General features: G+C 39.0%; 1 protein-coding gene and 3 long non-coding RNA genes across 8 annotated transcripts; 1 reads left to right on the top strand and 3 right to left on the bottom strand.

The window, feature by feature from the left end:
- Positions 1 to 29,366: 29,366 nt before the first annotated feature.
- Gm33259 lies at positions 29,367 to 32,270 on the bottom strand. The gene is made up of 3 exons (XR_881085.1): positions 32,248 to 32,270; positions 31,764 to 31,822; positions 29,367 to 30,369 (listed from the first exon to the last, which is right to left on the bottom strand). It is a non-coding gene; the product is annotated as a predicted gene, 33259 (long non-coding RNA).
- Positions 32,271 to 89,979: 57,709 nt separating this feature from the next.
- Gm33182 lies at positions 89,980 to 111,585 on the bottom strand. Of its 3 annotated transcripts, none has more exons than XR_390360.2 (3): positions 109,498 to 111,585; positions 90,293 to 91,975; positions 89,980 to 90,154 (listed from the first exon to the last, which is right to left on the bottom strand). It is a non-coding gene; the product is annotated as a predicted gene, 33182 (long non-coding RNA). The 3 variants fall into 3 exon arrangements; XR_390359.2 differs by having other exon boundaries at positions 89,980 to 90,479; positions 91,843 to 91,975; XR_881084.1 differs by having other exon boundaries at positions 91,843 to 91,975.
- Positions 111,586 to 111,687: 102 nt separating this feature from the next.
- Positions 111,688 to 131,331, bottom strand: Gm33057. 3 transcript variants are annotated; one of them, XR_001784225.2, is made up of 6 exons: positions 131,057 to 131,331; positions 127,685 to 127,771; positions 119,253 to 119,299; positions 115,353 to 115,532; positions 114,807 to 114,877; positions 111,688 to 112,462 (listed from the first exon to the last, which is right to left on the bottom strand). It is a non-coding gene; the product is annotated as a predicted gene, 33057 (long non-coding RNA). The 3 variants fall into 3 exon arrangements; XR_001784224.2 differs by lacking the exon at positions 119,253 to 119,299; XR_001784226.2 differs by lacking the exon at positions 119,253 to 119,299 and having other exon boundaries at positions 115,381 to 115,532.
- Positions 125,399 to 127,083, top strand: Gm11780 (predicted gene 11780). Its single transcript, NM_001277919.1, has one exon. It carries the CDS (start codon positions 126,138 to 126,140, stop codon positions 126,651 to 126,653), a length of 516 nt encoding a protein of 171 aa, NP_001264848.1. The 5' UTR covers positions 125,399 to 126,137; the 3' UTR covers positions 126,654 to 127,083.
- Positions 131,332 to 144,179: the final 12,848 nt, after the last annotated feature.

Here is a 144,179-nt window from a genome sequence, read left to right as displayed (position 1 = left end):
TATACTTTTATCTGCTCCGGTATCAAGGATGCCTTCAAACTCTTTTCCATTAATCTTAAGGCGGAGCTTAGGTCTATCATTTAAAGATACAACCAAATAGGCAGAATCATTTCCTGAGGAGCCCATTTTCTTTATCTCAGGTCCTGCAGATTTTTCCCTGGTATTATCAGGGAGGAGCAGCAGCTGAGCTATCCTATCTCCTTTACTAATAGAAAAAACGCCTTTAGGGCTTGAGCACAGGACCTGTATTTCAGGGGAATGTTGACAATCCATAACTCCAGGGTGGACTACTAAGCCCTGCAAGGTGAGTGAACCCCGGCCGAGAATAAGGCCCATGGTTCCCAGGGGCAAGGATGGTATAGGCTCCACTGGCACCGGCTGAATACTCATTTGAGGCATTAGTAGGAAGTCGGAGGCGGCACGCAGGTCCACCCTTGTGGGTCTTCCTGGGTCGCCTCTCTGACTGCTTCCTGGGTCCTGACAAACCGGTTCCCATATCTTTGAGGGCCCTGGGACCGAGGGCCCGATGACCCGTTTTTTGGCACATCAGTTGATTGACTATCAGGTGGGGGAAGAATTCTGCCCTTTATATCCCTCACAGAGCGACACTGGTCAGCTCTATGATAACCCTTGCCACACTTAGAGCAAAGAGTGAGAGTCCCTCCCTGTTTATCTGGAGCTCTGCAATCTTTCTTAAAATGCCCAGGCTTTCCGCAATTAAAACATGTCCTCTGATCATTTCTGCTCATGGAGCGGTTCTGAGATTGGAGGATGGCGGCCGCTAAGCCTGCATTGGTGAGAGGTCCCCCAAGCTCTCGACAGACCCTGAGCCAGTCTTGTAAGCCTTTGTTCTTTCTTGGGGCTATGGCCGCTCGGCACTCCTTTGTGGCTTGCTCATAGATTAGCTGTTCTATCAGAGGCGCAGCTTGCTCTGAATCTCCAAAAATACGCTCTGCTGCCTCTGTCATTCTGGCCACAAAATCTGAGAAGGATTCCTGAGGTCCCTGGATTATCTTTGTTAACTGACCAGTGGTTTCACCTGCTCGAGAGAGCGCCTTCCAGGCCCTAATAGCCGTGGAAGAAATCTGGGCATAAGCTCCCCAATGGTAGTTTGTCTGATCAGCAGAATAAGCTCCCTGACCCGTTAACAAGTCAAAAGTCCAATCTCTCTGCTCTGGAGTCAAAGCAGCTGCGTTTGCTCGGGCCTGCGCTTGTGCAGCTTCGTGCCAAAGCGCTCTCCATTCCATATATTTGCCCATACTAGGGAGAGCGGCTTTTACAACCGTTTGCCAGTCAGCAGGAGTTAGTGCCATGCCGGCGAGCCTGTCTAACTGCACCAAGGTAAAATTAGCATTGGTTCCGTATTTACGGACCGACTCGGCAATTTCTTTAATTTGTAAGTATTCTACCGGAGCGTGGACACGCCCACCCTCGGCTCCTTCAAAGACCGGAAATGCCTGTTGTATTTTCCTTTGTTCCTCTCTGGGAATGAATGAGTCTGCGCACTGCCTCTCTGCGCACTGCCTCTCTGCGCATCTCTCTGCGCATTGCTGACGCACTACGCAGGGCGGGGACTCCGCATAGGGCGGACCTTGAAGCCGACTGCCCTGAGGCCAATCAGCAAACTGGCCTTCGCCAGCCGCTTTTGGCTTCCTTAACTGATTAGCTAGCACTTTACCTGGCTGGTACCCTTTTTTCTCATAATGAGCTGCTTCTTCCTCCCAGTCTGTTTCCTCAGAGGAGGATTCTTCACCTGCTTCAGAGCTACTAAGAGCTGGCTCCCCGAGCCCATCCAGCGATGAGCACAGGCTCCTTTTCCTAGAGACCTCCGCTAATTGATCTTTCTTCTTTTCCCTTTTTCCTCTTTTTCTTCTAATCTCTCTCCAGGTATTCCTACCTAACCTTAACTTTTCCTCGGGTTCAAGACCCTTGGAAAGGCCTGTATACTTATTTTGTGTACCATATTTCCTCTTTGTTCCTACTCTCTCTCCCCACTTTACTTCTGATAGCTTGTCCTGAATTTCCTCTAGAATTTTCAGCCCTATCTTAATCACTTGATAACATGTGAAAAGGAACAAAAGGGCTTCTAACACTAGAAAAAATTCAAGGCCAAACATATTCCACTTTACTTCTGATAGACTGTCTTGAATTTCCTTAGAAAGTTCAAGATCAGACTTACCTCGTAAAGCTGTACTCACTGGTACTCTCGTTCCCCAGCTGAAAAGTTCTGAATTCATACAGTTGAATCCTTCTTAACAGTCTGCTTTACGGGAACCTTTATTACCGCGACCCGCAGTTCTGGTTCTGGAATGAGGGATCTTCCTTGCGCCAGTCCCGAGTTTTTTCTCGTCCCGGAATTCGGCACCAATTGTTATTAGACGCGTTCTCACGACCGGCCAGGAAAGACGCAACAAACCAGAATCTTCTGCGGCAAAGCTTTATTGCTTACATCTTCAGGAGCCAGAGTGCAAGAAGCAAGAGAGCAAGAAGCAAGAGAGCAAGAAGCAAGAGAGAGAGAAAACGAAACCCCGTCCCTTTTTAAGGAGAATTCTCCTTCGCCTCGGACGTGTCACTCCCTGATTGGCTGCAGCCCATCGGCCGAGTTGACGTCACGGGGAAGGCAGAGCACAAGTAGTCATAAGATACCCTTGGCACATGCGCAGATTATTTGTTTACCACTTAGAACACAGCTGTCAGCGCCATCTTGTAACGGCGAATGTGGGCGCGGCTCCCAACACGTTTCTTTCATATGTATAAGTTTTCATCTCTGAGGAAATTGTTACACACCACCTGCCAATAACAGCCTGGCTTTCTGCTCCTGTTCCTGTAGACAAAAGAGCTTGTTTTCCTTAGCTGGCTGATATAGACTATAGGTCAGAATCCCCTGTTTACATGTGAACTAATTGTTGCATGTATATTGAGGCTTTTACATCTGTGGGGAAATTTTGTCTTTGGTGAACCATTGAGAAAGAACTGCATTTAAGTCACATTAAGCATATGTTTATATAATTATACATGTAATTTCAATATGTGGAATGAAGAGGAAGAACATAGTGACCAAACTCACACACAGGTCTTTGGAAGAACTGGAAACTTAAACAGACAGTTTGTACTCATGGGCCAGACTAACATTAAAATTGCAAGGGAGTTTCTTTAGTAGAAGATGTTTCATGGTAACCAAATTTACCTTTTCACTTATTGAAAAGACCATCATGAGAAATAGGCCTTCAGTATGGTAGCTGAGACCAGTCAGCAAGAATAACTTAAATAATATCTATGTGTAAGTATAATAATTTAGAACTATAAAATATATAAATATAACCTATATATAAATGAGTAAGTATTTATATTTATATATAAACATCTCTCAAAATGTTCAAACTGGCATCTTGGAGAAAAAGTACCTCTGCTTTATATAAGTTCCAGGAAAGATGCTCATCTATGGAAACTGTGGAGAGGTTCAAGATAAGAACAGAAACTAGCCTCTGACTATGTGATTATAAAAATCTAACTGAAAGGTAATCCCTAAGTATCACAAGAAGTTTGAAAAACACATTGAGAACAGTGTGATAATTACATGATAATGTGGAATGAGTGATCACTAAATTACCACATGATAAATGACAAGAAAATAGATAGAAAAAATATCCCATAAGATACCAGGAGAACCAGGCATTGATGGCACATGCCTTTGATCCCAGGATTTGGGAGGCAAAGGTAGGCAGATTTCTGAATTTGAGGCCAGCCTGGTCTACAGAGTGAGTTCCAGGATAGCCGGGATTTTACAGAGTAATCCTGTCTCGGACAGAGAGAGAGAGAGAGAGAGAGAGAGAGAGAGAGAGAGAGGATTGAGAGAGATTGAGAGAGAAATGAGGAGAGGGAAAGAGGACAGGAAGAAAAAGACAAGGGTTAAAGACAGAGGAAGTAGAGAGAAAGAGTGATGGTGATGACCAACTCACTTGTTGAAAAGAGAAAGGCACTATTAAAATCAGGTATACACAAGCCCATGGCTTGTATATACCTGTGTATACAGCTGATCAGGCTGATCAGATGTCAGTTCTTGGAGCTAAAAGCTTTTGGTTCCCTCTCACACAGGAAAGTATGGATCTAAATATATAGTGACAGATCCTGATTCCTGCCCCCGAGTCTCCCTGTGGGTTGCCATGTATGTGGATTTGGGGGAATGTAGTTAAAAAACTAGAAATTTACAAGCTTCAGAATTAATTTCTGGATTCTATTACTGACAGTCTGCACACCAAATGCCTTCAGAAATTTTGTTTATTCTGGCCCTATGTTCCCTATTTACTCATTATACTCCATGATTAGCTGAAAGAGGAAATGCACATTTTAGGCATTTTATTTCAGGATAAAATATAAACAGGGTTGCACAGTCTGGCTCCAAGCAAATGAAAGGAAGGAGAAGTCTGAATGTTGTGTGTATGGGGCCAGGCACAGTGCCAGACAGATTATAAACATCGTCTCTCTTGGTCCTCTCACACTCTCTGGGAGAGTAGCATGATTCAAGTCACTTCCATGTAGAAAGTGAGATTTATGTGATCTAGTACCTTACAAAGAGTGCACTTATTCACAAGTAAATTATAGCAGAACTTATATATCTGAAGTGCATGCTGTAAACTACCTGAAACAAACCAAAAAAAAAAAAAAAAAAAGAAAGAAAGAAAATGGAAAATGGTTATGTATGTCTTAAATAATGTTCAAACATAAATGAAAATACAATGGGGTAGTGAAGCTCAAAATGTAAAATTTGTTTTGCACATCATTCATAAGGAAATGAGGGTTTTTTAAATCTTTTATTTTTTATGTGGTGTATGCATTTCTGCATATATGTTGTGTGTGCGTGCATGCACACACACTCATGGAGGCCAGAAAAGAGTGTTGCATGTCCATGTCCTGAAGCTGCAGTTATAGCGCATTGTGAGCTACTAGATTTGGGTTCTGAGAACTGATCTTGTGTCTTCTAGAAGAGCAACAAGCACTTGAAATGGTCGAATTAACTCTTCAGCCTAAAGATGATTATCTAATTTAAAAAATGGGCCTATATTCTGACATTTCTCACATTGATACCATTGCATTTCAGCTTGTAGGATTTTATTAAAAGATGCAAAGAGTTTATAGAGAATTTAATGTTGCAGAATATTTTAAGGTGATGTTAGACTTTTTTTCTTTTTATTTCACAGGTTAGTCAGGAACTAACAAGAAGGACCACCATTGCCACACTGGGATCTCTGGGAAGAAGAGGTAGACTGTTTTTGCTGACAAAGAGTAATACTTTGGGTGCTTTGGGATAAAGTGAAAGTTTCTAGGAAAAGTCAACTATTTGTTAAAGTCAGGCTTGGGCCAGGCTGCACCCTTAGCAGGCTTTCAGTGGGCTTGAAGTACAAATCAGAGGTAAATGCTGGGCTTCTTGAACTACTGAGATTTGTGGCTTACTAGATCCCCAGCATATTCTAGCTGTTGCTGTAGATGTTTGGGAGTACTGGATGAGGAGTGCACAGACACACTTCTCAGCTCTCAGTGTGTACATGAGATCACAATGGTGGGCACATCTGTGTCATCTCATCCAACTGAAGTCTAAAGATCCATGTGTGCTGGGGTAGGTACAGGGAAAACATCAAATAAAGGAGAAGGATTACATAATCTGAGCAACAATGCATCTTAGTTTGCCTTCTATTGTTGTGATAAAGGCTTGTTTTATCTTATAATTTATACTCCATCATGAACAACAGTCAGGGCAGGAACTAACTCAAGGTAGAAACCTGGAAGCAGGAAATGAAGCAGAGGCAGTGAAGGAAAGAGGGTTAATGGCTTGTTTCCCATAGCTTAGATTTCTTTCTTATACAACCCAGAACTACTTGCCCAGGGCTGGCTGGCACTGGCCACAGTGAACTAGGCCCTCCCATATCTATCCTTAAGCAATAAAAAGCCCCACAGGCTTCCCTGTATATTGCATGTAATATTAATCAATCCACACCTTTGCCAGCTATGCTCTATAGTAAGGTGGGCTTTCAGGTCCCATAGTCCCCATGGGGCAGTCATCCAACTCAAGGTTCCCTTACTGCTCACATTCCCAGTCATCTGCTCCCTGTCACATGTAGAGGGCATGTAGAGGGCTGTCACATGTAGAGGGCAGATGTAATATAAGACTAGAGTCTGTGATTGGACAATAAAAAAGGGAGGTAGGCCTGAGAGTTTCAGAGACAGAGAGGGAGGGAGGGAGAGAGGGAGGGGGAAGAGGGAGGGGAAAGGGAGAGGGAGAGGGAGAGGGAGGAGGAGAGGGAGAGGGACAGGGAGAGGGACAGGGAGAGGACAGGGGACAGAGAGGAAGAAGGAGAGAAGATGGAAGAAGAAGAGGATGAACCAAATCCACGTGGCTATAAATAGCCACAGGTAGCTATGAATATCATAGAAGGAATGGAATAATATATGCATGTTTCTTAGCTGAGGTTCCCTGTTACCGCATGAACTTAGCTTATTTCAAGTTGAGGAAAGGCTAACAGAAAGAGAGCATTACATCAAACCATCAATATCAGAAAACTAAGACTTTCGTCAAACAAGTTGTGATTGCGAAGTTAATCCTACCATTCACATATGGGAGAACTTATGTCCAGAGACAAGAGAGTAAGCAAAGCACAGCAGTATACATACTGAGACTTTCAATGTGCCTAGGTCTGGGCACTCATGCCTTACTCAGAGCCAGAGTGCAGTTATAGTTAATTGAGTTGACAGGCAGAACCTGTGAGAAAAGGCAGAGCAGAGGCACTCTCAATCATAAAGGACAGGAATGGAGGATGCAGCATTTGCCCCTCCTGGCTGCAGTTAATAGAAGGATTATAAAGACACTGTCTCTCCTAGCAGGAGTATCTGGTATAGGATGAGCTTCAATCATAAGGCACATGTCCTAAAAGTTTTCTTGTTGTTGTTGTTTACTTTGTTTTGTTTTATTTTGTTTTATTTCTTTCTTGTACACAGCCTTTTCAAATGTTGGGAAAAAGTATGTTCTCAGGTTAGGTTATTTAAGTGAGAAAATGAGTATTTTCATGAAAAATATCAGGTGACATCCTGGAGATGATTTTTAATTGGCTTCACCTGGGTCATGTGGCCATTTAAGGATTTAAGAGGCCAGGCAAGTCATGTCAGTATACCAAGAGTTTAGTAAGTAGCCCAAGGTAAACATATTTTCCACACACAATTAGTAGAACAAAGATGTGTCAAATATGAGGCTGTTACCAGAAGCGTGGAGAGTGGACACAAGCCAGGAGAACTCCAACTGTTGGCTGTTACCACGTGATTCACTTCTGGCCCAAGTCAAAGCAATCAGATTTTCTAGTGTGGTTAGTTTTGCTGGGATTAGCGCCACCTTTAGTTGATGCTTACCACAAGCTCAGCTGGGTTCTGTTGGTGCTTATACAGCACCGGTTTGTGAGTCAGTCATTCTCAGACTAGAGTACATTGATGAACAGTGCAGTACACTGGGGTGCATTAAAAGATAGGCCCTGGGGTGAATAACAGACCTGCCATGTTCAAGTTCAAAAGCATTATTAAAAATCATTTATTCACTGTGTTCTCATTTACAAAATGAAGATAATAGGGACATTCACACTGGGTTGTTATAAGCCTTAAGAATACTGCTTGCAAATCCCTAACATAGCAGGACAATAAATAATGCTTTGAAAGCATTTTCCTAAGCACAATCAGTGCTTAATTGCTATATCCACTCCAGGAGTGACAAGCGCGACAGGCCCGGAAAACCTGGGCGCTGCCCCGAGGTGAAAAGTTCATGGAAACTTCGTCTCCTGGAATCGTGGCATCCTGTATAAAGAATGCGCCAATGTCCTTGCTTTAGTTGGTAAACAGATCTCTGTGCTTTCCCTTAATATTGCTTTATTACAAGTGCTCCTAAGGATTGATATTTTGACATATAGCTAAGTTAGATTCTAGGCAGTCCTTGATCCAACCCTGGGCATGGATAGCTAAGTCACTGCCCTACACAGGAATTTGCCATTATCTAGGAAGAAGGAAGTTTGTGACCTAAAGAGGAACCAGAGTAGATACCAGAGTAGATACTTAGAACTATAGGTAGCTGAGTTACACCCATACACAAACAAGTATTTACAGTGGCCTAGGGAGAAGGTGGACTATACAATAGACTAGAATAGGAACTATGGCACGGGCACGAAGCCCTTGACCCTGGCTTCTAAGATTAAGTGGACCTTAGGTGGAGCTGTTTTTTATTCCAGTTGTTAACATTGAATTTTATCCCAGCTGGTTCCTGCCAGTCCTTCCATGTTTGCATTCCTCTGTCTTATGTAAGAATCCAGTAGCCTCTTTGTTCCTTGCCTGTGTGTCATCCAACTTTCCTGTTTTCTTCTGTATAAAAAGTTTGATGCCCAATTTGACAAATTATATTCAGATTCTACACAATCTTGTGTGTTGCTTCTGTTTGTCATTTGCTGACTCCTTGTCCACCTGCAACCAGAGACCCGTTCCAATCAGATAGGAGACCCCAAAAAGGGAATAGTCTGCGGCACTTAATAAATACAGTTAGCATTCTGTTACTGGCAGGTCTCAGTATCCTTACCAGAACTTTGAACCTGGCAAGAACTGGAGGAGAATGCTTTTTTTTTTTTTTTTTTAGAACAGATCAGGAGGTCATTATGTTGTCCCTTGAATCACCTGACCATAAATAGGGTATAGGTCTAAGCACACATAGGTGCCAAATTGTGCCCAATTGGAGCCCAGTAGAGAAGAATTCCTTCTCAGCATCTCTGCTCTCATCTGAGGCAACATCTTTTTTGTTTGTTTGTTTGTTTGTTTGTTGTTTTTTGTTTTTCGAGACAGGGTTTCTCTCTGTAGCCCTGGCTGTCCTGGAACTCACTTTGTAGACCAGGCTGGCCTCGAACTCAGAAATCTGCCTGCCTCTGCCTCCTGAGTGCTGGGATTAAAGGCGTGTACCACCACTCCTGCCTGAGGCAACATCTTCATCATCATGTTTATAACTGTATGTCCCTATGGCTAATCTACTGGACACAGCATCTCTTTCACAAGGTAAGAGGAGCTTACCTTATATGCTGAGCATAAATACTAGCTCTCCAAATTATAACTCTTGAACAAATAAAGAGAGACGATGCTATTGATGCCTTTATAGGTGACCTTATTGTTAACATACTATACATTTTAAATCTGCTAGGCCCAGTTATCAGCACCAAATGCTTTGTGTCATGGGAAGAGGTAGCTGGAAGATGACCGCAGGTTGGGTCCATCCAATTTCCCTTCATGGCAGATAGCTGATCTGCCATGTCTTCTGTGTATAGATTTATTTGTTTTAGAAAGCTCTTTGGAAAAAAAGCATTCCCAGTGTAATTTTCAGTACCACAGGAATTTGACAACAGGCCAAAAATATTAAACACAATTAGATCAGCTCTCATGTGTTTAGTGCTGTGCCAAGAACACTTTTTCCTCAAAGGTATTTTGAGTATAATGCCTTTCCACATAAATAGAATCTGTATCCAACTTGTATCTGTTATACTTAGAGTTATTTAAATTGTTAATTCTTCATTAAAACTGCCTTATAGAATGAATTTAGGATTAATGGCTTTGAATTTAATTTATAAAATATTCATGTACAATGAAAGGAATTTCCAGTGAGCTAAAAAAAAAAATAAGATTGACTATTTTAGTGAGGATAATGATTTACCCTAGAGTCTATAAATCTGTAATGTGTTCTTTTAGATATCCTTAGTTATACCTGAATGTGCTGCTTACAGTAACCATGAAAATCATATCTTTCTGGCTTGATCTTTAGGGATTTTGAAGTTATTATAGACGTTCTTAATTGGCCTGTATTTATTTATGTATGCTTTGTATAGTTATTCCACCTTTTATTTGCACAGTAAACTTCTCAGTTTTGGTAGAAAATGCTATTTTCATAATAACTGAGAAAAGGAGTTTTAGGCCAACACATATTGTCTAGGTCAAATAAAATAGTTCTGTGACAATCAGTTATACCTGCTAAGTACATTTTGTTTAGCTATATGTTATCTCATAAAACATCTTGGAAATGAGCATTAACAATGAACATGGGATTTAGAAGCATTCTGAGGATGCTTCTTCTCTGTCCCAGAAAAAGTTTATTGTGTTAAGATACCAGACTGGAGTTAATAAAACTATATTCATGAGAACACAGATGTCCCCCATTCAGGATAGACAAAAGTTGTGTGACCCACAGATTGCTAGACAATCTCTCATTGCTGTGACTACCTGCATCTTAGCCTCTACCTAAATCTAAGAGCTACCTCTCAGCCTGGAATTACATATTTACTGTCAGTTCTTCCTAACTACCTAACACAGCCAGCCATTGTCTTTGCTATTTCATAGTGAAGTAGCTTTTGTGGCTCCTCCTGGTGTTCTCTCATTTGATTTAACCTCCATGCCTCTTGAAGCAACGGATAGGGTACTTCTCCCTAAATAGACCAGAAGTAGATCTGTAAGTCTAAACGTTCAGAGATGATAAGAGCAGGCAATGACTAAACCAACAATAAACAATGGAACACCTATAGCTTTACAGCTAAGATGAAGGCATACACTAATATATTATACTCAAATGTTAATCTATCTGTGCTACATAGATACAAAACAAACTACAAGTCTATATTTACTTTATAATTGTGAGTCTTGCACTTGGATGAAAAAATTCTGTGAAGGTCTAATGAATGAAATGGATTTTGTGCAGAAACCCTATTATTGGGGCTGGAGAGATGGCTCAGTGGTTAAGAGCACCGACTGCTCTTCATGAGTTCAAATCCCAGCAACCACATGGTGGCTCACAACCATCTGTAATGGGATCCGATGCCCTCTTCTGGTGTGTCTGAAGAGAGCAATAGTGTATTCATATAAATATAATAAATCTTAAAAAAGAAACCTATTATTGTGATTTTGGGGATCAAAGCAGGGCCTTGCACAGTGTAGACATGCATTCTACTGCCCAGCTACATATACAAGCCCCCCCCCCCCCCCCGAAACTAATTGGTACATGTTTTGGCACATCAAAAAATTCACAAAACCTTTACTGCTGAGAGCAGAAATAATAATTGTAGGCATAAATGTCTTCAGTGGAAGAACTCACCACCAGAATAAACACTGTGGTAGAGGAAAGACAGAACTATCCTTTCATTTTGGTTCCCTCTGAATAGTCTCTATTCCCTACTGTGTGAAGTGAATTGCTAGTGATGGGGCGTGAAGTACAAGAGGGAATTGTAGGTTTGTTGTACAGTGGCAAGAAATTTTGATTATATACAATTTTGAAAAAGCTCACTCATGAGCTGAATTTGAGACATTTTATTTTCTTCATGAGTAATGTGAACAACCATTATGGTGTTAAAGCATTCTGGTTAGATTATTGTTTCCAACCATGCCCTCAATTCTGTGTGTATCAGAGAGAGAGAGAGAGAGAGAGAGAGAGAGAGAGAGAGAGAGAGAGACACCTTTATAACAGGCACACCAATATGTTACCAGTTTATCTACTGGTTAAAAGATTCCCAGTGCAATGCTAATTAATCTACTGGATGAGATCATAAAATACCTACCTGGGATCTATTAAAACTCTATTGGAAATTTAGGTTCATTCTTACTTCAGAGAAACCTACTAAGTTCTCTCTCAAAGGTTCCTTGGAACAGATACGGTATGCTGACTTAGGCTAACTATGTTAAAGACCTTCTGCTCACTAGCACGATCCAAAGCAAACGGAATTTTCAGTACAGAAGGCAGTAAGCAAGCTTTTGGGGAAACAACAGATTACAAAAGATATAGGCCATGCCTCCCTCCTTCCTGTTCATTGTCTGATTCAAAAGCTCTGCTCTGAACAAGTGGGCTGCAAGCGAGATGCTCAGATCTCCATCTACCACAGGTACAAAGTTGATCAGTTTGGCTGTGGAAATCACAATCACACTTCTATGACACATTGATATGTTCTTTCGAAATACTTTGTCAGAGAATACCAACTGTTGACCATCCAAAATAAATATTTCTAAGAATAAAACTTATTCTTTTTTTTATTTATTACGTATTTTCCTCAATGACATTTCCAATGCTATCCCAAAAGTCCCCCATACCCTCCCCCCCACTTCCCTACCCACCCATTCTCATTTTTTTGGCCCTGGCATTCCCCTGTACTGGGGCATATAAAGTTTGTGTGTCCGATGGGCCTCTCTTTCCAGTGATGGCCGACTAGGCCATCTTTTGATACATATATAGCTAGAGTCAATAGCTCCAGGGTACTGGTTAGTTCATAATGTTGTTGCACCTACAGGGTTGCAGATCTCTTTAGCTCCTTGGATACTTTCTCTAGCTCCTCTATTGGGGGCCCTGTGATCCATCCAATAGCTGACTGTGAGCATCCACTTATGTGTTTGCTAGGCCCCTGCCTAGTCTCACAAGAGACAGCTATATCTGGGTCCTTTCAGCAAAATCTTGCTAGTGTATGCAGTGGTGTCAGCGTTTGGAAGCTGATTATGGGGTGGATCCCTAGATAAGGCAGTCTCTAGATGGTCCATCCTTTTGTCACAGCTCCAAACTTTTTCTCTGTAACTCCTTCCATGGGTGTTTTGTTCCCAATTCTAAGAAGGGGCACAGTGTCCACACTTTGGTCTTCATTCTAGAGTTTCATGCATTTGGCAAATTGTATCTTATATCTTGGGTAAACTAAGTTTTGGGCTAGTATCCACTTATCAGTGAGTACATATCATGTGAGTTCCTTTGTGATTGGGTTACCTCGCTCAGGATGATGCCCTCCAGGTCCATCCATTTGCCTAGGAATTTCATAAATTCATTCTTTTTAATAGCTGAGTGGTACTCCATTGTGTAAATGTACCACATTTTCTGTATCCATTCCTCTGTTGAGGGGCATCTGGGTTCCTTCCAGCTTCTGGCTATTATAAATAAGGCTGCTATGAACATAGTGGAGCATGTGTCCTTCATACCGGTTGGGACATCTTCTGGATATATGCCCAGAAGAGGTATTGCTGGATCCTCCAGTAGTACTATGTCCAGTTTTCTAAGGAACCGCCAGACTGATTTCCAGAGTGGTTGTACAAGCTTGCAATCCCACCAACAGTGGAGGAGTGTTCCTCTTTCTCCACATCCTCGCCAGCATCTGCTGTCACCTGAATTTTTTATCTTAGCCATTCTGACTGGTGTGAGGTGGAATCTCAGGGTTGTTTTGATTTGCATTTCTCTGATAATTAAGGATGTTGAACATTTTTTCAGGTGCTTCTCTGCCATTCGGTATTCCTCGGGTGAGAATTCTTTGTTCAATTCTGAGCCCCATTTTTTAATGGGGTTATTTGATTTTCTGGAGTCCACCCTCTTCAGTTCTTTATATATATTGGATATTAGTCCCCTATCTGATTTAGGATAGGTAAAGATCCTTTCCCAATCTGTTGGTGGCCTTTTTGTCTTATTGACAGTATCTTTTGCCTTGCAGAAGCTTTGCAGTTTCATGAGGTGCCATTTGTCGATTCTCGATCTTACAGCACAAGCCATTGCTATTCTATTCAGGAATTTTTCCCCTATGCCCATATCTTCGAGGCTTTTCTCCACTTTCTCCTCTATAAGTTTCAGTGTCTCTGGTTTTATGTGAAGTTCCTTGATCCACTTAGATTTGACCTTAGTACAAGAAGATAGGAATGGATCAATTTGCATTCTTCTACATGATAACAACCAGTTGTGCCAGCACCATTTGTTGAAAATGCTGTCTTTCTTCCACTGGATGGTTTTAGCTCCCTTGTCGAAGATCAAGTGGCCATAGGTATGTGGGTTCATTTCTGGGTCTTCAATTCTATTCCGTTGGTCTACTTGTCTGTCTCTATACCAGTACCATGCAGTTTTTATCACAATTGCTCTGTAGTAAAGCTTTAGGTCAGGGATGGTGATTCCACCAGAGGTTCTTTTATCCTTGAGAAGAGTTTTTGTTATCCTAGGTTTTTTGTTATTCCAGATGAATTTGCAGATTGCTCTTTCTAATTCGTTGAAGAATTGAGTTGGAATTTTGATGGGGATTGCATTGAATCTGTAGATTGCTTTTGGCAAGATAGCCATTTTTACAATGTTGATCCTGCCAATCCATGAGCATGGGAGATATTTCCATCTTCTGAGATCTTCTTTAATTTCTTTCTTCAGAGATTTGAAGTTTTTATCATACAGATCTTTCACTTCCTTAGTTAGAGTCACGCCAAGGTATTTTATATTATTTGTGACTATTGAGAAGGGTGTTGTTTCCCTAATTTCTTTCTGAGCCTGTTTATTCTTTGTGTAGAGAGAGGCCATTGACTTGTTTGAGTTAATTTTATATCCAGCTACTTCACAGAAGCTGTTTATCAGTTTTAGGAGTTCTCTGGTGGAATTTTTAGGGTCACTGATATATACTATCTTATCATCTGCAAAAAGTGATATTTTGACTTCCTCTTTTCCAATTTGTATCCCCTTGATCTCCTTTTGTTGTCGAATTGCTCTGGCTAGGACTTCAAGAACAATGTTGAATAGGTATGGAGAGAGTGGACAGCCTTGTCTAGTCCCTGATTTTAGTGGGATTGCTTCAAGCTTCTCACCATTTACTTTGATGTTGGCTAATGGTTTGCTGTAGATTGCTTTTATCATGGTTAGGTATGGGCCTTGAATTCCTGATCTTTCCAAGACTTTTATCATGAATGGGTGTTGGATCTTGTCGAATGCTTTTTCCGCTTCTAACGAGATGATAATGTGGTTTTTGTCTTTGAGTTTGTTTATATAATGGATTACGTTGATGGATATCCGTATATTAAACCATCCCTGCATCCCTGGAATAAAACCTACTTGGTCAGGATGGATGATTGCTTTAATGTGTTCTTGGATTCGGTTAGCAAGAATTTTATTGAGGATTTTTGCATCGATATTCATAAGGGAAATTGGTCTGAAGTTCTCTATCTTTGTTGGATCTTTCTGTGGTTTAGGTATCAGAGTAATTGTGGCTTCATAGAATGAGTTGGGTAGAGTTCCATCTACTTCTATTTTGTGGAATAGTTTATGCAGAACTGGAATTAGATCTTCTTTGAAGGTCTGGTAGAACTCTGCACTAAACCCATCTGGTCCTGGGCTTTTTTTTGGCTGGGAGACTATTAATGACTGCTTCTATTTTTTTAGGGGATATGGGACTGTTTAGATTGTTAACTTGATTCTGATTTAACTTTGGTACCTGGTATCTGTCTAGAAATTTGTCCATTTCATCCAGGTTTTCCAGTTTTGTTGAGTATAGCCTTTTGTAGAAGGATCTGATGGTGTTTTGGATTTCTCCAGGATCTGTTGTTATGTCTCTCTTTTCATTTCTGATTTTGTTAATTAGGATGTTGTCCCTGTGCCCTCTAGTGAGTCCAGCTAAGGGTTTATCTATCTTGTTGTGAGTTTAACCAGAATTAACTACGATATAAAGTTTTCCAAGTTTAGAGTTGCCTTTCATGATAAAATAAAGGAAAGAATTCTCACCTTCCCAACTAAGTGCTGGTACCTTACACATGTGACTACCATGTCTTAAGAGATGTTTCCTCTAGCAGAGGGGTTCTCAACCTTCCTAACACTGTGACCCTTTAATATAGTTCCTCATGCTGTGGTGACCCCAACTGTTATGAATTATAATATAAATATCTGTGTTTTCTTATAGTCTGAGGCAATTAAAGTGAAAGGGTTGATTGGCCACAAAGGATTGAGGTCCATAGGTTAAAAAACACTGCTGTAGAGAAAACAAAAATGTTATTCAAGTTCCACTCATCTACTGGCGTGGTAGGAAGACTTTTATCTGTCCACCCATTCAATGAGCCTAAAAAGTGAACATGCCAAGTTCAAGAGAAATTGAAAGTGGGTACTTTGATTTAGAAAGAAGCTTAGAAAGAGCAGGTGTCAGGTTACCTCCTTCTCTTCTGTCCTTTGACTGCCTATTATATATGTAGGAAAGGAACATGATCTAGGAGATGGGAACTCCTAAGCAAGTACTGCCCTAACCAATATAGTTCTACAGTGTTTACAGCTCAAAATGCTGACTTTTATGACATCCTCTAACTAGGTTCTAGGTTGAGTTTTCTTTCTCTCATCATACAGGCCAGTACCGCTCTTTTCAACCCTTAACTATCAAGGTCCATGATTTCATTTGATCAAGCAGGTCCAACCATCTGTTGTAAATAGGTGGCTCAGGATTTGGAGGGCATTGAATAGAAAATAGCATGGTGAAACCTGTATCTCTCAGCCTTAACACATTCATCTGGTAACATATGGAACTTTTACAGTGCTATGTTAAGTTTATAACTGGTTTTGGAGGAAAGGGGTCCCATTTTCAAACACAACTTGGTGCTTCACCCAGTGTCAGAGGCAATGGCATGCTGGTGCCTTCTCAGTCTTCAGGACATTGCTGGCAGGACATTAAAGACAGTTCAGGCAGGAAGTTGGGCAGGCTGGTGTCTCCAGGAACTGGATAAGATGTTGGTGACAGAAAAAAAAGATCTCACCAGCATTTACTGTGCATGCCTGGTCTGTCTTCTCCGCCCTGTGACAGTTTCTCAGTCTTTATCTTTTCTGTTCTGAAGTGACTCCCTAGTACCAATGGGACAATCTAAGAAGGATTCTTGACCATCTGTTGTCCAATGCTTCCCCCATGGTTATGCTTGACTGGATGAGGATGGCACTAAAATGCAGAACATAGCAATTTGCTCAACTTTCTTCTTTCCCTTTCCTGCCTCCTCAGTGGATTTCTTCAATAGAGACTTTGGAAGCATGGGTGGTGGTAGGGTGTCACCAGCCTCCTGTGGGTTAGAGGGTTCTTGGAATCCCCCTTTTGTTCCTACCTTCTTCATCACCAGCTTTGTCAGAAATACTGTTGTGCCAGAGAGAGAACTAGTCACAGCAAGCACATTAGAATGTTTCCAAAGAGATAGTTCAGTCAGCTCTTGAAGCTGCCCTTCAGTTTCATGGCTCTGTGTACCCTTAGCTGCTTGAGGATTATCAAAGCCACTTGCTTGAATAAGCAGGGTGGTCTCCAAAGGCACACTAAGACAGAAAGCTCCAGGTAACCAAATTGCCATACTGCAAAGATGAGTCAGTTGGAGAGACAGAGAGGGACCCATACTTTAAATCTGAGTAGAGAATATGTAGAAAGAAAGAAAGAAAGAGAGAGAGAGAGAGAGAGAGAGAGAGAGAGAGAGAGAGAGAGAGAGAAAGAAAGAAAGAAAGAAAGAAAGAAAGAAAGAAAGAAAGAAAGAAAGAAAGAGTGTTCAACTTTTAATAATCTTTTTCGTTAGGGAGAACATGTACTTTTTAGGTTTTGTGTTCTTAATAACTTTAATTTGGGAATGTTTTTGGATTTTGAAAGGTACAGAATGTATCACCAGTGACATATGCCACATTGCCTAAAGCTGACAACCGACAAGAAACAGTTCCAGGAACCTCCCCTTATTTTCCCTCCCTTCCTTCTTCCCTCCCTCCCTGCTTCCCTCTCTCACCCTTCCTCCTTCTCCTTCTCCTCCTTCTCCTTCTCCTTCTCCTTCTCCTTCTCCTTCTCCTTCTCCTTCTCCTTCTCCTTCTTCTCCTCCTCCTCCTCCTCCTTCCTTCCCCCTCCTCTCCTCTCCTCTCCCTCCCCCCTCCCCTCTCCTTCCCCTCCCCTTTCCTTCCCCTCCCCTCCCCTCCCCTCCCATCTCCTCTCCCTCCCCTCCCCTCCCCTCCCATCTCCTTCCTTTCCCCTCCCCTCCCCTCTCCTCTCCTCTCCCTTGATGCTTCCTCCATTCCTCAGTCCCTCCCTTCCAACCTTCCCTCTCTCTTTCTTCTTCTCTCCCTTCCTCTATCTTTCTCTCTCCTCTTCCCTAACACAGTGTATACAATTTTGCTCTTTCTCTCACTTTACTAGCAAAGGCAACAGGTTTCTCACAAAGGACCATTAAGATCCTTGCCAGAGTGGGACCAGAACAGGAGTCAGCACTGAAAGCACAAACTAGCTGCTATCCACCACAGCTCTCCTGTGAGCTAGCTTCCCACTGTTTCTACTCTTGAGACTGAAAGCTCCATTCATTTGTCTTTTCTATTCCCTAAAACATGTCATTCTGGGTGGGAGGGTATGGGGGACTTTTGGGATAGCATTGGAAATGTAAATGAGGAAAATACCTAATAAAAAGTATATATAAAAAAGTCATTCTTCCTTCAATATTCTGTATAAACCAGAAGTCAAAACCACCCCTTTGAGATTAACCAATTTCTCTAGGTGCCTGCTCTATGTACTTGAAATGCACATGCTAATGACTTCCTGTCTGCTTTTGTTATAGAGAGCCCAGCTGGAATCTGGAAGCTTAGAGAGAGATAGTGTTTCCTCCCCTGTGATTTTAAGGAATGTTAAACATACTCCACTGTGTGCCTGCATGCCTCTTACCTGGTTTTCTCATTGTTAATATCTGAGACTATCATGGTATACTTGTCAAGCCAAGAAAAATGATGCTATTAAGAAAATGGACCCCTGCCCTTATGTGAATTCCATCAAGTTTTCATTTAGTCTCTTGTTCCACAGCTCAGTTCAAAACACATTTTATTTACTCTTTATGTCCTGTCTCCTTTGATCTGTGACAGTTTCTCAGTATCTCTTTGCCTTTGTGTTCTTAAAGGTCCTCCCCAGATTGTACTAGCAGCTTTACAAGGGCTCCAGAGCACCTGGTTTGGTCGTGATTAGGCTTGCACCACTGGTTTTTGGACTGTAACACTGGGCATGAGAGGTGAAAGTCCTGTGACATCCCTGGTTGAAGAGTGTCTGCCAGGATCTCCACTACACACTACTTCTCTGTGGTTTTCCAGCTCTGATATTAAAAAAAAAAAAAAAAAAAAAAAAAAGAGTCACCAGGCCTCACCCATCTTCAAGGAGTTGGTGCTTGGGGGAGGTGAGTCTCATACCCTGCAGGAGAGGGAATATTATTTACCATAAGGAAGAATTTCCTTTTCTTTGGCACTTACTCAACCATTTTTAATGCAGTTATATTCATTGTTTATTTCATAATTTAGAGCAGAAGTGAACCTGTTTAAATGTCTTAAAACACAGCCCTCCTTCTTTGGGATCAGAGCAAGCAGAGCCCTGGGCCAAGCCTTTAGAGATTTATGGAAAGAAGCCTGACCATGCCAGCCCCCAGAGAGAGGTCCGTGCCCCAGCTCAATCGCTGGATGATGCATCGATTAGTGATGACTTAGTCACAGGCATCACCTCAGACACTTTATGGCCAGCCCACACAGTCATTTCCTCTGTTACTTGGGGCAGTCCACGGGCTGGCTGGCCTCACTTCGCTAATGAACAGGTTCGGATTACTCATAGAAACATATCTCTGTTTCATAAGGAAGCCTGGGCACATGCTTGGTGAAAAATCAAGCTGTCATTTTTCTCCCTTTTTCTGTCAGGGGCAGCAGGAATTTGATGACTGGACTCTTCAAGCCAAAATTACCTCTTTTCTCCATAAGAATCTTTAGCTACTTAAATCCTGACCGAACTGTCTAATTGCTTACCAGAATAGTTTCAAATGAATTGTATTTTTTTTTATAATAAAACTGTGAAGATTTTTCTGTATTCCAGTGTTTATTTAGAAACTGTCTTAGTTTCATAATTTTAGAAGTTTCGAAGCTTGGTTCATACTAAAGTATGATACAAAGTTATGCTCATAGCCTAAGTTTGTTGAGTTCAATGACTGTCTATTCTGAGTCATAACACAGTTTTACAGTTAGAGAACCTGAGACTTAGGCATGAATAATCACATTTAGGTAATAGACTCAGGCTGAACACAGATGTTATTACTTTATTTTATTTGGTCATTGCTGCTCCAGTGGGAATTTAAGAATCTCCAAGGTCTGTCAGTGTCCAAGTTCCTAAAAAGAGGACATGGCTTTAAATGCTCACCAGACGGGGCTTTCCCACAACAGGAGAGAGATAACACGTAGCAGACACACCTGCTTCCCTCCTTTTACTGCATCCTGAGCCATTGCCAAACCCACCCTCCCTATAGCCCCAGGGCAGAGGTAAGGATAATAGAAGTGATCGGAATGAGGGCATGAGGCAGATGTGGTCTGAATCCTGTCAGCTGCAGACAGCAGAGCCTGGTAAAGTTATGTCAGCACAGTGTGACTACATGGCAAGTAGAGAAGATTAGAGAAGACAGCCAGGCATAGCACCACTTTTGATTGGAAACAGAGAAAAAAACAGGAAAAGGGGATGCAATGGAGTTAAATATCACTCCTAAAGTCATCAGTGTTAATTGCCTAAGGGAAATAGCTTTATTACATTCTATAAAGTCTATTCTTATTCTTGGCAAATACATGATGAAACATTTAGAGGATAAATATTCTAAAGCTGGAACTATTGCTCAAATGGTTCAACCCAAAACATGAACAAATATAGACATGCACAATTGATCACACACAGAGGAGGGGCAAAGGCACAAATTGAACACAGTGGATTCTCATCCTGCTCATCCAGGAGACTGAGCTTTTCAAATGTAAAGACAAAGTGGCAAAAAATGAAACCCAAACATGTAAGCTGTATGTGTTGGGGGACACTATCAAAGCTGTATGGAATGTGAGAAAGCACAGCTCAGAAGCTCAGTGGTCAGCTAGTTCGCTCTTCAGTGCTTTGGAGTTGAAATCGTGGAAATTCTTTTTCTCAAACTGCATTTGGCCTGAAGGCAAGAGCTTGGGATACATAGCTTTTTTTAAAATCAAAGTGGATACATAATGGGGCAGGTGGGCTGGGGCAGAGATGTGGTTGATGTCTATGTTGCCTGCCTGCCCTTGTTGCTGGCTGCAAGGCAAAACATGGGATGTGTAACTGCAAAATGAATGAGCCACTTGGCCTTGGGCAAGAAGGAGATGAGCCCACTGGGCCTTGAGAAGGAGATCCCTCCCATGACAAATATTTCATGTAATGCAGAATAAGGAAGAAGTGCTTTCAGAAAAGCAAGTGAGTATGATTCTCGCTGATTTTCTCAAGAATCAGAAATGAAACCATGAAGCATTCTCAAGGAGAACCTGGATTAGCAGACACCAAGGTAGCTAGAATGAAGCTTGTTGCAAGCTGCCAAGGGTGCATTTGAACTTCAGACTCTGAGTGAGGGTGGGGGACCTAAGTGTTCAAAATAAGGGCTCTTCATATTCCTCAGTCTTTAGGACTTTGCTATCTCAGGACAGCATTTTCACTTGGAGGAACCAATGCTGAATAGTTGAATGCGAACAAAGACCCATGTACAACATCTACTTAAGACATCACAGGGTATCAAGGCTAAGAGAAATACATTTGCAATGTGGTCCTGGAGACCTTCACAGCAGTAATACCTTGAGGCAAGCAGAAGCCTGTTCTCAGAAGCAGGACTGTGTCCACCCTTCCTTAACCTCCGTTAAGGAGTACATCCCAAGCTTTTCAATTCTACTTAGCAGACTTCTGTTGGTGTTATGGTAAAAAGAGCTCTAAACATGTTCTGTAGTTTTTGCTAACAGTTCAGGTTATTTGAACAGTAACCATCACATTTGTACCTTAGATGGCACCACACATAAGCTGCCTATCCCGCTGCTAGCATTTCGCGTGGCATTGTTTGCTATGGCTTTTGGAAAGTGTCACACCTTTTCCCATGGCAACTACATTGACTTTGACTCTAACCTTCTTTACATCTGCTTTCCTAATTCACTTCTCCAGCTCTGCTGATGAAACAGACATATTTCTCACTTGGTCTGTACTAAGAACTGTAGTGACGTAAGCCAAGAAGTATTTTCCTGACAACAAGAAGAGCTGGTGTTGCTGTGTGAACAAAGCAGTTTGGCAACAATTTAACTCACATATACCAGCTCCATTTACTTCAGGATACATGTGATGTGCCATGAAGGATGCTGACCTGTACAGATCACAAGGCACTAAATTAGATCAGATTTTTTAATGCTATCCTCCCAGGCTGTGGGATAAATGAAGGACCATTTAGAACCATGAGCACAGTTGAACAAGAAAGGTGTGTGCAAGGCTGTCAACAAAAGCAAAATACATACTAGAAACCTAAGCAGCTCATTTTTCAGTTTCAGTTGAATAACAGAATTTCTTTTTCGTTTTCTTTTTCTTTTCCTCTTTCTTCCTTTCTTTCTTTCTCTCTTTCTCTCTTTCTCTCTTTCTTTCTTTCTTTCTTTCTTTCTTTCTTTCTTACAAAGAGCTAACTTCTATAACCATCAAACAGATCTCTTCAGGAGCAATGACAATGAACTCACCTATCTCTTGTTTATAACTGATAACAGGTATTTTCTAGTCATGCTCATAGCTGTTGCAATGGCTGCTACCTCTGAGACCCCAGCCCTTTATTTCTACAGCTTATACCACTTTCCTTTCTATCTGCCTGGTGCTAGGTCTACAGGATACCGCAATGAAGGGGATTTCCACAACTCTAGTCAAGAACTAACAATTCGGGTTTATGCAGGATAAGGATCCCTTGTCTAATACGCTTGAGACCAGACAGAGGTGTATAGTGGTTGGTGTAATGTCACTTGTACTCTAATGCTAATACTTGATCCACGAGACTGGTTGCCTCAGAGACAAGACAGTCTGCACATAGCCCAAGTGATACTATGTGATCTTGCCCTCAAGTTATTTCTGATTGATGGATAAAGATGTCAACAGCCAATAACTGTGCAGAAGAGACATGGGTGGGATTTAAGGTTTCCAGAGGAGAATCGGGGAGGGGGAAGAAGAGGGAGAATGGAGGAGAAGCCACCATAAGGTGAGTCGTAAAACATGGCCCTGACTGCTGGCCATTTGAGGTTAAGACCAGCCCAGATAAAACATAGTAAGTAATAACATGGGTTATTGATAGGAAAGTAGATTCTAATAACATAGTGGAAATATCTGCCCAGCTCTTGTGCTTATTTTAAATAATAAAGGTTCTGTGTCTTTTATCTGGGAACTGAATGATCAAGGTAGGGTAGAAATCCTGGGTTTGGCTTCAAAGTTTTTACAACAGAAGTGTTTCAGAGTTAATATATAATGAGGTAGCATAGAGATAGGATTTGAGTCTAAACACAAAATTGTCTTGTGTTTCCCTGTACCTTACATTCACAGTGTGAGATAATTTTGAAACTTCCATGTGACTATGACTTTTCATGTGAAGTCAGGTTAGACTTACCCACATGTGCATCCTATTGGTTCTCAGCAAGTTTTGGAGTTTAGAGCACTTCAGATCATAGATATTCAGATTGCAGAGTTCAACTTGTTCTTGAATAACTGTGAGCAGAGATCTACAAATAAACTCACATACATATACATTTTGAACATGAGAGAGGCTCATGGCATCCCCCAAACCATGCAAGCAAGTCTTAGGCCAGAAATTCAAGTATCTCTAAATATTTCTAATTCCTGATTTTGGTTTGTTTGTTTTATTTGTTTGTTTTGTTTTTCTGTAATAAAACTAATCTGTAGTGTGCTGCAACCATCTAGACACCATCTTCCCACAGAGTTTTTAGAATTGAATGTGAAATGTCATAAATAATATGTGCATTTACTAAATAAAAGATTTTAATTTGGGAAGGCATTGAAGTGCTGATGGCTTTGTAGTTTCCCTTCTTTGAATGATGATTTAGTTCTACTTCTTTAGTTAGATTGTTTCTTAGTATTCATCCAAGGAGTACTGCATGCATCCTAGTACAAAGATGAGAAAATTATGGGGACTTGGGAAGGGGAGAGGAGCCTCTTACTCCAGAGTATGATTGAAGCCTCTTGCTAAGTATCAACAATTACAACATAATTCACAGTGCTCACTGTGAAGGTTGCTAATACAGGGACAATACCCTCTCCCCTTTCTGTGTTCTGAAATATCGTCTCACTGTGTGGCATTGGTTGGCTTGGAACTCAATGAGTAAACAATTCTGTCCTTGAATTTATAGCATGTCTCCTGCCACAGCTTCCTGAGTTCTCGGATTACAGAAATGAACTGATGTGCTAGGCTCCAGACAAGACTCCTTTTGTAATGTTAAAGAAGAACTTAAAATGCCTAAGCCTATGCCTATATGACTTTTTTTTTTAAAGATTTATTTATTATATGTAAGTACACTGTAGCTGTCTTCAGACACACCAGAAGAGGGAGTCAGATCTCATTACAGATGGTTGTGAGCCACCATGTGGTTGCTGGGATTTGAACTCTGGACCTTCGGAAGAGCAGTTGGGTGCTCTTACACACTGAGCCATCTCACCAGCCCCTGCCTATATGACTTTAAAGGGTACTTCTGATTTTTTTTTCTCAGATATTTTCTTAGAATACCCAAAGCTAGACTAAGCAATTGTTTGCGGTGAGATCTTTCCTGTGACCTGTGACCTAACATTTCACCTTGTCAGCTGTGATCACTCATCCAATACCCACCTTATGACTTCATTTAAATTTGTTACCCACTTTTCAAGACATAACTTGAAAGTCACCACAGTCAGCATCTATTCCTCTAATTGTCTCCCTCCTGTGAGAACCCCATAGTCCTCAGGGTGTGTTCCCTCCTTCCCAAGTCTTTCTCCTTCTCTTATCCCTCATGTTTATGTTAGATCCTCTCTTAATAAGTCATTCTTCATACAGCCTGAACCGGGAATTCTTTTTGGAGGTGAAACTAAGGCTCTTGCTTTGCCTCAGTGGAGGGTTCTAAAGATGAAAGACTACTAACACTGACAGTCAACTCTGCTCAAGTTGCCACCAACACTGCTATTTTAAAAAGAAGTGAGGAAATTTGTCTTTTCATTTTTTATTTGTTTCTAATTTATATTGTATTGTTTTAAGTTATATCGACTTAGCTCATTAATACTTTTTCTATGTTGTCAAAACAAAACAAACGAACAAACAAAACTCTTTTCTAAGATTCAATTGGCTACTTAGATGTCTTGGAACTGAGAATTAGATTGAGAATTAACATCCTTTCTTTTCAGAGCTATGGTGACTGCTCTTTATATATCAAGGCTCAGACTACATACTCGTCTGTTTGACCTCTCTTTGTGGTTCCCTGCCTTGATTAATAGTTACTGGCTTCTGAAAATTCCATTCCCCATCATCCCCTATTCCTATCATACTCCTAGTTTCTTCGTGAGTAGAACAAGCATTGCAAACGTATTCTCAATCCTACCAGGGCATGCTTGCTGATTTCATGAATTCAATGGTGAGAAGAGAAGTGACATCTTTACTGAATTTTCCTGTCAATGAACACAGAATGTCTTCAAATGGTTTATAAGAAAAAGCATACATTTTTTCTTTGTGAAGGATTTGAATGTCTTTTTCTGGATCCATTCCAACATACCAGAGCTTTTGATGCAAGTTTCAATGGTATTTTCAGTGCTGTGTTTTCTAAGTGCCTTGGGACCTTTTTATTGAGCGTTCCTGTGACTAGTGTTTAGGGAGGGTGATTCTGTGTTCTGCTGCCAGCATTTGGGGATCCTCCTAGACTTGAGCCTTATTAGACTAGACTTCCAGGAAAGGAACTAGCAGGCCACACAGTGGCTGGAATTCTGGCTGAGAGCATGGGCTGGCTTGTCATTGATAACTCTGAGAAAAACTGAATTAAAAGAAGAAAAAGAAGAAGAAGAAGAAGAAGAAGAAGAAGAAGAAGAAGAAGAAGAAGAAGAAGAAGAAGAAGAAGAAGAAGAAGAAAAGAAAATTAAAAGGAATTTTTTTTCAGCTTCCCAAGAGTCAGAAAAATGTATGTGGTAGGATATGACCAGACCTCTCTCTGTGCTTAGGCAATATGCTTTGGGGGTCCAATGCCATCCAAACTCAGGGGATGTCCTTAGACAAGAAGACTTTTCCCTTTCTGGCTATGTGTACTTTTTTTTTCTTTTCTTTTTTTTTTTTTTTTTTTATTTCACTCAGTTGAGCTAAAGTAAGGATAGTTTTCTTTTTAAAAAGAGAATTTAACATTTTCCAGTGTTCGATTTTAGCAAGTATTTTCTTTTTATTTTGCCTATCAAAGTGCAGGAAATAAAATTTCCTTCCTCTCATTTTAACTTAAAAAAATAAGATGGTTTCCTTTCCCCTCCCCACTGTCTTCATCCTTCCTTGCTTGACTTGGGATTTCCTTTTTACCATAACCTACGTCCTTACTTTAACCAATCTGTTTCTTTTTTCCTTTTATTCCTGGATATTTTGGATCCAGGACCCCTCTATGTAGTCAGGGCTAGTCTTGAATTTTCAGCCCCAAGCCTGAGATTATAGGTGGATCAGTATACCCACTTTGTACACCCATGTCTTTTCAAAATTCCCTTTTGCATTTTTGAATAGACAAGATTCTATAGCAAATGTCTCCATAGCCACCTCTTAGACACCACAATTAATTTCATCATGTATCTACCCATCTGCCTACCTTTCTACCCACCTCATTCCACTTCTCTAGATGTACAGTCTTCATCTTATTTTACTATACAAATACCATCATAAGCTCTGAAATTTTCCTGGATTCTTTTAAAACATTATATTTTTAAAACATATATTTGGGCTGGTGAGATGGCTTAGTGGGTAAGAGCACCCGACTGCTCTTCTGAAGGTCCTGAGTTCAAATCCCAGCAACCACATGGTGGCTCACAGCCATCCGTAATGAGATCTGACTCCCTCTTCTGGAGTGTCTGAAGACAGCTACAACTCACATATAATAAATAAATTTTAAAAAAGAATATAAAAAAACATATATTTAAGTTAAAATACAATTACACCATGTTTCCCTTTCTTTTCTGCCTTCCAAGGCCTCCCATGCCTACCCACTTACTCTCAAATTTTCTTACATTTTTCAAAAATATCATTGTTACATACTTATGCACAAGTACACAAATCACACCTGCTGGATCCATTTTCGCTGCTCATGTGTACACGACTATTTCTTAATGAGCTCAAGCATAATACATATCACCTGTAACCACTTACAACATTTTTATTTTAGCCAACATTTTAGAACTGTGTGCTCAAAGAGAACTCTGTATTGTCTTTGTCTGTTATTTGCTTTCCTTTATTATTTTGCTTTTATTTTTGTTTTGGCATCTTTCTTAGGCTTCCTGGTTGTAAGATAACTAGCAATGTTAACTATGATATCATGCCTGCCGACTCTTATAAGTCCCTTGCTATGGTTTGTTTCCATCTGAAGAGCGGCAATGTTTTCAGTGTTCCCTTAGGACCTTCTCTTACGAATTTGGATATTTCTCCATTTTAGATTCATGCAAGCATGAGGAAACAGAGCAGACTAAGTATGAGTGAACTTTCAAATCTAGAACAGGTCTGCATGACCAGACATCCAAGTACTAAACTCTTGATTTTGAGGTTATTCTACTAGCAAAGGGACATACCACTGACATTAAATGAAAGGCAATGAGGGTGCACAGAGCCATACCATGTGGCCGAGGACACCTGGAAACAGAGCTCTATCTGGACCCCAGGCCAGAGTTGAATCATTCAAGGATCCATGTCCTTGATTTGATGTATCACACTTTCCATAGATTTTTTTATGTTTAATTTAATAAGAAACTAAAGATAACTCTGAAAACCACATAATTCAGTTATTGTTATTTGGAAAACGAAATGCATATTATCGGAAAGGATGCTGTGTTGTAAAATTAAACCAACAGACAGGGCAACCCCTATTACATTTGAACCAATGGCTTGCTTGAGTTTCACTTCTAATATTGTAATACAGCAATATAAGCTGGTATCTGGCATGTTTTCCTTCTGTTGGATAGCCTGCTTCCTCTGTTGTTCTGTTTTGTATTTTTCTTCTTGCCGTCACATGTTTGATTCTGGTTAACTAGATTGAAATTCATTATGTTTGTATTTTAACTTTATTAAAGCATTAATTTCATACATAGATCTCCCTTATGTTCTTTTGGAAGATTAACTACTGGGCTTAATCCTTTTGTCCAACTTAATCTCTTAACAACATTATTTTATGTCTTCATCACTGTGACAGTTTCATTGTTACTTTTGTTCTTCCTCATACTGAATACTCAGAAAATGATGGGAATTCTTCAACTCTGTTGTTTAGGGAATCAGATCTTACTTTGTATTTTTGCTTAAAGCTTTCTTTAAATCCATACTGCTTGGTTTAAAAAAAAAAGGAAAAAAAAACCCTTAGTTCTCATTAGAGCAATATCATAGGCCTTAGATGAGCCAAAGAGAAGCTTAAAATTATACAGATGGTTCACGTCTTAAAAAGAAACTTATTAGATTTTCTCCACATCCACTCCCCTGATCTAATTTTTGCTAGGATTATGGCTTCTTCTTTGGATTCCCTTCACATTTTAACTTTCTCTAAGAACTACATCTCAGCTTTGCTTGGCACTAATGCTGTCAAGTAAGACCATTTCTTTCCTATGTGTAGAAAAGGAAACCTGGAATAAACTCACCCAGTCCCATCTTTCCAGCCCCTCACCAGGTATATAACATACATGTATACTATATATTCCTATGACAGTAGAAAATATTTATGGTAGTATTTGACTTGTCAAATTGTATGTATAAAGTCTTATAAAATATAAGAGTTACTATATCACAAGGTATGTTTACATTCTTCATTTCTTTTTGACTTGCCCCTGTGGATAGCTCTGTACAGTGATGCAGGGAATAATGTTTATCACCTTCTTTCCTCTGACAGTTTTGTGTGGGACTGCCACTTGTTCCTCTCAGGAGATTCTGGGATGGATACTTTTTCTAGGATGAAGCAGCCATGCACTTGCTAGACCCTTGGTACACAATAGGATGTATTGTTATCATTTTGTCAACTGTAGCACGCTTCTTACAGGTATGCCTTTGCACAATATATAAGATTCAACTGCACTCAGTTGTGGCAGACAGATCTTCTCTTCATTCCCTCATTGACTTTTTAGTTGTTGCTTGACTTGGGATTTCCTTTTTACCATAACCTACGTCCTTACTTTAACAAATCTGCCTTAAAAGATGTAAGAATGCTCTGTTTCTTTTCTCTCCTTCTATAGTTTGAGTGCCTGCATCACTCACATCATGATGGTTATTTGTCTAAATATCCACCCTAAGTGTGATAAAGCTATAGATTAGAACATCATTATATAACCCATAAGTGTGCAGATCCACCCCACACTGTAATATAAAGTACATTTCAATAAATATAATGTAGTCCTGTTGATATCCATGTAACTGTCAAAAATGAGCAGAAATGGTTTTTAGCTTCTTTTTGTCTGAAAATTGCTTTAAGAAATAAACAATTCAAGAAAAATAAAAAGGCCACTTCAAAACTTTCATATTTATGAAAGAAATTTTCATTAAAGCAATTCCAATAAGAAATGTATGTTTTGGTTGACACATAATAAGGAAGTTCATTTGGGCTGTCTACTAAATTTATTAATGTGTTACAAGATTGCATTGTTAGGCAGTGAGAAATAACTGCTCTATTAAAGGCCCTGCATACATTTCTTTTTTAAAATAAAGTACTCAAGTTCCACAGTTGAGATGACAAAATGAATACCTCACTTTGAATTCAGTGGGAAAGATGCCATTAAAATATATTAAGTCACTATTGTGATTTTCCTCAGGACAGATGCTTCTGTGAGGGCCTGGTAGGAAACAGATTATGGCAACTTCATTCAAAATCCGGTGCCTGGACTGGGATGCCGATTAGCTTTGTGTAAATCCAGTACTTTAAAGAACATTAAAAACTCTAACAGTAAATATAATGCTGATCCTCAGCAAATATGCTAAGTGACAAAAAATAAAGACAGCTTTTCTTGTGTGTTAAGTGTTTGGTTTTATGAAATGATGTAAGAGTTGGAATATGACTCTGCAAAGGTAAAGAGAATTATGAAAGAATCTCCAAGCAGGAGATGCATAACACTGAGAGTCAGTACTGTGGTACAATGTCGGCAGGCCAGGGTAACCTGCTAGGAGCCCTATGGAAACCCCACTAGTTTGGGTGGACCATCCTAAGGCCAAAGTTCCAGGAACAAAAATAAAGCTTTCCAAATGTGGCACGTGGCTTAGATGCTAAGTGATGGGTCACTTAGCATTTTCTTCATCCCATCTTGATGCAATGCAGTACCACTGCCAACTCTATCAACTATATACATGTGTCTGTTTCTAATATGCTTTTTAAAACAGTGATGATGGTTCCCTCATTGTTTTTGATAAGAAGGTAAGATAGAAATTTAGGTTCCTTGAAAGAATCATCACTATCGGCAGTTGAGTCAGAACAAGATGTAAGTACTATTCCTCCTCGTTCCTTTGATCCAGGCAATTCATGATGAGTCAACAGTCACGCAGAAGTATCCAAGTCATTTACCTCCATGTGGGTGAAAGTTCCAGGCTAACTCTGCAGAACTGTGTGGGGAGCAGAGCAGAGAAAGCACACTGAATGGCCCAGCACTTGCTCTGGAGTAGAAGTTCAGATGCTAACCCCCAATATCTGCTCGCCAAGAAAACAGTATTTCCCCCATCAAAGGCCTCATGTGTAACTTGTGCCATGGCCAAGGGAATTTGAAATCTTCTAGGCTAACCAATGTCAATATTACTCAGGAAGGACCATTCTTTCTGGTCTTGTTATTCTCCTTATCATTTTACTCCTATGATTCTGAAATTTAAAAAAAAATGTTTTTGATCAATTACTGACTCGCTCTCTTTGAGCACTAATCAGCTGACTTAACTGGTGATAATCACTGCACTCTGTCTCTGCTTGAATGGAAAAATTGCAGTGCTCTAAGTTATCCTCTTATGGCCAGCAAGTCCAAAGTCATGCTCCCTGGCAACCGGACTTGCACCCTGACAGGGGCAATGTTTTCAGTTCATTATCTTGAACAGCAGGAATGCTGAATTCTGTCTTATAAAGTAGGTCAGTGTTGAGGGCACAGGAGGGCACTACAAATGAAACCATCTGGCCAGTGGTAAAGTAGCCATGTTAGCACGGACTGTACTGTACTATATACCAAAGATGGATTGTTAACCTTTTTCATATTGTGATAGTTATAAATGATGAAATATTTACCCATTTTTTAGGGGTTTAACAATTTGATAATTTGGTCAATGATAAAAGTGACTTTACTGGCATATTCAAAACACTTAAATCACATGGCTACCACCGGAATCAAGATAAGAAAAAAGTCCCTCATCTCTCAAATTCTTTTATGCTCACTGTTTGTGGGTAAGCCTTATTTCAGTCCCAACCTGCTTGCTTGTAAACACTATGTCATTTTCTAATATTCACTTTGGGCCTTTCCTAGAAAGGCACATAAAAGAAATCATACATCATATAGGTTGCAATCTGGCTGTTTTCCTTTACCAAAATTCAGCTGTGATTTTTAAAACTTCTGTGTAATAGCCAATTCCTAAACAGCATCTGGATTATAACTTAGAAACTGAATATCTAGTAAATCTCCATGCATTAAATATTCTTGGACACTAGGATAATAAACTTTTAAGAGGTAGTAGGGAGGGTCTATTTGGAGGACCTTATGTTATTGGGGACATTCCACTAAAGGAGACTGTGGGATCCTACCTTTCTTCCAAACCCTTTTACTCATCATTTCTCATGAGGACATAAAAGCAATGGGCACTTATTCATGGAATGGAACTTCTAAACCCTGAGTCACAGTAAATTCCCCTCATACATTTGTTATACTAACAGTTACATTAACAGTAACTAATATATTCTAAGAATTAAGCTTCCCTTCTCTGGACTTTATAGAACTAAACTACAAAATGGTGTTGAAAAAACTAACCTTAGATGATTGGACCCTTTCCTCCATTGGTTTCCTTCAGGGATGGAGCAGAGCTGCAACTAGGAAGCGACCACAGACATAACAAGCATCCTTGAGTTCAAATATAACTAATTCTCTTTGACTTTTAGCTACACATAAAAACAAAGCTTCTTCTAAAACAAAAACCAAGTACAGGGACTGTTATATTAAATTTTAATATCAAATAAACATAAATTGTTAAAGAGCAAAAAAAGCCAATCTCTGTCTCTGCTATGATTCATCTTTAAGCACTTGGTGTGCTTACTTAGGAAACCAAGACGGCATTTGAGCAGTCCTAGAAAATACAAGAACATTACGCTCATTCAAACAGCCCAGGCTTCCTACCTCCCCTGTCTTTTTCTCTCTCTGCTAAGATCAACACTCACACAGAATAAGAAAGAATAGCTAATGTGCATTGGCTTTGGAATAGGTCTTGATATTTGCTGTTAGTATGACACATACTTACATACAAATTTGAGAGTCATGAAGTTCTGCATAGAATTAATAGAATTCCTTGGCTTCCTTAAGACCTGGAAAATAGAAACCCATGTTTAGCTTAGCTGTCCAGAATTTTTGTCCTTGTTCCTAGGTTGTCAGTCATGACTAATTTTAGGTTACACTAGATGCTCAGTGAGAACTGCTTTTCCAGCCTCTCCTAAAGAGAAAGGCCTGTAAAATGCTATGAAATCTTTACCAGTCACCATAATACTCAAGGCGAATACATTTGACACCATCTGGGGTTAGCTGCCCATGTAGTAGGGAAAGGGAATACAGTATGACCAGGTGTTTGATAATTAGCATGGATAGTCAGGGTTGGAAAGTAAGCCCTGAGCCTTGGAGTTGAAAGTCATGACATTCACAGGTTATACTAGATGCTCAGTGACAAATTGTGATGTGGAACCTGAGGTTGCAATAAAACCAAAACCAGGAAGTGAAGGTAAAGAGCACAGGCTAAGGAGTATACTCCGTTGGGCAGCTGAACCATAGTAAACAGTTGATTAGTGAGTTCGTAGACATTAGCCATCATCCTACTTCCATTTTTGAGACAACTCTGAGTCTCTCTAGTGTTTGGATGAAAGCTTTGGGCTCTATTTCAACAAAAACTAATGCCAGACTACCATAGCAGATAAAAGTGTGTAGTAGGGCTTCCAGGGTAGAAATGAAAACGAGTCTATGGTAGTGAAGACAATCTCATTTTCCGTATAGGATATGTATGGAAAAGAAACATGAATTAATGAAATGTTAATGAATAACAATAAGAATAAGGATGTTTTAAATTAATAACTTTCTTTAAATTTCAGGGCATAAGTAACAAGTAGCATTAACAGTAACAATAGACTGTTTCCAAGTGAAATCCAAGATAAAGCTGATTTACATAAAACACTTATAATGAGCACATTTGTGGGAGTCCTCTAAAATTTAAGATTAGTTTATATTCTTTGCACCTTTTCCTGATAAAATGGTCCCATGTTCCTTTAGGGCTCCAGAACTCAATGTATATCAAACTCTGGACACTCATGATTCTTAAACCATTGGTGAAGTATCTGCATACAAGCTACATTCTTGTATATGAAAGGAATAGTGAGAAGGAATTGATCCACATGTGTCCAAGTTCAGGCATGTTTTTTAAGAGTAATATTTTTATTCTATGGTTGTTTGAATCCAAGGATACAGAGCCCACATATACAGAGCACCAGCCTTATTACTCTCTCAATATTAGTTTATTTTACAGTGTTCCATTTTTTCATTCCTATTTCAGAGTATACATTAAGCGGTACATTTTCTATATGTTTCCTGAATGTGCTTACTTTAGTTATAGATAACTGAACTTTTACAGCACTGATTATAGCCTAGATGTGTTACTTATTGCAGCGGTTGTATATGGACCCTTTTGCCTTCTATCTCTAACTCTTTATAAACCATAAGCACATTACTTATTATCAGGATAAATGATATAATATTTTGACCTATGTGTAGGTAGAACTTTTTCCTGTTAGTTAAGGGAGGTACTGTGTTGTTATCACAGAAAAACAAAAAAGTTAATATCTATATCAAAAGCAGTGTAGTTTACAAATAATAAGTTTTAAAGTGGTCTCTCTTTACTGAAAAGATGCATGTTAAATAGATAATGCCCCATTTTTAAAAAGAGGTATATTGGCTAACTAAAATGATTGCCAAATGAGCAGAGAAACCTGATTCTTTTTTCTTGATTAATTTATTTATTCACTTTACATCCCATTTGCAGCCCCCTCTGTCCTTATCTCTCAGTCTCACCTTCATAACCTTTTCCTCAGTCTCTCCTCTTCTCTGAGAAGGGCAGTGCCTCGGACAGGCCTCAGTTGGCCTCCCTCAATCCATAGGAGAAATCAGGGTTCTGGACAGGTGGGCAGGAAGTTGGGGAGAAAAGGGTGACAGACACAGACACAAGGGAGTGTGCTGTATCTGAATGTAATTTGTCAAAGTGAGCATCAGTCTTATATATTACAGAAAACAAAGAAGTTAAGTGATACATTAAGGCCATCCAATGTACATTGAAGTTATCTGATGCAAAATTACTTTTACAACAAAACAGAAGAATGCATACTAAAAGCTAACAGGAACCAACTGTGATCAAAAGCAGCCCCACCTAAGGTCAGCTTAATCTTAGAAGCCAGGGGCAAGGGCTTCATGCCCTTGCCATAGTTCCAACTCTAGTCTATTGTGTAGTCCACCTTCCCCCTAGGCCATTGTAATTCCTGTGTATGGGTATGACTCAGCTATCTACAGTTCTAAATATTTACTCTAGTTCCTTCTTAGACCACAATCTTTCTTCTTCTTAGGTCATTGTAAATTCCTGTGTATGGCAGTGGCTCAGCTGTCTATGCTCAGGGATGGCTCAAGGACTGCCTAGGACATTGGAACACTGGTGAAGACTAATCTAACTTAGCTATATGTCGAAATCAATCATTAGAAGCTCTTATAAATAAAACAATATTGAGGGAAAGCACACAAATCCGTTCACCAACTAAAGCAAGGACAGATTTGGAGCATTTGTTATACAGGATGCCACGGTTCCAAGAGACTAAGTTTCCATGAACTTTTCACCTCAGGACTGCATCCAGGCTTTTGGGCCTGTCACGAAGGTCACTGCTGGAGTGGATGTAGCAGGGCAGCCTCCTCCCCCCATGAGTACCAATCCATCATGGCATATCAAGTCCCAGCAGGAATAGGCACATTCTCTTCTACTGAAGGTAGACAAAGCACAAGCTAAAAGAAAAAGACCCAAGGCCCACAAAAGAGTCAGAGACAGCCTGTCACTCCCACTGCAATTGTTAGAGGAACTACATGGAGATCATGCTGCTCATTTGTTATATATGTGGAAGGGGCCTAGGTTTAGCCTATGTAGGCTCCTTTGTTGGTGGTTCAGTCTCTGTGAGTACCCATGGTCCAGGTTAGTTGACTCTATAAGTCTTCTTTTGGTGTCCTTGACCACTCCAGCTCCCTCAATCCATTACCCCATTCTTCTACAAGATACTTCCCCACTTTTCTATATGCTCCACATAACGTTTGGCTGTGGGTCTCTGCATCTGTTTCCATCAGCTGTTGGAAGAAGTCTTGCAGAGGACAGTTCTGCTAGGCTCCTGACTCCAAGTATAGCAGAGTTCCATTAATAGTGTCAGAGATCTCTCTCCCATGGAATAGGTCTCAAGTTGGGCCAGTTATTGGCTGGCCATCCTCTCTGTCTCTTCTCCATGCTCATCTCTGAACATCTATCTCATAGGCAAATTTTGAGTCAGAGGTTTTGTGGCTGGGTTGATGCCCACTTCCTTCCACTGGAACTCTCATCTGGCTACAGGAGGAGACCACATCAACCTCTATATCCCCAGCTGCTAGGAGTCTCAGAAAGGATCACCCCGAACTTGCTCAACTATATTCATGGTATCTTTATTCATTATAGCCAGAAATTAGAAATAACCTAGATGTCCTTCAATGGAAGAGTTAATAAAGAAAATGTGGTACATTTACACAATGGGATACTACTCAGCTATTAAAATAAAATCATTCAAATTTCAGGCGAATGCGTGGAACTAGAAAATATCATTCTGAGTGAGGGAACCCAGACCCAAAAGAACATGCATGCTATGTTCTCATTTATAAGGGGAATTATCCATAAACATGCTACAATCCATAGACTCAAAGAAGGTAAGTAAAAGAGAAAGCCCAAGGAGGGTGCTTGAATCTCATTCAAAAGGGGAAATAAAATAGTGGATCAGAGGTGGATGAAGAGAAGGAACTTGGCTGGAGAGGGTATGGGGAAGGTAACTGGGCTGAAATCAGGGATGGGGTGAGGAGCAGGGTGAAAGGGCTGGGAAAGAGAACTCAGTGGTAGGCATCTCTGGGACAAGACAGAGACCTGGAATGCAGGGGGCTCACAGAATCTGCTTATTCTTGAGGAGAGGATGAGGACTCATCAGACTAAAAGGATCAGGAAATGAAGGAAAGAATCTACAACAGTCCTCTTGGCCTGCATAACACTGTAATGGGAATTGGTTTAAGCCAGAGGAATCTGTTTTCTGAGTCCTCAAAGTTAGAAATCCAGGATCAGCATTCTACCCACCTTGGTTTCTGTTCAGGGCTCTCTGTTTAGCTTCTTGCTATGTCCCAGGGTGAGCTTTCCTCAGAGTAAGCACACTGGGTAAAAAGGGAAAGGGGAGTTCACTGTCTCTTCTGGCTAAGCTTCTTTCAGATGAGTGAGAAAGGCCACCTTAATTAAACTCTTTTAAGCAATGTGACCATTACTAGAGAGTTCAGCCACATCCATGGGAGTCTGTTGACATGAAAGGAAGGCTCAGAATTCTCCTGTTCTTGCAGAGTGCCCAAATTAGTTGCTGACCTCCACAGCCACTGGCACCCATATACATATACTATCCCCTCCCCCCACCACACACACACAGAATTTATAAAATATAATGAATCTTTAAAAAGTGAAAAGTGTATATTTCTAGAGAATGAAAGGGGAGATGCTCTCTATTGTCAATTACTATTCTATTGTACACTAATAAAAATAAAATAAAATTTCTAAGTCTGGGGAGACAGTCTTGAAAGAAATTTTTGAAGTACAGAAAAAAATGAAATTTGGAAAGACATATTCCTATTTCTCATGAAAGATTTATTTTAGTTGTAACAAGGCATTGTATGATCTTATTGTTGATATGTTGACTGTGTAATTTTATGGGTGCTAAATTTTGGAAACCAAATAAAAACAATCCTGCATAATCATAGTTGATTGTGTTCATTATTAAAGAAATATAATGTCACTCAATAAAATAATAAGTCAATAATTGCAAATAGGATTTCTTAGACATATATATTAACTATGGCAGAGGGAGGCATTATTTGGCTACATCGGTGGAATAGAAAAATTAGACTGAATTATACTAGATGGTAAATTGCTGTCAAGTCAGTGGTTGTTCTCTATGGGGTCCAATGCCATAACTTTTAATTCTAATCCCTTACCAACAGTCATATTTAAGCAACTGTTTAAAGAGATTAACAATCACAGTGTGAGTTATCTTAGTTTTGCCTACAGTTGAAGTATAACTTACTACTTTCAAATATAATGAAACACGATTAGAAATATTATGTTAAGAGAGAGGTACAGTGATGTGAAGATGGGTACTTTTTGTATGTGGTACATGTAGGTGCTTTGGCAACTCCAAAAGGCATGTTTTAGAACATCATAATATGAAATTAATTATTAATTAATGTATTTATCTTTCTCTTAGGTTTCCTCTTATTCACTTTGTGTCTTCTATCAGAGAAAAAGTCAACCCCCTTCCTGGCATGTGTCTTGTTTATTAGAATTCTCTTGTCATAACAAGACTCATACGCATTATTGAATGAAGAAACTAAGTTCAACAGATATAAATGGAATTATAGGTTAGAGGTTTAGAAAGGAAGATTGTACACATCACAGTTGGTCACCTCTATTGACCGCATGTGAAAGCCAAGATTCTGTGTTTCCATGTGATTAAATGCACAGCCTCTCATAAGGAGACCAGATGAGATCCGAAAATTGATATTGCTCTGTGCTTAGGGTTTGGCTGATTCAAGAGATGTTCTGTCAATAGAGTATACCTACATTTATTAATAAAAAAACTAAGACATGTTTTATAATAAGTTTCAGGGTGTGGCCTAGTCCACTAGACAGAGCTTACTGTTGCCAAATGTAACCATGAACTGAATGTAAACGTATTCCATATTATCTTATTTGAAGTGAAATTTACTGAATGCTTACCCTCTCTTCTTTGGAAATGCTGTATCAGTATACTCTCTTTGTTGTTTTAAATTTTTTTTTTTTATTTATTTATTACATGTAAGTACACTGTAGCTGTCTTCAGACACACCAGAAGAGGGCGTCAGATCTCGTTACAGATGGTTGTGAGCCACCATGTGGTTGCTGGGATTTGAACTCTGGACCTTCGGAAGAGCAGTCGGGTGCTCTTACCCACTGAGCCATCTCACCAGCCCTGTTTTAAATTTTTAAAAATATGTTTTAAAATTTTATGTGTAGGAATATTTTGCCTATATGTTTATCACATGTATACCTGGTAAGTGCTCTTAAACCCTGGGCCATCTTTCCAGCCCTATCTCAGTTTTTTTTTTTTTTGGTTTGTTTGTTTGTTTTTCATTTTGTTTTTAATCTTTTACTGTGATAACATACTCTGACAAAAGGAGCTTAAGGGAGAAAGGACTTCTGTTGGCTCATAGGTCTAGGGTGCAGTTCATCACTGTGGGAGTGGTAAGGCAACAAGAGCTTGGGGCAGCTGGTTTCATAAGACAACATAGCAAGAAAAGACAGAACAGTGAATGCACACAGTGGCTCTGTCTAGGATCATGGTCATGGTATGCCTACAGTAGGTAAGTTTTCTCACCACAATGTAAACAAGACAATAAAGCACAAGAATAACTAGAAGCCCCTTTTTTGGGTGATTCTAGATTCTGTCCAGTTGACAATTAACCACTGCACCCGAAGATTCTTTGTTCACTTATTTTAAAAGTTATCTACCTAGACATAAAAATTTAACGTTCTCCACTGTTGTTTCCTTGATGATATCTATTAAAATATCTCACACAGTATAAGTTCATTGGATGTAGACTCCAGTCCGTTTTAGTAGCCAGCCAGCCAGCCAGAAACACACACACACACATACACACACACACACACACACACACACCTCATCAATCTGATCTTTAAAAAACTTTAAAAAACTGAATGCCAAAACACATAGGTGTAGGTGTAGAAAATTAACTACAAAATCAATCTTGGGATCATTAGTTGTGGCTGTTTCCAAAACTGTACTCATTGTTGGCTTGAAAATAGGAATTATTCAATAATTTATTCCACAAGTATTTTACTAGCCCCTAATTTAAGCTTGGCAGGAACCCAACCTAAAAAACAAAACAAAATAAAAATGACAAACAAGACAAAACAATGTAGACATAGATCCTCATCCCTCACAGGAGTAGAAAAAAGGTTTTCCAAAAAGCTCAGTTCTGTGTAATCCATGTCAAGTTAAGAAGAGAAGTGGAGAATAAGTTGGTTTGGAGTCCTGAAGACTTACATAAGGTCAAGATAAAGGAACTGAGCTACTTAGTCAAGTGGGGCAAATGAGTAATGATGCCCTTTAGGTCTGATGCCCTTCCATCTTCTGATTCTCCCTTTAAAAACTCCTACTCAAACTGGTGGAAGAAAGTCTAATGGGATCAGCTTGGAGCCTGTATCCACACTTAGTGAATACCAGACAGCTTCAACTCATCCAGCACAGCATACCCAGCAGCCTAGCCACACCTCCTAGTGCATCTGGAGCTATCTGAGGTGAGCTAAACTGTTTTAGTTGAGAAGTTCATAGGGAGAAGCATCTGCACAGCAGGAGGATTTTAATTCTCTTCAGTCCAAAGATGTCCTTACATGGAGTAGAGCTAAAGTTCCTCAGAAGGCTGACATCCAGAGAGATTCCCTCTACACACTCCATGTTTGAGCATTTCCCTAGGATTTGGCACAGAGTGGAGCACATGTAAGTTCTGTTACCATGGAAAAACTGGAAGATTTGTGGTGCAAAATCAGAAGACAAAGGTAAATTTCTAGGTCCTCTCCAGTGGAGATTCATATGCTAGGTCAATTCTCTAGGAATCAGAACAGCAAGAACAACATATCTGTGAATTGTTACCAGCCAGAGAGGTTCATGAGAGACTGTGAGCCCATATTTACATTAGGTGTTGCTCTTGAAAACCCTTTGCCTGGAATACATCCAAACTCCCAGCTTTCAGGAGGAAGCAAGTATTCAACATGAGTAATGACCTTATCACTTAGCCAGCCTCTGAGCATCTAGTGGGAACAGTTCCAGTGTTATATTATCAGATACCAGGCAAAGGGAGACATTGCCAATAGGGTTTTCAGAAGAGAACAAAGTCCTGCTGTGGGAACTCTTTAATACCCACAGGGCCACCTCAAATGTCCCGACTCTGTCTCTAATGGGAAACACACCACATTTACAGCCACACTCTTGGGTGTATACTCTGTGTGATATTTAGCTGCAAGTAATACATGTGCCTTTTATTTGTGCAGTTAATTCTATCACTTGAACATAGTTCATTCCCCTTAAATATCAAGTGTCTTTTTAACATAAATCAATTGTACAGCAGCCTCCTTTGCAAATGACCATCGGTGGGGCTCTTTCTTTGATAGCTACAAATTTCCCGTTGGGAAGGATGCCATTTCATCATATATGGGGTTACTTTGTCCTTTGTTACACTTTACCAAGTGGAAATCAGTGGTCAGAGTGCTCCAGTCCAGGGTGTGGTAGTGTGAATTCCTTCCTGGGATAGGATGCCTCTCAGAGGTCAGGTGGCTCTGCCCCTCTTAGCTTCATTTGCTCCATTTTCTCTTTCTTAGGCCACTAAGCCAGAGTCTCAGCTCCAGCCATATCACACTCTAAGAAGCCCTCAAAATCTTGTGGTCTGTGGTGCTGTATCCATGATGGAAGGCAGACATGAAGTTTAGCAGGTGATTAACATTCTGTAATGTGGTAGAATCTAAAACACAAACAAGCCTCTTACAAAACCTTGTCTTTTACACCCAGGGATCCAACCCACAATCTGCAGGGTGAGTCTCAGATTCTTCATTCTATATTAAAGTTACACTTAACTAGTGAAAAGAAGCAAGGAGTCAAGAGAGGGAAGGCTTCCTTCATACCACCTATGCATCTCAGTATGCCCTATGTACCCACAGAGCACACACTGACCTTGATGGTTGTGCAGAGCCACTGCTCAGGTGTGAAGTTCATCCTTTCAATACTATGGAAGTCATGCACGACTTCCATATGTGGTGGCCAGCTTCCAGCCTGGATCATCTCCAGTATTATCAGGGCATTTTTCTCTCCTAACAGGCTTGAGCTTGAGTAACTTTGATTTGGAAGTGCATTTAAAACGGCAATGATTAAGTCTGAACCATAAGAGCCTCTCCAATTCGTGCAGAATTACTTTAACAAGAAACTCAAAGAAAATGATTTTTGTGCATCTTAGAGTAAAATGAAATCTCTAACCTCTTTTGCTGTTTTTCTTGAGCTCACCAGGAGGCTGAAAGTCACTATGCCTGAAAAAATTGCCTGGCTACACTTGAATAATCATTTCAAAGTTATCTTATAAAACTTTTAAGGTTATAAAAAAAAATGATGCCACCTTGCCCTAGATTATACTTAATCATATTCTCTATGATGAATAGTGTTTATGCATAGAGAAAGAAATGGGAGTGTAGAAGTCTCCTTGTACTCTTCATATTAACTGTATTTTAATATGAAATGCTTGACATTTGTGTATTGCTTATATTTATTAACATAAAATACTTAAAGATTATTTTTGAGTAAAGGAAAAGTCCAACATAAAATAAAATATATACATAAAATAAAATAGAAGATAATATAATAAAAAACTTTATCCTTTCAAATTATTTCATTTTTGTAAATTAAACGTTTATATGTATGTACCACCTTCTCGCATTCATGAATATTCAGTGTGATGATATTCCAATACAGGGTCTTTGGGAGGTGATTGGGGTGATGTGTTTGTGATTGGTATCTTTATAGAAAGACAGCTAACCATGAACCATCGCGAGGGCTCTCACTAGATATCAGACCTACTAATGCCTTGATCTTGGACTTATTCATCTCTAAAATTTTAAGTAATGTTTCTGTTTAAACCACACAGGTTATTCTACTTTGTTATGGAAAAATAAATATGGTAAAGTAATATAGCACACCAATTCAAATGTGTATTAAGATCAAGGCACCAAGGCTCTACTGCAGTTGGGATCTATATTGATGTCCGTGGCACGTGTTATCACTAAAGGGCATGTTGAGGTCTGTGCTACAGCCTGAATCCACATCAATGTCTGTGAGCCATGCTGCAACTAGGGACCTTAATGATATGGGTAGCCAGTGCTGTTGCCTGAGGCCATGTTGATGTCTGTAGTCTCTGCAGTAGGGGACCATGTCTGTGGTCTGTGATGTCCCCAGAAACTAGGAAGAAATAATCATAATTCTTGCTCCATCTAACTGTGAAGAGCAAGGAAGCTACTTGGGCCATAATATTGATGACTGAACATGCACTATTCAGCAGGAGAGACATGGAAGGCTTATGGAACAACGCTATTCCCCTATCCCCAAAAGTAATAGCCTAGACAGGAAGCATCAAAGAGAATTCTTAAAATTCTCACGGATAATCAATACAATTGTTACATTGGGGGGGGGGGAGATCAGGTACTTTGCTAAGATTAAGGCACTTTATCCATTTTTAATAAGTGATATCTTGCAAAAAGTGGTCTCATTATGCCTAATATATAGTCCATACAATACCAGTGACTGTAAAGCCTCAGATCCATGGCAATGGCTGAGGTTCAAAGCAATGGCACAGCCTTCTGCTGGTCCATGTTTGGGTATTCATAATATACGCAGAAAAATATCTACCACAACTTTTCCCCATGGATACTTACAGCCCGAAGACTAATCCTTTACCCAGATTGCTTATGTTGAAACTTACTAAGCCTGCCTCCTTATTCAGCTGATAATAACTCTACCTTTTTGGTTATCTGTATATAATAACTCCACCTGCTTGCTCAAACATATGCAACAATCTCCACCTCCTTGTTCAGATGTATACAATAATTCTGTCTATGTGTTCAATTTTATATAGATAATAAACACAGTGACTTAGCTTCTAGGTTTTTCAGCTTGGCTTCTCTATCCAAGAGACCAGACGAGACAGGCTGATTCCAAAACAGGCTTCAAATTGGCTTAGGCCTAAAAACTCAGGCTTCAGACAGCTATTCAGAAACTGCCCCACCTGCCATGAAGCAAGGACAATGAGTCTGCCACAGTTTCCAGCCCTCACCCTAGTAAGAGTTTCAGATTGCCATTAAGAGATAGAGCAAGATAATACCACCTCTGCTGGAATTCCTCAACAACAGAGTCCAGCCCCAACACTCAATAATGGTTTTGCAATGTCTCTAAGAGAATAAGCAAGATAAGGTCACCTACCCCAAACTTCACCTAATGCATTTTAAATTGAGCCTGTGAGCCCACTAGAGTGTCTCTCTATTTTGGTAATGGGAGACCCCAGTGTGCTGGACTTCTGGAGAATAAAACTCTGCATTTGCATACTATTTGAGTTCAAAGTATCGTTCTTTGGTAAATCATGGACCCTTAAAAGATGACCTGATCCCAGCTTGTCTGTGTTTCTGTTTTCTATCTTTTTTGTTTGTTTGTTTGTTTTTGTTTGTTGTTGTTGTTTTTCGAGACAGGGTTTTTCTGTATAGCCCTGGCTGTCCTGGAACTCACTTTGTAGACCAGGCTGGCCTCGAACTCAGAAATCCGCCTGCCTCTGCCTCTCGAGTGCTGGGATTAAAGGTGTGCGCCACCACGCCCAGCTCTTTATTATTATTATTCCTTTGCTTTCTCAGTCAGGTCAAGTCCCTGCAGCCATGCTAGGCATGACAGTTACAGAAGTTTTTAAAAGTTGGAAATCCTCCCTGGCAGTGGTTGGAGGGAGCTGTGTCTAAATAGAAGGAAGTTCAGTGAATTTGACATTGCTGGCTTTGAAGATGACAGAGATAGGTGAAGTCAGGAAGCTATCCAACTACTGGAGTTAGAGAAGCAGCACTTACTAATGTGCCTAGGCTTCTGCAACAAAGTTCCACAAGTTAGCAGACATAAAAACAAGAATGTATTATATCAGCTTTAGGCAGGAAAGCAGGTAGGCTAACTGCATATTTTCACGTCTCCCTTCACATTCCCAATTCCAATCCCCCAGTCTCATTGCCAGATCTACTACAGAAAACTGACTGAAGCCTCCCCTGCCCTCTGCCCCCATATCCAAGGCATCACATAGATCTTGCAATTCAAAAATCCCTTCCCCTACTCATACTTTTTGCTTTATCTGAGCTCCCCAAACCTCTGGGTTTTCTATGGGAACCTGCAGGCTACTGAAGCCAGCTAAAGAGGTAGGCAAACTACAGATCTTCTCCTCTTCCTCTATTTCCTCAAATCCAATTACCCAGTCTTATCACCAGTTCTGTATGGTGATCACCTGCTATGGTGTCCTCTTCTTCTCTACTCCCTTATGTAGTGGATCACATATATCTTCTTCTCCAAGAATCTTTTTACTTCACTCATTGCTTTATCCTAGGCCTCAATACCAATAGACATGCCCTGGGAACCAGCAGGTGACTTTAGCCAGCAAAGCAGGTAGGCAAAATGCAGCTTCCATTCCCAGCAGACTAAGCAGATCCTGGTGAAACTCACCTTTTCCTTTTCTCCTGTGCACACCTCAGCAACATCCTCCAAACTCAACCCTTATCCCCAAGTATCAGGTCCCAATACCTAGAAACACAGTTTACCTGGACGTATCAGTGATCACACTTATGAGGATCCCAGAAAAAAATACTCTTCTAAGAACCAAAGAAGGTACCAGAAACACCTGACAAGGGAAGATAAAATTGTAGTACCTAGAATAATAATTTTCCTGAACCCAGATGCCATCAGACACCATCAGAAAAACAGAATCAATAGCAGATATAACAGTATGTCTCCACTATAGCACAGCAACCCTTCCAAAGACTGTAACATAGTGGAAGCACATGACAGAGATTTTTTTTTTCCATTTTTTATTAGGTATTTAGCTCATTTACATTTCCAATGCTATACCAAAAGTCCCCCTTACCCACCCACCTCACTCCCCTACCCACCCACTCCCCCCCTTTGGCCCTGGCGTTCCCCTGTACCGGGGCACACAAAGTCTGCGTGTCCAATGGGCCTCTCTTTCCAGTGATGGCCGACTAGGCCATCTTTTGATACATATGCAGCTAGAGTCAAGAGCTCAGGGGTACTGGTTAGTTCATAATGTTGTTCCACCTATAGGGTTGAAGATCCCTTTAGCTCCTTGGGTACTTTCTCTAGCTCCTCCATTGGGAGCCCTGTGATCCATCCATTAGCTGACTGTGAGCATCCACTTCTGTGTTTGCTAGGCCCCGGCATAGTCTCACAAGAGACAGCTACATCTGGGTCCTTTCGATAAAATCTTGCTAGTATATGCAATGGTGTCAGCGTTTGGATGCTGATTATGGGGTGGATCCCTGGATATGGCAGTCTCTACATGGTCCATCCTTTCATCTCAGCTCCAAACTTTGTTTCTGTAACTCCTTCCATGGGTGTTTTGTTCCCACTTCTAAGGAGGGGCATAGTGTCCACACTTCAGTCTTCATTTTTCTTGAGTTTCATGTGTTTAGGAAATTGTATCTTATATCGTGGGTATCCTAGGTTTTGGGCTAGTATCCACTTATCAGTGAGTACATATTGTGTGAGTTCCTTTGTGATTGTGTTACCTCACTCAGGATGATGCTCTCCAGGTCCATCCATTTGGCTAGGAATTTCATAAATTCATTCTTTTTAATAGCTGAGTAGTACTCCATTGTGTAGATGTACCACATTTTCTGTATCCATTCCTCTGTTGAGGGGCATCTGGGTTCTTTCCAGTTTCTGGCTATTATAAATAAGGCTGCTATGAACATAGTGGAGCATGTGTCCTTCTTACCAGTTGGGGCTTCTTCTGGATATATGCCCAGGAGAGGTATTGCTGGATCCTCCGGTAGTACTATGTCCAATTTTCTGAGGAACCGCCAGACTGATTTCCAGAGTGGTTGTACAAGCCTGCAATCCCACCAACAATGGAGGAGTGTTCCTCTTTCTCCACATCCTCGCCAGCATCTGCTGTCACCTGAATTTTTGATCTTAGCCATTCTCACTGGTGTGAGGTGGAATCTCAGGGTTGTTTTGATTTGCATTTCCCTGATGATTAAGGATGTTGAACATTTTTTCAGGTGCTTCTCTGCCATTCGGTATTCCTCAGGTGAGAATTCTTTGTTCAGTTCTGAGCCCCATGACAGAGATCTTAAAACAGCCTTAATTTATAGAAGTTCTTAAAGAATAAATGAATAAACCCCTTATAAAAATTTATGAAAACATAAACAGCGGAAGGAAATGAAAAAAGCAGTTTAAGATCTGAAACTTGAAGCAAAATTAATAAAGAAAATCAAAAGTGTGGGAAAACTGGAAACAGAAAATTTGGGAAGTTGAATAGGAACCTGGGGCAAGCCTCACTGCCAGAATGCGTGAGATAGAAGAGAGAATCTTAGGCACTGAGAACATGAGAGAAGAAATGAATAACTTAGTCAAAAACAAAACAAAAAAGCAAACAAACAAAAAAAACCAAACAAACTTAAATCTAAAATATCCTATCCTGGTGCAAAATACCCAGGAAATCTGGGAAACTATACCAAATCGAAGAATAGCAGGAATAGGGGAGGGAGAAGAAACTCAGGGAAGAGGCATAGAACATATTTTCAACAAAACCATAAAAGAAAAAGATTTAATATAAAAGGAGAGAATGCCTATAAAGACTTAAGAAGTTTGCAAAACACCAAATAGATTGGAACAGAAAAAAAAGTCCCCAAAGAACATAATGATAAAAAGACTAAATGTACAGAAAAAAAGAAAGAATATTAAAAACTCTAGGGGAAAGACTAGTCACACATCAAGAAGACCTAGTAGAATAACACCTGACTTCTCAGTGGAGACTCTAAAAGCCAGAAGGGTCTGGACAAATGTTCTTTTGACTCAAAGAGACTACAGATACCAGCTCAGACTACTATCACCACCAAAACTTTCCATCATAATAGACAGAAAAATTAAGACACTATGTAATAAAACCAAATTTAAGCAAAAATTATCTACAAATCCAGCATTCCAAGAGGTGCGAAGAGGAACACTTCGACTAAAGAGGTTAACCACACCAGTGAAAGCACAGTGAATGAATACTCCCAGACTAACAAATTTAAAGAGGAGAAACATACACACTACCACCACTACCACCACCACCACCACCTTCAAGCACCACCAACAACAGCAACATAGCAGGAATCAGCAAACATTGGTCATTGATATCTCTCAACACCAATGGTCCCAAATTTCAAATAAAAACAAAACAAAACAAAACCAAAAACGGGCTAACAGGATGGATGTAAAAAGAGTATCTATCTTTGTGGTGTCTCCAAGAAACACAACACAAAGTCAATTCAATGTAAAGGGAGGGGGAAATATTCTAAGCAAATGGATTGAAGAAGCAAGATCGCATTGCCATTTTAATAGCTAATAATATAGACTTCAAACAAAAACTAGAGATAGGGAAAAATACCACATATTCATTAAAGGAAAAATTCACCAAGTGGTCATTGCAAGTCTTAACATCTATACACCAAGCAAAAGGACACTCACATGCATAAAGGGGGTAGGGGGTGTTATAGAAAGAAAAAGAAATGAAACCAAAGTAAACGAATACAAACAAATAAACTGAAACATTCCGACAGCTTAAATCTCATATTTCCCCCTCATACATAGATAGTGGGAAACTTCAATATCCCACTTACAAAAGAACAGGTCATACCTACAAAAACTAAACAGAGAAATACTGGTCCTTCCAGTCTGAGCCTGTACCCTGTGCAGACCTTGGGCTCTAGCTCTGCACCGAGTCCTACAACACCCAGAGGAAGCTCAACTCCCAGGTGCTCTAACATGCCCAGGATCATAGGATAAGAGGATCCCAGAATTCCAGGAGCTTGGTCACACTGGTATCTCAGGATCCCAAAGGCAGCTTGACTCCCAAGAGCTCTGACACACCCAGGATCTCAGGATCACAGGATCCCATAATCATAGGATCACAGAGACAGCTGAACTCTGAGGGGTTCTGACACAACCAGGAAGGATCACAGTAGGGACAAGCTTTAGTCAGATATAGCAAGGTCAAGTAGCACTAGAGATAACCAGAAGGTGAAGCAACAGAAACTAAGGTTACTTGGCATCATCAGAACCCAATTCTCCCACCATAGCAAGTCCTAGATACACCATCACACCGGAAAAGCAAGATTTGAATCTAAAATCACTTCTTCTGATGAAGATAGAGAACTTTAAGAAGGACATAGAAAGGACACCTGAAGGCTCCAGAAGATAAAGAAGAAATCACACTCAAAAGAAGATAATAAGAAATAAAATCAAGCCTGAAATAAATTAAGTATAAACAAAAAAAAAAAAAAGAAAAGAAAAGAAAAGGAAAGAAAAGAAAAGGAAAGGAAAGAAAAGGAAAGGAAAGAAAAGGAAAGGAGAGAAGCAGAAAGAAAAGAAAAGAAGAGAAAAGAAAAGAAAAGAAAAGAAAAGAAAAGAAAAGAAAAGAAAAAAGACACTGCAAAGAATCAATTAAATAAAGGAACAAACAGGTTGTCCTTTAGAAAAAAAATCAGTAAGATTGGCAAACCCTTATCCAAACTAACCAAGAGGTATGAGAGAGTACCTAAATTAACAAAATAAGAAATAAAATAATGGCAATAACAACAGATACTAAGGAAATCCAGAAAAATCATAGAGGCACACTTTAAAAACCTGCACTCCAACAAATTTAAAAAAATTTAAAAATGGGATATTTTTCTAGACAGACACCACTTACTGAAGTTAGATGAACATCATGTAAACAACTTAAACAAGCTTTTGATGTCTAGTGAAGTAGACAGTAATTTAAAATCTCCAAAGGAACTAAAAATTTAGTTTAGTACAGAATTATACCAGACATTTGAACAAGAATTAATGCCAATACTATTCAAATTATTATACAAAATAGAAACAAAAGAAACATTTCCTGATATGTTTTATGAGACCACAGTTATCTTGATACCCAAACAACATAAAGCCTCAGCAAAGAAGGAACTTAGAGACCAATTTCTCGTGAGTATAATCAGAATTTTTTTCAATAAAATACTTGCAAATTGAATCCAAGAACACATCAAAAATATCATCCAACATGATCAAGTAGGCTGTGTGTTAGAAATTCAGGAATGGCACAACATATGTTAATCCATACTAAATGAACAGATTGAAAGACATAAACCACATGATCATCTTAATAGATGCAGGAAAGGTTTTTAATATAATCCAAAACCCTTTCATAATACAAGCCCTGGAGATATTAACAGATACAGGGATATATCTCAATGTAATAAATGATGTTTACAGAAAGTCCATAGCCAACATAAATATAAACGGACAGAAACCCAAAGTGATCTGAATAAAATCAGGAACAAGGTAAGCCTGTTCACTCTCTCCAGACCTATTCAATATAGTACTTGAAGTTTTAGCTAGAGCAATAAGATAGCTGAAAGAGATCGGGGGATACAAATTGGCAAGGAAGAATCCAAAGTATCTTTATTTGCAGTTGTAGGATAGTATAGTAAGTGACCCTAGTAGGTTTACCAGGAAACTCCTACAGATTATAAATATTCTTAGCAAAGTAGCTGGATACAAAATTAACTTACAAAAATTAGTAGTCTTCTTATATACAAATAACAAATTGTGAGAGAAACAAATCAGGGAAACAACACCCTCCACAATAACTCTTGGCTTACAGACAGTTCAACTAGGTGCCTGCTAGGTTACGTCATCACCTGCCACCAGGTGCAGCAGGCATATAAGAAGACAGAAGACAGAAGACAGCTTATTCTCATATTTTCTCTCTCTCTCTCTCTCTCTCTCTCTCTCTCTCTCTCTCTCTCTCTCTCTCTCTCTCTCTCTCTCCCTCCCTTTCCCCTCACTTTCTCAGCTTCTACCCCTTCCCTGCTCCACTTGTTTCCCAGTAAATTTTCTTTATATTAGTCCTGTGGCATGGTGTGAATCTTCAAGATGACTTCTTGGCAGGGCCCACTGAGGTGTTCCTTCCTCCGCTCCTTCCTTCGCAATTGTACTGCCAGTTTACAAAACATAACCTTGGAATTGAGAACTCAAAAGGCTCTCTGGAACTCAACTCATGTATGCCAGTTTCCTGGGAGGCTATCTCTGCTCTGCCTTCCTATAACAACTATGAACCCCAGCTCACTGATCACTAATTACTCCATCCACCAACATCGTTTAGTTAAGTTTCCTTTAGGGTTTTTTTTAATATTTCCCGGAGTCTGAGGAAGTGATCTTTCAAGACCTGGCATGACATGAGTCCAGCTTCACCTGTCCCTATTCCACCAACCACAGAGCAGCAACCCGGCAGGTTTTGTATGCCTAAATGGGCTACTGCTCTCCTTTCTGCTCTCTTCATATATATATATATATATATATATATATATATATATATATATAAATATTCTTAATAAGGCCTGAATAAATGTCATGTGACTTTATCATCATAAGATGATATGAAGCAAGAATTATAAAGTTTCTTGATCCAAACTGGCTTTGTTTATTATTGAAGTCTCCCCTTATACTAAGAAAGCAACACGGCTCATATTTTAAGTTGGTGTGGATTAATATGTGATAATGATGGAGATATAAGGTTACATATTTATAACTATTTATGTGTGCAAGTCAAGCCTGATTTTAATTGTTTCTTATATGATGACAAAAGTTTCAAGATCATGGAGGTTTATTCAGACTAACAAAAGCTAATATAAAATGTGTGTCTAACTGTTTGTCTCTTTGCTAACACATAGCCACTGTGCCCTTCTGTGAATAAATGCTGTTCCTTTCTCCTGTAGTCAGACAGAGTCTCAATTCACTCCTTGGTTTTCTGGCCACTGGATCTAATATAATAGAAATTCAGATGTTATTTAAATGTGTATAATCTTTAAGTTATTTCATACTGTTTTACTGCTATCTTATGCTGTCTTAACTTATTGCTAGCTCCAAGAATATGTTGTGCTTGCCCTTTTCAGACTCATGCATGTTTTTAAAATCCAGGATCAATGTAGTAATTAAAAGTCTATGTTCCCATGCCTGACCTCAAGCTGTACTACAGAGTGATTGTGATAAAAACTGCATGGTACTGGTACAGCGACAGACAGGTAGACCAATGGAATAGAATTGAAAACCCAGAAATGAACCCACACACCTATGGTCATTGATCTCTGACATCCGGGCTAAAACTATCTATTGGAAAAAAGTCAGGGTTTTCAACAAAAGTGCTGGCACAACTTGCGGTTATCATGTAGAAGAATGCAAATTGATCCATTCTTGTCTCCTTGTACAAAGCTTAAGTCTAAGTGGATCAAGGAACTCCACATAAAACCAGAGACACTGAAACTTATAGAGGAGAAAGTAGGGAAAAGCTTCGAGGATATGGGCACAGGGGAAAATTTACTGAACAGAACACCAATGGCTTGTGCTGTAAGATCAAGAATCGACAAATGGGATCTCATAAAATTGCAAAGCTTCTGTAAGGCAAAGGACACTATCAATAAGACCAAAAGACAACCAACAGATTGGAAAAAGATCTTCACCAATCCTAAATCTAATAGGGGGCTAATATCCATTATATACAAAAAAACTCAAGAGGCTGGACTCCAGAAAATCAAATAACCCTATTAAAAATGGGGTACAGAGCTAAACAAAGAATTCTCAACCGAGAAATACCGAATGGCTGAGAAGCACCTGAAAAAATGTTCAGCATCCTCAATCATCAGGGAAATGCAAATCAAAACAACCCTGAGATGCCACCTCACACCAGTCAGAATGGCTAAGATCAAAATCTCAGGTGACAGCAGATGCTGGAGAGGATATGGAGAAAGAGGAACACTGCTCCATTGCTGGTGGGATTGCAAGCTTGTACAACCACTCTGGAAATCAGTTTGACGGTTCCTCAGAAAATTGGACGTAGTACTACTTGAAGATCCAGCAATACCTCTCCTGGGCATATACCCAGAAGATGTTCCAACTTGTAATAAGGACACATGCTCTACTGTATTCATAGAAGCCTTATTTATAATAGCCAGAAGCTGGAAAGAACCCAGATGTCCCTCAACAGAAGAATGGATACAGAAAATGTGGTACATTGACACAATGGAGTACTACTCAGCTATTTAAAACAATGAATTTATGAAATTCTTAGACAAATGGATGGATCTGGAGGATATCATTCTGAGTGAGATAACTCAATCACAAAAGAACACACATGATATGCACTCACTGATAAGTGGATATTATCCCAGAAATTTAGAATACCCAAGATACAATTTGCAAAACACATGAAACTCAAGAAGGAAGACCAAACTGTGGATACTTCATTGCTTCTTAGAATGGGGAACAAAATACCCATGGATGGAGTTACAGAGACAAAGTTCGGAGCAGAGCCTGAAGGAATGACCCACTTGGTGATCCACCCCATAAACAACCACAAATCCCAGACACTAGACAGATGCCAACAAGAGCCTGCTGACAGGAGCCTGATATAGCTGTCTCCTTCGAGGCTTTGCCAGTGCCTGACAAATACAGAAATGGATGCTCACAGTCATCCATTGGACAGAGCACAAGGTCCCCAATGAAGGAGCCAGAGAAATACCCAGGGAGCTTAAGGGGACTGAAACCCCATAGGAGGAACATCAATATGAACTAACCAGTACCCTCAGAGCTCCTTGAAACTATATCACCAATCAAAGAAAACACATGGTGGAATTTGTGGTTCTAGCTATATTTGTAGCAGAGGATGGCCTAGTAGGTCATCAATGGGAGGAGAGGCCCTTGGTCCTTGGTCCTGTATTCCCAGTATAGGGGAATGGAAGGCCCAGGAATGAGAGTGGGTGGGTTGGGGGCAGGGGGTAGGGGTTAGGGAATACAGGATTTTCAGAGGGGAAACTAGGAAAGGGAATAACATTTGAAATGTAAATAAAGAAAATATCTAATAAAAATAAATTAAAAGAAAATGAAAAATGAAAAGTCTCTGTTCAGTTAATCTTAGATCATGAGACATGCCATTCTGGGACCTAACCAACAGAGGGTTAGCTACCATCTTTGTTATGGACTGGAGAAGGTGGATCCAGAGTGTCAGTGCCATCTTTGTTAAGGGCAGCCACATGACTAGCAGCCATCTCTGTTATAGGAAGTCCTGGTTTCACCATTATCTTGCTTAAGAGCAGCAACATATGACTTGAGCAGACCAGGAAAGCAGGTCTCCAAAGATACTTTTGCATGGAGTTAGGATTTTTTTATGATTTCTATACTGTCTTAACCAACTATTTACAATATTATTCTATGTTATCACTCTTTGAAACATGGTTTATTTTAATATTACTTGAAATATTTGCAACATTAAAAAGGTTGAAGATCACTGACTTAAAGATATGTTTAACCTTGTTCCTACTAATGTTATTAAGCTATAATATAGCTTAAGACTTCTATAAGCCATAGATTTTTATAATGATACACCATATACAAAAGTCAAAATTTTCCAGTCTCTTTATGGACTATGTTAAATCTAGAAAAACTTCAACTCAAAATCATGATTTTTAGGGCTAATATTTAACAGGTTTTAATTTCAGAAGTTACTATAACAATTCTAGTCTCATTAAAAACTACTGTAATTAAGTGCAAGCTGATAGTATCTTTATGAATGAATATATCCTTGAATATGTTCAAAAATATTTTAAGCCATGCTAAGAACTGATGTAGTTAATTACATTAAGGTTTACTGCCTCCCTTTATGTTTGCCAGTTAGAGTCAGAGCAGATAACTAGAAACAGCCTTAGATTGTCTAACTCTGATATGCTTAATAGATACTAACTAGCTCTCATCCTGTTAGAGATCTGCTAAATATGGTTTTAAATGTTGAAACTTACTATGACAGACAGAAATTCTAAAATCCTAACTATGATCTTCCAAGGCCTTTAACAAGATATTTAAGAACTGGATGAGACTGCCTCAGTGCCTTGCCCACTGCTAGGGCTCAGTCTGAACTGTGGACAAACACAGGACAATGGAGCGTTGATTCTTTCATATTGCCTAAGGCAAAGTGAGGTCATCTCTTCCATGTTACTCCTCCATAGAAAAAAGCTTCCCATCTTTTTGGCCTGATGGCCAGAATGCCTCTGCTTAAGTTGCATTGGAGACCACAGAAGTGTAATATAGACTAACTTCTTTCTTTTTAATTAATATATGACATCTAGATTATAATTCATCCTTCTCAGGTCTCTACTCACATTGACAGCTATGCTAACCATAGCATGACAGCTAGAGAACAAGCAATAAGCTTTTTATCTCAAGGTAATCCATCACTGTGCTAGCTCATTAGACAAGTCATTAGCCAGTTCAGGCTACCAGATCTCTTATTAGAAAAACAAACAGCCTTTCTCAGAGGCTTCGTGAGAAAGGAAATATAGGTTTCAGATTTCAAGTTTATGTAAGGTTTTAGGATATAAAAGTGTAAGTAATTGGGATAAAAAAAATATTAGGGTCTAGGAAGGTGTTTTAAAATTGGTAAATATAAGGATTGACTGTTAAATTAGGACTTCAAAACTTCAGAGTTCAAACATTAATCAATGGAGTTCTGACAAATTATTAGCCTAACTCTGGTAAAACATACTTTAAAATCAACTACCATTGTGTAAAGGTACCACATTTTCTGTATCCATTCCTCTGTTGAGGGGTATCTGGGTTCCTTCCAACTTCTGGCTATTATAAATAAGGCTGCTATGAATATAGTGGAGCATGTGTCTTTCTTACCAGTTGGAACATCTTCTGGGTATATGCCCAGGAGGGGTATTGCGGGATCCTCCGGTAGCACTATGTCCAATTTTCTGAGGAACCGCCAGACTGATTTCCAGAGTGGTTGTACAAACTTTCAATCCCACCAGCAATGGAGGAGTGTTCCTCTTTCTCCATATCCTCTCCAGCATCTGCTGTCACCTGAGATTTTGATCTTAGCCATTCTGACTGGTATGAGGTGGCATCTCAGGGTTGTTTTGATTTGCATTTCCGGCATCTCAGGGTTGTTTTGATTTGCATTTCCCTGATGATTGAGGATGCTGAACATTTTTTCAGGTGCTTCTCAGCCATTCGGTATTCCTCAGGTGAGAATTCTTTGTTTAGCTCTGAGCCCCATTTTTAATGGGGTTATCTGATTTTCTGGAGTCCACCTTCTTCAGTTCTTTATATATATTAGATATTAGTCCCGTATCTGATTTAGGATGGGTAAAGATCTTTTCCCAGTCTGTTGGTGGCCTTTTTGTCTTATTGACAGTGGAGTACTACTCAGCTATTAAAAAGAATGAATTTATGAAATTCCTAGGCAAATGGATTGACATGGAAGGCATCATCCTGAGTGAGGTAACCCAATCACAAAAGAACTCACATGATATGTACTCACTGACAAGTGGATATTAGCCCAGAAACGTAGAATACCCAAGATACAAGATACAAAGCACATGAAACTCAAGAAGAACAAAGACCAAAGTGTGGACACTTTGCCCCTTCTTAGAATTGGGAACAAAACACCCATGGAAGGATTTAAAAGACAAAGTTTGGAGCTGAGACAAAATGATGGACCATCTAGAGACTGCCATGTCTGGGGATCCATTACATAATCAGCCTCCAAACACTGACACCATTTCATACACTAGCAAGATTTTCCTGAAAGGACCCTGATATAGCTGTCTTTTGTGAGACTATGCCTAGCAAACACAGAAGTGGATGCTCACAGTCAGCTATTGGATGGATCACAGGGCCCACAATGGAGGAGCTAGAGAAAGTACCCAAGGAGCTAAAGAGATCTGCAGTCCCATAGTTGGAACAACAATATAAACTAACCAGTACCCCCCGGAGCTCGTGTCTCTAGCTGCATATGTATCAGAAGATGGCCTAGCCGGCCATCAGTGGAAAGAGAGGCCCATTGGTTATGCAAACTTTATATGCCTCAGTACAGGGGAACACCAGGGCCAAGAAGTGGGAGTGGGGAGGGGGGGAGGATATGGGGGGACTTTTGGGATAGCATTGGAAATGTAAATGAGGAAACTATCCAATAAAAAATTTTTTAAAAAAATTAACTACCATAGTCACAAATTCAAGTTTCCCTTGGTTGTCTTTTAACTACAGACTTAAAAGTGTTTCTCATGCTAACTTTAAACAATCCACTATTATAGTCACAAGTTCAAGATTTTACTTTTTCTTTGGTTGTCATTTATATATAGACTTAAAGATACTTCTCATTATGCTAAACTTACATAGAGCCAGTATTCTGGAGAAAGTGAAAGGCCTCTTTTGAACCTCTGCTCTAGGAAAGGTTTTTGTCTTCCCTGAACTCACCTTAAACTCATGGTTTTAATGAATTTATCTTTTTTGTAAACTTGAAGGAATCCTTGTAGGCTGCAGGAAATCCACTCATATCTACCTCTCATGGGTCTAATGAACATCAGCAGTATAAGTAACCATATCAATCAATAGCTTAAGTTTCTGCCATGCTCATGGATGAGTAGGATTAACATAGTAAGAATGACCACCCTCCCCAAAGTAGTCTACATATTCAATGCAACCCCCACCAAAATTCTAACACAGTTATTCACAGACCTTCATTTAGAAACAAAAAAGAACCAGGATAGTTAAAACAGTCCTGAATAATGAACTGCTAAAAGTTATCACAATTCCAGATTTCAAGTTGTACTACACAGCTATAGTAAAATCACTATGGTACTGTTATAGAAACAGAATGATTGATCAATGCAATCAAATTGAAGACCCACACATAAATCCACACACCTCTGAACACTTTTTTTTTTTAAATAAAGAAGCCAGAAATACACAATGGGAATAGACAGCATTTTCAACAAATAGTGTTAGTCAAACTTGATGACTCCATACAGGAGAGTCAATATTGACATGTGCTTAACACTCTGCCCAAAACTCAAGCCCAAGTGAATCAGAGATTTTAAAATAAAATCAGATACACTAAATGTGATAGAAGACAAAGTTAGAAATAGCCTTGAACTCAATTGCACAGGAAGAGAGTTTCTAAACTGAATGCCATTAGCACAGGCACTAAGATCAACAATTAATAAATAGGGCCTCATGAAATTGAGTATGGGATAGCATCATTCTAACAAAGTAAGAGACTACAGGATGGAAAAAAGATTTTTTTTTTACAGATTATACATCCAGTAGAGGGATAAAAATATCAAAAAAATCAAAGAACCCAATTTAAAAATAGGATACAAATATAAACAAAGAAATCTTAAAGGAATTCTCCATGGAAAATCAAATGGCGAGAACCATTTAAATGTTCGATATCCCTAGTCTTCAGGGAAATGCAAATTGAAAATCAAAGCTCCTTTGAGAGTTCATCTTACATCTGTCAAAATTGCCAAGATCAATAAAACAAGTGACACTTCATGTTGGTGAAGATGAACACTTATCCATTGGTGGTGGGAGTGAAAACTTCTACAGACACTATGAAAATCACTGTGGCAGTTCCCCAGGAAGATGAGAATGCCTTACCTCAATATCCAGCTATACCACTTGTGGGCATGTACCCAAAGAATGTTTCATTCTATCACAAAGACCACAATGAAATCATGTTCATTGCAGTTTTATTCATAATATCTAGAAATCACAAACAATGTAGATGTCCTTCAACACAAGACTCCTCTACACAATGGAGTATTACTCAGTTGTTTTCAAAAAACTGAAATCATGAAATTCACAGGCAAATGGATGGAACTAGGGAAAGTTCTTGAGTTAGGTGTCCCATATGCAGAAATACAAATATATTTACTTACATGTGGATATTAGTCATTAAATAAATGATAACTAGCCTATAATCTGTAGACTCAGAGAGGCTAGGTAGAGAAGTTAGTAGATTTAATCTTAAATAAGGGTTCTCATCTATTAGAGGTCCCCAAATGAGGAATGCTCCCTGGTGAGCCTTACAGCACATGGAGTTATTTGGAGGCCAGTGTAGAGGCTCTGTGACCACAAACTTACACATGTAGAAGATATGGAAGTACAGGCTTCTAAACTTCCAGGCTGGGGCAGTAAGGACATGAATTTGAAGCCAGCTTTCTCTCAAAAATGAAAACAAACAAACAACCATTGTACACAGGGCTGTTGTAGATTAGTGGTAAAACATCGGCATAGCATGCAGCCAGCACTAGGGAGTAGAAGTTAGATGTACAGGAGAGGCAAGAGTTCTCCCATGAGATGGATGACTAATTAGACTGGGACTGCCTTTGTCAGAAGGAAGAATGGTTTTTATTCACATCTGTATTTATATATTAAACACCATATGCAGTATTCCCCCTCTATTTCTTGAGATAACCCATTTCCCAGCCAATATGCCCCAGTGACTCACCATTCAAACTCAGATAATGGCTCAAAGCAGACAGTCCAGTCCACCCCCCAGGTTATGAACACAGAAATACTTTTATTTAATAAGAGTCAGTCACAGAATGAAAAAGACTCTGACCTTTTCTAACAGAGTGTCCTTTCTCAGATATAATGAAAGATAAAAGGCTGCATTAGTGACAGGCATTGGAGGAACTTGTAACATTTTGCTTAGGTTTTCAAATTGCCTTTGAATTGTCATATGACAAATAGCAGCAAAACAGAAGTGAAAATGGAACTGTGGGTGGGGGTAACCTACACATCTATGGCAGGACAACTGTCTCAGTCCACATTCCATTGCACAGCAGAGTGTCCAAGACTGGTAATTTACACAGGAAAAGGGCTTATTTTGGCTTCTGGCTGCAAAATTGTTGGACAAGCAATAATGTTTACTGTAGCTGTATAACTCTGCAGCAGAAAAAGGAAGAGCAGGTAAAGGAGGAACAATGTGTCTGGACTCTGAATAAAAACCCACCTTATGGTAGATCATCTAGTCTCAACAAGAACTGCATTCATCCCTTTCAGCTACTTAAACATCTTTAAAAGAACCCTAGCACCTCTCAACATGATGACAGTGGGGGACAAATTTCAACACAATTTTGGGAAGCAACTAATTTCATCTAAACCATATCATCAACCTCAACACAAGAGTCTTTGACAGAGGAAGAACTAAAACCAACTCTTGTTTTCAACTCCACAAGTCCCAAATTCTTAGAGTTGCCTACAGCATTTAATTCACTCTATGATTGCCCTAGTCTCTATACTGCAGAAATACTCTTGCACAGCCAAATCCAACTTCAGTGATATCATAACTGTAAATACAGAAACACAACAAACAAACCAGTAGCATCCATCAGTCTACCTGTGACTATGGTATAACATGAACTTGTGAGTTGTTTTTATGTTTGTTTGTTTTTTGGGTTTTGTTTTGTTTGTTTGTTTGTTTGAGTATTTTGAGACAGGGTTTCTCTGTATAGCCCTGGCTGTAGACCAGGCTGGCCTCAAACTCAGAAATCCACCTGCCTCTGCCTCCCACGTGCTGGAATTAAAGGCATGTGCCACTACTGCCTGGCCGAACTTTTGAGTTCTTAAAGGATCTTGGAGAATTTGCTTCTATTCTTTGAGAGGAAAGATTTTAAGGTTTTAACAGACACAATCAGTGTGACTGCTGTAACCTGATCATTTCCCACTCCCTTAAAATATGATTCACTGATCTATACATTTCTAAAAATTTCCAATGTTGAAAGCTTCAATTAAAAGCTCCTCCTGACTTTGCCCTACTGTAAACCAATGCTACTTTCTAGCTAGAAGCTACTTGTTTTATGAAACAAATTTTGACTCATATACAATGGCATTTCACATATGATTTGAATTCAATCAATAGCTAACTCATTGGGCTTGGGAACATGTAGAACTCCCAGCATTCTCATTTAAAACAATAGGAGAGTGTTCTGAGAGGTAACTCAGTAGTTAAAAACATTGGCTGCCCTTCAAAACAACCAAGGTTTGATTCCTAGCACTCTCATTGCAGCTTACAACTGTCTGTAACTTCAGTTCCAGGAAACCTGAGCCTCTTCTGCCATCCATTTGCACTGCATGTACATGGTACACAGACTTATGGTCAGGTAAAACAATAAATAAAACCTCAAAAATATTTTAAATTAGAAGTGAGATGTTTACTTTGAAGTGTAAAAATTCCTATAGGACTGGAGATCTAGTTTACTGGATAAATTTCCTTGGTATTTTGCAAAGAATCAGAGTTTGGTTTCCAGCACTTATATAGGCTATTTACACCCACCTATAATGTCATCTCTAGGAGATCCATTGCCCTCTTTTGGCTACACACACACACACACACATACACACGTATCTAAACAGAAACTTGTAGTTATCAGTCAGAAACTGATACTGTAAGAGCAACAGCAACTACTGTTTAGGGAGCCCCTAGTAAAAGTAATTTAGTCTTGAAGTAACTATTTCATTGAACTTTTACCCAAATAAGATAGGTTCTATCATTATCCCTATTTCATCTGTAAGAAAACTTAATGATACCAGCAATTCATTAAGATTATCTACCCCTGCTTGTTGGCCCTGCCAATGTCCCTTAGCATCACTTTGCTCTGTTTCCAATGGGGTCTATTTGTATTCATAGTTATTTCTGATCAAAATACTTATTTATAAGAATTACTTCAATGTGTAAACATTTAAATAAGTAAATAGATTCCCCAATAAAGGTATGATTTAGTCTAATGCATATTTTTTTCATGTGAGGCAGTTATGGTATCTGTAGTCCAGAGATCTGGAGAAGTTTTGCTTGACCTAGACCTAAGTGACAAAGCACATGGCCTAGGTGGGAGTGGTGTGATCACAAACCCTGGCATGGTAGAACTAGCAAAACTAGGGAAAGAGAAGGACTGCACTGTCTCATGAAATCTCTGAATGACAGAAGGTCCCTGACATCTGGTTTTTGGTTTTGTAAAGGCCTCCTTGTACTTCTGGACTCCAAACATATGGGGAAATAAATGACAATTGTTTTGAGCATTCAAGCTCATGCCAAATTTGTTATAGTAGGCATAAGGAATCAATATAAAACAAATCAGCAGAGTTTCAAAAGGTTAAATGGTAGCATCTTATATTGTCTTCTGTCAGATGTGAGCAGAAAGCACATTTATGCCCTCTATCTACCTACAACGATCCTTTCTAATTAAAAATCACAGAGTGTGTTACGCTAAAAAGTGGCCCTACTTAAGATCTGATGCTTTTCCTCTCCAAATCTCATGTGATCTTTGATCTCCAAAGTCATATGTCAATTGCATTTATAGATGGGGCCTTTGAAGACAGACAGGACTATGTCAGGCCATGAGGTTGACTCCCTTGGTAAGATCCAGAAAAGGGTCTTGAGTTAGCACACTAAAGTTTTCAGGTGAGGGCTCATACTTCCTTAAGACTCTCTTGAGTTCTGTCATAAAAACCCTGGGCATACACGAAAAGGATGTTGGTGCTGGCCTCGCCAGCCTCTAGTTTTTATAGAGTACTTAGTTTGTAGTATTTGGACATAACCGTAAAAAATGATTGAAGCCAATGGGGTCCTAAAAATACAAACTGTGGACCAATGTTTTCCCCTGGTGTATAACTATGTGATGATCTATTAACAGCCCAAGATACAAAGTTGATTTTAATAATCTTATAAAATCCATAGGCACAGGCTCTGTCTTCTATTCTCTAGCCTCTGGTATCATGGTGAAATATATACATGTGTATCTTACACTCTTTTCTTTGTCTTAATGTCTCTTCAGGTTTCCTTACTACACTTTGAGACTCAATTCACACTCATCTTCCAGCTCACTGCCTCTCTTTAAGAGTATCTCACCTACTCTTAAGCCTAGCGGTGCAGCTTATATTTGTTCTCTGTTTCAGAGGAGACTAACCCCTGTCCCTAGAACTGTGCACTGGATAGATGCTGAGATCCCCCACTGACATCTAGCAATCATTCCTCTTGGTTCCTTTTCTAAATGGTTGCATCTGGCTTTGTCACTTGATTTCATTTGAAGCTTGCATTTTGCTTCCTTGTACATAGTGAGCAGGGTTGCCCTGCAGCTTGGGTTCTTTAAGGTTTCTAAGCTCTCTTCTTTGTATATATTCACTGATGGGCTTTAAGCAGAAAATTTCTTCTTGTACACTATTATAAATATTTGAAAGAATATTTCAGAAATGGAATTGTTAGAAATAAGTTTAGGGTTCAGCGAAAGATTTTTTCCTCTGTGGAAAAGATTCCCATGTGTGTTCTGTCTGAAATTTGGATCCACTACAAACCACAGTGAAGGTTTAAAATTCTTAATTCAATATTGGCTGTCATCAGGGGTCCATTCTACTTGTGGCCTATTTTCACAAAGGAAATGACACATTAGATTCCTAGATTATTGCAATAGGATGCACTGGGACATCACTTAAATAACCTTTTGTCCTCCTGTCTATGAGTTATTAAAAATATTTAAAATATATTTTATCTGTGCATTTTTACCAACTAAAGACAGGTTGAACATCCTATTGACTGTTATGTTCACTGATACATTTAGAACTGACCACCATTATGGATTTAAAATTCTTGTTTTCCTTATATATTCTTGTTTGTATAACAATGATGAATATCAGCAGTGTTTATTGTGGTGTTTCACTACTATGTGGACACAGGAAGCAGTGGTGAAATCATGGTAAGCAGTGTTTCTGTTTTGTCATTTCCTTGTATTTCTGGACTTTTGAGACAGTCACAATATATGTTACAAGTTGTCAGCAACGATCCTCCTCTTCCTGACCTGGGAAACTCAAAACTAACTCTGCCTAACTGTTTTCTGATTCCTGCCACCCAGCTTCTAAATTTTCCCACCTTGGTCAACCTCTGATAATCACTATTCTGCATTCAGGTTGACATTCCTTTACTGTCCACATATGGAAGAGAGAATCATTTCTAATTTGATTCACAGGTTAAATGATTATGCTAATATCCAATATTCTGTAAACATTTATAAACATCACAAATTCTATTCTAATTGGAAATTATGCAGAGTATTCACACGTGTCAATAGATGACACCTTGATGATTATAAAGTACCTTTGAAAATGCCACAATGATGTGGGAAAGATGCTTCCTGATTTTTGAAAATAAGTTAATAGACTATAAAGAGAAAATTCAGCTAAAGTTGCCATTACTGAGGGGACACACTGTTTGGTCACTTTGGTTACTTAGGCTTTTGTCATTTATTATACCTGTAATACCTACACTGTGATGTAAACACTTGTAGCCTGGACCCGGGTTTACATGGAGAAGATGGAAGGCAAGTATCTAATTTGTCCCTAGCATCTGAGTTTCTGTTTAGGGGAAGGACGCTGTAAAAGCTAAACATCTTCCCTGTTTGCCCATAGATCATTTTTTGTGGTCATTAACCTCTCAAGAGATCCCAGCTTTCATGAAACCCCCACATACAGTCTGTGTTGCTTGCTTCAGATAGATTGTAATGTTTGGTAAATCCAATGCTGGTATTTGGGTCACATCAGTGTTCTAATAAGGTGAGAGCTAAGAGCCAAATCTGTCAATTCCTGCCTGTCAGTGGTCCAAGAATTTCTTTCCATGCTTGTTAGAGAAGGTCACTTCTGTTTTCTTGAAAATAATGACAAAAGTAGCCATTGTAGATTTCGGTTGGGGTTTAGAATTTATAGAATATCTATCGGCAAGAATGGCATATCATGTGGGTGTCTCAACAGCTGGTCTCCTTCTGGACAGCTGGTATAAGGAAGTAGCCCTGCGCCTGTGCAGTGGTAACTTGCTCTCTTTCAGCCTGCTGCACTGTTGCTGCACCCAAGCCATGATGCTCTTCTCTAGCTCTAGAGACTGTCCCTCGAAGGTAGGCAATGTTTCATTTGTTATTTATCTATTGATTCCCTCATAGTATGTGTTTTCCTATCATTTCATTTATGACTTTCTGTCATCTAGTAACTTACTTCCTTGAAATATATTAGAACCAAGTCATACTATATAAGAAAACAAAGTATTGTGAATGATGGTGAGGTAAAATTGATTTTCAATTCTAAAAGCATCACATTTTAGACATGGTACCCATCTGTTATTCCAGCACTAAATTCATGGAAGCAGGAGGAACAGTCATTTAGAGAAACTATAGACTTCAAAAGAGATCCTAAACCAGCCAAATAAGAAAACAGGGAAGACCACTTGAATTGTATAAACAGGTTTTAGACTAAAAACAATAATTCTAAAAGTTATTTCTTTTGTGAGAAGTTTAAGTAACCAACCATCTATTTTGTTTGAAAAGCAAGTCTGTGCACAGAATTCTTCCAAATAAGAGATTTAATTTTTTCCCCTCTCTTCAATACCATACCAAGATTTACCTTCCAGGGAATCCAGCAGTTCTAATGTTCATTTCCACTTAATACTTATAGAATTAATTTCTACAGTAGATCGCCCTCTGCCTTGTTTGTAAAGAAGCATTTCTACCTGAAATTACACATGTTCTTGTTTAAATAAGGTAAGACAAAACAAAGAACAGAGGTCTTCGAGACACATACCTGTAATCCTAGCATCCAGAGGCTGAGAGGGGAAACTAGAGAATTCCAGGTAAGCCTGTACTACACACCAACATCTTTTCTCTATAGCAAAAAGGTGAGTAGTAAGAAGGGGCTTGGAGAACTCTGATTACCTGAATGTCTGGCTCCTGGAAAGAACTCAAGTTTCATTATAAGCACCTACATGAGGCAGCTCATAACAGTCTAAAATGACAGCTCCAGGGGATCCAACATTGTCTTCTGGCCTCTTCAGGTACTGTACTCACTTGTGCATACACACACACACACAAACACACACACACACACACACACACCCCGCAAAGAAACTCAAGTTACTGTTCTGTGTGGATGTCCTAAGCAGACAGCAGCTTCCTCCTCAAAGTACATGATGCCTCTAATGGGGTCCTGCTGTACATTGCATCTGCCTGAGGGAGCTGGGGTAAGCAAAGGCATGCTGGCAGACTGAACAGCTGATGGATTGTGTGTGTAAGTGGAGAAGAGGGTTATAAGGTTCTTCTTCCCATTTAGTTTGCTAACTTGATCTGATAGCTCATCTCAGGTCAATAGAGTGTGAAGTAAAGACAATGGCTTTTTTTCATAAGTGAGAGACTTCAGATAGCCACATAATGTCCACGACCTCTGCCCCAGACCATCACTTCAGTGCGCCACTTAGAGCCACTCAACGCAGCATTAAAAAAAAAATTGTTCTGCCTTTTGCATTATGAAACTAAATGTGCTGTCTGCAAAGGTACACACCTTTCTTCTCTGCAGTTCACTAAACTTATTGTGACTGTTTGGCTCAGAAGTAGCATCTGACCATACTGAGTGGTGCCAAGGGCCCTGTCTGCCCTCACAGAACATTTTGTTCTCCTGTTTCTTTTATATGAGCTTGAGCCACTGAAGCAGGACATTAGAAGTGGCCATGCTGTAATGACTACTCACTTGGAGCTTCCCACAGCATGCCATGTGAAATGTTGCTGAAAGCTTATGGAATTGGTGGGAAAAAAATCATATAGGAAAGCAAATTTTCATCATAATATAGTACCTTTAGCACTTGTACAACATTCATAATCCATGTTTTTCAAAATAAGGAATCAGATCTGCCAAACCTTTTTCAGGAAAAATAACCTGCCTAAAATATACTAGTGTTGATTTTTTTAAAAGAAATATTTATTTCCAATTATAATAAGATTTATAATATTGGTTTTATATAGATATAGATACAGATACAGATACAGATACAGATACAGATATAGATATATAACCAATTTTATAAGTTGTCTGCAATTTTATTTAGGATAAAGTCATGTAGAATGGATCCATGCATAACAAAATTTCATGTGAGCACTATACATGAGGTGTGTCTCTGGCCAGCCCTCAAAGTGAGTGAGTGTTCTGACAGCCCAGGCCTAGGAGATACCACTGAACTGCTCTCTTTTGGACAGAGTAGGAAACTAAGGATGTGACTGCTCTGTGGCCTGTGTTTGCCCAGAAGCACATGGCAGAGTCTGTAAGGCACAGGTTTCTTACCCAAGTCTGTTATGTTCAACTGAGCCTTTGCCTGACTACGACAGCTGAGCTGTGATAACTTCACCTTCACTGAATAGAAAATTTTTAGTTAGGCCTGGTCCATATCCTCAGTGTGAAAGAAAAATAATTTTAAGGTTGAAGAAGTTTTTAAAAAGCAGTCATTATAAAAACCTAATGTCTTTTTTTTTTTGTGGGTTTTTTTTGTTGTTGTTGTTTTTGTTTTTTTGTTTTTTCAAGACAGGGTTTCTCTGTATAGCCCTGGCTGTCCTGGAACTCACTCTGTAGACCAGGCTGGCCTGGAACTCAGAAATCCACCTGCCTCTGCCTCCCAAGTGCTGGGATTAAAGGCGTGCACCACCACTTGCCTGGCTACCTAATGTCATTCTAAATGTTGTAAGACACCAAAGCTCAAGTTAAGGGTTTCCTGAAGAAAGGTGCCATTTAGAGACTCACTTGACTAGCCCAAAGCAACTAGATAATCCCCTGATTCCCAGACCCAATACAGGTGGGAATAGTTGTATTTATATTTTGTTTTGTTTTAATACAGATGCATGGGCTAGCAATATACTTTGATGGTAGGTGAGTAGGTACCATATGTAATGTCCTGGGTTTAATACCCAACAGTAGCATAACATCTGGTGTTCAGACACCTATCTTGTTTTCCTGTGTGTGTGTGTGTGTGTGTGTGTGTGTGTGTGTGTGTGTGTGTGAACTATCATATGGTTGCTGGGAATTAAATCCAGGTCCTTGGGAAGAGCAGCCAGTGCTCCTAACCACTGAGACATCTGTCCTTTATATGGTCTTTTAAAATTATTATTCTGTTTTATTGGATATTTTCTTTATTTGCATTTCATGTTATCCCCTTTTCCCAGTTTCCCCTTTGGAAACTCCCTATCCCTGCTTCTATGAGGGTGCTCTCACCTACCCACCCACCCACTCCTGCCTCACCACCCTAGCATACCCCTACAATGAAATATCAAGCCTTCACAGGACCAAGGTCCTTTCCTCTTATTGATGCTTGACAAGGCCATCCTCTGCTACATACATGGCCGGAGCCATGTGTACGCTTTGATTGGTGGTTTAGTCCCTGGGGGAGCTCTGGAGGGTCTGGTTGGTTGATATTGTTGTTCTACCTATGGGGTTACAATCCCCTTCAGCTCCTTCAGTTATTTCCCTAACTCCTCCATTGGGTACCCCATGCTCAGTCCAGTGGTTGGATGCCAGCATCCACCTCTGTATTTGTAAGGCTCTGGCAATGCCTCCTAGAAGACAGCTATATCAGGCTCCTTCCAGCAAGCCCTTTCAGCATCCTCAATAGTGTCCGGGTTTGGTGAATGTATATGGGATCAGTCCCCAGGTGGGACAGTCTCTGGGTGGCCTTTCCTTCAGTCTCTGCTCCACACTTTGTCTCCATATTTCCTCCTGTGAATATTTTGTTACCCTTATAAAGAGCACTGAAGCATCCACATTTTGGTCTTCCTTCCTCTTGAGCTTCATATGGTCTGTGAATTGTATCTTGGGTATTGCGATATATGTCAGTGAGTGTATACCATGTGTATTCTTTTGTGATTGGGTTACCTGACTCAGGATAATATTTTCTAATTCCATCCATTTGCCAGAGAATTTCATGAATTTATCTTTTTAATAGTTGAGTAGTGCTTCATTGTGTAAATGTACCACATTTTCTGTATCCATTCCTCTGCTGAAGAACATCTGGATTCTTTCCAACTTCTGGTTATTACAAATAAGGCTGCTATGAACATAGTGGAGCATGTGCCCTTGTTACAAGTTGGAGCATCTTCTGGGTATAGCCCAGGAGTGGTATAGCTGTGTCCTCAGGTACTATGTCCAATTTTCTGAAGAACTGCCATACTCCATATTTCCAGAATAGTTGTACCAACTTAAAATCCCACTATCAATGGAGAAGTATTTCTCTTTCTTCACATCCTTGCCAGCATCTCAGCCATTCTGACTGGTATGAGGTAGAATCTCAGGGTTGTTTTGATTTGCATTTCTCTGATAACTAAGGATGTTGAACATTTCTTTAGGTGCTTCTTGACCATTTGATATTCCTCACTTGAGAATACTTTATTGAGCTCTATACCCCACTTTTGATGGGGTTATTTGATAGTCTTACTTCTTGAGTTCTTTGTATATATTGGATTTTAGCCCTCTCTTTGGGTAAAGATCTTTTCCTAATCTGTTGGTTGCTGTTTTGCCCAATTGACAGTATCCTTTGCCTTACAGAAGCTTTGGTCCTAGCCAGATCAATTAGACAACAAAAGGAGGTCAAACAGGTTACAAATTGGAATGGAAGAAGTCAAAAATATCACTATTTGCGATGATATGATAGTACATTTAAGTGACCCCAAAAATTCCCCCATAGAACTCCTAAACCTGATAAACAACTTCATCGAAGTGGCTGGATATAAAATTAAGTCAAATTAATCATTAGTCTTCCTCTACTCAATGGATAAACAGGCTGAGAAAGAAATTAGGAAAACAACACCCTCACAATAGTCACAAATATTATAAAATACCTTGTTGTGACGCCAACTAAGCAAGTGAAATATCTGTATGACAAGAACTTCAAGTCTCTGAAGAAAGAAATCAAAGAAGATTTCAAAGATGGGAAGATCTTCCTTGCTCATGGATTGGCAGGATTAATATAGTAAAAATGGACTTCTTTTTTAAAGCAATCTACAGATTCAATGCAATCCCCATAAAAATTCCAACTCAATTCTTCATAGAGTTAGAAAGAGCAATTTGCAAATTCATTTGGAATAACAAAAAACCCAGGATAGCAAAAACTATTGTCAACAATAAAAGAACTTCTCGGGGAATCACCATCCCTAACCTCAAGTTGTATTACAGAGCAATAGTGATAAAAAAACTGTATGGTGTTATTACAGTGACAGGCAGGTAGATCAATGGAATAGGATTGAAGACCCAGAAATGAGCCCACATACCTATGGTCACTTGATCTTTGACAAAGAAGCTAAACACATCTAGTGGAAAAAAAGACAGCATAGTCAACAAATAGTGCTAGTTCAACTGGCTCTTCAGCATGTAGAAGAATGCAAATTGGTCCATTTTTATCTCCTTGTATAATGTTCAAGTCCAAGTAGATCAAAGACCTCCACATAAACCCAGATACACTGAAACTAATAGAAGAGAAAGTGGGGAAGAGCCTCTAACACATGGCCACAGGGGAAATTTTCCTGAATAGAACACCAATGGCTTATGCTCTAAGCTCAACAATAGACAAATGGGACTTCAGACACCTATCTTAACTGTCAGACTTTAATTGGCGTAAAATTTGCTAGGATTTATGAGAACTGAAAGCTGTCCAGCTCATTCTAGTGGCTTGCCTTGTGGAGAATCACTTCTCCACATAATTCCAGGGAGTCACTGGTTACTCATGTGTGGGCACACCAACTCCATGATCATACTCACCTGTTTGTTTTCTTGGCCTTTAAGGGTAAACCTTCAATTACTTCAGCAACAAAACGAAGGGCCGGCCATAAAAGAGCAGTGTGCTCTTTAAGAGAGACTGTGTGCTGTTGTCTTTCAGGCAAACGATAGTAACTCATTTGAGCTCTACAGTCGGTATAGACCTGTGTTGGCAGAGTATGCTCTCTCTCTCTCTCTCTCTCTCTCTCTCTCGCTCGCTCGCTCGCTCGCTCTTGCTCTGTGTGTGTGTGTGTGTGTCTGTGTGTGTGTGTAGTGTGTGTGTGTGTTTGTGTGTGTCTGTGTGTGTGTCTGTGTGTGTGTCTCTGTGTGTGTAGTGTGTGTGAGTGTGTGTGTCTATGTGTGTGTGTCTGTGTGTGTGTCTGTGTGTGTCTGTGTGTGTGGGTGTGTCTGTGTGGGTGTGTCTATGTGTGTGTGTCTGTGTGTGTGTCTGTGTGTGTCTGTGTGTGTGGGTGTGTCTGTGTGTGTGTGTCTGTGTGTGTTTCTGTAGTGTGTGTGAGTGTGTGTGTCTGTGTGTGTGTGTCTGTGTGTGTCTGTGTGTGTGTCTGTGTGTGTGTCTGTGTGTGTGTGTCTGTGTGTGTGTTTGTGTGTCTGTGTGTGTGTGTGTCTGTGTGTGTGTATGTCTGTGTGTGCAAGAACCTTTGGACATTATGTATGCCACTAACTATGTGCATATGGATGTCCTCCTATTGGTCTTTGGTATCATCCCAAAAGAAAATACATTACTTTAGTTATAAAAGTACTTCGAAATAAACTTTTTAAAAAGCAGTTTTAGGTTTACACTGAAGCCTGGAGGAAGAACCACAACTATTCTACATACCGCCTGCTCCTATACATGCTTGAACTCCTCTGCCTGCACTCTCCCACCACAGAATGCTCCAGTTATAAAAACTGGCCAACATGTGCAGACATATAGTGATCACCCAGAGATGATTGTTACTGGTAAGGTTCTCTGTTTGTGGTGTAGGATCTATGCATTTGGATAAATGTATAAAAGCCTGTCTCTACCACTACAGCATCCTGTAGAACAGTGTCAAAGTAGACTAATTAGGCCCGAGCCACAATGTAGCCATGCTTGCCCTGAGGGCACTGAAGCTCATGCATTTAAGCCATTGCCTGATGAAACCGTTTTTTTTTTTTTTTTTTCTGTACCAATTACGATTTTCTGGGGTGATGTCATTCTAACATTGTGTAAGAAGTTAGGTTGAGGGAAAAACACAAAAAGGATAGATGAGAATCTGTATTTTGATTTATAGCTATCCATGAATCTACATTTTGAAGTGTTTTGTGAAATTCATAGTGGCACCCATCTCTCTCTTTTTCTCTCCCCTCTCTTTGGTGTTGACTAGATTTACATATGCTAATTTGCTGTGTCTGAAATGTTTGCAGGTGTTCTTACTGTGGTATGTAGACTGTTCACACCTTCCAGCTTACCTTCTCGCTTCAGGAATACTCTACTCTCTTAGTCACTGTTCTGTTGCTGTGAAGAGACACTGTACCCAGGGCAGCTCTTACCCAGGAAAGCACTTACTTGGCACATTACTTACAATGTCTCCCATTATTATTATGGTGAGGAGCATGGCTGCATTAAGGCAGACATTGCTTTGCAGGAATAGCTGAGAGTTCTACATTCAAATCCACAAGCAACAGGAATTAATTCAGAGCACTCCTGAGCCTGGCTTGGGATTTTGAAACCACAAAGTTCACCCTCAGTGGCATACTTCCTCCATCAAGGCCAAACTTCCTATTCCTTTCAAATAGCGCCACTCTCTGGTTACCAAGTCTTCAAACCTATGGGGCTTTGATGGCCATTCTCATTCCAACCATCACATCTATCTGCTCTTCAACCTACTGGAAAAATGTACACATGTTCTTTGTTTCAGATGCAAGTCTCTGGGCAGAGACTGATAATCCCCACCAGCTCTTTGCCAACAGTTCCACTTGATTTATTTTCTCACCCATCACTTCCATAGTGAGCACTTTCTTCTCCCTGCACCGACCTTGACCTCAATTGTATTTTAATTTTTGAGTATTAGCTGCTTCTTAACATGGCTATGTTCAAGAGGTTGAGCACCTAGGACTGGAAGAAGGGGTTCCTGTAGTTTTCTCCTGCCTTCTAGAGGGTCCACAGCTTCCCACGGCAGCACCACCAGAGAGAGATGGAGTGTTTAAACCCTCTCATCTATGAAGGATATTTACATTCTAATCTAGTATCTCTATGTCTTCTTTGGACCAAACTTTACTAGTCTATTGTCCAACTGTGAATTGGGTTATTTGTTCATTTTTGTAATATATAAATAATCTATTCTAAAGTTAATTGCTCATCAGTTGATAATTTGCAAACATTTTCCCCGTTCTGCGTACTAGACATTTTTATTGGTCCACAGGGAAGCCTGGAGAACTGTTAGTTTCTTTCTCTAGTGATTCTCGGAGCCATCAAATGTAGCTTTGTCATTCCATTGTGTGAATTAGCTTGTCAACACTGTAACAAAATACTTGAAATAATCATATTCTATAGGAAAGACATTTATCTTGCTTATGGATAGATATGGGCCATGACTAGAGGACTAGATTTGGTTCTTTCGTGGGTCTGCTGAATGCCAAGGGCAGAGAGTTCATGGCAGTGTAAACTGCTTATTCATAGCAAAGTAATAACAAAGCATGATCAAGGGACTGGGGTACCACAACTACCTTCAAGGGTCTATTTTCCGTGACTTAAGACCATCTCACAGGGCCCCGTCTTCTAAAACCTCTACTTCCTAATGACGCTGCTCTCTAAAGAAACCATTAATACATGGACCCCATGAGATACTCAGCATCTACACTACAACACTGTCTACCGTGTCCAATGGCAGCTATTGTTCTAAATTAATATGTGTATACACATAAGTTATATACATAGAAATAACTTTACTTTTTATTCAAAGATGCTACTTTACTGCTAAGCCAAGATTTTTGTCATATCTTAAGCTCAAAACACAAACGAAAACCAAAATTATTTGCTATTAAGACATGGTAGAAAACTGGAAATGTCATTAGTCCTTCTATGTCACTGCAGACTACTTTTAAAAGGCTCTAGAATGTAACATGCTTGAGTTAATTAACATATTAACTTATTCTTTCAAAAATTATTGGGCTGGTCAGCAACTAAGAGCACAGACTGCTCTTCCAGAGGTCCTGAGTTCAATTCCCAGCAACCGTATGGTTGTTCACAACCATCTGTAACAGGATCCAATGCCCTCTTCTGGTGTGTCTGAAGACAGCTACAATGTACTCACATTTATAAAATAAATAAATCTTTTAAAAATTATTAAACATTAAACTTATAAAGAATATATAAAATCCATTTCTGCTTTTAGTACATTGACTTTACAAAGAAAAGTTTTCTTTTGTAACTGTATACTAGCTACTTTAACAACATGTGGATGCCCAGAATGATCCTGGATTCATATTAGGTACCTGGCAGTGAATACCACAGGACTTCCTAATGGAATTACTTGAGGAGAATGAGTGAGCCCAGGATACTGTGTGAGAAACCAATAATTTAGCTGATGGTGGGTGGCTTCTGGGACTGGAGAACCAAGTAATGGTTTTAGATTTTCATTTAAACTTCCAAAAGAAACAACCCTTCCTAATGACTGCTGCTTTACGTATTAAAGAAAGCTTCAGGTTCAGTATTGAAGACTGCTTCAGAATTCATTATTATTCATTCTTATGCCTCAGAATGTTCAGAATTCAGCAGTAATTCAGAAAGCAAGAAAAAGCATACATTTCAGAAGTGTATGAGGAAAGACATAGATCTGATAATTTCCATACATTTATGCATAGGTATTATTGTTAACAAGAGCTATTGCACAAAACCTCAGAATCCCCAGATGAGACTTTCAGAGGCATTTTATCTTTTTATAACACCTAAAATCTATACTCGTGATTTCTAATATGATATTCAGTTATTAAAATGTTCTATTTTTTCAAAAAGTATTTTTATTTTAATGTGTATTATTATTTGCCAGCGTGTATATATGTGCATCATGTCTATGTCTAATGCCCATGGAGTCCAGAAAAGAGCTTGACATCCTTGGAACTACAGTTAGAGATATTTAACTGCTATGTGGGTTCTGGGAACAGGACCTAAACCCGCTACAAGAGCAGCCAATGTTCTTCAACACTGAGCCATCTCTCCAGCCCCAAGATATCCTATTTTTCATCAGTAATTTATTCCCTGTACACATCTCTCAAACTTATATTTAATAGGGCTTATTCAAAATCATGTATGTGAAATTTGTATATCTGTAAACAAAGTAATTTCATGTAAAATAAACAGTCAGAAAACTCGACTTATTATTCTAAAACTAACATTTGTTATCTAGGTGAGTAATGAGAAAATTCAAATACTCTATGACCTTTTCAAGAAGGGTGGGTTTTATTCTCTAAAAGCACTGTAACAACATTGAGGAAGAAAATGTTTCCTGTAGACACTTTAAATCTGAACCAGGAGACTGGGTTTTTACATGTTTAATTTGCATAAAACCTTTCCTTTGCGAATCTCAGCTCACCAAAGTGTAGACTGCTATTAACATGGGAGACATTAGGTAGCCTCATCTTGCCCAGTCTCTAAAAGCCAGAATTCTAGTTAATGTGAAAAACAGCAGGAATAAAACACTTAAACCTGTTCTTGCTGCAAACGGGAGACTGTGCCTGTGACCACCATCAGCTCAGGTGGGTGTGACCAGCATCAGCTAAGTCCCCTGCTGATATTCCACTGGGACCATGATTCTAAAGGGGACCTGCACTTTACTCCTCTTTACTCCTATCTTTTTGCGTTCTCTTTTCTCTTCCCTCCCTTCCCTTTCTTTTTTCTCTTTCTGCCTTGTATTGTTTCTTCTTGTCTATGAAAAGATGGAGTCCTCTTTCTATCCATCATTATCTAGCTGGATGCTTTAAGGTAAACATGAATCCTAAACCCTGACAAGGTGTGCCTGTGTTTGTTCTAATGTGGTTGTTGTGTTGTTGTTAATCTTATTGCAGATTAACATGCAGATTGCATTTCTTTCAGAGTCTGAAAAAGTAGATGCCAAGCTGGATTACATAGGACATATAGCATATTCCTTCTGGGCATACAGACTCTTCCTATTATTGATAGTGTTGTTCGGGCCAAATCCTAGGCACTGGCAGCCCTAGCAATGTAGGCTTGGTGGAAGTCCTCAATAGGCAAACCAAAGTCGAAGGAAAAGCAAAGGAAGCTCATTCACTGGGAAGAGGAACAAATAAAGAACTTGTCACTCAAGTCCTTCTTCTGGATCCTGATGTGAGGCTTAGAAGTTAAAAATAGAGAGCAAGAGAGCTGCACAGCTCAGCATCTTGTTTAAGGAGTGGTCCCACACACTACTGACACACCATTATTGTTTGGATACAACCTCACCTCCAAAACATTTGGATAAGCTGTCAGAACTGTGTGACATCTAACCCTGGGAGATAAGATTCTCATCTTATTGGAACAAGATCTTTCTGTCTCACAGCAGAGAAGTTCCAATTTTGGGGACCATTGATAGTCTAATTACTCTATCAGGGATATAAAAGAGGTTCTCCTTAGAACAAGTCTGTGCATGATGGATAGTCTGCCTTTTCTTCAATAGACGAAGCAGTTAACAAGGAGCTGCTTATAGCAGTGCTTAACAATTAAAGACGTCTTCTCACTTTTCAGATTCATTAATAAAAATAATAAGATCTACTTCATTGCTATTAATTTGTTTTATTGTATTTTTCTTTGCTTTTCCTCCACACACATGCATATATGCAATGCTCTTGGTTTTTGAAAGGAAGACTGTTGTGAAACTCTCCCGGAGAGAGGTAAACACAGCTGGTTTGCATCCCTGGAGTTCCTTGCAGTTTTCTGGCATGGTGGCTGGGTGAAGAACCTCTCCAGCAGGAGCTACTGTACATCTCTTCTTGGGCAGAGCCTTCATCAGTTTGTAAGTTGAATCTGTGAGACTCCCTCTTTTCTCTCTGAGGGAACGTTTCAGTTCTGAGGACATAGCAACACAGCAAAGGCAAGGGAATATAGTTCTATAGACAGGCAAGAAAAAGAAGCATTTACAGAGGCGTGGAGCACAGAGGGCATGTAACTCTGAAATTTCATGATCTAGAAGTGTTATCAAACTTGGGGCTACAACCTATGTCCAAAGTTAGGTCAAGTAGCAATCATTAAGAATCCAATTCAAAGAAACATATTAAAAGTGGGAAGCAAAGAGTAGAGATTATTCAGTTTGTTTATATGGCATACAGGGACAAAGAGATTCAGTGTCTGCCCCCCTGACTTTGCGATTCTCCCCCTAAGTCTTTGGACTTAAGGGAGAATAAAGTTCAAATAGAGGCCAAGGATATAGAGATATGAGCCATCATGGTGAGCCATCATGGTGTGGCTCCACCCATGAGTGATCCATCATTGGTTGCTCTTCACTCTCATCCTGCTAGATGTTCTGACAAATTTTTAGACCTGTGTGAAATCTTTTTCCAGAGACTCTATCCTCAAGCTGGCACATTTTCCGTCTTTTAGCATGAGATTCCTGGGGAAATTCCCACTTCTTGGGGTCCATCATTTCAATTGCTTGAAAGACATGTGTCTTTTTAGAGATACTTCAGAGTCTAATGGTATGTGATTTGAGGAGTATGTGCTTAATGCATGCAAGGTGATGACTTTTGTCCTCAGTACCATATGGGGTCTACACACACATATATAGGAACATACACAGAAAGAGACACACACTCACACAGTAACAGACACACACACATGCAAACATACACGTACACATATATGAACACACTCACACAGTAACACACACAGACACACAGACACACACATACAAACATACACACATATACATGAACATACACACAAAGAAACACACTCACACACAGATACACATAGACACACACACACATACATGCACATACACACAAATAGACAAACACAGAGGCAAACATACACAGACACAGACACACACACACACAAACATAGAATTTATCCATAAATTGAAGAAGATGCTCTAGGAATCAGGCAAAATAGAATCATTTTTCCACAAAATTTGATCTTGAGTTTTTTTTTTCCCCTTAGGACAAAATGTTCATATATTGAAATATCAAATCAAGTTGATGCCGTGTGTCTCAAAGGCCTGGAGTACTCAGCATGTCCTAACTTACAAAGTGTGGGTGATGCATGATCTCTTTTCTTTATTTCCTACATCGCAGACTCACACAGTGCTACTGCCTAGTGGTATTGAAGTCTTTTACAGTTATGCTTTCCAATTTGACTTTAAGTTTTTATGCAACTAGAACTTACCTTGTAAGAAGAGCAAGCTTCTGATGGCTGCAAAAGGATCACTGTACATTTTATAATAGACTTTCTGTGGGCAAAGAAATAACATGTCTCTTGTTTCCCTGTTAAATGCAGTGATGTGGGAGCTAACACATACTGGCCTGGACTGGTCAGGGGGATCTCTATGGATATAAGAGTTTAAATCAACTCAGTTCTTTATGAAAATACAGTTGTAACAAATATCTATATATCATGTTGAGGCAACATATTCTTCAATAGAACTTATTGCCAGTATTTAGATTTTTGTTCTACTTTTGACAAATACATTCATAATGACACAAGACTCAAGTCTTCTGATGTAAGGTGTTGTCCTTTAAAGCAATTCTACTAAGAAAGGTAGCAGAATTAATAAATAAAGCCACAAGAACACTTTGTTTCCAGTAAGGATTAAGCTTGTTCCATTTTGTCCTCTGTGGTTGTTGACTGATTTCTGTATCTACATCATTGGCTCCAGTGGGAGTCATTTTCTTTGAAAGCTATTGTCCTTGTTTATTTTTCCCTCAGCTAATTCTCATCCAATCTCTTTGTCAGAGAGATCTGCCAAATGCTTCATTTCTTTTGTTAATGAATATAAACAAAAGCAGACAGTCTAGTTTAAAAAAGATGAAAACTAGGTATCTGAGGACTTTGGTGTTAAGTCCTGCTACTAGCATACTGTGTACCCCCCACACATTTGATCGATCTATAAGCAATGTTTCAGTTGTCAAAGCAGAACTAAATCATTCTAAAACTATAGGTTTTGTTACCATTGCACTTTTGAGTAATAGATATCTTTAGTGTGTGTGTGTGTGTGTGTGTGTGTGTGTGCACTCAGATAAAACAAAGATGCAAGTCAAAGGTGATAATAGCATGCTGTAGAAATAAGGAATACTCTGAGACTTGCTAAGCATAACCTTAAGTCCCAGCTTTTAAAGTCGTTTAGTTTTAGAAACTCTTTTCTTTAGAGGTAACATTGAGATGGTACAACTACACAAGTCAGCAGCAGAATAGGTTGGACTTGTGATGGTTAGAGTTAGAATGGCCTCCCATTGACTCATAGATTTGAATGGTTGGTCATCGGAGAGAGGCACTATTTTAAAGATTAGAAGCTGTGGTCTTGTTGGAGGAAGGGTGTCACTGCAGGATGGGCTTTGAAGTTTCAAAAGCCCAAGCCAGGCCCAGGGGCTCTCTGTCTTATTGCTGTCTGTGCTTTGTATATGGAGTTCCTAGCTACTTCTCTGTCGGTCTGCATGCTGCTATACTCTTGCCATGATAACGAACTAAATCTCTGAAACCGTAAGCAAGCCCCAATGGAATGCTCTTTTTATAAGAGTTATATGCCCCAGTACAGGGGAATGCTGGGACCAGGAAGTGGGAATGGATGGGTTGGGGAGCAGGTTGGGGGAGGGTTTAGGGGACTTTCGATAGCATTTGAAATTTAAATGAAGAAAATATCTAATAAAAAAAATTTAAAAAGTGAGCGTAGAAGAATGCGGGAGAAGGTTTTTCATTGGAATATACGTTGCACATTTATGGCGATTCTGAGAGTGAGGGCAGACTTCTGCCAGGCTCAGCACAACCTTTCCGCTGACAAGTGAGCTTGGGGTTATACGTGCCATAATTAACATTGTCTTGACGACTCTGGACACTGAGACTGGCCTCAGAAGTAGTAGGCTTTTTTAAATTGCAAGCATCTTCTTTTAATGACTCCAGTAAAATTAAGCATCAAGTAAACAAAAATGGAGAAGAACCTACACTTTTAACTTGTCTCACTAGTGCCTAAATGTAGTGTAAAGGCTGCTTAAATTTTGTATGTAGTTGGATTTTGTTTTGTTTTGTTTTGTTTTGTTTTGTTTTGTTTTGTTTTGTTTTGAAGCTGAAGGTATCCATCTGCAGACATTGAGGCTCAAATTGAATTTGGATTCTTAATACTTCTGTGTTGAAGAGAGAAGCTTCATAAGGAACAACCAAGTTGAATAGAGAAAATAGTGATCAGTAAAAGGCATTTTAGTGGTCTTTTTAATGTTTTCTGCTGTTGATGCAATTGTTTTGATTTTTAGCTAAATGCAAATACATTCCTGCCTTATCCCAGAAAATGAAAAATAATGCATTTGAAACTGTTTCTAGAATTTTAAATTTGAAAAATGATGATATAATGCAGAAATTCTTACTTCAGAGCATGACAATAGATTTCTTTAACAAAGACTCAAGATCAAATTTCTTACCTAAAAGTTTAGGTTAACTGTTGACTCCTCAAGGGTTTTGATCAATACCACCCAAACCTTTTCTACTTGACATGCTAGAATTTTGGGGTGTGTGTGTGTGTGTGTGTATTTGTTCATGAGCACAATACCTCCCATGGGGGTCTGCACATGCAGGTGTCCACCAGCATCAGCCTGCCTGAGATAGTGTCATTCCTGGTTCTGGGGAGAAGGGTGTGTGAAAGAGAATAAAGCAGCCCTTTGTCTTAAAGAAGACTAGTGTTAATTGTTCTCAGAACTGGACTTTTTTTTTTCCCCTCAAAATTAAAACTCTTTTTCTTTTGGATTTAATGAAGTATTGCTAACTGAAACCAGTTTGACTTGTGAGAGAGGTTAGACTGACAGAAGGTGTGCAGCCTGATTTACAACCAAACCCTGAACCCTTTTGAAGAACAATAACACATATTTTACATGAAAAAAAAAAAGAGTTGTCTTGGTTGTGGTATCTCTTCACAACTATAGAACAGTGCCTAAGATTTCTTCTATTGTTGAGATTCTGGGCAAGATGTGTTTCAGGTCTGAAGTATAATATATTTAGAGTTCATATTAATGTATCTTATTAGAAAGCATATTGTATATTGTACTGAAATCAGAAAAAAAAACAAATTTGATATGCTATTGTATTCTTAACATGTTTTATCTTGAGTAGATTAATGAATTCTAGACATATTTTACTGTAGTAAAGTAAGTGCAATAAAAAGAAGAAGTGATATGTTGGTTATTGTCAAAGTTCTCTTTTGTTGCTATATACATAGAGCAATCTACCTTACTACAGCCATTTCGATAAAAATCAGTAATGCTCCTGACATCAAACTATAGTTGGTGCTGATGAGTTAAAACTTAAAAAGAAAGAAGAGAAAAGAAAGGAAGAAAAGAAGAGAAGAGAAGAGAAGAGAAGAGAAGAGAAGAGAAGAGAAGAGAAGAGAAGAGAAGAGAAGAGAACTTCCTGTTAAGTTAAGATGGAGTCTTAGGGTCTGCATACTACATCCTGCCTGAAATAATTCTTTAAAAAAACAATATTTAAGATATGGTAGTTCTCAATGCAGTGGTTATTGGGTTCTGAGTAACAGCAATGCTTGAAATATGGATTCAAGGTAAGTCCTAGCAGCACCCAAGTTTATAAACCTGAAACAACTTGTAGACTGTACACAGGGAGAAGAAAGGCAGGTGGAGTAACAGATTTCTGGAGTTAAGCTTACGAAATGGAGAACACAGTGGGAAAATGATTAGCTGAAGTTCAGAAGACAGGGTTGGAGATAAACACTGGAGTTTTAATTTCAGAAAATTCTAATGATCTTCAGAGTTTCAAATAGCCAACACAGCTTTGATCACGTAGTACAACTGAAGAAACAAACTTAAGGCTGGAGAAAACCGACAGAGTGGAGTAGAAGTCAGTAACTAACATCACACAGACTTTGATATAATGCCTGTTGCCATGAGTGAGAATGGAAAACTTCCTTGGTCATAGCTCATTGGGGAGAGAACTTAGGAAGGTCTTGACTTTGAAAACAGCATAAACATCCCTTGAATGCATATCATTCTAGTCCTGGTTGATGTATGTATTCAATAACTGGTAAACATAAGAAAGAGTAAGCATCATCAGGACTGTGCTGTCTCCCTGACAAGTGCTGCAAAAACTCAGGTACCACAATTGATGATTTCAACTGCGTAGTAAAGAGGAAAGAATCACACAGACACATAGTAAAGTAAAAACCACCACATCTGAGCGATAGAAAGAAGTAAAGAGGACACTGAACTGGCATAAGCCCAAAGGACTCAGAGCTATAACAAAAACCTATCACTCCTACTGTTGGAATTAAAGAGTGTGATGAGAAAGAATGGGGCTGAAAATTTATTTGAACAAACAAAGGCTTCTAATTTCCTTAATATGGCTACAAACAAAGCCTTACAAACTGAAGAAAATGAATGAACCTAATAAGCAATTAACTAAATGTGATAGATTCTAAGATATACCATAGTGAATTTTCTGAAAAATAAGGAGAAAGGAAAAGACAGCCACACTGTAAAGTCTCATTAAGTGAAAGGCTTCCCGAGTTCTCTAAAGGACAGGTGGTGGTGGAAGCAAACATTGTAACACTTTCCTGTGAACAGGAAGTACTTAGGGGAACTATATTGTAAATGAAAGGGACATAAAGGGAAATATGCTTTTATGTTATGGTTATATAATTCAAGAGCTAGAAAACCCAATAAAATCACTATGCAAAGATACATGCTAATAAATACCATAAATAGACCATAAATAAAGAAGGTTTGTTTTTTGAAAATTTCCACAGAGGTATGAAGAAATAAAAGGGAGGAAAAGCAGAAGCAATAACAAAAAATAAGATGATGACAAAATTAATCTGAAGTAAGATGAGGTTATTTTTAACATTTCCATGATTACATGAAATGTGAATAGCTGAAATATATCACTTCGACTTGATGTTGATAGAACCAGAGACTATGACTCTGCTGTTGTCACAAAATGTCTTGTTAACTACAGTGATGTACAGAGGGTGGGAGTAAAAGGATGGAAGAGCAAAGACAATACAATTGTGAACTCTAAAAGAAAAGGCAGGAATGGATCCATTAATATTAGATAGACTCCAGAATTCAGACAATTACCAGGCAGAGAGAGTGATATTACATAAGGATGAAAGGGTCAATCCACCTAGACACTGCTATCCCAGATAGTGTGTATCCAGGCAACAGAGCTGCATGATAGCTAAGCTAAAATTAAAAAAAAAAAAAAAAAGAAAGAAAGAAAGAAAGAAGAAATCCACAATTATAGCTAGAGTCCTTAATATTCTTTTTCACACAATGAAAAGAGTAACTAGACATCAGCAACCAAATTAATCAATTAATCTAATCTGTGTTTGCAGACAGCTCTATCAAAACCCAGCAGGACAGATGTTCTTTCCAAGTACTCACAGAAGATGTATTAAGACAGAAATTAGAACATGAGATCCGTCCAAGAGTTCTATATACTGTAAAATTATCTTTAAAAATTGAAAAAGTTATCTTTCATATTTACTAAACATACTCTCAGCATTAGGATGAGACTGGACTAATGCAGCATTACTGGGCAGACTTTGGTGAGAGGTTAAACTACAGAGAGATAAACACATGTGCCAATCTTGCCCACACATCCTGTTTATACAGGGCTCAGAAGATAGCAAGATTTTATATTGAAAACCTAAGTATAACAAATTTATTTCCCAGAATACATGAACCATGAAGCCTCAAACTATTAACTCTGCTTTACAGGAATATGGCCAACCCAGGTTACATTTACAACCCAATACAACCACTAAAGCAACCATATGAAATGACACACACACACACACACACACACACACACACATACAAAACACACCAAGGAGAGAATCTATAACCAGAAACACACTCAGGAATCTTAATGGAGATGAAATAGAGAGGAGGAACAAATAAAACTTGGAAAGTTGAAAATGAAGTCACTTTATGGTTTTAAAATTAGTAACAGTGATAAAAGTAACAAGTATCAATACCACAGTTAAAAGACTGTTTTATAACAGACAATACAAGTTCAACTATTTACAACTTACAGAAAGAGAGCTTCCCATGTAAAATATAAGAAGGTTAAAAGGACAAAATAAGATACACTATGCTAACATCAAAGAAATATGAAGCAACTATCCTGATATAAAGTAGCACAGAATTCAAACTGCAATCACCAGGAATAAAGTGGATCCTGCCCACTGGGCTAAAGGTAATTTTATTATGAAGACATAATAATACTAAACATTTGTGAAGCAAAGATGCTTCAATAACCAAAACAGATCCAATTTCAATCTATATAATTGAAAGAACAACCTACAGTCTGAGAACCCAGCATGAGTCACCAAATGGATAAGAACAAAAGATTCAGGAAAGTACAAAAGACCTGTGCAAACTTTTCCACCAAGAGGACCTAGTTTATAGTTCCTGAATATCTTAGCTGGTGTTGGCTGAATACACTTATTTATTAAGTGGATAGAGAACATTTCAAAGCTTGGTAATATTCTGTGCCATCCAATGAGTGTCAATAAAGAGTTAGAGTTATATAAAGTATTCTCTCAGACTACAATGAAATGAAGCTAGAAATCAGTACCAATTCTCTGGAAAATCCCCACGTACTTAGAAAATAAACAGAGCACTTATAACCAGCTCATTGGTCAAAGAAGAACTCAAAAGAAATATTAAAATGTGCTTTTGAGGTGAGTGGAAATTTAAAAATAGCATACAAATTTGTGGAATGTGCTAAAGCATTAAACAGAAGTTTATAAAATCCTGTGTTATGGAAGGTTCTAGGAGCCTATTTAGATAGAGACAACTGCAGAAGCCACAATTAGTCAAAACTCAGAGAGCTAGCTGACTGCAGGGTTCCTAGCCCCAGCTTACATCTGTAATACAAACATTCACCTAATTTTCAGGGGACTTCTGGAAAGAAAAGGGAAAAAATGGTAGGAGGCAGGCAGTTGGGGAGCCTGCTAGGACACTGTATATTTTACATATGGCAGAGAAGCTGCACTCATGAAATCTTAATAACATGTATGTGATGGTTTGAATATGCTTGGCCAGTAAGGATTTGTAACGTTGGGGTGTGGCTTGTTGGAGGAAGTTTGTGTAACCTTTGAAGTTCCACCCAGGTCAGACTGTTACAGACTATGGAACTTTTGAAGTTGGATGAAATGTATTTTGCATTATGCTTTGTTTAGGTGTGGTGCCTATAGACTCATGTGTTTGAACAAACCTATGGGAGTCAGGGAATAAAATGTGGTGGTTTGAATAGTCTTGGTCCATAGAGAGTGGAACTGTTGGGAAGTGTGTGACCTTGTTGGAGAAAGTCACTGTGAGAGTGGACTTTTGAGGTCTCTAGTGCTCAAGCTATGCTAAGTACGCTACAGCATCTCCTTCTGCTGACTCGGATCAAGATGTAGCTTTTTCTCCAGCACCATATCTGCTTGCCTGCTGCCATGGTCCCAACAACGATAAAAATGGATGAGGCCTGACACTGTAAGCCAGCTCTGATTCAACACTGTCCTCCATAAGAGTTGCCTTGGTCATGGTGTATCTTCACAGCAATAAAAGCCAAGCTAAGACAATATATATATGAAAATTTACATATTAGTTTCATAGAATGATACATATAAGTCTTAAGAAATTAAAAATAAATCAAATCAATTGCTAACATTTTGACTTTAAGAAATAGAAAATAAGCAAAAATAAGCAAAAAAAAAAAAAAAAAAAAAAAAAACCAACCCAAAATAGGTTGAAGACTAAAATTTTATAGAGCAGAAGGAAATATAATGACATAAAAATTGAAAAATGCAGCTGGGTGTGATGGCACACGCCTTTAACCCCAGCACTCGGAAGGCACAGGCAGGTGGATTTCTGAGTTTGAGGCTAGCCTGGTCTACAAAATGAGTTCCAGGACAACAAGGGCTATACAGAGAAGCCCTGTCTCAAAAAACCGAAAAAAAAAATTGGAAAAAAAATTGAAAACAAAATTGAAAAATGCAGAAAAGCTTACTGAAACCGAAGCTTTTGAAAATTAATGAAATAAATTTAATAAAATAAAGATAATGAAATAAAAGTTTTTGAAATTAATGAAATCAAAAGTCAATAAACCATTCTTCCAGAGAACTCATAGAGGTCTAAGCATCAAGAAATAATTCACAATATTCTATCTAAGGAGGCAATACTAGGCATGTAAACAATAATGGAGCCTGTTCTGGTGCCTGCCATCAGTCCAATTGGTTCACTAAAGAAAAACAGATTGTCCTTCAGGCCCCACATTTGGGCTGTAAGAATGGTTATCCAAAGAAATAATTCTCACCTCAATGGAATAAATGGTGGTTTATTCTGGAACACAGTATGAGTGATAATAGCCCAGGCACATATATTTAGGACTTCCCAAATATAAATCTCCAACAGGAAGGTAGTTCCATGGAATTTTATAGTAACAAACCAAAGAAATTTATAATTCAAGGCAATTTTAAAAATAAATCATTGGAAACATCAGAGAGGCAGGTAACAGCAAGACAAGAAATCTTTCCTACAGGCTTCAAATGTTATCAGCCCTTCTGTTGGTAGAGAACAGGATTTTTGGTTTTGTTTTGTTTTCAGTTAATACATTCCAAAGGACTTTGTTTATTCAGGGTGTTAGGTGTGATACAGAGGTAGGCAAAGAACAAATCTTTGGGAGGCTAAAAGTAGCCCAAGAATTATAATTAGACTTCCAGTTCAGCAACTTTCCAAACTCTCCATAGTCAGTGAACTTTTGTCAGTTGATCAGCCTATGCAGACAGCTTAACAGAAGCATTAGTGCCTTTGTAAGAGGGAAGATCTGAGCTTGTAGCTTTGTGGAGAGCTTTTGGGGTTGATTCTAGAAATAGGGCAAGAATTTGACATTGGGCTAGGACATGGAAGTTGGCTCAGATAAGAATATTTACATTTGGGCTATTACAAAGCTCAAGGTAAATCCAGTTTTTGGATGTGTGGCGTTCTTTTTATCTTGGACATCCTGATAAGCCCCTAGAAACAGTGATTATGGAACTTTGTTTAATGCCTTGTTTTTTTTCTTTGATTATTTGTGGTTTTTGGCTTGTTTGTTCCCTGATCTAGAACTGACCTTATTATTTGCATGTATTTAAAATGGTATAAAAGTAGACTGGGAAAAAATAAACTAAAGAATACTAACAGATATGAAAACACCATAGCAACACTCCCCTGATTCCTGAATGTGGATGGGTCTTTGAGATCCTGTTTATTCTCTGTCTCCATGCTTTTTCTCCTGGCTTCAGGAGCTACATCCCTATTGACAAATCTCAATTCTGTCCACAAATCTTTAATTCAATTCTGACCATGGATTCTTAAGGAGAATTGCCTCACATATACATTTATGAGAGTAATTCTCTCTCCACATAACTTTCTATGTCAGTCCACACCACTAACATATTCCTCACACAAAACAGAGCTAGACTGAATTCCTCTCCTCTAGTTTAAGTCAACATATGACTCCTATTCCTCTCCTCCTAACCAGTCTAAGTAAATGAACTTGTCCCTAGCCCCCATACATTTCTCGCTCCATAGGCCAGGTACCCAGATTGATCCGAAACTCACTATATAGACTAGGTTAACCTAAAATTCACAGCAACCTTCTTGTCTTCATTCCCAGGGTTCAGGGATTACACACATGAGTCTACATGCTTAGCTTCTACTGTTTCATAAACTACTGCATTTCCTGCAGCAATCACGGCATAATCAACAGACAGCATAGGCAGTTTCCTGGGTTCTTTCTAAGCATCATAGGGTCTAAGCTCCTGTTCTTGCTCGGGCCCCCCTCCTGGCAGGAAAGTCCTCCCTGTTGGCCTGACTGAATCTGAATCACCCAAGACTGGGTAAAGAAACTGTGACTATCTCACTGTGCACATTGCTCTTTTACTTCAACCTCAAAATGTGTAAAGATTTGGAGCTCACTGGAAGTAGCTGGAAAATGCATGGGATGATTGTGACACATGATGATAAGTTCATTCTGTAGGAGGCAGTGATGTTCGTAACAAACAAACTGTGCACATCTCTGTATCACTTCACGTTGATTTTAGACTCCTTGGTATTGACTTTGACCTTCATTTTGCATGTGAACTAAAACTCTCAAACCAGTTTCTAGGATAGGGTGACAGCACACAAACCAGAACTTTAATGTACTGCCCTACCCTAAATACACACTGGCCTCTGAGTGTTCAGGAAATGCCATCTACACGCAGCCAGGATGTTAGAGCTAATGAAACCCTAACTACCTAAAAACAAATACACATCATAATTAAAAATGAAGAATAAAGACAAACTCCTAAAGTGAGTTTTTTAAGACCTACAAGAGAGTAATAGCAGGTGTGATCAAAGGCTAGCACAACCATCTCAGGAATTTGCCGTTTCCTTAGGTTTGCAACTCATGAGTATAGACTGTTGGGCAGCAACACAGGACACATTTCGTTTGCTTTTCCAATTTGTTTCCCAGCCTGGAGGCAGAGGATTTGTTACAGGACTTAGTAATAAACCATTTTGTCAGCATAGAACTTTTCTTGGATTAATTTAGACAGTAAACATTTTTAACAGTTAAGGGATTTCTAATGCAAGGATAAGGAACTGAGCTCCATCTGACTGTCCTATAGCCCTGGCCAAAATGATAACTGAAAACAGAGTCATAGAGAAAATTATATCTGTATGGGGAGCAGTCTCCAAATACTGCCTTTATTTTTCGCTGCTGGAAATAAAATGATTGCCTTGCTCAATAGTGAGATTTTTCTGTTTTAGAATAGATTGATCATGGAGGCTCAGCAGGGCAACTGTATCCCATTGTGCCCCTGGAAATGTAATAAAGGATCAATCCACATCCCACATTTTCAATCTTTTTGACTACTACTCTGAGAGTTCCTAAAGAATTCCATTTCCTTTCCTCATTTTTAATATCACACAAGGGCATTTTCTTCAAGAAGCATTCGACAGTCTGTTTAATTCAGCATTATCTTTGCTTGTTGTGTATAGCTATCTACAATAAAATCACATATTGAACAATTAACTTTCTAACATCAAAAGTAATGATTGACAAAATTAAGAGGCAGTGAAGAAGTTCAATTCCCAAGAGGTCACTCAGTGCGGTATTTGTATTTTACTAAATGAATTGACAGTCACATAGTTACCAAATTACTGAACAGACAAAATTAAGAAGCACCACTCAAGGAAAATCATCAAATTGCTAAAGCAAATAGTATTTATTTGATTCTTGATGGATTATGCATCTATTGTATAAATAATTTTCCTTTTTGTTAATCAGATTAACAAATGTGACACACATAAAATATATTTGAGAACAGAGCAAACACATATTACATTCACTTCTTGTACTATTATTGTTGATTTTTAAAATCTCCTTGACATGAGAATAGAAAACTTACAAAATTTTTGCTGGACTTTGGATGAATACAATATGAATTTCTTTAATATTCTAAATGTTATTGGCCAAATATGCTGGCTATTTGCAAATTTATCACACATCATTTCTACTCACAGTTTATTAAAAATTTTTATTGTCAAAAAATTGGCTTGCTATTTTGCTGAATTATTTTGCTTGCTTAATCCTCAAACAAATGAAATAAGAGAAGTTTATTGGCTTTGCTTTACAGAAAAAGAACCCAAGAGTAAAGTAATATTCCAAATAGGTGAATTACTAAGGCTAAGGCTCTTGCATGACTCCTTTCCTATTCCCATCATGCTTATGACGTAATGAGCTCCATGAGCTCATTCTAAAGATGATTAATAAGTGTGGCTCCAACTGGTTGGTCAACTTACTACAATTTAGTTCAGCAAGAATTGATTATTTATGTTGGAATATCAAAATTGATATCAGACACTCATTACATCCAACCCATGTCCTATAGTAGAATCAACATTGCCAGAGAGAGACATGAAAGACATCTGAAAGTGTGCCATGTAGGGATACTGTGAAATTAATGAAAATTTTTATGACCCTTTGGCTTCTATAATTAATTTCCTTGCATGTTCTACCCAATATGTTTTCATGCCAATTCTTGACACCATTTCATAAACATTTCAGTAAGATTTCTGGGTCTGCAATATTCGAACAACTATGCCTCACTTGGTAAGTTATATCTGGGATATATATATATATATATATATATATATATATATTAATTTCATATATATGAAATTAATTTACAAACATAAAACTTCTGAGAATAACCAACTCTTCTAGAAAACAACTTAGTTATCACTTGAAAAGTAGCTATGTTCTCAAATGAAGATCCCAGCTATGACTCAGGATGTGGTCTCCCATAGGAGCCAGGTGCCCTATGATGGTGCAAATCTCTCAGGATGTGCTCTCTCACACTGAGCCTTTAAAAGAAAGGCATTGACTAGTCAGATGAGCAGCTGCTGTGAATGTGATGCCAAGCTTCGGTGAAGCCCAGTCAATGAAATACTTGTTAAGGAACACATTAGCTCAGAGATGAGCTGGGGACGTGTGCTTTAATTGGGATTGGTCATATTTATTTTATCTCTTGTGCACAGTCTGCATTTCGTTCTCAGAAGGTCATTTTACACCAGACGATGTCTAGCAAGGTGTTTCCAAAGACACATGTGAGTCATATCGCTTAGAACATGACAGAACTCCCTGGGTCTGTTTACCCCAAGGGAAAAAAACAGTGAGACAACATCATCAGGACCTGGATATTTGCAGAATGTGTTGCTCTGAGTGTCTCCAAGAAGCAGTCAAAGCATAAGGAACAGCCAGTAACCATTGTTTGACTGAGTTCGGCAAATACAGTTAGAAATCTGTTGTTCTATGGGGATGGCATAGAGTTCTTGTCATATTCCAATGGGAATATATAGTCAAAGGAATGCCAGTCTCAGAAGGTCTGTGGTGACAACTGTGAGGACACAGAACCTGAGTGAGTTATGTGTCATTATGGGGGAGGCTGTGGGCTGCCCGAGCCGCACCTGAAAGATGGCACCTGCGGGATGCAGAGCTGGTGGTGTAAACAAGTCCATATTTGGTGGAGACGTGCCCCTGCTGCCCTGATTAACTGAAGCCGCGTGCCTTGTGAGGTGACATGGCCTGCCATGAGTGGATGGGGGCTGAGAGTATATAAGAGTGAGAGGCCCAGGGTTTGAGAGAGAGAGAGAGATGAAGGGAGAGAGATGAAGAGAGAGAGAGATGAAGACTGAAGCTTGCTGAATAAACTGCTGTTAGAAGAACTGGTGGTCGTGTCATTCTTGCTGGTCGAAAGCGGATGGGACATCATTAAGCTCTGATAACTGTTGATAGAGGAGACAAGTCTCCTGCTGGTGCCACTGGTGTTCCTGATCAAATCCTTCCCAAAACCTTACCTGGAAGAAAAGGAATGAAGGACAAGAGTAGTTGGGACAATCATCCAATCAGAATGTAGCTCCACCATCTAGTGAAGGAGGGATATGAAAGCTGGCTTGGTAAGTCTCCCAGTGAATATTCAAGTCAGTGTCACATACCAGAGGAGGAGCCATCTGTTTGCCAAGTGTCACTATTGCTGAGAGCATTCCTGTGCAAATGCACTTTCGTGAAGAGGTTTGTGGTGTTAAGTATGCTTTTTCAGTCAGAGAGCCAGATGTACATTCTCTTGCAGGCCATGCCACAAGGCCACACAGTTGATCAAAGTACATTCCTTAAGGCATGGGACTGAAGAAAGAGACCCCTCATAAGGGCATTCAGATGGGAGGCAAGTAGAAAGTCAAATTTACAAGGTTTGAATGCTTTAAAATAGCGTGAGATCTGCATGGGCATCACAGGATTCCACATGACAAGATAGTACAAGAGGCTTGAGGTCACAGATACAATTAGGAATTTCTGGCTTCTAAGAAAGAGCCAGAACCTATCAGGCATTACCCTCCAGGTCTCACAATATGCTCTCATCTGATTGGGAGCTTTCTACAAAGTGTTCAACTTATTATTATCTAATCTATAAAGTTAGGTGCATGCTATTTATTAACTGACACACATTACTGATAAATTGAACAAGCATAAGTCAGGAGATGATAGTGCATTGATTCGGATAGCATATCTTCTTTCTCCACCTGCTGTAATTTCAGTAGAATAGCGATAGGTTAATCACAAAAAGAACTTTGTCCTCCTCTGGGTAGGACAGTTATTTTTTGAAACACCAGAAATAGTCAGTTAATATGAATCAAATTATCCATCTGGCGGTTTGATGCCCCTTGGTGTCTAATTCATTTCTGCAAATGTATTGCTCCTGCATCCTGAGGGGAGGATCATTAGGTTCAATGCCATGGTCCATGCAGATTGTAATTGATATCTGACTAGCTTTAGGATGATCACTTTTAAAATAATACTTTGTATTTTCAAAATCATGCTTCACAATTTCAAAATTTATAGACAGAAAAAGTGAACTAAACAAATGAAATCCAGAGAACGTTTTTTGTTTAGGTCTTGTGTGTGGCTTAGGTATACACAATACAACTTTGTAACTTGACTGGTAGATTTTACAGTGGAAGTAAGTTTAACTGAAGTGATCGTCATGTATGGATAATGATAGCCATCTTGACACCTTTAACTTTTGGGACAATGAATGAATTATAGTTCCTAAGGAGAAAAGTACTTATGCTTTGAAGCTTTGAAGTAATGCCCCTTGCATTTGAATGTAGTGATTAAATATTAAACATCTGGTTGAGCTGTGTGTGTAAGGAACTGGTCATATTTGCATATGAAAGATCTCTGACCCTAACTGTCAAATTCTACAAGGATCATCACTCCACTGATCACGTGTCTCACTACCTCCGGCTTGATTGGTGTTAGGCTCATTCTAGATGAGAGCACTAAAACTCATATTACTTCTGTGCTTAACAAACCCACCACCAGCCTTGCACAGCTTCCCCAGCCTTTCAGTCCTGTTGGCTTTTATCCTCCCAGTACCCTTCTCTCCAGAGTGCATGGCGAATGTACTGACCACCCACACACCTGGCTCCACGTATAAAACAAGCTCCGTTCTCTACGCAGAACCCTGTTCCTACCTTGCTGTTCTTACCTAGCAAACTTATACCATGCTGCAGAGTGAGGTGTGGCTGTCTTCCTTCAGAATATGTCTTCTTTACTTGAACTCCATTGCTTAGTCTTGGCTCAATGCCAGGTCTTCTGTTCCATACTCAGACTTTCTAATTCTTTTAAGATAAAATTCAAATACTAAAACAATTTGTCTACTTAAACTTGAAATTCACTAAATTCTCATTTCCAACATTTCCATCAGCCAAAGCTCCATGTCTGCATGTTGTTCTTTTCCTCTTAGTTGCTCCAGGCCTGATGCACGATATATATGGCAAACATGGCAAATGTGCATATGTATATAATATATGTAGAGATATATAATATATAGAGATATTTATATAAGAATATATATAATATATATCTAATATCTATAGAACAATATAGATAAAGTACATTAAGTCATATATTGCATTGTCTTTGGTAGTCACCAAATGGCTGTAGACCCATGCTGTGGTTTTAATTTGTATTTCTTAGTGACTAATAGTTTAGAAGATCTTTATTTGTTAAATTATTGACTATTTGGAAAATGTCTAATCAGAATTTTGTGCATATTTTAAAACCAGATTAATTTGTAGAGCTATTAAGTATCTACTAATATTTAGGTATAAATCTTATCAATATATAATTTCAATTTTCACTTGTTATTCAAATGTTTTAAATTTTAATGAAATTCTGTTTATCTAGTTTTTTGGGTTTTTTGTTTTTTTGTTTTTTGGTTTTTTTTTTTTTCTTAGTTATACACTTTTATGCCCTAATGGTGAAGAATGAACTCTACCTCATGGGCCTCAGGTCCTAACCCTGCTTTGCTTTAAGTTCTTATATCTAGGTTTTTGATCAATTTGGCTTATTATTTATTTGTGTTATAAGAAAGAAGACCATCTTAATTTTGGGTGGCAGGGAATATATTCAATCTCAATACCATTAACTGAAAAATTATTCAATCTCCTCAATACTGTTAACTGAACAATTATCTGTTCCCTCATTGATAACACACTCAAAGTTAACATTTTTTATTATTTTTTATTAGATAATTTCTTCATTTACATTTCAAATGCTATCCCAAAAGTCCCCTATACCCTCCCCCTGCCCTACTCCCCTACCCACCCACTCCCACTTCTTGGTTCTAGTGTTCCCCTGTACTGGGGCATATAAAATTTGCAAGACCTAGGGGTCTCTCTTCCCAATGATGGCCGACTGGGCCATCTTCTGCTACATATGTTGCTAGAGACACAAGCTCTGGGGGTACTGATTAGTTCATATTGTTGTTTCACCTATAGGGTTGCAGACCCCTTCAGCTCCTTGGGTACTTCCTCTAGCTCCTCCCTGTGTTGCATCCAATAGATGACTATGAGCATCCACTTCTGTATTTGCCAAGCACTGGCATAGCCTTACAAGAGAGAGCTATATCGGGGTCCTTTCGGCAAAATCTTGCTGGCATATGCAATAGTGTCTGCATTTGGTGGCTGGTTATGGGATGGATCCCCGGGTGGGGTAGTCTCTGGATGGTCCATCCTTTCGTCTTAGCTCCAAACTTTGTCTCTGTAATTTCTTCCATGGGTATTTCGTTCCCTATTCTAAGGAGGAATGAAGATTGGGCAAATGGATGTATCTGGAGGATATCATCCTGAATGAGATAACCCAATCACAAAAGAAGTCACTTGATATGCACTCACTGATAAGTGGATATTAGCCCAGAAACTTAGAATACCCAATTAGAATACAATTTGTAAAACACAAGAAAATCAAGAAGAAGGAAGACCAACATGTGGATACTTCAAAGTTAATATTTTTAAGTGCAAGGTATTATTATTGATGTTTCATTGGCCTGTATATAAAAACGCACGCGAGAGCACATGCACACACACCATTTTTGATTACTGCAAGTTTATGAAGAACTTGGCTGTGAATATTAGATCTCCAATTTTGCTTTTTCCAAAACTGGTTTACTCATGTTTGGGTCTTTACTCTTTCAAAGCACTACCTAACCTTTTGGTAGAGACCATGATGCATGAGACAGGATTGCTGGAAAGTAACGTGAAAATAAGAGAAAGGTGGGCATCTCTAGAAGAAGAATTGTTCTTTAATGAGAACAATGGAAAGGCTGCATTTCCATTCTCTGAAGAAACCATGTGCATGTGGTACGGGGGTCTTGGAGGTTTTTTTGGATGGAACAGATGGAACTTTGGGGGTCAAAGAATCTGTCTCCAGGTCAGTTCCCCCATAGTGTGTAGCTAGCTCTGAAGGATGGTCGGTACCAGTGGGTTTGGTGTGTGCATCTTTTGAACAGAAGCTTCCACAGCTCCTATCAGTCAAGCCAACTATTCTATCTGGAGCTTCTTAGCCCAATTGGATGTTTTTAGGGTTGTAACTCCTCATTCCCAACTCCCAGAACAGATAAAAAGAAGAGCGGGTAATGTATTCTTAATTGAATACTTCCTGCAGAAGGGGATAATGATGATGTATGTGGAGACGTGCAGGGTGCGATAGTCTACATTCCAAGGATCTAAAGGTTATAGGCCAGTTTGATTTCATATAGAAGGAGGAGAGCTTCAATTTGATCAGCTGTGTGGGGATTATTCAATTGTGTCATGGACTCAGAGAGAAAATTCTTAAGAATAATCATTACAAAGCTAAAAATGGATGATTTTGTTACCTAGTGAAACTGAGAGATTGTTCAGGATGATGGAAATGGAGGGAGATTATAAGTGAGAGAGACAGAGAGGAGGCAGTGAAAGGAGGTGAGTGTCCATATATAGGGACTTCCATATGGGGTTGGGAAAGAAGTTTTAATATATCCAGAAGGGCTGTAAGTATGTGGTAGGGCTGATTCAAGTCCAAAGGGGAAGGATGGCTTGATAAGTTAGAAAAGAGCAACAGCTTGCCATTAGCCAGAGCTCCTCCACAGCATCTGAAAGGTCTTCTGATAGATGTCAGAAACACATGGAGCTGTTGTAGAGGGAAAGCCACTCAGACAGCTTAATGTAGAACTCTTGTTTGGGTAAAGGGTCGTCTGGTTATTTTAATGGAGGTAGGTCCTGTAAACAAAACATCCAAAAAGACAGGGTAAAACCACAAGTATGATCCTAAGAAAGTAGAAATGACCAAGGAGAGGAGCCAGAGTAGGCAGGAATCAAATGGCCATCCATAGGAGGAAGCATGCCATTGGATTTTTGTCTGTTCGCTGTGTCTTTGAACACCATCTCAATCCAGCATCATTTCTGAAGGAGGGCACAAATCCTATCCTATCTAGTAGTAGTCAGATCTAGTCATCTTTAGTTTTGGAGTACTACAACAGCCAAAGAATTAAGTTGGCTCCAAGAGATGTTCAGCTGACCTATTTTTTTTTAAGGCTTCTGATTACTGCTTATACAAAGAAGCCTTCAGTTCAGCTGTTTAGCTCTGCATCCTGGAGAGTCAAGAAGAGGGATGAATAGCTCATCACCCTTTAGTCCTCCTTTCAGGGGTCATCTGAACTGCTTTAAAAAGTTTTGGGGTGTAGATCTTTCTAAAGTGCTTCAAGATGTCAAGAAGCATAGTGTAGAAAGGGCATTACTTAAAATGCCACAGAAAAGCATCCCTCTAAGAGGCCACAATCAAACTTAAAAGATGCAAAGCATCTATATCATGTAAAAGGTTAGAATTCATTGAGTGGGGTCACCATAGCTTCTTTGAACAAGAAAACAGGTGACTTTATACAGTGGCTGAACATTTCTAGAGATAACCCACAGTCCTTTGGGACCTCATGACCTTGGAGGGCCAAGGAACAATATTCTCCCCTTCAGTGCCTCTGAACATTAGCCTCCAAGTATGGTTATTAAACATTTAGAAGGTTAGTTATACCAGTATTTTTAACAATGGTGTAATATTTTAATACCTTGATATTTCCAAATAAACCTTGATTTGACCTGCATTTTAGTTGCCTTGTAATTGTTGATCTTAGACCTTAGAAACATTTATATTATATATGTTATCTCTAAGTATCTTCTTTGTACCTTAAATAACTTACTCAGACTTCACACCTTGCAAGAACTTTGTAGTTGTTTGTGTTTCATTCTGGAAACACTCACCAATCTTAATCTTCCTCCAAAAGTCTTTCTTTACTAAAATGATTTGCATATTTAAATATGTAGACCTTTTTGTCTTCCTACACTAGACTCAGTAGCATTAACAAATAAATTTATGTCATCTCTGGGAAATAGTGACTAAGCACTTTCTATACCCTTTGTCTAAGGTCCCAGTAAGAACTAAAGAAGTATTTCATTACAGTTCTCCCTCTGGAACCAATGATTTCCTTGCTTACTTACAGAGAATTAGTAAGGAGTTACCCATGTCCCAGAAACAGTCACAATGAAAAGTCTTTACTCAGTATATATGAGGACATTTTATAGTCACATATACTTTTTTTTTTTTTAAAGTTAGCATGATGGCTGTTCATCTACTCTCCTTTGAAGGAGTAGTAACATTTACCAAGACTAATGGCAGTCATTTTAGGCTGACACACCTGAAGCTGTAAAGATGGCAGTCCTTTAACATAGAATATAGACAGAATCACTGTATTGTATCTTGAAACACCAAGTTGTGTATTTATTTGTTTTTAAAGAGGCTTGAGTGGTAATATATACATATTATATTTATATATTTGTTATATAAAATTGACATATTAAATTAATATATTAAACTTTACATAAATTAATATATATTATTAATAAATGGGACTTCATGAATCTGAAAAGGTTCTGTATGGCAAAGGACACCATCACTCAGACAAAAAAGGCAATTGGGAGAAGAACTTTACCAAGTACACATGCAATAGAGGGTTAGTATAAAAAAACCCACTAATATAAAAAATAATTTTAAAATAAGGTATGAATCTAAACAATGAATTTTCAAAAGATGAAACACAAATTGTTGAAAAGAACTCTAAAAATGTTCAACATCCTTAGTTGGCAGGAAAATGTAAATTAAAATTACTTTGAGATTTCACTAGCCAGAGTGCTCAAGGTCAATGAAACAAGTAGCAGTTCAGGCTAGAGAAGATATGGAGTAAGAGGAACACTTTTCTATTGCTGGTGGGAGTGCAAACTTGTATAGTCATTATGCAAACAAGTGTAATGATTTCTCAGGAATCTAGAAACCAATCTACCACAAGAGCCAGCTACGCCACTCTTGGGCTGTCTTAGTTAGGGTTTTACTGCTGTGAACAGACACCATGACCAATGCAAGTCTTATAAAAACAACATTTAATTGGGGCTGGCTTACAGGTTCAGAGGTTCAGTCCATTATCATCAAGGTGGGAGCATGGCAGAATCCAGACAGGCATGGCACAGGCAGAGCTGAGAGTTCTATGTCTTCATCCAAAGGCTGCTAGTGGAAGACTGACTTCCAGGCAACTAGGGTGAGGATCTTATGCCCACACCCACAGTAACACACCTCGTCCAACCAGGTCACACCTATTCCAACAAGGCCATACCTCCAAATGGTGCCACTCCCTGGCCCAAGAATATACAAACCATCACATGGGCATATACTGAAAGGAATCTACAGCCAATTACACTTGCTCAAACATGTTCATTATATACCACAACAGACCAAAATTATTAATTTCACAGATAGACAGGTGAAGCTAGAAAAACAATATCTTGAGTGATGTAACCCAGACCCCCAAAAGAAAAATATTTAATATTTTCCCTTCTATTTGGATATTAGCTTTTAAAATTTCAATATGTGTATTGTGGTCAGAATAACCACAGAGTTTAGTTACCTAGTAAGGAACTGGGGGAGGGGGGAGGTGGGGGATGGAGGAAGGAAGGAGAAACAGAATGAAATGTTATGGAAAGATAATATGGAAATTAGGATGAAATCTAGCAGTTGAGCTAGTAAGGCATATTAAAAGAAACACTATATATGTATGTCTTTCATTCATGAATTCAGAACATTATAGGCAGGTACAGAACACACATGACCTACAATGAACTCAGAGCCAATTAACAAGTTTACAGCTACAGTCAAAAGTGCTCAAGGGAAATGTCCAAACAATTCAGGATACCCAACTATACCACTCCTGAGCATATACCCAAAAGATTCTCCAACATATAACAAGGACACATGTTCCACTATGTACATAGCAGCCTTATTTATAATAGCAGAAGCTGGAAAGAGCCCAGATTTCCGTCAACAGAGGAATGGATACAGAAATGTGTTACATTTTACACAATGAAGTAATACTCACCTATTAAAAATGATGAATTCATGGAATTCTTAGGCAAATGAATGGAACTAGAAAATATCCTGAATGAGGTAATCTGTAACACGTCTTGGTTTCCATTATCTCTTGACCCGCCTAGGTTCCCTCTTCTCTTTCAGCTCCAGATGCCTCTCAGGCTCGAACCCGGACATGAGAGCCACAGGCCAGCTCCAACAATTTGGCGTACCAAAGAGGGGCCTGGGAATGGCAGAAGACGCTGGAAGAAACACTGCTGGTATGGAGCTCCACAGACAGGAAATTCGTACCGGGGCACGAAGCAAGGGGTAAAAGGTTGCTAGGGGTGCAGTACAGTCTAAGCTGGAACAGCGCTGACCTGTGCTGGATTAACTTAGGTTCAGCAGTGATATCAGGATCTAGGAACGCAGCAGGCAGTCGGCTGCAGCTTTCAGAAGCTGCTTTTTAGGCGAGAGAAATAAAAGGGTGTAAATCAATGGAACAGGCAGATGGCCGCAGTTGGGAACTGCATCAGGTGGGAGGAAAGTGGATTTTGAAACTCCCTGAGACAGAGAGAAAATCGGGGAATCCCCTCTTGTGTGTGTGTCGGCCGGTGTCTTTGTTCTGAGTGTCTGTCCTATGTTTTCTGAAACGAACATGTGCTTGTTGTGTTGGTTTGTTGTCCGTGTTTCATCCCTTGGTTTTGAAGCATGGAGCAGTTTGAGTTTGGATCCGACTGAGCTTGGTTTCTCTGGTGTTTGCAGATGATGGGGTTTTCTGAAACTTGGTATTTGCAGCTGTCCTTTCAGGCTGTAAAGACCGGAGGACTGTGGTCAGCAGATGTGCTAGGAAGACCGCTGCTGCCCGGGGGACACCCTGGGAAGTGGGGAGAGCCAGGCATGCCTGGTAGTCTCTGGAGTCGGTCAGAGAGACAGAGTTCTGAAGTGGAAGCTTACCTTTCCAAAATCATCTAGTTCTTTTGCCTGCTTGTGGAGGATGAGAAAGGGTCGCATGTGTCTGGATCTGTTGGTCTCTGTTTTGTGTATTTTTGTGTATGTGTTTAAAGCTATGTGAAAATCTAGAGAAACGATGGTAACTCTCATAGGAGCCTTATACCCTGACTAGAGATGGTTTACACATGAGAGAACAGACTTAAGAAAAGCAGTACCTAGGGATAATTTGGTGAAAGAGAAAAAGAAAAAAATAAATAAACAGTATCACTTGGCCTTTGGAGCCCTGCACCTGTAGTTAGAAGTCTAGTGTGGCTGGAGAAGCCCCTGCTAGGAACTGATGGCTATTTTTCCTACAAAAATCTCTGTGCTTGTGATTATTGTGTTTAGCTGTTCACATGGTGCTTTTTATTTTATAATTATAGCTAGAAAAAATAAAATTCTCTGATTGGTCTACGTGTAGCGGCTTCATTTTTTTTCTTTCTTTCTTTCTTTTTTTTTTTTTTTTTTTTACTGGTAATGTGCTTTGCGTGTCTTCATCACAGGAGTATCAGCTCATAAGTTATTGGTTAGGATTAAATAATTGTAACATTGGTAACAGAAGGTTAGCCTTAAATTGGCAACTCAGGTTTGGAGTCTTTCAAACACGTGGCATATTAGAAACATTTTCTTATGTTCGAGTTAATTAATGCAAGTTCAGAGCAGCCTCGGGGAAGTTGGCAAGAAATCTCCCTTGTTTCACAAACTGTGAATAGGGAAGTTCTGAGAACCTCCCCCCTCCCTGCCTTCAGGAAAAATTCCTTTTAGCTAAAAGAGCACCTTTGCAGATCTACCCAGATGTTGTTCTAAATAAAGTTTAAATTCTAAGTTTATAAAAAGGGTCAATCAGGCTGTAGAATTTATCAGGACATTGTGATTTGACTTGCCTATGATAGAACCTAGTGGGGAAACCCCCACTCAATTCCCGATTCGGCGTGCACCCCAAAAAATCAGGAAGGACCATCTTATTGTAATTACATGAGGTCGCTTAATTATGGAGCTCCAGACCAACATGCATCCCACACAGAAGATAACGGATGTCAGCCACAAGGCTCAAAAGCTAGGGGATTTTATAGTGTAAGGGCCTTAGGGGTATGAAATTCAGCATAGCGACACACTATTGGCTTATTCAAACATCAGCAGAAAAATTACATGTACGTGCAGGGTGTCAGAGTTCTGTGAGTTGTTGACTCAGTTCAGATAGCCCTGTTATGTTTTCATATTCCCCTTTATCTTATGGTCAAGATGTTCCCAGGACTGTTTTAACTACAGGGCATACCCAGGTTTGTTTTGCTCTTTTCTCAGCCCCAGGCAGCCTCTAGGCTCACAAACAACCAGCAATTTCTTAGTACTTTACATGGCTTACAGGTCTTGAAATTTCATCTTTCTTTCAACTATTTTATATAAAGTTATTATAGATTTAAAAGTTTGTTTTTTCTTTTGCATCTGGATAAATGTAATGGGTTTGCTACTAGTGAGCTTGTAATCAAGAAGCTAAGAGTTTGAATCTTTCAGTGTTTATTGTTTACTAAGTGAAAAGTATTTTATTAGCTAATGATTTTTAAGGGAAGTTTACTTTAAATCCTTGCTCTCACACAATAAGCTTTTTAATTCTGGAAAGTAGCTGTTGCTCCAGTAAAGATTCAGAGGCAATATCTTTTTAATACTTAGGGAATCGCGGTACAGAAAATCCAAGAAGGAGAAATTGATTTGCTTCAAAATTTTATTTTCAAAAGCTTCCAGGAGATGTTAATTGGCTGAGACCTCACCTTGAGGCCTTAAAGCGACTTAAACCTCTGTTAGGTGCTATCTAGTGAGATTCAAGATTACTGATGAGAAACAAAGAGGCTTTACAGAAGGCAAAAGAAACTTCTGTGAGCAATTGTTATCAATTAATCATTTGTAATTAAGTATTACCTGCTTATTTTATTTATGTGCCCACAGCAATTCTTTGGCAAGAGAAAACATTGTTGTAAAATCATTCTTTTTCACCTCAAAGTAAAGTTTTAACATCCTCTTAAGGCCGCTGTGGTGCTAACAAAGAATTCTAAGATAATTCCTATAGTGACCCGTCCAGCAGGTCTAGTTATTCGAGGGGACCTCCTCCTAATAACCAAATGGGGGATAGAGAGAGACGAGGGTCTTGTACGAATAACGACCCGGAAACCGTTCTGAAGTTGTATCAAGACCCCCAAAATGTATTTGCCAGGCCCGAGGTTTAAATGTTCAAGCAAAAGGGGAAGTGCCTTTCAGCAGGAAGGATGGGGCAGTAGAATTGCACAAGGAAACGGGGAAGTACAGATACTTATCAGTGGGAGGGATGGGGCAATACAAGCAAAAGGAGAAGTATTTATGGGAGGGGGGGGCAATAGAAATTCTTTCTTTTGGCAGCTACACCGGGAAGCAGGAACTTGGTGGTATCAGGGTGTGGTCAGGACATCGGTGATGACCTAGGGCTGGAACCTCCCGTGGTTCTCGGAATCCATGTGTCGGTGGCCCGCTTTTGACCCCCTTTTCTTCTCAGGGGGAGAGGCCCAATTCAGAGATCAAGAGTTGTCTTAATAGCTCCCAACACTATAGTTTGGGATAACTATAACAAAAATTGTGTCTTAAGAACCTGACTAAGTGTCTGTTCCTTGTTTCAAACAGCAATTAATATGGTTATTACAGAATATTAGTAATTGACCCATTGCATACCATCATTTTAAATAATAATAGATGTGTTAAAATTTGTTTTTATACATGCTTCTGTGTCTTCTATAAATTCATGCATACGTGCATCCCAGTTACTGTGTTTAAAAACAACCCCTCTATGGAAAATAAGTAGATGTGAATTAGATCACATGTTTATTCTTTTGGGTTTCCTCCTGTTTCAGCACAGATAATTAAGTTGTGTGCTGTGGACGGTGTTTTAAAATGCTGAACAATTAAACCTTAATTTGTATATTAATAGTCAATATTATATCTCAGAGCTCACAATTGCTTAAGATTGTTCTTCCCTTGGATGCTATTAATTCTCAAATTCGCAATTGCTTATGCATATACAACTCATAAGAAAGAATGCTGTCCTTTTAAGAAGGCTGTTTTTGGACATTTAATAAATTGTTCTGTATTGCCTGGGCAAGACATCTTAAGGCAATGCCATGCTGGATTTATATCTCAGGCACTCTATAGGTCCTACATATAAGATGGATTGGATATATAATCTTATTCTTTATATATTCAAAACAGTTATGGTTTAAGATACTGTTTTGGTATTCTTGGAAAATGTGCATGTCAAATTGTAAAAAAAACTATTTTTTAAATTTTTATTTATTTATTTGCTCTTAGTGTCCTCAGTTCCTACTTATTTCTATATGATAGTGTTAATTCTTGAGGACATATACTTAATAAATTGCTGCTAATAAATGCTCTTATTTCTGATTTAACTATTAATAACTTTTCAAGCTTTCTTCTTACAACCTCTCTTCAAGAGAAACAATTGAAAGTGTACTTCATCACTGCCCATGTTACATTAATACTGACTATAACCGTCAAGTATTTGAGATGTTTTGTCAACAAATTATTAATTCTCAAGGACAAGGTATTGTGGAACTTTAAAACTCTAGCTTCTTAAAAGACAAAGAAGAGGGAAATTATATCCCCGTGCATATTATTTAATGTATTCCCATGCACATTATTTAAATCATCCTTTTATTTTAGAATTTTGAAATTTGGATGTCAAAGAACTTAATAAATGCCTTATAGTATCTTAAAAGGATCTACCTATTGGCATATGGCTTGATCCTGAACAGCTACCTTATTAGGAAAGGGAGAAGCATAGGTTCTCTCCACAGAATGCTGCAGAAGCATGACAGCTAATTGGTGTGACAAGACAGGTGAGTTCGCTCAGTGCCCTGACTGTAGTGACTAGGAAGTTGAATTGGGTACATGTTTTCGACCCATCCTTGTTTGCCATTTTTCCAGTTTGGACAAGCGAAGCTGCCTTGCTTCAAGCTTTTAAACCTTATGGTAAAAAGAACATCAGAGACTGTGTAATCTGACTTAAAAATATTAGTCACAAGAAAGAATTATAATGATTCTTCTCTTTCCCTCATTGTGACCAGTTATTCTAACTCAATCTTGGACTGGTCTAGTAATAATTCCAGTATTAGAGAATCCCAGGGAAGATAGCTAAATATTCTTAATTACCTAACAAAGTTAATTTGGAGCACAGCCTCCACCCCCAGAAAAGCTGCAGACTTTCTGCAATTCTCAAAGTCACCTCCCCCATACCTGGAGCTCTAAGTCTTACCTTGATCGTTGCTAATTTACAATTAAGGGAGTACCTGGACTTTCCCAAAGAAGCTTTTGTACTGTTGCTTTTCACTGTCTTGACTTTGTTTTTCAAGCAGGTCAGTCAACGCCCTTCAGCCTGACTACAGCAGGTGTGCATCCTCGCCTCCAACAGCGCAGGTGGCAGTTATTAAATCTTCATTGAGGAAGCATTCTAAGTACATATTGTGGCTTTGGTCTGACTTTGGGAATAAGGTTTGCTATGAGGGCCAGACAGCCTAAGACGGGCACCTAGATCTCAGAATCATATCAATCTAGATAGAGGTACAAATCACACACCACAGAGCCATGTAAAATATTGGAGGCAAAGGTTAATGTCTTAGAAGTAGTAGTCTTAACAATAGGGAAGGACATAACATATATTAAGGATAGAAAGGCAGAAATTTCAGATATTAGCAATAGTCACTTGGACACTTGGAATATTGATGAATTGGCCAGAGAGTTAAAAAATAACCTAAGTGCATTAAATCCCCTGTATTGGGTTCAATATATATTCCTACTTGCTATTATTAATGGCACTATTTTATTAGTAAATCATTGTGTTTCCACTCATCTTTAGAGCACTTCTGAGATCTGTAGCTATGATGAGGCAGGACATTCCTGAACTTCGGCAGAAATATAAGAAAGGGGGAAGAATGCTATGCACACTCCAGTGAATTTTTCTTGTCAGGCTGAGAGGCCTGGGAGCATTCACAAGGTAAAGAGTTTCACGGAAACTCACCTCCTGGAACTTTGGCGTTCTCGTACTCATACCCTATCCCCATGTTAGTCTGGTGTATGGATCCATGTGCTTTCTTTTAGAATTATCTTATTATAAGTGCCTTTTAAGATTGAATTCTGACATAGCTAAGCCTTCGCCAGTGTTCCAACTTTCTAGAAAGACCTTGAAGCCGGAAAACCTTGGAATTCAGTAGGAATTCAGTAAGGAAGTTACCTATTCAGTAACTAGTTAAGCATTACAAAGGACCAAGCCGGAATAGCTCTGGGCTAGTCTGCAGTGTGTTTACTAGAGGCAGTACCCAGTCTTACCCAAACACAATGGCCTGCGAATAGGTGGGTTTACCGTGAGAAAAGTTAGGGAATCCCACTGAGACAGGTTTCTTCACTGGGCCCAAAGAAATCAGGCAGAACTGTAGAGTATAAATAAATTTTGTACCTCAGTCCAGCTTTTTTTAAAAAATATTAATAACAGGGAGGAAATTATAACCTCCCTCCAACCTGAATCTGGCTGAGCCAGACCTCGACTTTGCTGCCACTAAGGAGATTACCTAGGGTGGAGCCTGCCTCCCTAGATCACTCTATTGTTCAGACACTGTCACTGTTCCTCTTCAAGATACTGCTACCTGCTGGGAGGCCTCTGAGCTATTCCTGAGACCACACCCTATCCTGCATGTGGTCTCCTACAGCTGGGCTCCAAGGATGAATTCCAGGAATGGGCCTCTCTCTCCTTCATAAGCGCATCCTCCATTAAACATTTGAGCCTTGAACAGATTAGTATGTCTTGGTTTCCATTATCTCTTGACCTGCCTACCTTCCCTCTTCTCTTTCACCTCCGGTTGCCTCCCAGGCTCGAACCTGGACATGAAAGCCACAGGCTGGCCCCAACAGTAATCCAATCACAAAAGAAGACACAAGGTATACACTCATTGATAAGTGAATATTATCTCAGAAGCTCAGAATACCCAAGATACAGTTCATGGATCACATGAAGCTCAAGGAGGAAGAACAAAGTGTGGGTCCTTCAGTCCTTCTTAGAAGGGGAACAAAATACTCACTGGAGCAAATGTGGAGACAAAGTGTGGAGCAGAGATTGAAGGAAATGTCATCCAGAGACTGTCCCACCTGGGGATCCATCCCATATACAGTCACCAAACACAAACTCTATTGTGGATGCCAAGAAAAGCTTGCTGAAAGGAGCCTGATATAGCTGTCTTCTGAGGGGCCCTGCCAGAGCCTTACATATACAGAGGAGGATGCTCACAGCGAACCATTGGACTGAGCAAGAGGTCCTCAATGGAGGAGTTAGAAAAAGGACTGAAAGAGCTAAGGGTGTTTGCAAGCCCATAGGAAGAACCACAATATAAACCATCCAGACCCCCACAGCTCCCAGGGACTAAGCCACCAACCAAGGAGTACACATGGCTCCAGCCGCATATGTAGCAGAGGATGGCCTTGTCAGGCATCAATGGGAAGAGAGGTCCTTGGTCCTATGAAGGCTCAATAGATGCCTGAGTGCAGGGAGGGTGGAGTGGTTGGGTGAGTGAAGGAACACCCTTATAGAAGCAGGGGGAGAACTGGAAAAGGGGATATCATTTGAAATGTAAATAAAGAAATATCCAATAAAAAATTATAGAAAGAAGGAAAGGAAGAAAGAAAAGAAAAGAAAGAAAAAAAGAAAAAGAAAGAAAGCTGACACAACTGGCGGTTAACATGTAGAAGAATGAGAATTGATCCATTCTTATCTCCTTGTACTAAGGTCAAATCTAAGTGGATCAAGGAACTCCACATAAAACCAGAGACACTGAAACTTATAGAAGAGAAAGTGGGGAAAAGCCTCGATGATGTGGGCACAGGGGGAAAATTCATGAATAGAACAGCAATGGCTTGTGCTGTAAGATCGAGAATTGACAAATGGGACCTCATAATATTGCGAAGCTTCTGTAAGGCAAAACACACTGTCAATAAGACAAAAAAGCCACCAACAGATTGGGAAAGGATCTTTACCTATCCTAAATCAAATAGGGGACTAATATACAATATATATAAAGAACTCAAGAAGGTGGACTCCAGAAAATCAAATAACCCCATTAAAAAAATGGGGCTCATAGCTAAACAAAGAATTCTCACCTGAGGAATACTGAATGGCTGAGAAGCACCTGAAAAAAATGTTCAGCATCCTTAATCATCAGGGAAATGCAAATCAAAACAACCCTGAGATGCCACCTCACACCAGTCAGAATGGCTAAGATCAAAATCTCAGGTGACAGCAGAAGATGGAGAGGATGTGGAGAAAGAGGAACACTTCTCCATTGCTGGTGGGATTGCAAGCTTGTACAACCACTCTGGAAATCAGTCTGGCAGTTCCTCAGAAAATTGGACATAGTACTACCAGAGGATCCTGCAATACCTCTCCTGGGCATATATCCAGAAGATGTTCCAACTGGTAAGAAGGATACATGCTCCACTATGTTCATAGCAGCCTTATTTATAATAGCCAGAAGCTGGAAAAAACCCAGATGCCCCTCAACAGAGGAATGGATACAGAAAATGTGGTACATTTACACAATGGAGTACTACTCAGCTATTAAAAAGAATGAATTTATAAAATTCCTAGGCAAATGGATTGACCTGGAGGGCATCATCCTGAGTGAGGTAACCCAATCACAAAAGAACTCACATGATATGTACACACTGATAAGTGGATATTAGCCCAGAAACTTAGAATACAAGATACAAAGCACATGAAACTCAAGAAGAATGAAGACCAAAGTGTGGACACTTTGCCCCTTCTTAGAATTGGAGACAAAACACCCATGGAAGGATTTAAAGAGACAAAGTTTGGAGCTGAGACAAAATGATGGACCATCTAGAGACTGCCATATCTGGGGATCCATTACATAATCAGCCTCCAAACACTGACACCATTTCATACACTAGCAAGATTTTCCTGAAAGGACCCTGATATAGTTGTCTTTTGTGAGACTATGCCTAGCAAACACAGAAGTGGATGCTCACAGTCAGCTATTGGATGGATCACAGGGCCCCCAATGGAGGAGCTAGAGAAAGTACCCAAGGAGCTAAAGGGATCTGCAACCCTATAGGTAGAACAACAATATGAACTAACCAGTATCCCCTGGAGCTTGTGTCTCTAGCTGCATATATATCAGAAGATGGCCTAGCCGGCCATCAGTGGAAAGAGAGGCCCATTTGTTGTGCCTCAGTACAGGTGAACGCCAGGGCCAAGAACTGGGTGTGAGTGGGTAGGGGAGTGGTGGGGAGGGCACGAGGCACTTTTGGGATAGCACTGGAAATGTAAATGGATAAAATACCTAATTTATAAAAGATAAAAATATAAAAAAAAAAAGAGAGAAGGGAAGAAAGAAAGAAAGAAAGAAAGAAAGAAAGAAAGAAAGAAAGAAAGAAAGAAAGAAAAAGAAAGAAGGGAGGGAGGGAGGGAGGGAGGAAGGGAGGAAGGGAGGAAGGGAGGAAGGGAGGAAGGGAGGAAGGGAGGAAGGGAGGAAGAGAGAAGGAAGAGTTCTATCCAGGAACAGAATTGTTCTTTCATAAGAGTAACTGGTGGGCTGGAATAGAATGAGCCCAGAGACATGAGTGTTTTAGGGGTTTATTGAAGTGAAGATGGGGAACTTTGGTGATGGGAGAGTCCATATGCATGCCAGTTCCTTGAAGTCTGGAAGTGGTGGGTACCAGCAGGTTTGCTCTGTGGATCTCCTGATCGGAAGCTTTCATAGGTGCTATCAGTCAAGCCTACTTTCCTGTCTGGAATTTCTCAATCCATCTACGATTTTTATGTCATCACCACTCAGTCGATCAATATTTACCCAATCTTGTTTACCAAATGTGGAATATCCTACCAATAATCTTGTACTTTAATTTTTAAAAAATATTTTCTCCTTCAGATAGTATAAATTTCAAAATGCATAAGTTTATTCATGACATTTTCTTGTCATGCTGTTGTAAATGGTGCTATCATTTGAGTGTTTTACATCAGCATCCTATGGTCTGGGCAAACAATGAGTTAAAGTTTCTTTTTAATTCTTTGAAAATGTCATGCCTACAAATAACGTGTTTTGATCAAATTCTTCCTCTGTTTTCTCTCTTCAGATTCCTCCCCTCCATGCACTGCCGTTCTCTCCCCCAACTTTATATTCTCCTGTGTGTAAACCCACTGAGTCCAGTTAATTTTGGATGTCATGCCCAAACACCTGTAATCCTAGTGCTTGAGAGTAGAATCAGAATCGAGAGTCAAAGGTCATTCCCCACTGGATGGTAACCTCCAGGTCAGCAGGTAGGAGTACACTTTCTCTTCTTGTTGACTGCTTTCGGTATTAATGCAATACTGGTTTCATAAAATTTTTGTTTTTAGAAATTAGTGAAAACTTCACTTAAATATATTTTTATGATGCATAAAATGTTCTAGACTCGGGGAATTTAATGAGAGATGTTTTTATTTAACTTTTACTCTTTACTTCCATCTTGGGTACTGAACTCAGGGATATGCCCATATTAGGCAAATATTGGATCCTGGAGCTATAGCCCCACTGACTGTGAGAAATAATTTGAATTATTATTTTAATGTTTCAGTGGTTACAGGTATCTTTTGATTTTTTTTAATGTTTAATCAATTCAGTTTTATCACATTTGTCCAGGAACTGGCTAATAAAGCTTTTATGATTTTGACATGGAGCTGTTCAGAGTATAACTTATAACTCCTTTGCTCTTTTGAATTCTGTTGAAATGTTCCCTCTCTAAATTTTGATTTTATAATTTGCATTTACTAATTATCATAAGGCAGAGTTTCTAGAAAGGACTTTAGTCTTGTTAAAGACTTCCAATTTTCTTGATTTTAGAAAAGAATATATGTGATTATTCACTTGTTTATTTACTACTTTTCTTCCCCATTTCACTTTGGCTGTTTATGATCTTTTTCCCCCGTTTGTCCTGAATTTGTTTGATCTTTCCTGTTTCTTAAGATGAATGTTAAAATTACTTACTATGGAATTTTCCTTTGTGAACACAGGCATTCACAGCTATATACTTCCTTGTGAGAAATGCTTTAGTTACAGCCCATTAGTTTTGGCCTGTAATTACATTTTCAATCATTTTGAAACACTTTCTTGCTTCCTATTGTGTGTTTGTTGGCTCACTGGCTAGTTGGTAAAGTTCTGTTTTCATAGATCTATGAATTTTCCAACTGACTTGTACCTTCAGGATAATTTACTGCTGCTGTGGAGCTGAAGTGGCCATTCCTCCCAGAGGAGCTGGTGTAAGTTGCAAGGTGGGGCTGGTAGGTACCAGTTTTCCTTGAATTCTTTGTCTACATGAAACCTTTACTTACAAGAGAGCTGAGCCTGAGATGACAGGCAGAGGTACTTACCAATCTACTTTAAGAGCGGAATTTCCATCTAGTGGCAATGTTGAATAGTTAAAGTCAGACTTCCAGGCTGTGCCATTCCCATGCTCTGTAGCTGGAGGGGAAGCTCTGAGATAGCTGTGTTCTCCTGGAAGCTGTAGTCCTAGAGTACAGCCATCAGGGAGAGAGCATGGCTACCACTCTGGGCTGAAACACAAGTTCTATCACAAGTGAGAAAGCATGGTAACAGGGAAATGTTAGAATTCCCATGTATGGAACCTTGCACTTTTTCCTGCAAGCAGGAAGCTCTTCTAAAATAAAAATCTCCCCATTGTTTTTATGTTCTCACTCCTTTAGTTTTACTTAGTTCTTGTTTGGGAAACCTCTCTGAGGAAATTCTTGTATCATCATTTGAAGGTCTCTCCCTTTAACATGTATTTGTCTGCATGTCAGTAGCCATCTGTGTACTGCCATGTTCTGCCAATTCATGAGGTCTCTGTGGTAGAACTAGGTCTTTGTTGCATTGACAGCATTCAGCTTGATGGCAGATGCAGCAGTAGATGTTGGAGACATCATTGGAATGAATCCATTTCTGCTCACTCTCAGAGTTTTTCAGTAGCATATCCATGTAATGGGAGAGGGTCTTATCTTAATTGAGATATGAGTTTCTCTTTCTCCAGGATGTGATAGAAAATATTCGCTGAGCCTGAAAGTCCTATTTAATTTACTAAGTGAGCTGTATAGTTTGGATGGCCAAGTCTCTAATTACACTTAAACTTCCTAAACAGCAGTAAATTTATAAATCTGGAAAACTTAGAGCCACAGGAATGGCACCCAAGGTCTTCGATTCACAAATCAAGAAAGGTAAGCATACCTTCTTAAGAACTAGTTTCACTACTTTTGGATTTTTGTTTGTTGCTACCAGAAATCTGTCAGAACCTGTTTATTGTTCAGTGTTGCACAATTATGAATAACCCTTACCAAAAGATTAAAGATGATTGAGAAAAAACTGTTAGTATGTGGCAGTACCAAACAATTCTCCCACTCAGAGAAACCCTTCCACTTGGGGACTATAATACAGAGGGACATTTCTGAAAGCCATGCTGTCTCATTCACAGTCATGTAAGCTTTTGCAAAAATCTAAACTCCATGCAGAGAGATGAGAAGCTTGGTGTCACCAATAAGGGGTCCTGCCAGTGCTGTCTTCTGCAGAGGCATACCCTGTGCCAAAGGTTCCAGTGAGGCTGAGATGATTTTCCAGAAAATCACCATTTGGTACATGGAAACTAGTTGTAGTCTTTCACTTCTTAAGCAAGTTTATCTAGGTTTTATTGACGTGTAAAATACTGTGTACATTTAACATAATTATATGAGTATGAACATACATAACCTTCTCAATACCATCAATAAAATCAAGTCAGTAGACATAGCCTCATACCCCTGTGTTTTTAGATGGTTTTGTAGTTTGTGCATGGTAAGAAACTTCACGCAAGATCTAGCCTCTTAAGCTCTGAGGGACACAATATTATATTGCTATGTAGAGGCACCACAGTGTTGTTCAACTGCATTCATTTGTATCAACTATCTGCTTCTGCCATGCTCACAATTAGAGTCCACTGGGTCTTAAATTATCTCAAGGAAACAAACAATGTTGACATCTGTCAGGTTGCTAAGTAATGTAGCTTCAGGACATTTAGACTCCTAGTGGGAACAGAATAATAAAAACTCAATAACAGGTATGTATTTTGTGAGTATGTGCTGAAAGCCATGGAGCAAAGCAAACCCATAGCTTGTCACAGTAGATTACCTCTGCCTGTCTTCTTGCTTCTTATGGATTCCCAGGGTACTCTGTTTACTTCCTAGTCACTCATATTTTACCATCCCCATTTCTAATGATTTTAGAAGTTTCTACTGGGAAGTAGAGGCTAAGGAAAAGGCTTAAGTGGTAGACTTGAGAAAAAGCCCTGTTTCTACTATTTTCTAGTAGAAATCTATTTTCTATTGAAATCCTGGGGGAGCTATCTGGCTGTTTCTTTGCTTGTTTGGTTGATTTTTGAGACAGGGATAAATTCTCTTCTCATCTCAAAAGGATATTGATTCATAGACTAGCTGAAATGACTGTACGAGTTCTTTCCAATGCAATAATTATGAAAAGTTTATGTATATATTAAACTATAATTTTAAAATGATAAATGGTTAGTATCTAGAGTCATGGATTATTTTAAGAGCTTAATGCAAAACTCAAACTTGATCTTTGTTAAAATAAATAATAGTTTGTCATCCAATGTAAGACAAAGGTTATTGTGAGTACTTGTTAAAAGTAATAAGGCCTTCCAGCTTTGTGTTTTGCACTGATTAGTGCAATAGCAGTTGAGTTTGAATCTCATACTTTGATAGTACGATTGAACAGCTTAATTAATGATTAGAACACTAGTTCTATCTTGAAAACCTAGAAGCACACAGCATTATGGAGTTTGTTAAAGAAGTGGGGGTAACTAGATGGAGAGTTCTCTAGGCATGACCCATAGCTTTAATTATTTCTCCTTACATTATTTTTGAAGGAATATCTGCCAAGTATATGTTTAGTGAAAGAAAAGGAGAGAAAAGAGAAGGAAAGGAGAGAATACGTAAGTAGAAAATGAAACTCTCTTGGAGACACCTATTTAATAAACTTCTTCTGGCCACAATTGAAATTTGTACCAAGATTTCTTAACTCTGGGTCAAATTTATCTCAATGTCCAGATATTTTATATGTTCATAACTATAATATTGATAACTGAGGCCAATTGAAATAACTCACCTTTTGTATCAAACTTCCTTAAGAGTAAAATTTGTTTAATTTAGAGAAAATTGTAACAGTTGAATTCAAAGAGGACATCTAATATGCTGGTGGAATGCAGTGAACCTGTTTCCTGTTGGGAGTCTCTGTCCGCCATCATGCCTCTCCTTCAGCTTAGCAGTAGTGAGCCATCTGCAGCCAGTTAGAGCCCTATTAACACACAGGACCACCATCCCAGGGAGACACTAATTGAAAACACAAAGCTTGGAAAAGATGTTAAGTTTTTCATAACAAATTACTTATTCCCACTTAATTGAATCTTAGCCTTTCTAATTTTCTGCCCTCTTTCTAAGCACATAATTTTCTGCCCTACAGTTGCTACTAGATTGATTTGAATCTTCCCTAGAGTTTTACAAATTAGTTACATCCTGGATGTAAAAAGGTCTTTTGAGAAAACATGTACAATAAATAGTTCCTGTAAATCAGCCTATCCCTGAGTGCAGAATTTTACCTAATTCTGAAACTCTCCCAGACACATTTGCCAAAGGGAGGACCAGACTCTGAAAAGAGATGAGTACCTCTTGAGGACCCTACTGCATTAAGTTTTCCCCTAGACACACAAACACCACAAATACACACACCACAACACACACACACACACACACACACTCACACACACACCCCTATATACCACAAGCACACAAACACACACACAATGGCAACTTGAAAATGAAATGTAATGAGATCTGTCTGTTATAAACAATATTAAGAAAACCCTTTTTAGATTAGGAAAGTTAATGGCAGTTCTTTAACTGTCAATGTCCAGTACATTTGTTAAAAAGTTTTTGGAGATTCTTCTTTAAATATTGGTTTTTATTTTTAAAGATCCTAACTATGGATTTTATGATATTGTCTACCTCTGTTTTGTTCAAACAGGGTATTTTTATACCTTGTTGTACATAAATAACTATGTATCATTAAAGTTTTGTTATAGCACTTCAGAGTAAGATGCTACTTAGTTGACATGAAGAACAAATAGAGTACTTCATGCAACATTGTCCCTTGAGAGAAACTGTTGATATCACTGCATCTTATGTTACAGCATCAAGAAGATTGGGTGCTATGTGAACACAATGTGTTATTTCCTAGGAAAATATTTATTATAGTATTATGAAACAAAATTGACTCTGAAAATGATAGAACACATAAAGAGATTAAGAAACAGAGAGGAATCAAAAGGAAGTTCAAAGGAAAGTTCTTTGACATTAAATAGTCTACTCAGTGCACACAAACATAGGACATATATGGTAGTCTAAGTATACCTCTCTTTAAATAGAAAAAAAGTGAGCCTCAAACTCAGTACGTATGTGTGTATGTGTGTAGTGTAACAAAACATTCAGCCACTATATGTTAATAGAATAGTACATGTTAACAAGTCAGACATAACAGAAAAAAAATACAAGAATGGATCAACCAATGTAATCAATTCATGTTATATTCGTCATACTATGAAATAAAGGGAGAAAACGTGGTTACCTCAATAAATTCAAAAGATCTCCTTCTAGAAGATCTAACCTTTCTGCTAATAAACATGGGGAAATAGTTTATAAACCGATAAAGTTACATTTGTGTAAAACATATAAGAAGAGTAATCAACCAATGCTATATAAAAAAAAAAAAAAAGCATCATTGTCATGCCTGAGGACAGAGCAAGACAAACCACCTGCATACCTAATTTTTAATCTGGCTATCAATACCAGATATCATTATTTAAGAAATGATGATATCTTAAGAAAATAACACATGACATAAAAATATCAGAAAATCTCACCAGCATTTTCAATGACCTAGAAACCTGTGTGACACTAATATAAGATAAGGATGTTTATGTAAAATGTTAAGAAAAAATCTAAGATCTTCTATATAGGGGGAGGAGCTGATAACTAACATCTAGTTCCCGAATTGCTTCTTGAATGGGTCAATAATGATGGCAGAAGCTAATCGCTGAGCAAAGGATTTGGCGGAATGTCAGGCCAGACAGGAAGAGAGGGGCACAGAGAGGACTGCGCATCAGGCCAGGCGGTGGAGCACATAGGAAGCTGAAGACATTTAATGTCTCTGGGCACCAATAGTTTGCAGCCTCTGCAGGCAGCTGGGGAGGCTAAAGAGGATGGGGCAGGATATTCTTCGCCCAGCCTTTGAGTTTTAAAACATAAAAGTTTCTAGTGTTTTCTTTCCACTGGACTAAAGGGAACTAGGTGTGACAGCTGTTGCCGACATCTGGCTCGGAGGAGTGGGCATCGTTCTAGGGAATACAGGTGGCTGTTCTTGGAGCATTACTGGGATCTTAGGAAGGCGTTAGCTAGCCAAGGGGACTGCTTAGATGGCAAGCAAGCAATGATGTTCCACAGAACCTAACTGGAGCAAGCATGATTTATAAAATTATATGCTACACTTCTAAAAAACTTAAAACTTCATTTTAATATTAATATAGAAGCACAATACACATATTTATTAATCCATAATTTAAAGGTATTAGAGACTCCCGGATTACCTTCCTATACAGAATCACGGCTAATCCGATGGTTTAGTGATGTCTTACAAATGTAATATGCTTGATTGCGCCTTAGGAAAAGAAAAAAAAATCTATGAATGTTACAAAGAATATTTTAGAAAGTATCACACTCAAGATTATAGTAGTTAAAAGTAAGTAGGTATTATTTTAATAGATTAAAATTAGTGACAAGTAAAAGAAAATGAAGAATCATATACATGTATCTGTATAGTCTGGGTATTTGATAATTTTTCATTTTAAATCTGTGAGTAAAATATTAATGATTCATAAAATGTCATAACCATCTATACTTGAATAGAAATAAGTTTTATATTTCTGTCATTCCACATACAAGAAATAAAACCATGAATATTAATAAGTAAGAATAAAATATAAAAAATTCAAAATAACAATTTAGAAGGTACAAGATATATTAAGACACAAATCTTATCTACTTTGGAAACAACTGACTGTAAGTCACATTTCACAAGATAAAATGAACAAACTTAAAAAGTAATGAACTGAAGGAGTAATCGTCATAAATACCTTCCATTCATATGCATCACCGTCATACCTCACAACAGACATAAATTCTGAGAAATTCAATAAGAGATGTCATCTGTCAGCATCAATTTAAACAAACTCCAATGGCGTGAATCAGTGTGCTCAATGTGGTCATGAAGCAGTCAGGAATCACAGCGTGTCCTTTCACCACAAAATGTATACCTGCCAGTCCAACACACCCTAATGTGAATCTTTTATGAATAGGAGCACCTCTTTTAATAAATAGGCAAAGTATTGTCTAAAATAAGTTTATTTAATATAAGTTCAGCAATAGCCACTACCTAACATTATGTGCTGTATACAGATCAATTTGCGGTAGTTTTACAGAGCTGGCAGCCCAATAAAGTGTTGTCAGCAGTATCATGATGATTTTGAGAATAATAAATTGCACTATGATGTTATGATCGGTACCACGTCACTAGCAATAGAAAACTGTCAATTCAATTATAATCTGGTAGAATCTCTATCTGTATGTGTCTATCATTGGCTAGAACATTGTTATGAGATTTATGACTGTATGATGCAACATTGAAAATTGAATACTGGTTATGAGTAGGTAATTAATAAAAAAGGAGATGAAATGTTTTATGAACATGTAAAATATTGCTGTCACTGCGAAGGCCAGATGCAATTTTCAATGCAGCAAGATAACACTCTTTCATTACTAGACTGACAAGGTTTTTAAAGACGAATAATATCTGTGGTTGGTAAGAAAACGAGAAAGCAAACATCTGCACTGCATTGCTGATGAGTGTGTAAGGGATGTCCTTTTGCAGTACAGTTCAGATGAGCTTATCAAAGACTAGAACTTTTTTCAGCCAAAATAATGTGCACGTACACCCTAGAACAACCTTTACCTTGTAAGTCTTTAAATTTTTTTATTTTAAATTTTGTAATTATTTAAATTTTAAATATTTAAATATTTAAATATTAATGTAAATTTTAGAAATGAAACAAATGCATGCAAATCTTTAAAAAAGAAATTTTTACACTAAGTAAATATTTTAAGCAGCAGGTACTGGAAAGCATAGGAAAATGACTATAGTTTGCATGACCCATCCACACATTCATTCTAGAACACATGAGAGAATAGAGGCAAGTGAGTCTACATTTATGTGTAATCATTGAGATGAAAAATATTAGCTGCAGAAGTAAAGCAAACCATATAGCTGGAAAGGGGAAACAAAAATCAAAGCTAGAGGTGTAAATCTGATTAATTAAAAACTGTTAAAAGTTTGTACATCAAAGAGTGGGTTAGGAAAGGCTCCAGATAGAGTGAGATGTGAGGAGAGAAGTAGGCTTACTTATTTGTTTATTATTTAGTTCTTGACATTTCTGTTATTTTTTATGCCATTATAAGATCTATTCAATTATAGTACTGAAGAAAAAAGAAAAATGAACCATTATCTAAACTTCTCAAGACCAAATATACTCTACTTTTGTAATATTCTGAAGGAAAATGGCTAAATCTGAGTTTCAAGAACTGTTCAAGAAAAAGTTTTGGCAACAGCAGTAGCTTTTTTAAAGCAAAAGCCTGTACTGTTCACCGAGCTTCAAAACCCACTTAATTAAGTGTGCACAGGTTCAAACTAACGCTTCAAACATTCTAAACTTCATTTCGTTTATACAGAATCTTCCCTACATTGTGGAGCTACTCTTTGTGAACTGAGAAACAGAGCTCTGCCCACTAATGGCATTAATGTCCCCACATGGAAGCAGCTCTGCCCATTAATGGCAGGTCCCCACATGGAAGCAGAAACTGAGAAACTGAGAAACTGAGCTCTGCCCATTAATGGCAGGTCCCCACATGGAAGCAGAAACTGAGAAACTGAGAAACTGAGCTCTGCCCATTAATGGCAGGTCCCCACATGGAAGCAGAAGTTCTTTTGTTAGCTCTAAAGGATCAGCGCACTCAAGGCAGAATAGAATGTCAAGGAAAACAGATGTTTTGTTTACCCCAACAAATCCTTTTCCAAATAAGTTGAATTTCCTCTGGGTGGTCATAACTCTTAGGGCAGAGATTAATTTGACATATAAAAAGGAAGAAATACTGCAGCTTGAAAAGAAGAAAGGGAACTCATTTCAGCCAGAGAAGAAAGAGCAGGCTGAGGTGGCTTCATAACTCAACCCACTGTAAGCCAAGACTCTCTTCTCAAGTACTTCCTTATAAATCAGACAGGAACACACTGTCTTTCGCTATGTGCCCCAGGAGGAAAATTGCTTTAAGTCAGTGGAAGTTCATGAAATAGGGAATGGAGTTCAGAGGCAAGAAATAGAGTTATTAAAACTATTTTAAATATAACATAAATCCAAACTGGAGTAAAAGAGTGTCACTGATCCTTCTTCGGGGTCTGAGACAATCATTCAAGACTTTTCTGGCAGTAGCATCAACCAGTTATTCCATCAATTAAAAAAACTAGTGATTTGATTGGTGAAACAATTTGGCCATGACCACATGGCTGGCCTCTGAGAGATAACCATAGGAGGTGCCATATATTTGGAACATCTCTATTTTTTTACATTATATGGATCTCCAGGAATCCATGCTAGTCTTTGTCCCTTGTCAGAAGCCAGAAGAAGCTGGATGCTGATGGCGGAAAGGGAAAGTTGTAGCATCAACATCCAACATCAGGAGCAGCACCAGCAAGGAGGCAAAGAGCAAAATCCTTTCTACCTGGATGATGCAGGCCACATTTAGGGTGGGCCTTCCCATTTTAAATAAATACTCAGGAAATGGCCCTCATTACTGTGCCTTGCAGGTTTACTCATAGTTGACTCTAGAGCCAGTCAAACTATCAACCAAGATTGACCATTGTAATTTTCATCCACTAGCCAAGCTTTACCTGTTGTTCTGCTGTTCCCCAGATTATGAAACAATAGGTTGCAGCGGGTGGATTTCCACACCAGTCACTAATGAAGAGCTGTAGGAATGTCATCAGTTTCAGTGTGTGCTGCTGTATCAGATGAGGACATATTTTCTAGTTCCCCTTTCCTCTATCCTCTACAGTAGAGTAGCATGACAGAGGTACCTGGTGTTCCATTTGCCCAAGCATGTAAAATCTGGCTGATTCTATTGGTACAGAACTGAAGATACACTGAGTATATGCAGCTTTATGTAGGTAGATGAGTGACAATTTCGTCCTTTATGTCAACTCTTTATCATATTGGTACAAAGTGTTTTGAAAACCAGATATATGAATTAAAATATAAGAAATTATCTGGACTATGTTTGTCTTAAATTCCATTGAGAAACCCAATTTGCTGTTCATCAGAAGTCAAAACCAGAACTTAACAGATATGGCTGGTCTGGGGCATGCATTTAAAACATGCAAGAACATGTCTGTCCAGGTTGTTGTGAATCTTTTACAATTATTCTATCATTTGAATGGTATTGACAGTGTCTTGCTTTAGTTCCTGATTAGACCGTGTGTGCCTGAGAGACTTGTGATCTACCCAGCAACGATAGAGAGGCTTATATTAAGTGTCATTTAGATTTTATTTCTCAGACTCTATCTAGGTTAATTGCTAGATTTTTATTAAAAATATAAATGGCCAAATACATATACATACAAATTTATTTTATATAATTTATTATTTATTTATTTATTTTGGTTTTTCTAGACAGAGTTTCTCTGTGTAGCCCTGGCCGTCCTGGGACTCACTTTGTAGACCAGTCTGGCCTCAAACTCAGAAATCTGCCTGCCTCTGCCTCCCAGGTGCTGGGATTAAAGGCATGCGCCACCACGCCTGGCTTATATAATTTATTTTTAAAAACATATAAAAGTGAAAGGAACTCTTGGGGAAAACTGTCAGACAATTGAGGGAAATACCTGTTCATTTCTCTCTTTCAAAACTTCCCTTGCCTTTGTGCTACCTTCTCACCTTGTAATCTTTGTTGCCTCCTGAGGAGGGGAAGAGCCACAGCAACCCTGTGAACAGTTAATAATTTTAGCAATTGTTTACAATCATATGTCAACCAGGATACTTAATTACTATGTAAGTGCATTTATGCTAGGCAATTACTTAGATTAACTGCAATGTTATTTTCTAAATGCCTAGAAATAAATCAAACAATTTAAGGATGAGGGAAAAAATGAAAATGTTTGATGTCAAGTAAAAGTTCATAATATTAGCAAAGAAAAAGTCCTTTGCTTCAAGAGCTTTATTTATTCTCTACAGCACGTGGCAGTGAAAAGGTAGCTGAGTTTATGGTGAAGTGCACATCTGATTTACAGAAACAGCACAGAATGTGCTTTCTCTGCCCGTGTGTTACTGAGAGTCCTCACTGCTGTTATCAAAATGTCTGACAGACAAAACATAAGAGCTCCTAAATGGAGAGATTTCAACCCACTGTCCTTGTCTTTATTAACTGTGGAACTGGGAAGACACAGAGTGTAGTAGAACAAGTCAAGAAAGATGTTCCTCTCATGACAGGCAAGAAGGAGATAGTAATCAGAAAGATGTCACAGCCACCCACGACACACCCTGTAGGGTCCCATAATGAAATCATATTATGAGTCCATCAAAGAAGCAATCCACTGGCTATGTCAGAACCCTTATGACCTTACTGTCATGATAGTAATGACAAGTAGAGGGATAAGGTATTTACCAGGCAGGAATCAAAGATTAAAGTTTTAATGAAGAATATATATGTTACAAAAAAGACAGGGGCTGAATCCACAGAGAGACCATCACAATCCTAAAAAGGAAATGGTATATATTATATATATATAAAGCAGTTAAGAGAAATTACTTAGTCTTATCATGTGTAACATTTTGCAGGAGGTCATATTTGGATAAGTAAGAAAGAAGTGGGCATCTCAATATCTTGTTGAATAATAAGTTTTATAGTTTGTTCCTTTATCTTTGTTAAGACTGCATTTTGGGTGATGCATCATGGGTTGATGGGTTGTAAGGATTAGATATCACAGGTCACTGAGCAGGCTGGCTCCAAGCACTGGGGATCTAATTGTTAAAGGGTAGGAAATATTTAATCTTGCATTTATTTTTGTTTGTTTTATTTTTGTTTCTGTTGTTGTTTTGTCTGTACATTTATCCTCTGACAGATCGGTGATGTCAAATTATTGATAAGGCATGAAAACATTATTTTCTTCAGCAACTGCTTTAAAACAGAGAATGGGCATTGGTCTAAGGGAAAAGGGCTGCTTGGTATTCCTGATCTGTCATTGGGTTGTAAAACCATAGGCATAAAAGGTTTGAACTTGGGCTGGAGAGATGGCTCAGCGGTTAAGAACACTGACTGCTCTATCAGAGGTCATGAGTTAAATTCCCAGAAACCACATGATGGCTCAAAACCATTTGTAGTGGGATCCAATGCCCTCTTCTGGTTTGTCTGAAGACAGCTACAGTGATTAGCTAGCTAGCTAGCTAACTCTTTTTTAAAAAAAAGGTTTGAACTGCATTTTGGAGAGGAAAGAGAATGCTTATTAAAGATTTCAACTTTACTTGGAGGTCAAGAGGTACTTGGTGGGAGTGAATGGACAAGCTTTGGACTTGATTTTGAAAGCTAATAGAAGAACAAGGTGCTACAGATTGGCATGGGTCTTTGTCCTGAAATAATCTCAGAAGTTTCCCTAATGACTACACCAGAGTTTTGATAGAAGGTATTCAGGGTTAGGAACTGACAGTAAAATAATGCAGTTAAAGTTTAACAAGATTTTATAGTAAGTTTTACAGTTTGTAAGAGTCACGTCTGGTACTTGGTCATTCTTTTACCAAGGCTGAGTTCAAGGGCTTCATGTTGAGTATTCTTAAGATGTTATGAGACTTAATGTTATTTATGGTTACTAAGTTATATCCTTGAACATAAATAAAAAATGTATTTGACATTGTACAGATTGACTATAGAGTATTGAATGTAGAAAAACGTGAGAAAATGTTGGAGTTAGAGACAAAAGTGTGGACACAGAGAACAATTGCAAGGCAACACCCTGAGACTGAGGGAGTGAGAAGAGAGGAGATTCTTCCAATTACATATCTTATCAGGGATAATTAGAACCTATCTTTACTAATACAGATGGATGATGGATGTAATGGCGTCTTTCTTTACATAAGTTAAAGCAGATAATTTCTTTTATTTTGCCTTGGTGTTCATGTTTTGCCACATGCCCATTTAGCAGTTTGGTAAGCAATGGCCTTTTGTGAGTTTCTTCTTCATAAGTAATTGTGGTTGGCACCATTTAATATTCCAGGTTAAACACTATTGTAATTGAACTAATATATCATAGAGGCCATCTTCCCCAATACTCTTAGAAGAAATTAAAGTACATTTGTTTTCTAATTCTTTTGAGTAGATCCTTCAAAATAAGATGTAAGATGTTATAGAGGGATCTCATGTGAGTGAAACTCTGGTGAAAATATGAGTGTATATGCATAATCATTTATGTCAGGTTGGAAGAACTAAGCAACTTACAAAGTGCTATCGGCATACAAGAAAATGAATTTCACATAAAATGCATAAAATTATTTAAATGAAATCATAAAAATTTCACAAACTTAGGGAAACGGAAACCCATAAAGATACCAGAAGCACACAGAACACAAAACAGATAGGACCAGAAAAGAAATTTCCCATGATATAGCAAACAAAACAAACATGTACAAAACAAAGACAATATATTGCAAGCTGTAAGACTGAGGGATCTACTCATATTTAAAGGCAGATTCATCAGAATAACTGATAACCTTTCAAAGGATGAAAACAAGAAGAGCTTCAGAATGGATAGTTCACATTCTGAAAAGAGCACCACCCCCAATTCTGTCTAATATATTCTGTAAAACTCTCAGTCCTAATCTATAGTGAAAGAAAAACTTCCCATGATAAAGCAGGCTAAAAAATAAATCACAAGTTCTAAGCCATCCCTTCAAAGGATGCTAGAAGGATTACTTCAGCGTGAAGAGAGAGATAAACAGAACTCAAGAGACCTTATGAAATATTTTCCTTTGTTCAGAAGACAAGGGTAATTCAGAAATTCACAACTAGCCAACATGCACAAAATAAGTATCTGTGGAGTTCCCAGCCAAAACTGGGACACCCAAATCACTCCTTCCCTCAGAGGCTCAGAGATCATTCTGGAATAGAATCAGGAAGGACTGAAGCAAAGCAAAGCACTGTCCTATGAACACAGCTGGACACGTACATGCTCTCACGAACTAACAGCAGCTGTAGCTGTTGTACAGGCCAAGCTAATGAACATTCCCACATGGAGAGGACAGGAACTTAGAGTTTCAGCCCTTCACTCAAGAGCTATTTACAAACGATGGGTTCTGAGGAAAGGTGACTCCCTTTGCTTTAAGTACATGGACCCTGGTATGTTGATCATGCTTCTTGGGTGGTCCCATACACATTATTCATAGGGGAAACATAATTTTGACTTGGTGAGTGATGAAAACCAAATGCACATGAAGTTGGAGGCAATAGGGAAGTTGGGGTTAGATCTAGGAGTTAAGGATTCAGGGGTTCAATAAAATCAACATACATTGCCTACATGTGTGAATTTTAAAAATTATATTAAAAACTATTTTCATTCTTGAAGTGCAAACATAAAGTTACACATATGTAAATCAGCAGGTGTGATATAGGATATAGTAGTCTGAATGATAAACATCACATGATCATCTCAATGGATATAATAAAGCTTTTGATAAAGTATAATACCCTTTCTTGATAAAAATCCTGAAGTATTGGGATTAAAATGACATACTATAACTTAATTAAAGGCTACATGTGACAAATGTATAATAAAAATAAGTGGAGGAGAACATGTTCAGTATTTCTTCCCATATTCAATATAGTGCTTGAAGTCTTAGCTAGAGCAATAATCAAGGTAATTTTCTTTAAATAAGTAAGGAAGAAGTTAAATTATCTCTATTTGCCTCTGGTATGGTCTTATATTTAAAAGACTCTAAAGATTCCACCAGAAAACTCTTAGACCTGACACTGACAAACACATACATGCACACACGCACACAGCAGACCACAAAATCAATATCCTAAGTCGGTCCTTTACCTTTTTTGTACACCTACAATTGTGAACTAAACCTAGTCATGAACAATTCTTGAAAAGACAGCAGTAATTGATGCCATGTTGTGCTTGCAACCAGGAGCCTAGCATGGCTGTCTTCTAAGAGGATCTATCAGGAGCTGACTGACACAGATGCAAGTACTCACAGCCAACCATAGGAAAGAGATCAGGGACCCCCTGCAGAAAAGTTAGGGTAAGGATTAAAAGAAACTGAAATAGATGGCAGTCCCATAGGAAAACCAACAGGATCAAGTAGACCAGTGGGAGCTCCCAGAGACTGAGCCACCAAACAAAAAGCATGAATGGCCTGCTCTGAGGCCCTGGCACATATGAGGCCTTGTTGGCCTCAGTAGTAAAGGATACACCTAGTCCCATAGAGACTCAATGCCCCCCCCCCGGGGGGGGGGTCCTGGGAGGCACCCTCTCAGAAGCAAAGGGGCTGGGGAAATGGGGAAGAATTCTGTAATGGTAATGGGGAGCAACATTTGGGAAGTAAATTAGCTAATTTATTAGTTAAAAAACACCAGTAATAAATCTCCCAAAAGAGACAAAAGTATTCTACAGAGAAAACTTTCAAGAGACTGAAGAAAGTAATTGAATAAGATATCAAAATATGGGAAGACTCCCATGTTCATGGATTGGCAAAGTTAATAAAAATATAAAAATGGTTGCATTAATGAAATATATAGATTCAATGCAGTCTTCATCAAAATTCCAATTATTATTCACAGGCATAGAAAATTTTATATAAAAATGCAAAAGAACTTGAATACTTCAGTCATTATTAGCTGAACGAGCAATGCTGGAAGTATATAAGAAGCCCTCTCAAATTATGCAACAGTGTCATAGTAACAGAATGGCAAGGAACTGGTCCCCCAAAAGACCTGTGAAATAGACTAGAAGACACAGAAATCAACCCTCAGAGCTCCAACCTCTGAAATGAGCACCTCTTCACAGCATTGCTCTGGGAAAAGAGAACCATGTGAAGAATGATGAGCCTTCTTATTTCTCACAATTCAAAGACTTTAATGTAAGACCTGAAACTTTGAAGCTGCTTCAGAAAAACAGGAGAAAAGTTAGAAGCTTAGGGGCATAGGTGGAAGATTTCAGAAAAGGAATCCAATTGCTCTGGGAATAATTGAGAAGTTTTGACAAATGAGATCACATGAAATTTAAATGATTGTACATCCATCTCCATCTGAAATGGAGATAGAGGAATGGGGAAAACATTTGCTGACAGGGACTGATGTCTAGAAGAAATCTGAAAGCTAAATACCCAAACTCCCAAATCATTCATTCATAAACTAAGGAGCTGGAGATACGTTTGCCAGGAAGAAATGCCAATAATGGCCAATAAGTAAATGAAAATGAAAAAGTTTGACATTATTCTTATGGGCAGCGCAAATAAGCTTTTTGGTCCCATGTCCAAGTTAGAAGACTAGCTGAAAGAAGAAAAAAGACATTCTGGTCAGGATGTCAAAAAAGGCACCCTTATCCATCTCTGGTAGAGCCACGATGAAGACATCCTGGGTGCTCACAAGAGAGAACCTAGGTCCACACACTTCTGACATACTTACATGTCTGTTTACTGCCCTTCACTCAGCATAGCCACCATATGGAACCAGTTTAAATGTCTATCACCAGGGTGATGGATAGAGAAACATGGTATATACACCCAAAGGAAGGAATTTATTTGTAAAGATGAAAACTAATCCTTGTAGGAATGTTGTTGGAGCTAGAGTAAAATAAGCCAAATATAGATTTAAATATATGTATTTCAGGTCACAACTGTAGGAAATTAAAACAGAAGCAGGAGTATTTGAGAGAAAGGAAAGGATGAGGTAGAGGGTAGGAGGAGAACAGAAGAGAGTGGACAGTAGCTATGAGCAAATACGTGGTATGTATATGAAGACGTCATAATGAAACTCATTGTTTTGCAAGCAAACCATAATAAATAAATATGAGTGAGGGTGGTGGTGGCTGGATTGGCTGGGGTGCAGCGTCCATGGATAGCCGATGGGGTAGGAGCTTTGTCAAGCTCAGAGCAAGGCGAGGCCCTCTCTCTGCGTCTGCGTGGTGGTGGCAAAAACGTGGTGGTAGCCAGGGAGGCAGGATGGTCTCAAGGTCATGTGCCGCCAGCAGGACTGGCAGGGTGTCTAAGGCATAGGCTAGCAGAGAAACTGCAGTTCTCCAGTCACCGCAGGACTTTGGTGGGAAACACATTGTGGATTTATGGCTATTCCAAATTTGAAGACCAACTTCTGCCAGGCTCAGCACAACTTCCCTGACAAATGACCTTGGGGGCGAGCTCTATGTGAGGTATTCAACTGTGCCTCGAAGACTCTGGACACCGAGACTATCCTCAAAAATAACTGCAAGTATACTTTCTTTAATGACTCTGCTAAAATCAAGCATCAAGTAAACAAAAGTAGAAGGCAGCCACCACCATTGTCTCACTCGTGTCTGAAAGTAGGCTCGGTGGGTAAATTCGGTATGTAGCTGGATGGTTTGGAAATTTGAAGGTACCCATCTGCAGACACTGAGTGAGGCCCAGGCTGAATTCGAGCAAATTCTAAATACTTTTCTACCTATCTTGGAGAAGCTTCATACTGAATAAAAAAGCCCAGTAACAAAAATAAAAAACAATAATAGACTTTTTGTTGAGCCTAATGTTCTCATTTTTCCATCAGGCAGGCACGCACGTACACTCTGATTTGCCATAATGCATCATGTAGCCCCAGTGGAGATTTGCTATAACAACATGCGTTTTCTGATAACTCACAACCCCACTAATAGTACGATGCACAAGTTCACAGAGGAACTCAAGAACTACGGAGTGTCAACTTTAGTCAGAGTTTGTGATGCCACATATGATAAAACTCTAGTTGAAAACTGTGGCATCCATGTTCTAGATCTGCCATACAACGACGGAGCCCCGCCCCCTGATGAGATCGTGGATAATTGGCTAGACCTGCTAAAAAACAAATTCCGTGAGGAGCCTGGTTCCTGTGTGGCAGTGCACTGTGTGGCTGGGCTAGGAAGGGCACCCGTGCTGGTGGCACTTGCTTTGATTGAATGTGGAATGAAAAATGAAGACGCAGTTCAGTTTATCCGGCAGAAACGAAGGGGAGCTTTCAACTCCAAACAGCTGCTTTTTTTGGAGCACTACCGGCCTAAATTGAGGACCCGGTCACTGTCGCGCTTCAGGGATTCTACCGTGCACTGCTGCATCCAGTAGGATCCTAGCTAAAGGCTTTCTCTACTATGATGTTGTAAGGACACTCGTATCTGGAAAGTGCATCTGGAATCTTTCCTGTTCATCAATGAGTGGTCAATTCTACTAATTGGTCCTGAAGCAAACAATGGAAAAATGCTTCTATAAAATGAGTTCAGATAAAAATTAGAAGGAAAAACTAACATACCTTTCAGAGCAAGGACAAAGAAAATCTGGACCCTGCCTCTCGCTCCTGCATGCTAAAAGCACTCTTGAACACACACTCATCATCTGCTGTGTTGTGACAGAAACAAAAGGCTTCACAAGAGGCTGTGTGTTCATGTAATCTTGGGCTTTCATTCTCACAACTATCATCAAAATAAATCTCTTGATAAATCACCTAGCCTTGGACATTTTATTATAACAGGAAGAAATAAAGCTGCTGTTTGTCAACTCACATTTACTAAACTTGTATTTTGTATTTTAGATAATTGGAGTTATCCTTGTGGTGAAGTGCAATACCTACAGCATATTAAGTGATGACGTGTATTTGTGTGCGTGTGTGTGTGTGTGTATGTGCGCGCGCGTGTGTGTGTTTTGAACAAATAAGTCATAATACTATTTTGCGTAAGAATGTTGTTTAGTTGTCCTGAGAAGCATACTTGCATGTGTTGACTTAAGAAAGCCACTATTTAATCTTTAAAGATATTAAAATACTGATCATTGGCCGGAAAATGTTTATGGAAACTGAGAGAAAATCCATACATGTTGTTAGAGGACAATGTGTGTTCTAAAGAGTGATGCAGAGTACATCCTAAAAGAAAAAAGAAAGAAAAAACCCGAGAGCCACTATATACCAAAGTCTGCACCATTAGTAAAATAAATTTTCGTTCTCTTGGTTTCTTAGGGAATTATGGTTCAAGAATTATTTTAATACTTCATGGAAATTAAGTTGCTTTGCCTCTACCTAAAACAATTTCTCAATTATACCTACTTCTAATGTCATGGTCTCATGCAGATAGAAATAAATATGTCTTTACCTCTCAAAACCATACCTGAGCACTCTCAGTTGACAGCCGCTATTAGCCCTCTTCATTCTGCTGCTTCCCCGTTGGCTGGAGGGCAGAGAGCTCCCACGGTTTCTGGGAGAGAGAATCAGTGCAGGCTATTACAAACTCAGTTCTCTCCTAACTGGTAGCCACATGATCAAGAGCTTCCCCTGCAAGACTGTTGAGTTTCACTCCTAGGTAGCAAGTGACAAATCATGACCTGGTAGCATGGAATTGCTCCTAAAAATAGTTACATCAAGGTTCAACAGTTTCCAAATTTCTAATTTGGTCTAGTTTTACTATTCCTCAACCATGCTCCCTCTTTGGATCATAAAGAGGGGGGCAGTTCAGCAGACTCCCTAATGTTGAGATAGTACCCATATGCCATCACTACTATGCAATGCGATCTCCATTACTAGCAGCTGTCTTTTGTGTCAGCTCCATTCTAAAAGCAAGCTTAACATTTACAGTGTTCCTTTTGTTTTTGTTTGTTTGTTTGTTTGTTTGTTTGTTTTTTTACTGTGCTCTCTCATCAGCATGAATCTTCCAAGTGCTCCTCTGAGTTCAGCCTTTAAACCGTAGCAGAATATTGAACAGGAATGGAGAAAATGTGTGTTCTTTTCTTATTCCTGGTTTCAGTGAAAATGGTTTGAGTTTTTTTCTAATCAGCATGATGGTGAGTGTGGGCATGCTGTATATTGCTGTTAATGTGTTGAGATATGTCCTCCACATTTCTAGATTCTCAGGACTTTTATCATGAAAGGATATTGGATTTTGTACATCCAATAAAATAAATATGTGGATTTTATCATTAAGTCTGTTTACGTGGCCAATTACTGATATATGTTTGTTGAATTACCCCTGTATTTATGGAATGAAGCTAAGTTGATAATGGTGAATATCCTTCTAATGTGCTCTTGTGTTTGGTTTGCAAACATTTTACTGAGAAGTATAAGTTCATCAGAGATTTATTTTATTTTGGAAGGTCATATGTAACTAGAAAATCTACCATTTATTTTAATAGAACAGAGATTGTTAATATATCCTTGTGAACCTCTAAGTTTCCTCAGTATCTGTTATAAGCATCCATTTTGACCTTTGGTTTTATTAATTTGGGTCTTCTCTTTTTGAGGTTACTTTGTCTAAATATTCGTCAATCTTGTTAGTCTTTCCAAAGAACCGACTCTATGTTATGTTTGCATTGTTTTTTCTTTTTCACTTCTATTTCATCGATTTCAGCTCTGATTTTGTTTATTTCTTCTCATCTAATCCCTTGGGGTTTTGCTTGTTTTTGTTTTTCCAAGTTGTTCAGGTGCATCATAAAATCACTAATGTATGATCCAACTTCTTTTTTTATGAAGACACACAGTTCTATAAACTGGTCTCTTAGGAATGTCTTTATTGTGCTCCATTGAATTTAGGATACTGGATTTTTATTTTCACTCACTTCTAAAAAATTAAAATTTCCAGTTTTAATTTCTTTCTGACACAATTTTAATTCAGTGTCCTGATTAGTTTCCATGAGTTTTTTTTTTAATGCCATTTCTATTGTTAGTATCCAGCTTTATTCTTTTATGATAAGATAGAGTGTAGAATGTTATTTTAAATTTTCTAAAACTAAGACTGGATTCATACTCTAATACATGGTTGATTTGGAAGAAAATTCCATCAACTCCTGAGAAAGAATGTATTATTTAGGATTTTAGTGAAGTGTTATATAAATGTCTGTTAGATTAATTTAATTTGTGATGAAATTTAACTCAAAAGATTTTTCTGTCTATCATCTATCTATCTATCTATCTATCTGTCTGTCTGTCTGTCTGTCTGTCTGTCTGTCTAATCTAATCTAATCTAATCTAATTCTGGAAGTCTTTCATCAGTGAGACAGATGAGAGGAGGGTCTTGAAGTTATTAGTTATCTCAGTGTTGATTTCAGTAGCTGTTTTAGATCAAATAATGTTTATACTAGGAAATTATGTGCCCTTGTGTTAGATTAATAAATATTTAGAACTGTAACATCCTTGTTGTGGATTTTTCCTTTGTTGAGTATCACATACACTTCTCTATCTAGTCTGATGTGTTTTAGGTTAAGAATCTATCTTGTCATATATTAGGTCATACCTGCTTGTTTCTTTTTTCCATTTAATCAGAATACTTTTTGAAAATCCTTTTGCCAAAAGTGATACCTGATTTTAATGGTGAGGTATGTTTTCTTGGGCACTCCAAGATGATGTCCTGTTTTTGTTTTTGCTTTTTAAAATTCAATCTCCTACTCTTATCTTTTTATAGAGGAATTGAGGCCATTAATATTATTGCTGAACAATATTTATTAATTCCTATTACTTCGTTATGGTGGAATTGACAGACCTGTTTGATAATTGACCTTGAATTGTTCAGGTTTTTTTTTTTTTTTTTGTCCTTTTGAGTTCATTTAATCTTCTCTTCAGACAAATATTCTTTCTAATACCCTTTGTGTAGCTGGATTAGCAGACATAAATTCCTCAAATCCATTTCTATCAGAGTAAATTTTCCTATCTTTTAATCATGGCTAACAGTTTGCTTGTTATCTTTGTTCTTTCAAAGTCTGTAGAGAGTCCAGACCCTCTGGCTTTCAAAGCCTTCACTGAGAAGTAAGGTGTTTTTCCGATGTGCCTGTCTTTGGATGTAACTTGCTCATCCTCTCTTCTCACTATTAATGTCAGTTTGCTGTTGTTCTGTATACTAAGCAGGGTTTTGTTGATGGTGTTTGTTCTATTCTTTAAATTTTATTTTGTGTGTATGAATGTGTTGCCTGCATGTATGAATGTATACCTGGTACCTATGGAGGACAAAGGAAAGCTAAAGATCCCCTGGAACTTTAATCAGAGATAGTTGTAAGACAACATGTAAGTGCTGGGACTTGAACTCACATCCTCCACAAAAGCAACAAGTACACATGCTCTTAATCACTGAAGCTCACATTTAGTGTTTTAATTATCATGCAATAGAAGTGGCTCTGCAATAAAATCTTAACAAAGCTACCATAGCATGTGGCAGAGGGTGTGTGTGTGGGTCTGTGTGTGTATTTACATGTGTGTTCATGTGCCATCGTGCGTCTGGGTATCATTCTGCATGTGTGTCTCTGTGTATGTCTTTATGTGTTTCTCTCTCCCCCCACTTCCCTCCCTCTGTGTTCTGTTTCCCCACCTGTACTTTCTCTGTGACTGTGTGTAGCAGGTTTAGTTCTCACAAGTAACCTAAAGACCAAGTGATGATTTTACTGGCCTAGGGGAGATGCTATCATTGCCAGAAATGACACTGAAGTGCATAGTATTTAAAGGCCCAAAGCTGAAGAAAACATAGTTCATGGTAGAAGCATCATGTCTGGATTCTACTCACCCAGAAAGGTCTTAGTAGGCAAAGCAGAGCTCATGATACTGCTACACAGGAATGGTCCACTCCCATCTGAGAGCACTCCAACATGTTTGTCAGATGAAATGTTTTCAAGAAAAGTTTGGACACAGTTCTTTCTAAGGCAGGATGTAGCTTCCAAAGAATGAAAACCATTTATTTTCTGTTTTCTTCACTCTGAAAATATGTGATGCAAAAGCCCAGGAACTGGAAACAATCCTGTACGTCTGATTCACAGATACTCTGTTGCTCCTTGCTTCCGAGACAGTGCTCTGGAAAGAAAGCAGTTCTTTAAACACACATACACACTGAGCTGGTGTAATTGTTGAACATGGAATCCCACTTTAAGGAAAAATGTCAACTCAACTGGACTTACTATTGTGCCATGGAAGATTAAGTTTTAGAAATAAGTGGCTACACCTGCTTAGTCCATTTGCTTGGGATACTTATTTTTTATTCTTTTATCCCACGGTGGTATCAGCCCTTAATGAGGAAGGAGGTGTGCTTCTTGGATGCAGTAGAGAGGTGCTTTTCTATTTTTTCTAAATTCTATTTTCTAATACAATTGGTTAGTCTGTGTCTGTTATATTAAGAGTTATTATTGAGTAAAGTTTATTAATTCCTTTACTTTGTTGTTGTAGTGCTTAATGGTTTCTGATCATGTCATTTAAGAGACATAACAAATGCGGAAGCAGCACAAGCAGCTGAGGCACACAATGATGTACTGTGTCTTTACAGGTTTTCCTCGGTACACAAAGACATAATGGTGGCCTGAGTCCATAAGAACCAGCAATGTGGAAACAGAAAGGAAACCCCAAGAGTAACAGGTATATCTAATGCGAAGCATACTATTTCCTTAAATGTCGGGAACACAAATAAAAGATTTGGTTTATCTGCTCCCTTTAATCAAGTAAGAGGAAGTCTTTCTGTCATGATTAACTAATCTGAAAATGTTTCTTATTTATTTTTTACTTTATGATAGGCAGTAGCAAGAAAGGGTGGTTCTATCTAGTTTATATTGTAGCCACATGGGAAAGCTGTTGCCAATTAAAAGTATGATATCCTCCCACCATGCATATCCTCATCTACCTTCACCCCATTGAATCTCTTAGAAATACAGTGAGTTGTAAGGCATATGAAAGATGGATACATTAAATATGAGTGCTTTCACATCAAGAGATAAAGGAATGACTGCGGCAATCTCCTGTGTCCATTAACTAGAATTGTCTTAGGGAATTCAGGTTTCATAGCTATCATTTGCAGTAGTCAACATGACACCTCTGTGAAAGAGTTTATGGCTATAGTCAGTAGATACCTTCCTGGGAACAATAAAAGGGAACTTAGTAAGTTTTCCCTGCACATTTGGGTTCTGACACAAATTCTATGTGCAATGGGTGTGAGTCAATCTTGCCAACAAAGACATCATACAGTTATTTCCAGCAGTGAAGTAATCCTCATAAACCTAACGGATGAGCACAGGCAATGTGACCAAGTTGCTATAGTTTGAAAAGAACACATTTGTGTTATTCATCCTTCTGTCTCCATGACAAAGTACTAGTGGTAAATCAGCTTAAAAAGAAAAATGGTGTACTTGCCTCATGGTTAGAAAGGTTTCTGCCCATGGCCATTGGCTCTGATGTTTTGGGCCTGTGACAGCACAGCACAGCATGGCAAGAATACATAATGTAATAGGTCTGCCCATCTCCTAAGAACAAGGAAACAGAAGACAAGGAGGAGCTGATATCCCAACATCCGCTTCAAGGACATGCTCCCAGTGACCCAAATTCTTTCTGCAAGGCCTTATCCCCTATAAATTCTATTAACTCTCAGTAGTGTCACAGGCTAAGGAAACACAGCTGCAGCATGGGGCCCATTTGAGATCTACCCGAATGAGTCTACTCATTTGACCTGTGTCTCTCAGTTCTGAGGCCAAATGCCTCTTCACAGTCACTCAACAGAACATCAGAAAGAATGCCAGGTCACTTAGTGTACACCTTTTAGAAATCATCTGCTAAAGAAGATAGTTGTCAGCTGGCAGAGTATGCACATTCAAGCTCTTCTGTAAAATCATCCCTATTATTTTAAAAGTATTTTTTAAATACTTTTCTTTTAAAGATGTCACTTTATCTCCAATGGAGGCCTGTGTTTAATTTATGTTTTTAATTATTTGAGAATTTGTATATGCAGGGCACATTGGCTACTCACACAGACTTGGTCAGCAAGGGCAGCTTTTCCTGCTGAGACTCTCCTTCTAGACCTTGCCCTTCAGGACTTCCAACCACCAGGTTCTAGACCCAGACCCAGTCCTACAGAGTAAAAACCCAAGCTCGGGACTTGAAAAGCCACGAATCCCCACCCTGGGAAGTTCCACCCTGGAAAGCTCTGTGCCCCCAGGAAACACTATATAAACCATGTCCTCTGCTCAGTTCTCAGCTGCTTCTCAACCAGGCAGAGGCAGCCACCCTCATGGTTTCTTTCCCAATAAATCTCTTGTGTGAGGTGTGTTGTGCAGTGTGACTTTGTTGTATTCCTAGACTCCAGAACGCTAGGATATCTTTCCCTTCAGAGCTATAAGTTTGGGGAAGCCTCCCCCACTGGGGCAGAGCGGTATCACTTCCACTAGGGAAGCCTTTCCTCTGAGAGCTGTAACATAGTACAGGCTGGCCTAATACTCTGTTTCTGCATCACAAGATAAAACCTAAGATCTCTAGATGTTTAGATCACCAGCATGAATGGTAGCTATGGGTACTGGTGCCAATCATGGTGAGTAGCACAAAATGTCATAAAGACTTTACACTGGGGGAGTATCAGAGTAAACCAGTGTTAATGACAAGCAATGGGCTAGTGTCTAAAGACTGAAGAAGAATCCTGAATGAGCTGTCTCTGTATCATCACCAGATACGACCTAAGATCTCCAGCATGAGTGGTAACTATGAAATATTGTTGCTGATTGTGATGAGTGGGACAAAAAAGATACAGATGTGTATTTAAAGCCCCAACTTTAGGTGTAGGTTCTCTATGTACCTGTGCAACCGCTGGGCATCTGGAGACTCATCAGTGTCTTCACAGAGTATTTACTTATGAAGTACCACTGTATGCAGGGATTTAGGCAGAAATTTATGCCAAGAGAATACAAAGAATGTGAACACACAGAAAAAAAAATGAAGAAAACAAAGCACAGACACTTGTAAGAAGGCAAAGGGAATTTGTTACTGAGGACTCAGGTTCATCTATTGCTACATAAAACACCATCCTAATGTTACATTGGTCAATGCTGTCCAGAGAACTAAATCCAGTTATGCTGTGTATGCTTATATGTATGAATCTGCATACAAATGTAGAGTGAGACTGGAGAGAGAAGGAACAGAGAAAGAGACAATATCTATTGGAAGGAATGGACTAGTGTAATGTTGAAGGCTTGCAAATCCATAACCCAAAAACAGCAGACCAAAAGCCTACTTAACTTCATTTCTGTTGCTGTAAAAGAAATACACTGACACACACAGTGAAGGGGAACATTTTAGGTCTTCCAAGTTAGAGCCTACCAGTCTATTTTGCAAGAAAGTCAAAGAAGCAAGGACTTAAAATGGCTAGTCACAAAACATCCACACTCAAGAACAGAGAGCAATGCACGCACGCATACTCACTTGCTTGACTGCTTGTGCTCAGTTCTAATTCACCAATTCTGGAATCCAGGCCTGGAGAATTGTAGCATTCCCAAATCAGTTAACTTACAACAACTTCCATAGACTTGCATACAATGTAAACAATTTCCAATTTCCCTTTTTTCTGACGTGATTGTAGGTTGTTGACAATTAACTGTGGTGATAACTTTACTGGCTTTGAAAAATGTATGCTGATTATTTGCATAAAACTGAGACAACGAGATAGATAGACAACAGGCCATATTTACTGTACATCTCCATAGTTTCCAACATAATTGTTATCCCTATCAAATCCACTTAAAAACAAAAAGGGGGGTGTAGTGATATATATAGTAAAGCTTTTATGTCTTTAAGTGAAATGTATAGTAAAGCCTTTGTGTTTGGCTTTGACTAAAATGTTTCAGGAAAGCCGTTGCTATGTTTGGGCAAATCGGTAAAAGCTGAGAGATTGTGAGACTTTGTGAACTTTGAAGAAATGTTGTCTCTAGAGAATCTGCACTTACATTCCAACATGGGCTTACTCTACACACAGACACTTTACTTTTAAATTATATACCTTGACCCCTCGTTTACTTCTTTATTTGGGGGGATGTAAAATACACACCCACACATTTCTTTATAACTAAAACAAGACATACTTTATGGAGGAAAGAAGGATGCAAACAATATAAAAAGAAAAAAATGTCTGTCCTTAAATAATTTTGTTCTTTCTCTGCTGGTCAATTTGATGTGTAATGTTATCTGCACATTTTCTAAGGGGCCTGATCTGTCTATGAAAAGCTATGGAGCAGCTTCCTCAAGTAATCCTATAGGACAACACTCATCAGGATAAGAGCATCAGTGTTTGATTTGCCCTACATTTTTCCTTTCTACCTGCATGCAATGAATCTTGCAACTAGCACTAAAACACTCCAGAATCCCACTTGTGCCATCTCAGCACTGGTCCAGATCCCTCGTTATTTTATGTACAGCCAAAAGGGTCTTTTTTTATTTTTCCAAAAAGCACAGGGAATTCCCTGTCTATGAGGACTCTCTGGGTCCTTCATTAAGAAGTCTCTGCCCCATCCCCAAATCTGTGTAATGTAAGCATCATGGTTTCCATGGTATGCCTCGGTTAAGACAGCATTTTTGAAAGATCTGTTGATACCTTGGCTTCAAGGTGCAGCAGTCATCGAGCCAACTGGGCACAAAGCAGTGAGAGGATCACCAACCAGTCCAGAATCTCCTATAAAATCATAGGCAACTTATATTCTTCCAACCCTGATGGTACTGAGTATTATAATTATTTCAGGAGGGAAGAATCAGGACATCAAAACCAAACCAAAATCTAACATAGCAAACATAAAATCCTACATATCAATGCCTCACATCTGGAGCTCATGATGGGGGCTCCAAAGAGCTTTGGCAGCCACTCATCTCCATCCAGCCCTTGCCATGTAGCACACAATCTCTCTTAAACTCAAGCTGGCTCCACTCAACACTGATAGTTCACCATGGTGAACATCCACAGTTACAGCATCTCCAATATCCTCAAGACTTCATTACAACCCAGGCTTTACTTCCACAGTTCTATGTCGGGGCCTGTAGATAGGGACTCCAATCCTGCCATACAGTTCTAGGCCTCAGCTGCTCTCCAGGGCCCCTTGAGCATTACAGCTTTGATGCCTTCAAAACCCTATTAAAGGATGCTGTTTACGTTTCCAAGTTCTGCTGCCAGCTTCAGACATAGTCTAGCCCCCAGTTGTATCTGCTTCTATGTGCTGTCAGGAAATACTTCCCTTCTGTTCCACTGAAGCACAGCAGTTCTTGGTAGTGAAGAACTTTTACAATTACAGCTGTTTCTTCAGCCACAGCCTGATCAACATACAGATTCTTATCCAAAAATATCACACAAATAGCCCCTACTGCTGTAGGCATAATGCCTTTGTGTACTGTGTAAAAATATCCTTATATTTTCAAATCTTAGTTTCTCTACCCCCAAATATAGTTGCAATCTGGAAATGGCATTGTAATGCTTATTCTAAGAATCCCTGGTCTCAAGTTTGTATAAACATTGTTCCCCATTTATTATCTTATTTGTCAATTAAAACTGAGCAAAAGAGAGAACAGGGCGGGACTTCCATCAGAGAGACTAGAAGAAGGGGAGAGAGAGAGAGAGAGAGAGAGAGAGAGAGAGAGAGAGAGAGAGAGAGAGAGAGAGGAAAAGTCTGTGGAGACATCATGAGAAAACATTGAAGCATAAAGGGTCAAACCAGTACTAAAATACAATGGGGATTTTGACTGGGAGGTAGCCAGATAATTTTAGAGGATTAGAATAAATCAATGACTGCCCAGTTATTGTGCTAGAAAGCTTACCAAATAAAAATCTTGTAGTCTCTGTCTCATTTATTTGGGAGCTAGTTGTAATAGAGAAAATATCGTCTTCTTTTAGAATGCATTTACATACTCTTGCTCTGCATACAATCTTGTAAACCAGGCCACAATTATATGCTTTATTCTCACCATTCTTATCTTCGAAATTCTCAATAAAATGCTCTATGAAACACTGTTTTCCAGCATTCAGAGGCTTTTCCAGCACAACTTACCAAATATTTCCACATTCCTCCTGAAGTGATGCTGGCTATCCTGAGCACAGCAAACATGGCTATGGTGGGCCTTGACCTTCTTCCCCAATCCCCTGCCTTCCTAAAAATCATTAGATTACATTCCTAAAGCTATATCCAAGGCCAGTTTGCATATTTGGTCACTTCCTCCTCCTAAATCTGACTACCAAGATTCAGCTATTGAAGTATTGAAGTCCAATAATTAAAAACCCCTTTGGCTCACCTAATTAACATGGCCAATCAAAACTAAATGCCTCATGGGGAATTTCTTCCTTTATCTTTATAAACTGTCATTTTATAAGCTACTGTTTGTCTATGGGCCATATCTTTCCTCTCTCTATCCAGAGGCAGTCCTTTGTCCCTCCAGGACAAATACTCCGTGTTCCCCTCTCCCTTGTTCCCTTCTCCCTCTCCTTGGTCCTCTAGTTCCTGTCTTTGTCCCTTATTCCTTGTTATTTGTGCCTCTGGGGTAAATAAATCTCCTTTGTGCTTAGAACCTGGCTTTCGGGTGTCCTAGGCTAATACAGCTTCTCATACTTCCTACAACAAAACATAAAATCTACACGATCAACTCACAGCAATGATCCCCAATTCCTTGGTACTGCCTTTGATCCTGGTTCCATTTTGGTTGCTGAGATAAAATACTCTGACAGATGAAGCAACTTAAGGAGACCGGGGTTTAATTTAACTCACATTTTCAGGTTACAATCTAACAAAGCAGGGAAGCTGTCTTGGTTAGGGTTCCTACTGCTTTGATAAAACACCATTACCACAAGTAAGTTAGAGAGGAGAGAGTTTAATTGGCTTAAAATTTCTATCATAGACCATCACTGAAGGAAGTCAGGACAGGAACCCATGTAGGAACCTGGAGGCCATAGACCAAGAAAGAATGCTGCTCTCCATGGCCTGAACAGCTTGATTTTTATATGCCCCAGGATAACCTGCCCAGGGGTACGACTGACCATAGTGAGCTAGGTCCGTCTCATCAATCATTAACTAAGAAAATACCCTATAGGCCAATCAGGAGGCATTTTCACAGTTGAAGTTCCCACTCCCCTTGTGTCAAATTGAAGCATACAGAACAAACCAGCACAGGTATGTGACTGGTAGAAGAAATGAAGAGAGGCTACAGGTAGGTTTTATGTATCAGTTCTTCTTGGGTACAGAACATCAACATGTCAGGGAGGAGAGGGGTTGTTGTGCAAGTTTCCTCTGAGATTGAATTACTCCATCACATAGGGAAGCCCCATAAGCAGGAAGATTAACTATTTGAAATAGCTTCAGGAAGTCCCTGAGCCTTACCAGATTCACTAGGTCTCTCCTTGCCAGAGTGAGCAATAAAAGCGACAATCCCTCTCAAAGGAAGCAAAGCTGAGCAGTAAAGAAGACTCTCTGGGAAGCCAAGCCACAAAGAAGACCTGAAACCAGACCATCCTCCTGGAAGAAGAGACCAGCTGAGCCGCCTGGAAGAGATTGAGACTAGAGTCAGCCTCCCAGATCTGTGGGCTGTCATCCATGCTGAGGGGGCTTTGGGGATGCAGCTGTCTTTGAGTCATTTCTGCTCCTGTAAGTAACTCCCCACCGATATTCCATAAGTTACCTCAGTAAGACTCATAGTTCATGAAGTTAGACTTTGGGTGGAATCCATACTTTGGTGTGTTGTGAGTTTCCTACCTGTAGTAAGACCCATGTGTTGTGTCTCCCGAGAAAAGATTTGTCATACATCGAGGCTGTAATTAGAAAGAAACCTTCAGTAAAATCAAGATGTAGTTACTACATTATGCTCTGAAATAGATTGTCCATATAGATGCATGTGCTTCAGATATCATTTCTGTTTGCTACAGTCAGCTTAAGGTCTGAACACTCACTTGAGTCTTAGAGAAGAAAGAGGGCCTTGCCATGATCAGCTGCAGTGAAGTATCACTAAACTCTTCTCACACAGCAAATTTAAGTTGCTGTCAGAGGTGAGTGCACCACAAAATCAGTACGTGCAAAACACTCATTTATTCTTTTCTTCTTCTTTCTTTCTTTCTTTCTTTCTTCCTTCCTTTCTTTCTTTCTTTCTTTCTTTCTTTCTTTCTTTCTTTCTTTCTTTCTTCCTTCCTTCCTTTTTTTCTTTCTTTCTTTCTTTTTCCATTTTTTATTAGGTATTTAGCTCATTTACATTTCCAATGCTATACCAAAAGTCCCCCATACCCACCTCTCCACTCCCCTACCCACTCACTCCCCCTTTTTGGCCCTGGCGTTCCCCTGTTCTGGGGCATATAAAGTTTGCAAGTCCAATGGGCCTCTCTTTGCAGTGATGGCCGACTAGGCCATCTTTTGATGCATATGCAGCTAGAGACAAAAGCTCCAGGGTACTGCTTAGTTCATATTGTTGTTCCACCTATAGGGTTGCAGTTCCCTTTAGTTTCTTGGGTGCTTTCTCTAGTTCCTCCATTGGGGGCCCTGTGGTCCATTCAATAGCTGACTGTGAGCATCCACTTCTGTGTTTGCTAGGCCCTGGCATAGTCTCACAAGAGACAGCTATATCTGGGTCCTTTCAGCAAAATCTTGCTAGTGTACGCAATGGTGTCAGCGTTTGGAAGCTGATCATGGGATGGATCTCTGGATATGGCAATCACTAGATGGTCCATCCTTTCATCACATTTCCAAATTTTGTCTCTGTAACTCCTTCCATGGGTGTTTTGTTTCCTATTCTAAGAAGGGGCAAAGTGTCCACACTTTGGTCTTTGTTGTCTTGAGTTTAATGTGTTTAGCAAATGATGCTGGCAAAGATGTGGAGAAAGAGGAACGCTCCTCCATTGTTGGTGGGATTGCAAGCTTGTACAACCACTCTGGAAATAAGTCTGGTGGTTCCTCAGAAAATTGGACATAGTACTACCAGAAGATCCAGCAATACCTCTTCTGGGCATATATCCAGAAGATGTCCCAACCGGTAAGAAGGACACATGCTCCACTATGTTCATAGCAGCCTTATTTATAATAGCCAGAAGCTGGAAAGAACCCAGATGCCCCTCAACAGAGGAATGGATACAGAAAATGTGGTACAATGGAGTACTACTCAGCTATTAAAAAGAATGAATTTATGAAATTCCTAGGCAAATGGATGGACCTGGAGGGCATCATCCTGAGTGAAGTAACCCAATCACAAAGGAACTCTCACAATATGTACTCACTGATAAGTGGATATTAGCCCAGAAACTTAGCACACTCATTTATTCTTAAGTTAATAACCTCCCTGATGTTACCCCTGCCCTGCCCTCCTCACATAAACAGTTGTACTTCACACATAGGCTGGCAGGCTCATTTTATACAAAACTGTGAATTCCTTTACATGTTTTCAAATCAATTATGTAATACTGTAATAAATGTCTAGAAATGTCTAGCAAGGTACATAGGAATAATCACTGATAAATGGAAATTATGTGAGCTATATAACTACTTTATTTACATATAATGATAAATACTTAATGGAATGGAAGAAACAAAAGTCAGGTGAATAGCCCAGGTGTAATCGCATCTACCTCTGAGCTTTAAACTGCAGATAGGACAGGTGGTCCTTGTCTGGTTTTTCTCAGACATTATCATCATGGCGTGAATTTTGATGTCCAAAACTCTAAGAGAAGAAATTACTAAAAGCCTCTATGATGTGTAGTGCAGTGTCTGGTGTTTCCTCTCAGTCAGTTCGTCACTCCTAGTTCTTGTCTGCTTATAATCAGTGTGGTTCTTCAAGGTTACCGGGATGGTACATTTGCAAAAGTCCACAAGGTTAAAACCTGTACATATCTTACAGACTGGGAAAGCAGGAAGTCACATTTACCTAAGCCTTGGACTACCACTTAAAGCTTGACTACTATAAAAAAATCCTCTGCATTTAGGTCATTTCCTCTTCATCCTGGGTAAGGGAAGTGCAGTTGGTGCTGCTGGCAAGGCTCACACTCTTCCCTGAAATTCAAGCCATATGTGGGGCACCTAAGCTTGACTTTCCAAGCCATCCACTTACTACTCCCCTTTCACTGTAATGCTGAAGGATGAGGAATGGAGAGAGATTGAGACCTATGGTTAAAGCCATAAAAGTTTCAGTTGTAAATGTTCCAAAATACAGATGGATTTCTCTTTATTCAGACCTGAAATAGCTGTGAATCAGTCTGCAGCTGCCTGGGGCACAGATCTATAAGGGACAATTAAAGTCTCACTGAAATCAATGGCATGTGTCATTATGAGTCAGATTCCTATATTGGCTCCTTAGATAATTGAACTATGCAGTTTTTATATTAAAGTAGAAAAAATACTGCAGTGAATATTTTGTCATAGGACCTGAAAAACTCAATTTGGTCAATAGAACAAAGGGCCTACATGCCTCTCTGAGAATATCTGTCACCTAAGATTAGCATAGACACCAAATACTTAATAACAAATCACTTTATAAATAAACTAACTTTATAAATGGAGCTAACATGTTCTATACATTTTCAAGAACACTTTTTATCCAAAAAATAACAACTGAGAATTGGAAAGAAAATGAAAATGTTTTACAGATACAAAAATCCACATAAAAAGTCATATTTTAAATAATGGTTTATAATAACATATGTGTAAACTATCCTTCACTTTGGCAAGTGGATATAATACTGTCCATTTATAGTGATGGAGAACAGATAGAAATCAGAACTTCACACAGAATTGTAGCATAGAGTTACAGAAGTGATTTCCCATTTTAAATATAAATATGGAACATAATCCTTAAAAATTCAACCTCTCCCTACCCTACTAGGTAAGTTTAGAGCAAACATATTAAAATTGATTGCCCAGATGGAATCGACTTCCTAGCTCCTTTATCTTTATGGGAAAGATGAGGAGTGGCCCTTGTATCTGGTTTCATCTGATTGCTACACCAACAGCTCAGGAATACAGTGCCTCTTTTTTTTTTATTTTTATTTTTGATATATTTTTTATTAGATATTTTCTTCATTTACATTTCAAGTGTTATCCCAAAAATCCCCTATAGCCCCCCGCAGCCCTGCTCCCCTACCCACTCACTCTCACTTCTTGGCCCTGGCATTTCCCTGTACTGGGGCATATAAAGTTTGCTAGACCAAGGGGCCTCTCTTCCCAATGATGGCCAACTAGGCCATCTTCTGCTACATATGCAGCTAGAAACACAAGCTCTGGGGGTACTGATTAGTTCATATTGTTGTTCCACCTATAGGGTTGCAGACCACTTTAGCTCTTGGGTACTTTCTCTAGCTCCTACATTGGGGGCCCAGTGTTCCATCCTATAGATGACTGTGAGCATCCACTTCTGTATTTGCCAGGCACTGACAAAGCCTCACAGGAGAGAGCTATATCAGGGTCTTTTCAGCAAAATCTTGCTGGCTTATGCAATACTGTCTGTGTTTGGTGGCTGATTATGGGGCAGTCTCTGGATGGTCCAACCTTTCATCTTAGCTCCAAACTTTGTCTCTGCAACTCCTTCCATGGATATTTTATTCTCTATTCTAGGGAGGAATGAAGTATCCATGAGTTGGTCTTCCTTCTTGATTTTCTTGTGCTTTGGAAGTTGTATCTTGAGTATCCTAGGTTTCTGGGCTAATATCCACTTATCAGTGAGTGCATATCAAGTGACTTCTTTTGTGATTGGGTTACCTCACAGAATAGAAGAGATACAGTGCCTCTTTTAACTCCAGCATGTCATGTCTACTATTCAATGTTGTGAAATTCAAAAGAATTGACACATTTTGATCTTAGTAAAGGTCAAATGTCTTCCCCAGAAGTAGTAACAAGCTACAGATCTCTGTATGATGGAGGAGTGGTAGTGCCATGGGTTCTAAAACTGATCATTTGATTTAATCTTAGCTCAGAACTGTAGTGGCCATCTAAGATATTAACCATTGTGTGATTTGAAAATGTGAAAATTAGAAAAAGCAGGAACTTTGATCACTCAAAACGTAGATTTGCCTGCTGCTGCCCTCTGTGTTCTATTCCACAGACCTTTGGTTAAGTTTCTCATCTTCTCAGAGTTTACTCACCAGGGTGAGTAAGTGAATCAGAGATAATAAATATAAAAGGGTCCATCCTGCACACTGCAAAGTAGGTGTTTGGTAAATAAAAGAGATATTATTTTCGCTGTCATTCTTGCTGGTGTTACTCAGCATGTCTTCTCCGTCTACATTTAATTACAAGATTAAAATGCTTCCCAAGAATGGAGCTTCCTGGCATTTCACAAATACTGACTTTTGAGACTCAACACTTTAAAGCTAAAAGACTTCAGCTTGATCTTTCACAGCATAGTTATCGCTTTCTTATTAAGCACGACTACCCCAAAAGCACGACTCTGGGTCTGCCTGTAAACATGTTCCACTCACCTACAAGAATTTCACAGGGAGCTTGAGAGACTTGTACAAGACGTGGTCAGGGGCAGTACAAGTCTTGAACATGCCAAGTTACTTTTACACTATTGGTATGGCTACCAAGAGTTAACGTTCAAGAAGGATCTGGAAGTTGCTTCTGAACTCAGAAGGCAGGTTGCCATGAGTGGTGATGGATGTCTCCTGAATTTGGGTCTGCACTTGTAAAGTTCTGCTATGGCACTTGGGTTTGGATGTCTACCTTAATTGCCTCCCTGAGACCACAATGCATTTTGAGCCCATAGCAACAGGCCCACAGACTGGCAAAGACACTGTATGATAAAAACACTGCCATGGAACATGGAATACTTGCTGTGGACCACACTCTGGATAGCCCTGGAATCTGGATCTCTGAGCCAATGACTCACTTTTACTACTTGGCAACTAGAAGAACTTTTCAAGCAGGGCAGCCTTCAGCTCTCATTGGCTTGCT

The sequence above is a fragment of the Mus musculus genome, chromosome 4 (assembly GCF_000001635.26).
Source record: "Mus musculus strain C57BL/6J chromosome 4, GRCm38.p6 C57BL/6J".
NCBI lineage: Eukaryota > Metazoa > Chordata > Mammalia > Rodentia > Muridae > Mus > Mus musculus.
The sequence above is the reverse complement of the archived record's forward strand: the minus strand, read 5'-3'. Positions and strand labels throughout refer to the sequence as shown.

What these genes read in the sequence shown, in the direction of transcription:
- Gm11780 (NM_001277919.1), top strand. Translation starts at nt 126,138, where the DNA reads ATGCATCATGTAGCCCCAGTGGAGATTTGCTATAACAACATGCGTTTT.